The following is a 121,896-nucleotide window of genomic DNA, read 5'->3' as shown; positions in this document are numbered from 1 at the left end:
CTTACTAATCTGTGCTCAAACTGATGCTTCAAAGGAGTATGAAAACTAACACACCTCCACCTCACAAAAAGTAATTTGGCCATTGTGTACTGGGAAAACCATACCTTTCAAAATCTTCCAGTATACCTGATAGAACACTTAAGCCTGACATTAAATTATATTCATTCATTACATGCATTACAAAAATATTGAGGGCAATGGCCACTTTCTTTTATCAAACATGAAGCAAACTGCCTAAATCCTTCTTAAATATTTCCACATTAATTTTGAACAGGGTATATGAAAACTGGATACAAATATATTATTTCCAAATTCTGTTCTAATTCCATTAGATAGATGATGGAATGAAATTAGGGAAAAAAAGTTCAAAATTTGCCTGCAGTTTGACTTCTAAAATTACCAAGCCAGGCATATTGCACTGGATGTTTAGCAAACACTTGAGCAAAACTGTTGCATCTATCCAAGCTTCCAAAAGCAGCAAAAGAAGCTGGTACCTTTGTTAAGATTGGTCTTGTTTCTTTTCACCTCATTTTACAGGAGAATATATCTCCTGAGAAACTAAGCTTTAAATTTCAGTTTTCATGTTGATAATCCAGTCTGACTAGAATTTGAATTAGTTCATGAGCTCAGTGTTCTCAAGAGGAATGCTAAAGGAGACTCTTGCATGTGATTATTGGATACAGATTGTTTCACTCCAAGCTTACTTCAGTGTTCCTCTATCAACAGATATATTAACTTCCAGACTTATGTCAGTAAATGAAATATCTAGAAATGCAAAAACAATGCAGATTGTGTTCTCATGGATGTGAATATAAGTGCCACTGGTTTCAATAAAAGGTGTTCCTGCAAAATAACCGAGCATATGTGAGATTATATGGATGAATCAATAGACTCTCTTCCTTATTTGGAAGAAAACAGATTGCTTATTTGTAAATCCATTTTATTTTCTCTTACTTGGTTATTCTGCACTTCAGTAGTCTTAAAAAGTAGCAGTTAATAAGGTAGAAAAAAAAAAAGCAACCCTGGAATTCACAGAATGAGACACAACTCACTGAAATTGCCAGAATGTGTATGTTCCCATCTCGGTGGGTGCTGTGAAAAATGATAGAAAAATCCCATCACTGGTTAGAGGAACTTTTGATATGGAGTGTTGCTATGTTGCCATCTAGTGACGACATGAAGTACAAGGGATAACAGCCGAAGGCGAGCAAACCAAACCTACATTAAACAATTTGAAGTCATGCTCATTTCTAGCGGTATAATACATAGCATTAATTACATGATGAGTGTAAACTCATTAGAAAAAAATAAAAAGAAGAAGATGAAGTCTCTAAAGGGTAGTGAACTGCTTATAACTGGTATTAAGAGAGTGTGCAAAATAGGTAAGGATCAGACGGCAAATATTCAGCAGAAAATGTTTGCAGTTGAGAACCAACTATAAAATGCAAACTAGGAGTCATTATCATTATTCCATGACAAAATTCGGCTCTGATTAGCTTCACAGAAGGCCTACAGGGAGGATAAATTTTTACAAACCACAAAACCCAGGGCAAATATCTTTGCTGCGCATAACTTCTGCTACTGTCACATCAGTATTATTTACTGGTTTGTTCTGTTTTCTAATGAGCTCACAATCAAATAAAAGCTGTGATTTTTTAGCATGTTGACCTGTTGTGTTTCCATGGAACACTGCACAATATGGTGAATACTAGGTACTCTTAGAAATGAAAAGTAACTACCCTAAAATGCAGTAAACAGCGATAAAAGTAGAGTAACTGATGGTGTGAGAATCCTTATATTAGTTCTAAGATATAGTGGTCCGAAATGTTAGAAATAACAGTGCAGAAGGGTTCCATCAGGGGCTCCAGATAAAAAAAAACAACCAAACCAAACCAATAACTAGGAATTGAAGGGGCAACACTGCCTCAGGAAGCCCTTCAAATATAATGTTCATCTGGATACATGAATTGCTTTCTGTGACTGTCTAGACTTACAAAAATCTCTTTCTTTGATTATAAGAAAACTGACAATAGTTGCTTGTGAAAAGAAGACAACCAAGTGATCATTTTGAATCCTATGTTGTTCTTGAGAAAAAGGCTCCTACAAATGTCACCTGACAGTGGATGCTGTAGTTTGAGGAGGATCCAGTATCCCCTTTGCTCTTCCCTCACATTCCAACCACTCCCTTGGTGTGCAATTTCTATACAAAACATGCAAAATCCTGGCAAAAGTACGACTGTAATATAAGCAAACATTAAAGGATTGATACTTTGGGTATTATTTTACTGCTTAAGTTTAGAACCATATTACTACTGCCATTGCCTGGTTACCACTGCTCATCAAGGGTGTAGTTAACTGTTGATTCACAGAAAATGCTGAATTCTTCAGCAGCAAATGAAATGTCTGTGATGTGGTACTTTGCACAACTATCTGAACTTCGTCATTGTCAGCGATGGAGTCTGGAGTCAGTACAGACGACCAATATGATCGCGTATTGTTCCTTTATTGTTCCAGTATTGTAGGACTATAGTGCGAGCATAGTGAGTATAGGATAGCAAAGGAAAGTAAAGAAGTGCGTATTAAGGGAACTTCTACAACTTATATAAGCTCAGAGAGCATCATTGGCATAGCTTCATTGGTTCCCCACGAGTGACCACACATCGTACTGTTATAGATTACTGGTCCAACTACTAATGACACGCGAGGTTGTTGATGCAGGTGCGTGTCCTGTTATTCCAAGATAACTTTCTGTGTTTATAGCTAGCAGTGCCCTGCTTTAGTTACATGCTGCAGGCACAGCACTGTTTTGCTATACCGCTAGCCACTTCTGCATTTATGCTGAGCATGGCCTACCACCATGTCAAGCTCCAGGCCTACACTGCCAGGTTGCTCACAGTGCTCGTTGCTGGCATTGTCACACGTCATACATAATTTTCACAAAGACTAAAATTTGACTGAATCACTAAAACTTACTAATTATTTTGTCTCTGTGAAAGAAACAATAGGTTTCACCTCAGTTGTACCTTTGTTACTGCTGCAGTATTAATGAGAGAAAACCTTGCAAATTTTAATAGCATCATTAAAACTGGAAAAGACCTCTAAGATCATCAAGTGTAACCATCAACCCAACACCACCATGCCCAGTAACCCATGTCTTGAAGTGCCATGTCTACACATTTTTTGAACACCTCCAGGCATGGTCACTCTACCAGCCTGTTCCAATGCTTGACCAGCCTCTCAGTAAAGAAGTTTTTCCTAATATATCTAAACCTCCACTAGTGCAACTTGAAGCCATTTTCCTAGTACAGTAAAAGAAAATACTTACTAAAGGTGTATAGAAGTAGTATATTTCAATATACTACCCATACACATTTGACAAGACATGCATTTCAACTTTGTTTAAAGTGGCATCATTTCAACGTACTTGTGATGGAAGAGGTGCAGTGGGGTTCAGAAGCATCTGCACTTTCAGGATCACACTTTCACAAAACTAACCTTGAACAATTAAAAAGAGATACAAGTTGATAGTTGGGTGTTGTTTTTTTGTTGTTGTTTGTTTGTTTTGGTGGGGATTTTTTAACACTAAAATTCTGTCACTGTGATAGTATTTCTTCTAGTGACAACACATAAGGTAATGACTTAGGCAACACATCTGCTGCAAGCTAATCTCATACTCTTGTTTCTTCTTCATGTGAACATGAAATGACTGAGGGAAGTAGGACCTACTTTCTCAGAAATGAGGAAAGGGTAAGAATTTATGCAGAGAATTTTTTGTTCTCTGATGCCACAGTACTTCCTTTGAAAGCCCTTTTTCAGTCTCCATTCTTGTGGGCTATGCAGCTACATACAGCCCTGTTACGCTTCAGCAAAAGATGCAGGGTTACTCACTGTTGAAACAAAACAGTACGTTTCTCATGCCAAGGAAATAAAGCTGTTATTTAAACGTGCATCACGTATGCATCCATGACTAGCACATCACTGACACACTGCCCTCGTGGAAAAGAAGGCGGCAAACACCTGGTATTTCCATCTCAAGGTACATGTGAGTGGAGTAATGATTTCATGAAGCAAACTTACCACTTTTGCTGCAAAGTATAGTGCTATAAACATGTGCACAGAGGCAGTTATCACAAAACTGCTGACATGCCACAAGTTTACATCCTACAGTTCGCATCCTGCATTTTCCTATTCATCATCTCAAATCAAAATGCCATCTTGCAATTTGTCCTCAGAATAAGGCAAGCTGAGTAATCATACAGCTGCTTGCTCAGAGGTGGCTGAGTGGAACTTGCACAGGAAGAATACAAGCTTGCTTCCACAGCTGTGAAGTGTGTGTCATTTTTAGCAAGCTACTTATGAATTCAGTTTGTTAGCAAGAACATTTAATTTATTAAAGTTCTCATTTTTCCTGAAGATTGCAATCTCTCTTACAATCAAAGAGGGGATGAGGTACAAAATAATTTATGTTACCACATCTTTATATTCAATTTGGCAGATGCTACGAAATAAGGAATTTTACAAATAAGATTATATTAATTTACTGTACCAATCGAATGTTTAATCAGATTCATTGTATGCCACATACATTTTTAAAATCTCAGATAAGTACACAAATTAATAATGGGTTGTCTGCCAAAGTCTGCTATTAATCAGCCAGAATTTGTGTCAAAATTGTTTTCCATAAAAATGAGGGGTGGGGGGGGTGGAAAAAAATGGAGAAGAGCTAAATTAAGGTGTTAAGCCAAAGAACATATTCAAACTTAAATTGATCTGGCTTTCACTTATGGAGAGTGGGTCTGTTCTACAAAATCAATAAAATTTACATATTACTTTATCATTAAAAAGCTTGCTACTGAATGTACTGATTATCTTCAAATTTGCTGAAAAAAAATCTGTATCACTACAAAACTAGATTTGCAGTTTTCAAGCAAAGACACGAGTATTTCTAACTAGTGTGACTGAAGTAGAAGAAAAAAAGTCCAATCTTCGGTTCTTCTAGGCTGAGAGAGACTGCTGCTGCTAAGGCTGTCTTTGGCTTTGTTAATTGTACTTAGTGTATTCATTATAGAAAACAAACCAGCAATTAAGCACTCCTTTCTGCAGTACTATCTTGGAAATACAGGAAGACAATCTCAGGCAATATTAACCCTAATCGTAACAGAAAACATACAGGAAAGTTTACACTTGAGATGACAGGGGGAAAAAAAAAAGTGAGTAAGGGGCCTATTAGCCCACTATACAAATCAACACAGAGCAAGTTGCATAGCTTTGAGGGCAAGAACATGATGCTTTGCATTACACAGGAATTATCAGAGTAGTTCAAAAACCATGAGAAAGCAAGCTACTGCTATTTATTTCTATTATGTTTAGAGAAACAGGAGTTTGTATACATCTTTTGTAAGCAGAAGTATGCAGTTAGTAGTATCCCAGACTGATATTATAGACATTTTCCTCCCAAATAAATAAAGCAAGCCAAATACTGGTAAAGTCCGTGGATGGTATGAGCAGAATACAAGCTATTGTTGTCACCTAAAACCTACTGGTTTTATTGAGGAAATCTACTGAACTTTTTCAGTAGTCTTATGACCATCAGACTTTTTCCTTTTTCCTAGTGCTTCTGAGTATAATGTGATCATAACACTGGTAGGGCTTCCTAGACTGACAACCACCAGAATTCCTGTCTGGTCTTACTGTGTTACATGCTTCTGTGCTTCACTACTCATTTACCCTTGGCCTGTCTAGTACACTTGAAGAGCACGCTCTCTCAATCACACAGTGGTATCTTCTATCCAATTATTATTAATTCCTGTCTGTTTGCATAGATGTTTTTTTTTAGCTGCAGCTTCACTCTGACATAGCCTTCTTTAGAGATTTTAAGAGTGTGTAAGGAGACATGCTTACAACTCTAAGGTTTAAAAATCATTACCTTAGTAATCAGAATAAACACACATACACAGGCAAGAGAACAAAGCCTGTGCCTCATTTTTCTCCCTTCTCATAAGCATTCTTTGGAATCCTGAAAAAGCATCCAAGATATTTTTATTTCTACAAGTAACTCCTTTCAAGAAACACATACTTCTTTCTGGTCCCTGCAATCAAAATCTCTCTCCATTCTGCAGTGCAGAAGATTCTTCAATAACCTTCAGACTTGTTAGACGTATGTCCTCCCTAGACTGTCTCTTTCCTTTGTAATCACAGAATGCTTTGGATTGGAAGGGACCTTGAAAGGTCATCTAGTCTGACCAACCTGCAGTGAACAGAGACATCTTTAACTAGATCAGGTTGCTCAGAGTCCCATCAAGCCTGACTTTGAATGTTTCCAGGGATGAAACATCCAAAATCTCTCTGGGCAACCTATGCTAATGTTTCACCACCCTCATTGTGAAAAACCTCAACCAAGTTTCCTTTATTTCGAGTCTAAATCTACCCTCTTTTAGTTTTAAACCATCACCCCTTGTCCTGTCACAACAAGCTCTGCTAAAAAAGACTGCATCTTTCTAATAGGCCCCCTTTAAGCACTGAAAGGCCTCAATAAAGTCTCCCTGCAGCCTTCCCTTCTCCAGGCTGAACAACCTCAACTCACTCAGCCTTTCTGCAGAGGAGATGTGTTCCAGCCCTCTGATCATTTTTGTGGCCCTTCTCTGGAACCACTTCAACATGTCCATGTCTTTCTTGTGCTGAGGGCTCCAGAGCTGGACACAATCTATTGTTCATAAGCTGTCTTCTGCAATTCTCTCTTGAAACACAGATTTATCTTGGGCAATGGCTCGGTAAGTTTTGTTCACTGATAAATCTGCATCATATGTCAATATCCTTTATTTTTAAACCTGTACTAAGTAGAAAGGCTCCTCTTTTTGCTTTCTATGGATTTTAACTCAATATGCAAACGAAGGAGTTGTCAGTTTGACCCAGAGATATCTAAACACACAAAATCCAACAGTACCCAAAATTCAAATTTTTTGTAAAAAAAATTGTCCCCTAGGTCATTAAAAATATTATCCCCATTAGAAAGTGTTACTATTCAAAAATATTTACATAGAACCCCCTTGCCTGTCTGTGAATCCACCATCACATACCACATGAAACAATTAGAATGATCAGAAGCACCCAAATAGTGGTCTTTACCCTCAAGTATCTAGAAGACAGGAACATGTTTTTGTTCTTATACACTGTTCTTCCTAGTGCTATTGGTTTATATTTTACTTGTATCAGTAAATACATCTATATAATGCTTCATTACAGAAAAAGTTATGATTTGTGAATAGACCACTTGAATTCAATGAGACTATGAACACACAAGTATGCTTAAAGCCCTGGTCAATAATCATGTTTGTAGGTTAGGACTCATTACAGCACTTCCTACCTCTTGTTCAACCAGTAGTTGAAAACTACTTGAGCTATTCTGGAATGGCTCAAGAGATACTAGTAGGAAATCTAAACATTAAAGGTGACAAAAAAAGCTTGAACACATGAGTAGGATTTAGGGTTATTTACACAGAAAGGATGAGGTGAAACATGAATGGGAGAGAACTAGTATTTTGCACTGTGAAAGGATCCTGTTCAATATCTTTATTGATGATCTGGACAAAGGGATTGAGTCCATCATCAGTAAATTTGCAGATGACACCAAACTGGGGGCAGGTGTTGATCTGTTAGAGCATAGGAGAGCTCTGCAGAGGAACCTTGACAGGCTGGACAGATGGGCAGCGTCCAATGGTATGAGATTTAACACATCCAAGTGCCGGGTTCTACACACTGGCCACAACAACCCCAGGGGGACAGTGTGGCTGGAGAGCAACCAGGAAGAAAGGGACCTGGGGGAACTGATTGACAGTAGGCTGAACATGAGCCAGCAGTGTGCCCAGGTGGCCAAGAAAGCCAATGGCATCCTGGCCTGTATCAGGAATAGTGTGGCCAGCAGGAGCAGGGAAGTCATTCTGCCCCTGTACTCAGTCAGCACTGGTTAGGCCACACCTTGAGTACTGTGTCCAGTTCTGGGCCCCTCAACTCAAGATGGATATTGAGACACTTGAACAAACAGGGATCCAGCACGATACTGCAAACTTCCTTAATTCCATTAAAATATATTATAGTTCCTTCTGGTCACAACAGTGATCACAATAAAGATTCAGCATGAACTTTTTCAGATCCAAACCCAGGTACAATTCTGATACCAAAACACCAACTACATTATTTTCAAAATATTAAAAAAAAAATATATATATTTTAATGGTAAACATGGTAGAAATTTCTTGACAATATCCACGTAATTTGAGTTGTTACAGTGTAACAGGAAGGAAATACTAGAATTACAAATAATTTAAGAGTTTTGCTAAACTTTATAAGAAAATGAACAATGTCTACACAACATTTTCTTACATGTCATTTAATGTAAGATTAGACTTTGTTAACATTGTCCTGTGCTTTTTTAAAGCTTTAATCATACAATAGAAATCAATTTTTCTCACAGTTGATTTTCACAGCTTACCTCAGTCTTTACTTTTGGTTTTACTCAGTAAGTCCCAGCAAATGGACAGTTCAGTCTTTGTTTTGGTGAACTGAAACGGTTTTAAAAATAAACACCACAGTAGTTTAACACTAGTTAACATGAGATGTGTGCATTTGAATATCTGTTCAGATTAAATCTTGACTATTTAAGATTTTATGGTCCTCTTCATAAGTTCTATTGGATTCCAATTTTTTTGTGCAAGAGAAAAACTCCACATTTTTATTAAACAGAGAATACAATCTAGCAGTTCAGCACTCCAGTGACAATCTACAACTCTAAGACTGAATGATTATAGTTTGAGGGCATTATTTATAAGGCCATTGGATACAATTTAGAAAAAAAAAAAAGTGAGAGAAACTTGAGTCTAAAAGTATGTAAATTATTAATTAAGCTTTTGGCTCAAGGTTTTATTACATATATGTGAGACAACCTAGCTACTGTACAGTATCAGTGACACTTTGGAAACTACAAGACAACTGCCTTTCAACAGCTATGCCTGCAAGGCCCTTAGTGACAGACAACTGGCAGGGCACGTTTCACAGCCCCTCAGATCTCTAAGAATGTGTTATGGGTCTAAAGACTGCAAATCCTGATCACCTGCTTTTAAGGTCACTCTTCACCCCATTCACCAATTTAGTCTCATCCTATCTCATCCCAAAACACCAGACAGGATTAGTACCAAAAGAAATTAAGGATTTATCAGGACTCAGGTATTACTGGTTACAGATAAACACACAAAAATCTTTATTCTAAACTAAATTTAACAAATACAATCTTGGTTGATGCAATAGCTCTCACTCATAGCCCTTGTGGCACTTTGAAGAGTGGGTGAGCTCAGAGTGCCGTTTTCAAACAGATAAAGCTGATATAAACCAGGGGTGTTGTGCTTCCCTCCCTTAAACTGACATTTTTGCAATGACCCATGTAAGGGAAGTATTCTAAAAACACCAGATCTAGGAAAAAGGAAAAGCTTTCAGCCAATTCAAGATCTTTCTTAGCCAAAGATTGTGCCATATTTGGCATCTTGTTTTTATAAATAAAACCAAAAAAGATGATTCATACATTCTTAAGGCTGTAGGGTTTTCCCCCCTTACCTAGGGCTTCATTCTCCCTGACTCACAGAGGCTTATTCTGAGAAATGTGTAAGTCTAGAATTCCTGCAAAATATTAATCACCTAATCTCTGTCACACATGCATGCTATAAAACTTTTAATGGATGCTGTCAAAGGCTAAGAGAGACAGAACACAGTATCTCTGTACACTCTTAACATGTTGTAACACTAAGGAACATGAAACCTGTTTGTGCCTGCTTTGGAAGGTAAGCTGCTCGGATCACAAGAAGCAAGGAAATTCTCAGGGGAACAGTGTAATAAAAGCTAACTTGTATCATATATGTTCACATTTAACATTATCAGTAAATATTTAAATTGCAGTATCTTACATATGAAGAACTCCTTTTCTGCTTCGAAAGACAACTCGCTGTTCTGTAAGAGAACGGAATACACAGATATGAAGAACTCATGTAATTAAAAAAACAATGATCTTTTTCATTTAGTAGTAGTATATAAAATAGTGGTCTTTGCAAATCCTAATTTACAAATCTAATTTCCAAGCAAAGGATTTAGCTTTACAACTTTTCAATGACACTATTTTATTTTCCTGTATATCTCTGGTCCTGTCAGTTGCTACCTCATTTACACTTGCATGTAAAAAATGCACTTCTGTAGGCTGGCAATGAAATTTCAAAACTGTCCTGCATGATCTTAACTGTTCTCCCCTGAATTAAAAAATCTGGGTGTTCTGGGAATGGTTATGATTTTTCAAGTTCTTCTGTTTTATCTGCTGCAGTACATACATCAGGAAATTCCCACTCAATAAATAACGTTCCTTCATAACCAAAACACTTGCTAGTGTGTTCAAATATACCAGTTGTGATCAGATATACAAATATTACTTGATAATGTCATTAATCTCATTATTATCCTGATAAAAGATTAATGAATGTAACAAAATTAATTAAGGAAATTTTAACTGGAAGAAATAATTTTAGAACAGTAATAACAAGTAATAATAATAATATAATATCTAATAATATACTGTTAAAACAAAATTATATATGTCTTGACTGTAGAAAGATTTCTCTTCCACCTAAGCTAAACTGACAGCATTCTAGAGAATCTGAAGTGCTGCAGATGCCAACTGTGTCTGGCATGAGTCCCAAAAAAAGTCCTAAACCTTTTTCACTTTTTGGCACTATCAACACCCAATATTTTTTGTGAGCTGCTTCACATTTTAACATCAAACAGGAAAATACTCTAAAGATCCTGTAAGTAATCAGGAAGAAAAATCAACTTACCTTGTAATGAATGTTCTAAAGAGATAAACGTGACAAATGTAGAAGGTGTATTGGTTTAAGTTTATTCTCTGCAGGACACCTGTAAATTAGCTAGACATAGGTCACAGCCCACCTTTCTGCAACCACTGTTCTAGTGTAGATAAGATCTCAGTGGAAAATACCTGAGTATTACTTCATTGTTACAGGCAGAACCATTTTTTACAGGAAACTTATACCATGGGACATATGCTGTGAAACTCTCCTTGCCAAGGGCTATTTCTTTAATCTCAAAAATTGCTTCCAGTAGGAAAAACAGTATCAGAGAAGTACTAACATTGTTCACTAGTCCTTTAACACAATTAAGAAGTACTAATAAGGATAATGAAATAGCAGTCTGTGTCCCATTGACCATGCTGAGAATTAGCTAATAGTCCAGTCAATCGTCTTGCTTGTTACAGCATTTTCCCTTCATTTATCCTCACTCTTGATTTTCTGAACCACTTAAGTTCTTACCAAAAATCTCTAAACTACTTTGTAATTTTTTGGAAGATACATAATTGGAATATATGGGGTTGTTTTCAGAATGACTGAAAACACAGATGTAACAATTCCACATACCTCTTCAACACTTCTGAATAAAATGCAGATCTCAAACTGCTTCTGTTCAGTGTTTATCTGTTAAGAATTCCTGCCTGACTCTCTTTCCATTCATTGGGAGGCAGGAAAAAACAGTCATCTGAAAAGCCTGTATGTACCCAAAATAGTGCAATTTGTGATAAACATAACCACCTCAGTGCTCAGTAATATTGAGCAATTCAGAAGAAAATACAACCTAAACTTTGTCAGCATACACTTCAACCATGGGTTCAATTTTACAGTCAGTCCCATACACCAGTCTAATAATGCCAGAAAAGGCTGTCACATTCCTTCATTCCTGGAACTCTTGCCACTTTGTGCCACCAGTAAATGCCCACCTGACCTCTCAAAGAGTGGGTTCAGCATACCCAAATGTCAAAAAAGTTAATATAGTCCATACATGTTAGAGGAAACAAAACAGTACTGTGACATTGTATGCTCTTGCTGACTTTCCTGCATAGACAGAAACTGGGAGTTTCTGTACAGTTTTGTTCTAAGCTCTGACTTCTATTGCAACAAATGCCCGTTTTTGACAAGAGTACTAGACATCAGTTGTGTTTGCACTTTGGTCAAGAGTTACCATGTTTGAGAATTATCCTAGAAATACACTAGAATATACTAGAATCATGTCAACAAAGAGCATTTAATATATTTTACAGCACTGCAATGAAAGCTTACATTTAGTTTGCAAAGAAAAGGTGGTAGAAGAATGACAGACCCATAATACCATGTGTTAATTAAAAATTCTCAATCTTGCAGTACCAGTCACTGTGTGCTTGGTTGCATTAAATAACTATACAGTTTTGGTAAGTGAGGAGCTAATAGTTTTCTTCACTGGTTATATACCTACCAAGAAAACATACCAAAAAATAAATCTAAAAACTCTTTTACACCAAATAGCAGAACAATGGATTTGTGTGCCTGAGACGTCTTTGCAAAGTGGCATTATAATAATGCTACACTGCTAACGCACTGCTATGACAGCCTTGAATTTATTCTGAGATTCAAGGGAGTATTTGTGTTGGGAATGGTGAAGTGTTATTGTGATTCAGCTATACTGGAAAATCATGTCCTGAAACATTAATCTAGATCATTGTTAGGGGAGTCATGAGATGATCTATGGCCTCAGAAGTGACTGCAGTGAAACAAAGTTTGCCATTGTGTCAGCAGGACTGGAGAAACTGACTTCATCAGCTCCTTGTGGCTTTTAGTGACTTCCCACAAGCTCTGGGCAGTGATGCATAAATCATGTTTGTTGTGTTTTTAAGCACAAGCAGACAAAAATATTAGTACTATGGATTATACTGAACTGTTAAAGAACTATTTGCATATACACACACTTGTCTCCTGTCATTTGCAATTGCTCAGCATCTTTGTACTGAACTGTCACAGCATCTCTTTGTGCTGACATCCAGGATTTAGTTATTTTCAGTTGCTTTTAAAAAATAATGTTATCTATCAGCTTTGCATATAATTTCCTGTTATGTATCTTCCTAGCTTTACAAGACACAGTTGAAACTTCCCCCCAGAGGCTTTCATATATCATCAAATTCTTGGTTAGAGTAAAATTGAAGGAGCAAAGAAGGAATTAAAAATCAAACTCTATAACCTGCCAGACAGCTATAGAGTGAGATTGCTCACTGACAGGTTTGCAAAATAACCGTTTTAGGAATAATTACTTCACTGTGATTTACGTCTTTTAAATAGCTACTTAAAAAAACCCAACACAACAACAAAACCAACCAACCAAAACAACCAAAAAACAGACCTTCCCCCCAGGACTGTTGATTCTGTGGAGCAGGAAAACAGCCACCGAAACATCAGTTCCATTTCTAAACCCTCAAGAATGTACGATGAAGGCATTGCTCTGCTATGGGTTTTTTCCATTATTTCCCTCCCCCCCCCCCCCCCCCATGAATAAGCCTGGAGCCATGCTCCGGTGTCTCTGGAGAAAATGGCCTCTTACATTTAGCCCCTGGTTCTACAAACACTAATTCAGCAAAACAAACCGCATGGGCAAAGTTGCGAACACCCCTTCGCAGGTTTGACGCCCGTGCTTTGCCCACAACAGCTGCAACCTCTCAAGGCAACAGGGAGCTGCACTAGCACCGAGACCCGTGTTCTGGCAGGGATCAGAGGCGGGGACGATGCGGAGACCCCTGTAACATGCCAGCTAACGGGCTGCTGCGTCCCAGAGAGCCAGCTGTAAGGAACGGACACGGGATCTGTAGACACGGAACCCAAGACCGCAGCTTCAGCATGTCTTGAGCTGAGGCCAGAACTAACCTCCCCTCCCCCTTTCCCTGATCACCTCCAGGGGCGGCCGCCATCCCGCCGCAGCAGGGCCAGCAGCGCCCACTGGAGCCTTCCTCCTCTGATTCGCGCCGCCGTGGGGGCGCACGATCAACCGATGCGGCCCCGCCCTGCAGCAGGTGCGGCCACGGCGGACTACGCGCCCCAGTATGCACCGCACTCAGCTCCGCGCGGCGCTGGGCCGCGCAGCGCACTGGGTAATATAGTCCGCGCTGCAAGGCGCTGGGGAGTGGCGCAACGGCGAGGAAGGAAAAAAGCCGCCAAGAGAGGCTCAGGAGCTCCGGTTTTCTGCCGGGGAGTGGGGCGGGGCTCCTTCTGAGGGCAGGGGTCTGCCTGTCAGAGAGGTGTGGGGCAGGCCGTGTCGGCGCGGCCGATAGGCGGCGGCACCTGGACGTAGCAGCAGCACCACGCTGCCCGCCCGGGTGGAGGAGGCGGGGGAAGCGAATCCGCCGCGGGCTGCCGCATGTGCCTGGAGCGGAGCCGGAGCGGGCAGCGCGAGCCATGGCCGAGCATGGCGCCCCGGCGCCCGCCATCCCTAACGGCGAGTGCGCCGCCCGCCTCCCCGGCAACAAGGTGACTGTCGTGCTGGGGGCCCAGTGGGGCGACGAGGGCAAAGGCAAGGTGGTGGACCTCTTGGCGCAGGACGCCGACATCGTCTGCAGGTGCCAGGTGAGGCAGCCGGGACGCGAGGGAGGCCGCGGGTGTCACCTTGAGTCGGGCGTCCCCGCCACCGGTCCCTCTGGCCGCCCGCCTCGCTGCTTGGGTCTGCGCAGGCACTTGTTCTCGCCGCTGTTCTTCCCCGAACGCCCGTGTTTGCGCAGGGCCGGGCGGCCGTGCCCGATGAGGCGGCGGGTTTCTCGCCGCTCAGGGCGGGGTGCCGCGGCCGTGGGGCAGCGAAGTATAATGCAGTGGGGCAAGAAACCCCCGGTGATCGCCTCGCCGCTGGGCTCTGCGGCCCTCCCGCTCCTTTGTCCCCGTCCCGGCGCCGCGGGGAGGAGGACGAGGAAGGCGCCCTTCTCCCGCCGAGAACTGGCCTCCAGCAAGAGGAATGCACCCGGGGTCGCATCCCTTCCCCCCGCACCCCTAGGGCTGCCGCCACACTCTTTGTTCTGGGAGGCGCCGGGAAGGGGCCGCACTCGGCTGTCCCCGCAGCATCGCTGCTGGGATCGGGGCGAGGAGCCCTCCTTGGCGGCGGCGTGGCCTAAAACCATGCGCACCGCGTGTGAGCGTGCTCGCCGTTCCCTCTCGGAGGGGTATCGCTGGCCCCCGGCACGAAAATGCTGTTAGTTACCGGATGCACGTGAGGGTTACATGTCGTCCGCTACAACTTCGTCATCTTCAGAGAAAACTAGCATTTAACACACTCGCTTGCCCTGGCTTCAAGATCATTGTTTTGTCAATGAAATGCCCTCTTTCTCAGTAGATTTTTGGGTTTTAAATTTAAATAAGTAAGTAATACGCTTCTTCTCTATATGGAGGTCTTATTCCGGAAAAGAGAAAGGAGAAAAAAGCCCCAAGTAACCTGCAAGCAAAGAACTTTCAAATGCCTACGTTAAACCAACACGCATCTGAGATGTTTTTCTTAACACTTCTATTGTAGTGATTCTGTAGAGCACAACACAATAAAGTTATGTCCTTTTTTTTTTCTTCTTGAAGTTAAGTTACTTAAAAATGCATGCAGCATCCACAGACGTCATGTAAGCGTTGTTATCTGTATGGTAGTGGTTTTTTTTTTCAATACACAAATTAAATTTTGCTCTTGAAAGTATTTTGGAAGAGTGTACTGTTTCCCGAAGAGCTCAAATACTGAGACATTGCATTATCTATCTACAAGTACAACTAGTGTCTTTAAAAACCAAGTCACTGGCTCAGCTGACAAATCAAAAACTTGAACTTCAGAGACTTTAATTTTGGATTAAACAAATATGTTCTTAAATAGCTGTTTCTGCAAATGAATTACGTTTTTTCATATATCTTGGCCATTTATTTATTTTTCTTTTGAAACAAAACAAATCTGAGGTGGCACTGTGGCATGGTTGCCCTGCTTTATGGGTTATAGACCACAATGACTCAGTTTGTCCTTTACAACTTTGTTTTTGAAACTTGAAGGGCACCTAGGTGAGTGTGTATGTTTCATTCTAAGAAGTGGAGAGAGAGAGGGGCAGATAGAGAATTTTTGTGGGCATATCTTTTAATGTATTTGTTACTTCTTTTGAATCAGATGGGTAAAGTGTCAGGGAAAAGGAAAAAATATAACTTATCTGAAGCTTGAATTTCATGGCTGTTTCTGTCCCTTTTAACAGCTCGTTGTTCCTGATGAAGGAAGTTTTTCTTTCTTCCCTTTCCTGTTGATGTCTGTGCTGTCTGGGACTTCTCCCATGCACTGACTCTGGCAGTTGAACACTTCTGTATGTTAATTAAACTCACCAAAAGGACAGGAAACTGTTTTTCATTGGATTGACTTTCTACCCTTTTAGTACATGAAAGTGAATTTAATTGGTTTACAGGACCTTAATGAAAAGAGGAGCCCAGGTCAGGGTAAGCACAGTTTCTCAGAAAAGGGAAACTAGGAATATTCTCTTCCAGTGGTAGCATCTTGCTGTCTGTGCAGCCATGTTCTAAATGTTACCGCTGTTAATTGAAGCAGCAGTAACAGTAAAGCACTCTTGTGCTTTTCATAGTAGGACAAGTCCAGAAAGAAAAACTGTAGAATATTTAATGTGCCCCTTGTTAATATCAGCTTTCTGTAATTGGAGCTTCTGATTCTTACTTCACCGTTACGCTCTTACTCATTCTAGGATTGTCCTTTCTGTTCATTATGCCACAGAGTAATGAGAATGCCTGTGGATGAGAACAAGTATTTCTAGCATGTTCTTATGAAAAAATCATTAATACAGCTATATTCTTGGAAGACTTGGGAAGTCTTCGTAGGTCTATATGTCTTGGAAACTTGCATAATAGTTGCACAGAAACTGGGAGCAGTAGTGTGGCTTTTGTATCACTGTGCCTGATTCTGTGCAGATGCAGAGCATAATGATGGTCCTGTCCCAGAACCAAACATTGACTGTCACTTCTACTATACCTGTAAAGGCATTACAAGAAGTTGTGCTCTGAATTCTAGACAGTATGGCAGTAACTTTAGTCACTTGTTTAATTAGCTGGCTGTGACATCTGGAGTGAGGTACTTGCTTAGGTACAATCAGCCAGAATATAAGTTGTGCTATGGCTCTCATTCTGAATACTTCAAAGTCTTTAATCTTACATTTAGAGGTTGTTGAGCGGACTCTTACGAATGGTGCAAGGAACTCCTTTTCAGGAGATAGATTCATGTTTATTGAAAATAGTATTACAGTTTAAAAAACAACTATATGAGAAGACTAAACTAAAATTAAAATGCATTAACAGACTACGTGTATGTAGTTGCTAATGCAGCTGCACTGGCAGCTATGATAGTTTTATGAGGGCTCTCCTAGTACAGAGGGTTCAGGTGCAGTTAATACTAATATATCTATATGGCTGGCAAAGTATGCACTTGTCCTTCCTGAACTGCTGAGTTCAAATGGTCCTATGTTTACTTCATGGAGGTATCTGGTGAAATGATACTTCAGATAAAACCAAATACATTGGTGAGACTTTTGGACTTAAGCCTATATCCAGTCTTCACTGGCTTACAGAGCAAAGTCTGTTTATGTACTATCATATAAATCACAGTCCAGACAGTAAAATAGAGCAAGAATTGGTTTGAGATTCAAGAGCAGTTGCCAGAAAAATTGTGGGGTTTTTATTTTTTGATTGATAGTTTCCTCTTATTAAGCTGCTAGCCTTGCTGCAGTCAATCCTGGCAATTTTGAAAAGTACACACTGTATTTTTGTCAATTCCACAGGTAATGGAAAATTAAGGGAAAACATTTCTTGTTCTTGAGGCGCTTTCTACCATTGCAGAATGCAAGCAAATTAGGGAATTTAAATTGGCGGTGTCATTTGTTAGTGGATATGGGAATGGCAGTTTAATGCAAGCAAATTATTTTAGATAATCTTTTTATCAAAACAAAAACAGTACCAAAATACTCTCTATTTCTGTTATTAACACTGCCCCCTCTACTTGATTTACCAGTGTCTGCCGTGCAGCAAAAAACGTAGCATCTGCCCCCTATGATTCTGTTCTCATTTACTCAGCATGTTTGTCACTTCCTGTTCTTCCTGTTGGAGGTAGATGATTTATTCAGAGCATATAGTTTATACCAGTGAATAAGATTTGTAAGTCTTCAAATTATTTTTAAGCCATGCTCCCTGTACTAAAGAATCCTGTTTTCCTGCTTCTTCCATTCTGTTATACAACTTGTTACTACTTTACAAACAGAATTGTGGCTTCTTACCAGATCATCTCGGCTCATTTCAGCATGGTCTACCAGTGACTTAACCATTACTGCTCTACTTCCTGTGTGGTCACACGATTCCTATTCCTGAACTCCTAATGCATGGTAAATGCAGTGTGTTGATTCTCATACTCCCTTTTTCTCTTCCTCCCCACAAAAAACAGTGTATATAATGATGTGACCACGATCACTCGATATGTGGCAGTTAAAGTGCAAATATTCCATGTGCAGATTCTTGGGGTTGAGCTGTTACCATCCTTCAGCTGGTAACTGCTGGCCGAAGTCCTGAGGCCGAAGCTGCCTCCTTATACTTCTCTATATGGCCACTCTGTTTTTAAAAACTGAAATGTTGTTATGTTCTGCTTACCAAGCCCAATTAAAAAAAAAATTATTTTAAATATTCTCATTAGTAAAGGTGTTTCAGTCTAGAGCCTTTGCAGGCCACACAGAATCAGGAATATCAGAATCAGTAGTTACAGAGGTTGGTGCTTTTTTTAGTTGTGCAGGCATTCCATATGCAATGTCTAACTAGTGTGCTCATTTCTAAGAGCTGGGTGCACTTTTGGACCTTGTAGGGATTGGCAGCATGCCAGTAATGTGCTGTGGTTAGGAAAGAGGTTGATAAAATGATTTTTTTGGCCTGCCCCATCAGTGTCATGTGCTTTAAAGACTTGCTTCAGAGCATCACTGGCAGGTGATCTCTTGTCATTATAAACAATCACATGACATCTAAATTACTTAAAACAGATGCACAGCTGAAATCTGACTATTTTTTTAGTTCATAAAGTTTGTACCATTAGCAAAGGAGATCTTAATAGCATTGAAGAACACATGTACACCTTGATCTACTGTTTCTTACTGTTCTTTCAATCCTGCTGGTACTACAAAAGCTTACTACTGTGGTTGATTAAGATGCAGTACTCTGCAGCTGGCTTATTAAGATTTCAAATGTTTTGTTTCATGTTTGGAAGATGTTCTTTCTACATATTCCTAAAGTCATAGTTCTGGACCAGTCTGTGCTTTCAACATTTTTCTTCCTTATCTGCCTGCCTTACTCTGACCTCCTAGGGGTAGATTAGATTGGTCTTTATTCTGGACTAGGATAATGACTCCTGTTTCCTACCTAACATATATAGGGTTTGCAATCGGATGTTTCTTGTAATTAGTATTAGTATCCAGCTTTCTTCATGTATTTTTGACTTTTCATTTAAGAGTTAAATGAAAATGTTTATAACCATCTGATGCCAAAGCAACATCGACTTGTTTCTTGCCCAACTTGGCAGTCACTTGTATAGCTAGCTCAGAAACAACAGTGGTTGCCCTGAGCTAAAAATGAGTTCTGGGATGTGGTAGCAATAAAAGCAAACTGTAGAAGAAATTATGCACACACACATCTGATGAGGAGAGTTGAAAAGAGTGTATGGCTTAACATTGCAAGAGATAACATCTCTTTAAGCTAGACAACTAATTTCTATTCTAGAAGAGATGACTTGAAAGACTTCTTTGCTCTGCCCTGAGGCATCATGTTTTTGAGATAGCTTGGCATCATCATGTCATAAGAAAAGGCAGTGATTGTCATAGTAGTCTTTTGGGTAGATCTCTTAAATGCATACATCAGTATTTCAGAGCTGCTAAATAGATTTGTGTTTAGTATCAGTATAGGGAACCATTTACAATATACTCTTAATAGTAATTTCCATCTGCTTTTCTTCCCTGTGCACCTCCACCATTAGATAAAGTTGCAGTAATGAAGACCAGTCTTGGCAGTTAACAGGAGCACTGTGCTGTGGGTGAAGCATCAGGGTTTGAACTGCACTCATGTCTTCATGTGCTCAAAATGGATGTTACTGTTCAGATTGTTAATGTCGAGCCTCCCCTTGACTAGTGCAGATACACCCTGAAAATGAAATTCATCTTTTCAACTTACATAGATATGAAGTGGAGAAAGGTAAGCTGTTATTTCTCCATTTTAGTTTGACATGTGGTGTATTTTTCACGTTCTTACAGCAGTTGCTTACTTGCATGCTCTCCTTATACATGTGAGGCATGTGTACATACAGATGTGCCGTGATTGGCGCACGCGTGCTCTTGCTCCTTTGTGTGTTCTACACACAAATTTTTAAAAGCAGATAACGTAGTGTTTTGTGGTGGTGTGGGTTGGGTTGGTTTTGTTTGGGTGGGTTGTTTTGTGTGTGGGTGTTTGGGTTTTTTACAAGGAATACTCTTTTTTTTGCTTTGAGTTTGAGCAATCAACTTTGCTTTCCCTTTTGGTTGTACTGGTTATCCCAGCTGGTACGTTAATGTTTTCTTTTAGATGTGTGTACTTTTCATGTTTGTTTGTTTTAAAGGAAAACCCTAAAGTTGGAAGCTAGAATTAAGATTAAGAGAGTGTCTTTCAGTGAGTGATGCATTTATTACATTTGTACATTTTTCCTGGAAGAGTCCCATGTGCCAGGAAAATGGGAGAACTGCATATCCTTTGCCCTTAAAGTGGAATGGCAAGCGTGAAGTCTTTTGCATACTTTTCAGGTAAATCAGTGAAACTAGCTGCAAACCCAGGTGCAGGGAACTTTCCTAAGCAAATTCACCACAGGAAGTTCTGGTTTGGGATTTAAGTATGGCTTTGTATCATTTTCAGAGTCTTTTTGGAAAATGAGTTCCATGATCCCTCAATTGTTGGTTTCACTTAGCTTCAGATGAGCTCTTGAGTAAGTAGACATTCCTTCTAAAATCTACTGGAGCGTGTAACTCCCAGTTTGATTTTTTAAAAAAAAATGTTATGTCCTTGGTGTCATGGTAGGGCCAAACAAGCCCCAGCACAAACCCAGACAGACCCTGAGGTGTCTAGACATGGTCGCCCTCTTGCCCCTCCTTCCTGCAGAAAGTTGGGGTAACATGGGAAAAGGAACTAAGGGAACAGGACCATATGTGTCTGGTAAATAAGTTTCCTTCTGGGTAAGAGCATGTGTACTGGTCACTGCTCCTGCCTGACCGGGCCTCTGTTTCTGCCTTTTATGGCCACAGCCTTGCAGAACCCCTTCTCATTGGGTAACTATGTGCTGGCTTCAGTTGCTTTATTGGCCCAATTGAATCTTGAGTGAGATATATATACAAGCTGGTTTCTAGTCACCTTTCTTTGCTTGAATCTGCTTTGCCTTGGACCTGCCTTACTTGAAGTTGCCTCGAGTTGCCTGGTCCAGAGCCTGGGATAAAAGCCAAGAGCCTACCCACTGCAATCCAGAAAAGCCAAGCCTCTCTTCCCCTTGCAACTAGAATTTTGCCATGCCTCAGTTTACCCAGGAAAGCCAAGGGCCCTTTGCAATAGTGTCGTAAACTGCCCACTGTTTTGTTGAAGCCAGACCAGCCCTGAGACCACGTGTCATTCCTGCCAGCAACCAGCTATGCCTGGTGCGTGAGAGCGCCCCAAAAGCTTCAACAGCTAATACACAGCAGCAGCACTCCCCTCTTGGGTGGAACCAGCTGTGAGTAATTAATTCATTGCCTCTTTGGCTTAACGGTTCTGTGGTTGAGCGCCATTTCGCTCCCGGGGATTCTCTCTTTCTACTATTGCTTCCGGTTTGGTTAGAATTGCTGAAATTGTTAGTATTTGCCTAAATATTGTACATTCCCATTGTAAATATATATTCTAATCGAACATCAAACCTATTTGATAAGTTTTGGCATTTTTTTCCATATTAATAAAAAGTTACTACTATTTCTGTTAATATCCATTTGCCATATCACTTATAAATTAAACAAATGCCAGAACGCTTGGTGATAATTCATGTTTTTGAAGTCTATTTATGGAAAGCTGAATAAATGACTTAAACATTCTGGTTGTACCTTCATGTTTATCAAAACCCAGTCCAGCACCCTAGGTGGTGGATATTTTAGCCTCAAGAGTTCTGTTAGCTGAGTTTTGGTAGTGGCTGGTTAAGCATGATAAACCCTGATGCTTTACTTCATAGAGTTTCTTGCACTGTCTTAATTCAGCAAGAAAATAATCTTTTTTACTTATTTAATTTCTTCCAAAAAGAGCCTTCCTTAATCCTGACAATAAAGGTCATGATGCAAAAGGATTGCTGAAGTAGTCATGTCTTATCTTCAGAAAGTCTAATTCTTAAGTCATTACTGGTTTTTGTCAAATGAACCTCATTAAATTATCAAGACTGCCATAATGCCAAAAAAAGATTGGTTCTTTACTTATCCAGTGAGTCAGCTCAATACATGAATGTTACTTGGGGGCTTTTGACTAGTAACGGTAATGCAATTCCAGAGAAAAATTTACTATTAAATGTTATTAAGAATGCTGCTTATCTATGCTTTATACATGATTCAGAAGCTCTTCTGCATGTACAGAGTGTAACAAGATAAACAGCTTATTTGATACGGGAACATTCAAAGTGAGAGCAACACTTCCCTTGCTTCAAGGTTGTTCAAACAGGCTTTTGAGTTTACCAGTTTGGCTCCAGAATACACCTTTCTAAGAGTTATACTTCTAAAAATACTGATGTGTTTGTATTGTGTTTGTGAGTGCATTGTTTGAAGTAAGTATTGTCTTCCAGTGTTTTGATAGTGTTTTTTTGCTATCAGGAGTCACTTGCTTCATTTATTGGAATTTCAAGCTTGTTTCCAGTAAAATGACAACTAGCAGATAATGACTTTTTATCCTTACAAATGGGTATTTTCAGGCTCTCAAAACGATTGCAAAAAGAGGTGTTTCCCAAGATTGTTTATCTGTGACTCTCATATGTGCAGTACTTGCTGCTGTCTTTGCTATCTTATGCTCTCTCTGTGCAGTGTGACTGATTCTGTTCACATTTGCCAGGATAGGTGTGTTTCAGAATAGTATTTTCTTTTGTGTGTAGTACTGACCTGCCTATCTAAATTGAATATGTGGCTGCAGATTCTTAGTTATGGTGCTCACACTGAAAAGGATTTTTAGGCTACTTAATCTTCTTTGGTAGGCTGAAGAAAAAAACTTTTCCCTGTCCCCGCTTAAAGGAGTATTTCAGAAGCAGTGTTTCACGGGGAATGGGTTTTGCATTCAGGCTTCTAGAAAGAGGTAAATACACAATTTTGTTACCAGGATTGCTGTCATTCTAACAATATTTGTGTGATAACTTGTCTATTGGTACACACCTTTCTGTTAGAATTCTGTGTACTTAGCTGTTCCACATGTTGAATAGCTTAGATATTTCAAGACTATCAGCTAGCAGTTAGGGGTGATATGCTTTTTCAAGGGAGTGATTCAAGCAGTCACACCAGTAAAACTGGAGCAATGTCTTTTTAAAAAAGTTTAGGTGTTTAGTTATCTAAGTTTCGCTTAATGTATTCTAGGTCTTGTGCCTTGTCTTACTTTTCCACTTAATGACTTACGCTATTATTTTGGGGTATTTTAATTTAATAGTGTCAGGATTATGAAAGGAAAAAAGGCTACTGTGTCTTAATAGCATTCTACATTGTCCATCAGAGCATCACACTGAAAAGTCCCCAAGCTGAATCCATATACTGAAATGCTTAGGTTCACATTTGTTCTTGACTTTCAACTTCTGTCTACAAATAAATGTTTTCATTCCAATCTATCTAGCACTCTACAATAACCAAACAAACTCCCCCAAAAGCAAACCAACAACTCTTTGCTTAAAGAGTAGTAGGAAGCTTTCATGGCTGAGGTGTATGTGGGTTTTGATCTTCTTGCTTCAATGTTGTCATTAAACCAGCTATTTCTAAGATGCTAAACTTCATAATTCCATGAATTGTTTGAACTGATGTAGTTGGGGAGAAAAGTAGATGTTTGTTTCTCCCTTCTGTTTGAGCAAGATCATGTTTCCCTCTAGGCGCAAACTGTTGGCAGTTACTCCTTCAGCATTGCTGGCAGCAAGGTGGGCAGTAATTGGTAATCTGAAAACAGGAGACCAGGAAACAACCCAAAGTGTGTTGTTTGAGAGTTCTGAGCAACTGCAGTGGGTGTAGATCCTGACTGCAAGGCAAACTCAAAAGTTAAGAAAGGACAGTGTATTTGTATTACTTTGTATTACTAAGTTCACTTTCCAGGCGGTTGAAAAGTTGGAGTAATTCAGACAACCTTTTTAACATTGTGATTTGGTAAAGCTATGGGCTGCTTGAAGTGCTGATCTTTTAGTTACTAAAAAAATCCTTAGGAAGAGGAGGGAGTACTGTTCCAAATACTGTGGTGAAAGATAGGAGGAGAAAAAATAGTACAAAGAAAGGAGAAAATACAAACTGGATGCTTTTAACCTTTTTTAAAATCCATCTCAAAATACAGTGCTAAGAAGGATGACTTCAGAAAATCCACTTTTGGAAACTTCATAGTAATCTAAAACTATAATTCTCTGCCTTGATAAATGGATGAAGATGTACAAATAATGCTCCATCTAAGCAAAGTATACGAGCACTAAGTCTGTGTTAACCTCTTGGTGCTGGTATAATGTGTTGTTGCTCGTGCTTACTGCTCTTTGTTTTGGGTAGCTGCTTTATTGTTAGATGTAGAATCTGTTGTATTCTGTTCATTAGGAAGGCATGTGCCAGTTTTTCCTATGTATTCAGTTTTCTGTGGTGAAGTGAGCCCAAGTCACAGAAAACCTAAAGTGAAATGTTTTGCCTTTCTTTTAATTTTTAAAAATTTATTTAAAAACCCAGCGCTCTCTGAGTGAGCCTAATTAGAATTTAAGGGAGAAGAGAATCTGTGTTCTTGCCTAAATAGCCTAGTAATAACCTAATCTAGAGAGATTACAGTGTTAAATAAGCAAAAATTAACCATGAAGTGCTTAGTCTCTGGTGTAATAGTAAAAAGAATTTATTTTAATTTTAAAAAAATAATTTCTAAAAATATGCTTCCAGTTCACAGTATTTGAATACTATGTGATGCAGATTTTTAGGAGCAATGAGCACCTCCTTTTCTCTTGGGTGTTGCCCTACTTTGTTTTCTTGGTATGTTTCAGGGATGATGCTGTACTAAAAAGATTTTCAGGTAACTAGTGTATACCTTTTGGCATGACTTCCAGAATAAAAAGACTTCTAAAAAGTTGGGGTATTTTAGATTGTGTTTATTGAAATTATAAGCTCACAGTGTGTAAGGAAACAAAGGGACCTGGGGGTGCTGATTGACAGCCGCCTAAACACGAGCCAGCAGTGTGCCCAGGTGACCAAGAAAGCCAACGGCATCCTGGCCTGTATCAAGAATAGTGTAGCCAGCAGGAGCAGGGAAGTCATTGTGCCCCTGTATTCTGCACTGGTTAGGCCACACCTTGAGTACTGTGTCCAGTTCTGGGCCCCTCAGTTTAAGAAGGACATTGAGACACTTGAACGTGTCCAGAGAAGGGCAACAAGGCTGGTGAGAGGCCTTGAGCACAAGCCCTATGAGGAGAGGCTGAGGGAGCTGGGATTGTTTAGCCTGGAGAAGAGGAGGCTCAGGGGAGACTTTATTGCTCTCTACAACTACCTGAAGGGTGGTTGTAGCCAGGAAGGGGTTGGTCTCTTCTCTCAAGCAACCAGCACCAGAACAAGAGGACACAGTCTCAAGCTCTGGCAGGGGAGGTTTAGGCTGGAGGTGAGGAGAAAGTTCTTCACCGAGAGAGTCATTCGTCATTGGAATGTCCTGCCCAGGGAGGTGGTGGAGTTGCCGTACCTGGAGGTGTTCAAGAGGGGACTGGATGTGGCACTTGGTGCCATGGTTTAGTCATGAGGTCTGTGGTGACAGGTTGGACTTGATGATCTTTGAAGTCTCTTCCAACCTTGGTGATTCTGTGATATTTGTATCCAAACTTGAAGTATGTGTGCAAGGGTATACTTTATTGTGCAAACCCCCAATTTATCTCCTTTGTGATAGGTGTATGTTTAAAAAATATATACACACAGTTGTTTGTAGGATAAAAATAAGAATTCATTTTTAAAGATTAACATTTGGAGTATCATGACTTTTATGTCTAAAATTATGGTTTTTGTCTTAATAGCTGTTTAAACTGAGAAGTATGATATTTGGGGGGAAGAAGAAAAAGGTTTTAAATTAATGTTATGTGAGTCTTTTGTAGGTTAAAAAATGCCACTTCTGCTCTTCTAGCAGATGATTTGAGGTTTTACAATACTGTATCTGATAGTGTAACTTCCTGTGAGATACAGCAGTGGCAAAAATAATGCAGAAATATGTTTATAGGAAGCGCTGTAAGAAAGAAGTGGGGGTTTTATGTGTGTGGTTGATCTGTTTTGGTGGTTTGTTTTTTGTTGTTTGGGTTCCCCCTCCCCTTTAATAATATTTTAGGTGAGTGGGGTTAGTAAGACAATGATTACAACAGCTTAAGCTGTTACTAGGCTATCAGGGAAGTAGAGGGAGAGAATACACAACTTGTTGAAGAAGGTTCATTGGATTTGTGTTTTGCAGATACTTGGATGTTGAAAGCTCTCTAGTGTTTGTTTTGTTCTCCTGCAAGTTAAAAGGATTTTTTTTTTTCCTTCAAAGGGCTTTCTTGCTTGTGTTTACCTTAGGTATTTGTGTCTTTACTGTCTTTCACAGAATGCCTCTTTTGCATGAATTTAGAATACTGTATTGTGATACCAAGCAAATAACATCTTGAGTTTTATTAGACATTTCTGACTATGTCATGCTATTTTGTCTTACTGATTTATTTTGTTGTGGTTAAATCCTTACAAACTTCTCTTACCCTAGCAAAGCCAGCTTTGCTTTGGCTGCTTGACTTCCTCCCCAGCCCACATTGGACTGCTGGAGGTGCTCTGCTCAGAATGGGAAGAAGTCATCTAATGAAGTTCTCTGTTCAGAGTGCCGTGGGTGCCACCTTGTACCTCTCATGTATAAGAAGGCATTTTCACCTTTGTCAACCCTTTTGTGCAAGCTGTCTGTTTGTAGACAAATTGAGAGTTGCATTGCCTTAATGATTATGTTGGCTGTGTTATACATTCTGGCTCAGCTAAAGGAATCTTGCAGTTGTGCTGGCAGAAAGGGAAAAGGATCTGCTACTGCGTGCGTGTAGAGTATTTCAAACTGAACAAGAGCATCATTTGGTCTTCCTGTGCACTTGGTCACTTTGCTGGTGTTGGCGCAGGGTAAATGTTTCAGCTTTCACATGGCTGGGGGCGAACTCTTAGTTTGGGTACCCAGAAGTTTACTGAGACGTGGTAGACTCATTACTCTCTTTGGTTAACTATAGAGTATTGCCAGCCTCAAGAAATTTCATGTATATCTTAATTTACTTATGTCAAAAGCTGTATACAATGTATTGAAGATCATTTGAGCATGAAGTTTGTTTAATAGTGAGAATAAATTCCACAGTTGGTTAAGCATTATTAATGGAGAGCTGTTTGAATCAGAGGTGTGTTAGCTTGAATGACCTAACTGGTCCCATTTGGTTTAGCATGGTAACAGAGGAGTGAGAAATCCAGGTGGAAGGCACTGAAGCCAGGAGTGACTTCCTCAGCTTATACCTTGAATTATACCCAGATGCAATAGCAAAGGCGTTGGCATTATCATTAATTTCTAGAGGATTAACAAAAGCAAACAAACCAAACAAAACCCCCACCCAAACTAACCAACACCAAAAAAACCCACCCCAAACCACCCAGTAAACAAAAACTCCATCAGCACCCACCCTTCCACCCCACCAGCACTGGAACTCTTTTGAGTTCAGGTTTCTGTAATTAGAATTGTTTACAAAAGCTGTGTTGTGCAATGTCAGAGCACACGTGTGTACACTTTACTGCTAGTCCCCTGTCAGTCTACAGTGTGAGCCATTCTTTTAATATATTACAATTCCTAACTGTAACTCTACACTTGCAGGTAGGGTAGAACTCACCTGTAAATCAACAGCAGACTGAATTCATTCAAGGCTGTTGTGTTAATGCTCTCCTAAAATACGGTTTGAAATTAAAAATATTTTCCAAAGTGGCACATTGTGACAGAATGAAATAAAAGCAGGGTGGGGACAATCAATGTTTTAACAGAAGAATGTTGTTAGTAGCACTTTTGGGTTCTAATCTTTTCACGTTGTAGGCATCATAACATAAGCAACCCAACAACAGAATCACAGAATGTTAGGGCTTGGAAGAGACCATGAATGATCATCTAGTCCCACTCCCCTGCCAGAACAGGATCACCTATATCAGATCACATGGGAATGCATCCAGGTGGGTTTTGACTATCTTCAGAGCAGGCGACTCCACAACCCCCTGGGTAGCCTGTTCCAGTGTTCCATTGCCCTCACAGTGAAAAAATTACTCCTCATGTTTCCATGGAACTTGCTATGCCTCCACTTCTACCCCTTGTCCTGTCATAGGAACACCGAGCAGAGCCTGGCTCCATTCTCTTGGCATTCACCCTTTACATATTTGTAAACATGAATGAGGTCACCCCTCAGTCTCCTCCTCTCCAAGCTGAAGAGCTCCAGCTCCCTCAGTCTTTCCTCATAAGGAAGGTGTTCCACTCCCTTAATCATCCTTGTGGCTCTGTGCTGGACTCTCAAGCAGTTCCCTGGCATCCTTCCTGAACTGAGGGGCCCGAACTGGACACAATACTCCAGATGTTGCTTCACCAGGGCAGAGTAGATGGGGAGGAGAACCACTCTAGACCTACTAACTACATCTCTTCTAATACACCGCAGAATGGTATTTGCCTTCTTGGTCATGTCTTCCTCTGAGGCCTCAGGGGTCTGAGGCTCCTGAGGACAGTCTCCAGCAGTATAGATGGAGACAAAGCATTTAGTAACTCCACCTTCTATCACCAAGGCACCCACCTCATAGAGCAGTGGGCCTACATTGCCTCTAGTGCTAGATTTTCCTGCAGTGTATTTGAAGAAGACCTTTCTATTGTCCTTGACCTTCCTTGCAAGGTGGAATTGCAAGGAGGCTTTAGCTTCCCTAGATGCCTCCCTGCATCTTCTGACAGGTCTTACACTCTTCCCAAGTGGCCAAGCCCCTCCTTCCATGATCTGTAGACTCTCTACTTCTGCTTGAGTTTTCTCACCCATTTGTTTGCTACTTAACCATGTGTGTTTGGTGGCTCCCTGTCTTGAATTCTTACTTGTTGGAATGCTCTGATATTGAGCTTGGAAGAAGAGGTCCTTGAATATTAACCAACCTGCTTTATTTATGCATTCAATGTGTTTCACATGTTGTGAATTGAAAATCCAGTGTTCTCTGATGGAGTCAGCTCATTTGCAGTGAAAACCATTGGTGTCCAAAAATCTGTACAACTTCAATGTGTTGTTTACTATGTGGGAAAAACTGCATTGTATTGCTAAATCATTTAAATTTTCTTAAATTCAGATGTTTCCTTTGTTGGGTAAAGGTTTGTAAGTCTCCCCTCGGTTTCTAAGGGAGGTGGAATGGCTGTAAGTTTTCAAGTAAATAATCCTGAAAAATGTAAGGATTTTCAGTACTAACCTTACTGAGTTTAAGCTTTTACTTGTGGTATGTGTGTTTATCTGCTGTCACAAACAATTTATATCTAAGAATATTCTTTATTTGTAATTTCAGATATGTGGCTTTATGTATTGGACTCAGGTTTTGTAAATGTTGTAGAGGTGGTGAGTGGCAGTCAAGTGTGTTGCTTGGGAAAGATCTGTGATACCTTATTCTGCAACATTTCAGAATAATGGAAGTCTTGTGCTGAAAGAAGGCTTAGATTAAAAGTCTCTTTTCTTTAAGACTTTCCTTCTAGGAAGCAGTTTGTTTATTTCTGGTGCAAGGTGTCTGTAAAGGGTGTTCCTGTAGTTACAACAAACGGAATCATTTTGTATGTAACCTTGTCTTACACAAATGACTCGGTCACAAGAGAGCGTAGGCTTGTTTTCAGAAGTACAACAAACAAGAACTGGGCGTATTTGGTAATTATTTTGTAATCTTTTTAGTTTCATAAGCCTATCTTAACCCTCTTTAAGACTTGGTCACAGGCTTCTTTTTGTACGTTTGACATACTTTTCACAGTTAAGAAATCTCTGAATACTCTGTCATAATGGAAAAAAAAAAGCAAACAACAAAATGTTAAGTGTTAGATTTTATGTAAATGTTTTCTTGTAACCTATGAAACCACAATCATCCTAGTTGCCTCTAGATTCACTGCTTAACAGCATGCTTCAGAATACAAATGACTCTTACAGGATCTCAATTCTTACTACTAAGACAGATTACTACAGGTATAGGATGAACAAGTTAACTTTCCTGGTTACTGTTCATAGAAAAAAATTCAAAAGACTGAACCAAACATTCATAAAACAAGCCCATGGCATTGCCAACAGATTGACTTATCTTTTCCAGTAACTATATGCCTTTATATATTCAGTTTAACTGGTGATTATTTTTTTTTTAAACATGCTTTCCATAACTATAATAGGAAGCTAATAAAACTCCTGATGGCTTTTAGGAATGTTGGCATGGTTTAAAATATTTATGTTTCTGTCCAGTAATTTTAGAAATATTTTAATCTTATTCCAAGATTTTGTACCTTTGATAAATGAAAATACTGTCCAAAGTCCAAATGATGTCGAAATTCTCAAGTTTGACAAAACAAGGCTGGCTGATTTCCTGGGAGAAGGAGATCTCTGAAAGATCTTTTGTCAGTAACAGAAACGAAATCTGCAGAATTGGTGCTGGATCCAGTTTGTTCCATCTGTATACCGTGTGTTCATTTGCCTTTTGTATCAAGAACTATTAAGACTTCTTTTCCTTTCCCCCACCCCAGGGAGGCAATAATGCGGGTCATACAGTTGTTGTGGATTCTGTGGAGTATGACTTTCATCTTCTGCCAAGTGGGATCATCAATCCAAAAGTCACTGCATTCATTGGTAAGTGGGGCATCTGAAAAATAGATAATCCTGTAGTTACAGATCTCTGACTTAGTAAAATAACAAAATACATCTAAGGACATACAGGATCACAATTTTTCTTCCACAAATTCTCCTAAGGCCTGAAATAGTTTACTGTCTTCTTAATATTTACTGTCTGAACTCAGTTGCAAAGTTTGTATTACAGAAGTTTATTTTACTGTCTTGGAAATTTAATTCTTGTTCTGTCCTATCAACACAAATAGCTAGCTGCCTAGCATATCTTCATTCTCTTGTTTTCCTCTATCAGCTATATATCTCAGGAGAGTATATCGGAAGGTTTAGGGCAGTGACAGCACTATGTGATGTCAGGATCTATGATGTTTGCTTCCTGAAAGGGAATTTAGCTTGTTTGGTCTGTCTCTACAGGGGTACTTACCCCTCCCTCTATTGGAATCCAGTTTCCAATCCTACATGGGGTTTTTATGTTTTGTTTATTTGGCTTTTTTGTTTTTCCCCCTCTCATTTGTTTGTTGTGGTGTTGGTTGGTTGTGTTGTGTTTTGTGTTTTTTTTTCCCTCTCCCTGTTTTTTTTTTTTTCCTTCTAACCTTTAGATAGCTTGTATGACCAACCTAGTTAATGCTGTGTAGCCCTTAAAATCTCCTCACAAATCAGGTGAGTCTGGGTCACTCAAAGGCTACGACCTATCAATATTTCCATCCTGTTTTATTGATACCCAAAACTCCTGTTCCTTACACAGTGTACTTGTCCAATCATGACTGTTGTCACATCCTTCTTGTCACCACTTCATGGATATCATTGCTTTGAGCCTTTAGTCCTGTCTCTCAGCTTGGTACATGTGTCAAGAGTAAGTGGTCATTGACAGTTCACTAAAGAGCATAGCAACTGAAGAGGCTCTGTTGCTACTGGAGTCATAGAAGTACTTGCCAAATTCTTGAGTGCAGCTTGTAGTGATTGTGTACTCAACAGACAACATAAACTCTTTACTTGATGAGAATTGGTGAATTGCCTCTTTTCAGCTGTTATGTTCTGACTTGATAGTGGGATAGTTGTGGATCAACTTCCCCTGTGTAATATTCCTACAGAAACTGAGCCAATGGGCGTGGATATAGATTTCCTCTGCTGAAGGTGAGGCTGGGATATTAACTTGATTCTAGTTTTGAGGGCTATGGCAGATGATGCTACTTCTATTGTCTTTTGATATGTTACTGTATTATGTTTCTTTAAAGTATTATTGATTGGAAACAGTAAAAAGGATGCCTATTTGCCATGTTTTGTTTAATAGATTTCATATTGGGTAGGAAAGACACCATCCTTTAAAAATACAGTATGCAGGAGAGAGCTTTTTACAAATCCTCTTGTCTGTATCTGCTCTTTTTCTTGTCTGTTCTGAAGTTTACTCTTCTAACTTCTTTTATGGGTCTTCTGTTTGGAAAAAAAAAAAGCACTCTGATGTAAGATTCCATTGAAAGGGCTTACAGGTTCATAGAATGGGCCAAGGGCAAAATAATTAGAGTATTATAATAAATTACTAAGATTGATGCCATGAAGGTTATAGTGAAGAGGGTTTTAAATACTTTGTATTTTAGTGTTTAGAATGTTTTTATCTATGTGAAGTTAGGCAATAGGTAAATAGTTTCAAATGACAGATTCCTTCATTCTTTTGCTAGATGCCATCATACTGGTAGCTGTGGATCTACTGAGTTCTAAATGACCTTAAGATGATCCAATTTTATTATATGGAAATACTCTTTCTTAGGCACTCAGTGGTACTGGTTAATTGTACAACCTAGTAGTCTTTTTTCTGAGCAGTGCTGCACCTGTAGGAGAGTAAGCTTGCTTTTGATGGAGCTTTTTCCTCTGTTATTTTTGCTAGTCTGTTGACAACCTCAGCTCTATCTAGAGAATATTCTGTGTCTGTTTACAGCAGAAGAATGCCTGAGAGGATCCTAGTGTTTATAATGATAATAGAAATGTGTGAAGCTTTTAAAAAACCAGTAGGGTTATTAAACTGAAGTACAAAGAGGAATGTTAATTTCGGGTAGGAAGCAGAGGAAGTTACATTCTGGACTGTCCCACGATGCTGTTTACTATTTGTCTTGATCTAAATTGAAAATTTGTTGAGTTTATTAAAGAGATTCAAACTCATACTTTAGGTGCAAATCAGTCTCAAATTTCTAAGAATAAAAATGGCAGTGTCTTGAAAGTTTAAAAACTTAAATATTGTGCATACAAAATGTGAAGTGTTTTTAAATTACTTAGAATATTTTGCCCATGGTCAGCATAATTGTGTACATTTTGTGTCATGATTGTCTTCAGGAAACGGCGTTGTAATTCATTTGCCAGGACTCTTTGAAGAAGCTGAAAAAAACTTAAAGAAAGGAACAGGTGAGATAATTTTAAGATACTCATCTTAAAATAGTTTGTGGGGCTCTCCTCAAAAGATTTAGATAGAGAATGCCTCTGTAGAGGTTACGTACAATATGTTTTTCCAGAGCTCTCTTAGGCTGCTAGTTTCTGACAGGCCTCTCACTAGAAGTCCCAAGGCCCTCATGGGAGTACAGACAAAAGAAATCTCTATAGTTTCAGAAGAACACGTGTTCTAAATGTGAATTATCTGCAGGCATTTTTCTTTGCTTAAAGCACTCAGTTTTTGAAAATGTCTGTGCCTATGCTGGGCAGCAGTCTGTTACAAGTGAGGTAAATCAGTGGTCTAGATTATTCAAAACCAGTAAGATATTGATTGCTGAAACCGAGGAAGTAGTAGAATAGCTAGAATTAATCGGCAGACTACTCTTGACATTCTCAGCTTTATAAGATGATGCCAAGTTGCAGTGATTGAAATCTTACTGTTTTGTCCCCTGGAATGCGATTGCTTCATCTTTAAATAGATTGACTGAAGACTGGACATGAAAAATACTTATCCTTTGTACATCGGAAGACAAAAATGCTATACAAAACATGATTTGAAGTATTCCATTTTGTTTTTTAAGGTCTGGAAGGCTGGGAAAAAAGACTAATTATTTCTGACAGGGCTCATATTGGTAAGTTCCTTTTTGTGGTTTGGTGGTTTTATTTATTATTTTGTTAATCTTTGTTTTCTCTGAAGTTTCCATGGCAGTAGATGTGAGACAATTCTTAGCCATCTCTTTATATAGGTATATAATTTGTTTTTGCTTTAAGTCTCTGTATGTCACTTAAGTGGCCAATGATTTTTTTTTTTTTAAGATCCTCCCATGTTTATATTCTTGAGTCTCTTTAATCCAATTCCATAAGCATATCCTAATCAGGAAAGCAGGTTCACTTTCCAAGCCAAAGATTAGAGTTGCAAAGTAGTTCAGAAAGTAATTGGCTGGAGGATTCATTTTCCCTTTTGTTGTAAAAGCAGTGTTGCTTATAGCAACTTTTCTGCTAGGAAATCATGCAACTGGGTGTGACTTACAAGCTAATGGGCTCTCTACCAAGTAAATTGCCACGTATTTCAGAAAGCAGACTTTATGGGAGGGACTCTATAGGGATGGAGAGAATGGCTGCCTTCCTTGCAGGGAGCTCTTCAGTCAAGTGTTGACTCCAGCTTATGTGTTCCAGGCAGCTCTGCAGTTCAGAGCCTGGGCTAAGCCAGAGTCCAAACCGCCATCACAGTTTCAGAGGCTCTTTCTGTATCAGTCCTAGGACAATTTATTGCATAAATTGATCCCCCAAATTAGATCTTTAGATATTGTAACATAAAAGTTGTGTAACTGCAGGTAGTAGGAAATTGTGTTATTGCTGCTCTGATAATTGCCTTCTGAAGATGGAAACTTTTTAGTCTTTATCAGATAAAAGCTTGTAACGCTAGAAAAAGATTTTGCTTTTGGTTTTGTTTTGTCTTTTTGTTTAGTTTTGTTTGCTTTATTTGTTTCTCTTTTTAACTGATCTAGAACAGCTTAACGAGTGAACATCCTATTTCAGAACAGATGTTTTTACTTTGGGGTAACCACCCAAAGTACTGTTGAATAAATGTTCCTGAATTACTAAAATCCTTTCTGTAGGACAGAAAATCGCTGTAGGTGAATTACTTGGAAATTAATAGATTGTTAGAAAAACTGTTTAGCAATGATTAAATTGTAATTGAAGGGTTTCATAGCTAAACTGGTCCTAGGTAAAAAGAACCAGTTATTGACTGTTGTTTACTGTCATTCTACTTATTAACATAAATGAACTTTCAGAATGCTTCTCCTAGAAAAGTTTTGATGGCAATCTGGAGATCTCTTTCCATGATAAAATAGGTATCTGATCTGTGAGTGATTAGTCTGTAACAAAAGATCAACCAAAATTTGATTCAAGCTGCTGGGGATAGTACAATGCTTTAAAATCATTTGGCGTATGTGGAAATAAACACAAAGATAAACTGATAAGGCAAACAAAGTAAACCCACTCTTGAGAGACTAGAGTACTTATTAACTGAGTCTTTCTTGCAAGTTTTCAGTCTTTAGTCTTTCCTCTGTAATAATGTATATATTAGTTGTTTAACTTTTGGCAGGTACTGCCTAAGAAAAATACTCTGGCTTCTGTCAACCTGCAAAACTCTTGCACCACTGTTTGTATTTGACATGAGTCTTGTCATTTGTGAGATTATCTTTTTTTTTTTTATGGTAGACAGAGAAGTTCTACAAGGAATACTTTTGCATAATTGTCAATAATATGTAATGCTTTAAAAAATACAACCCGGGTTTCTGAGAAGGACTTCTATTTATACAACATGTTGATGGGAGATTTTGTAATTCCAAGTGGACTTAAATTGATGTTGTCATGTAAAAATAAAATGCTTTAAGAAATCTTTAGAATGAATGTGAATATTTACATAAGTTCCCACCTTAAAATTTCAGCAGTATGACATTTTTTTACTACAACCTATTTTCCAGGATTTTTTTTTTTAAACTACATGTTTTCTTTGTTGTTGATTACATTCTCTTGGGCCATTGGAAAGCTGAAATGGCTTAGTTATTCTGTAGGATATCTGTACACATTGTGCAAATATTACAGAAAAATAAACACTTAAAAAGTCTCTGAAAAACCTCAGAGCTCTTCCCTGTGAAAAATGTAACTTGTGATAGAGGAGAAAAAATTCTTACCATTTAGTTTCTTTTTTTTTTAGTGTGTGTATTTTTTTCCACACTGATAACCAGGGCTAGAAGAAATCATTACTGATAAAGTAATTTGTTTCACACAAATTTCTACTTATTTTTCTTAGTATTTGATTTCCACCAAGCTGCTGATGGCATCCAAGAACAACAGAGGCAAGAACAAGCAGGAAAGAAGTATGTAGTTTTATATGAAAGGATTGTATCTTGGTATTTTGCCTTAAGAAGTTCCTAGTCCTTAATTTGCTTTATTAAAAGGGTTCCTGCTCCCTAATGTTTTGTTTACTGGAGGTATTTGGTTCTGTAAAAATACATTCATGTTTTTGAGGACTGAAGAACCCCTTTGTCATTCCCAAATAACTGAAAGGTCTGATAGGACTAATTTGCTGTCTCATGATGCTTCATTGTCAGAAGTGAATGTCATTCATAGAATCGTACAAAGGTAGGGGTTGGAAGGACTGCTGGAGATTGAGTCTAGCCTCCCTGCCAAAGCAGGATCACCTAGGGCAGGACACAAAGGAATGTGCCCAGGTGGGTTTTGAAAGTCTCTAGAGAGGGAGGCTCCACAACCTCTCTGGGCATCCTGTTCCAGTGTTCAGTCACCCTCACAGTAAAAAAGTGTTTTCTCATCTTGATGTGGAACTTCCTGTGTTCCAGTTGGTGTCCATTGCCCCTCATCCTATCACAGGGCACTGCTGAAAAGGGACTGGCCACCTTCTTGACACCCACCCTTCTGATACTGGTAGACATTAGTAAGGTTCTCTCTCAAGTCTTCTACAGACTAAACAGCCCCAGGTCTCTCAGCCTTTCTTCTTAAGACAAATGTTCCAGTCCCTTAATCATCCTTGTAGTCTGTTGGACTTTGTCCAGTAGTTCCCTGTCTCTCTTGAACTGGAAAGTCCAGAATTGGACACAGTACTCCAGATTGGCCTCACTAGGGCAGAGGGGGAGGAAAGCCTCCCTGAATCTGCCAGCCAGACTCTTATTAGTGCACCCTAGGATGCCATTTGCCTTAGCCATGAGGGCATATTGCTGTCCCATGGATAACTTTTTGTCCACCAGGACTCTCAGGTCCTTTTCCACGGAGCTGCTTTCCAGCCGGTCAGCCCCTAATGTGTACTGGTGCATGGTGTTATTCCTCCCCCGATGCAGGGATCTGCACGTACCATTGTTGAGCTCCATTAGGTTCCTCTTTGCCCAGCTCTGATATTTTACAGAAACTGCAAAGCATCGTGATAAAGATATCCCAACGTGTACAGAGTCCCTTATGCCACATCCAAAAGTCCCAAGCTTCCCTTCTCCCCACCTGAGGGTGCACCCAAAATCCCCAGGGCTCTTTTTTCACACACATCCCCCTTACACCCCACCCCCCATCGCCCCACTAGGCTAGTCTCAGGCTGGCCAGGTCTGAGACTGCTTCCCCCTTCTTACCCTGGCATTAGGCCTAAACAGGCCTAAGAGGCCTGAGATACTCCCCCAGCGTTTACCCAACAGGAAAGCATCTCCCACAGGAGCAGAGAAGGAAGAAAGAGAATGACTTTGCAGACAGATTCATAGGGTGCAGGATTTATGGGCAGAAATATGTTATTTCCTGTGTCCACATACTGGGTGGACACTGGAGCTGTGACCAGGAGGCAGCCAGCCTAAACTGCCACAACATGGAATAGAATAAGGTTATCAGAAGTAGTCAGCATGGATTTACCAAGGGCAAATCATGCTTGACTGATCTGATAGCATTCTATGATGTTGTAACTGAATGAGTAGATGCAGGGAGACCAGTGCATGTAGTCTACCTTGACCTTAGCAAGGCTTTTGACGCTGTCTCCCATAATATCCTTGGGAGTAAGCTCAGGAAGTGTGGGATAGAAGATCAGACAGTGAGATGGATTAGGAACTGGTTACAAGATAGCATTCAAAGAGTGGTGGTCAGTGGTGGGAAGTCCAGCTGGACAGCTGTGACTAGTGGAGTCCCCAAGGGAGTTCTCCATGGATCAGCAACGTGCCCTTGCGGCCAAGAAGGCCAATGGTATCCTGGGGTGCATGAAGAGGCGTGTGTCCAGCAGATCAAGGAAGTTTGTCTTCCCCCTCTACTCTGCCCTAGTGAGACCGCATCAGGAGTATTGTGTCCAGTTCTGGGCTCCCTAGTTCGAGAGGGACAGGGATCTACTTGAGAGAGTCCAACAAAAGACTACAAGGTTGATTAAGGGACTGGAGCATGTGCCTTATGAGGAGAGGCTGAGAGACCTGGAGCTTTTTAGTCTGGAGAAGACTGAGAGGGCATCTAATAAATGTATATAAATATGTGAGGGCTGGGTGTCAGGAAGGAGGGACAGCCTCTTCTCACACCCTGTGATAGGACAAGGGGCAGTGGATGTAAACTACAGCACAAGAAGTTCCACCTCAACATGAGGAAGAACTTTACTGTAAGGGCCACAGAGCACTGGAACAGGCTTCCCAGAGAGGTTGTGGAGCCTCCTTCTCTGGAGACTGTCAAGGCCTGTCTGGATGTGTTCCTGTGTGATCTGAGCTAGATTGTATGGCCCTGCTCTGGCAGGGGGGTTGCACTTGAAGATCTCCAGAGGTCCCTTCCAACCCCTAACATCCTGTAAGGTATCATCCATGTCATTAACCTTGAAGAGAGTGTCTGATTTGGGCATATGTTGTTTCACACAGCTTGATAATGAGTGGTCCCTTGTCCATTATTCCTACAGTGGGTGACTTTCACACTTGGCTGTGCTGTACCAACTGTCTCATTACCTATTATTTTAGGAGTAAAAAACTAAACAAGAAGAACATATGTACATGCATTTTATGTATGTGTATTTATGTGCAAGACATTTTATGTATGTGTATTTATGTGGAAGAATATGCACCTATTTTGTTTGAGCCAGTGTCTGTTTATAGAGGGAAAGCTAAAATGGCCAAGTGACAATGTTTGCAATTAAAACCAGTCAGTCACTCTGCTACTTGTTGAAAGGGACCCCTTTATTAGTTAGTGTTACTGATTGAAAGGGATGAAAGAAATAGTCAATTTTCTCCAATTAATCTGTTTTAAAGCAACATAGAAAACCAAAGTTACATTCATATCTAAAAAACTCAAGTCACTCTGGAAAGCACTGTATTTCTTATTTCAGTGGAGTTCTTGAAATTCTACAACAATAAAACAGTTTTCAGGCTTGTTAAAAGTGCTAATAGATTGAAAGCACTAAGTTATCTATTTCCTCATAAACTATAAGTGGCTAGTGAAGGTGGTACTGCTACAGGTTGGCTAAGAACAGGCTCTCATAAACTGATTATCAAAAGACCATCTCATGTTTTTTGAGGCTGGGGAATTGAAATAGCCTGCTAACATGTCTAACTGTAGATTTGACTGCGCAGTGTATTTGGTACTAAAATTCTTTTGTGTATAGCACTCCAAAATTGACCATTGTAAACAGGGTTTTGTTGTGTTGTGTTGGTTTTTGTTTTTGTTTTTTTTTACTGAATGCTTTTCTCTGTTCAAATGTAGCTCAAAAAGTCTGGAGGAAGGCTCATGTAGCTTTCCTTGCAGTAAGGTTGTAGAAAAGGTAAATAATGCAGTATGTTATACTTAAACAATTACATTAACTTCTGTAGATACAGTCATCTGACATCTTAACTTGTGTATGAATCAATGAGACCTGTCTTAATGAGACAAAATCAATGGAAACCACCCTCAACTTAAAAAATTTCATTGTGAAGGGTGTGAATTGGAACGGAGGCTACAGTCAATTCTTTAAGCCACAATGTCCTGTGTAGTTAAAGAGCTGTGTGATGCAAAGTTGATTAGAATGTCTTTCTTTTTGAACTGGAGGCAGATGTGTTGTTCCCTGAGCTTACTTGTATTGAGTCTAATTGGAAGTATTTTGTTTTTATCAAGATTGTTGTTTTGAATCTATTCCAAAGTACTAATGACCAAACTAAAATTAATTATGTGCTGATTCTGAACTGTATTTCAGTTCACTCACATTTAAATTTGATACTCTTCAACATAATGACCTGTATCTTCTACTTGAAAAGGAATCCCTCTTGAACTGAGTTCTGGTATGGTACATTCAAGGTAGTCTGCATATGCAGAGTTTGTAATTGAAGACAGTAAGTCTTTGTATGTCTGCCCAGGGAAAAAAAATGAAAGTGGTGAAATTTAAACTGAAGAGCAGAGCTATGCTCAGCACTCTTTCCTGTTTTCCTGGCTCCAACTGATGCATAGAATCTTGAAATCCGTTCTGTTCATGCTGTTGCTTCATGGAGGACTTTCTTTAGGTCTTCAGGACAGTTCTTTTAGGAAGATTTTTAGGTTCAGTTCAAAGTGCTTGAGGGTGTTATCAACATTCTGTTCCCTTGGTAGAAAAGTTGGGAATGGGTACAAATAAATATGTACAAGTTCACTAAAATATGAAAAGTTACTGATTTAAACCCAGAAGTATGTGGAAGTTGAGTATGTTCATGAACAGTGACATTCTGAAACTTAAGTTGCATGCTAAAATTATCTCATGTTTTAAATGCTTAAAACAATGCTTGCAACTGTCAGCATTTCATTTTATGCTAAGGATGTATTAGCTTTAAAGAAAAATCAGCTTAGTTTTATATAAAGAATAACTATTCTTATTATCTTTTTAAAGTTTGGGAACTACAAAAAAAGGAATTGGTCCAGTATATTCTTCAAAAGCAGCTCGAAGTGGACTCAGGATGTGTGATCTTGTTTCTGATTTTGATGAATTTTCTGAGAGGTAATTTCTGTATTTTAATGCATGGCTGTAAGCATAGTCTTCAGTTTCTGGGTCGTACCCTGTGTAAGCAGTTGCACCTGGTTGATGTTACTTTTTAAAGTAAAAATGACTGTAAAATGTGAAAACAATTGTATTTATAATTATTAAATATTTCACTGTTTAAAACACCGAATAATTATGGCTATGCAACTGGTAAAATCTAAGTTTGGTGGGAGCATGAGGAGGAAAACAAACAACTTTAGTGAAGTATTTTTGCTTTTCAGGTTCAAAGTGCTAGCCAATCAGTACAAAGCGATATATCCTACCTTAGAGATAGATATTGAAGGAGAATTGCAGAAGCTTAAGGTAAGCCTGTGTCTGTTTATATGATACAATCACTGTGTGCAGTTACTGTTGTGTAAATTTCTTGGTGCCTGGCACTCATGTGAGCAGTTAAAATGTAGTATGTGGGAAGTTGCTACCTATTTATTTTAGAGTCTCCTAGTGTTCTTAAAGACACTTTTGACTCTAATTTATGCAGCATTTCAAAATTTGGCTCCAGGAGGAAGATTGTAAACTTTAAGAAAAAGACACGTATGGAAGGAATTATTTTTGACTTCCATTTGCTCAGACATGGTCAGTAGGAAATAAAAACCCACCAGGATTGTATTTGGGGAGGGTATGTTTCATTGTAAAGGAGAATATTAATTCCTTGATGTCTTTCTGACACATGAGAGCTGAAGCAAATTATTATTAAAATTATAAGCCTTAAGGCAAAAAAAAAGTGTAATAGCATGAAAAAATATTAGTTGATACCAGCAGAACTAATGAAACCTGATTGCTAGCAAAATAGCCTTGTGGTTAATTATGAATTATGATTTGATGTTTTCCACACAGTTGGGACAGTTGTGAGATTTTTCATTAGTATTAATTCCTTTAGTGCAATTTTTGCAGTATACCCGAGTTCTTATTTGAAAGAAATTTTCAGGTATTTTACCTTTACCCAGCTTTTCTGTTCATATATTTTATAGGAACTTAACTGTATGGGATTTTTTTTTTAAACCCTTAGAAAACTTCAACCAAATTTGACAAATTATTTAAAATCGTTGAGGTATGTGTGGAATAGGGGAAGATCTGCATAGCTGCATGTTTAATTCTTTCAGAAAATCAGGCCAGAGAAAATATCCTTGTATCTTTAGTTGCCACTATACTCAGTTTACTAGGTCTCAAACGGGCTATATGGACTTCTTTGCACTTCTGTTATTCTTACTTCAGGTAATACCTGTTACCCATGTTCAGTTATGGTATTTTTATTATTATGTTAACTTAAAAAACCAGTTACATTTGAGTGTTTTAAAGTGATTTCCTTTTCATTTAATATACTTTAGGATTACTCACTGAAAGAGTGGAAACATAATATATGTATTTATAGCTTGAGGAAAATTAGTTGCACTTTTTTATGCTGGCGCACTTGATTCAGTTCTGAAAGACAAAGTCTTAAATTTCACATGAAGTGGATCATTGGAATAAGAATGTCCATATATTTTCATGGGTAAAAATGCTGTGTACCAAATGCTAATCTGAACATTACTGGCACCTTACATCCAGCTAGTCAGTGGCATTCAGGCATTTGATGCTTAATTCCAGTAAATAACTTCCTACAAACATACCTGTGTGTATATCACAAATTGCTGCTGCTTTATAATTGTGTGCATTTGTTGGCTTCAGGTGGCTAGTAGTACATATGCTGGTTTGGGGGGTAAACTTTAGGTCACTTGGAAAGGAAATACTGAATATAGTCAAGTATTGTGATTATACTCAAGCTTGAATATTTCTATAATATATTTTGTTTGGGTTTCTTATCCTTTTTTACCTTCCATTTTGTTATTTCTTTCCTTTCAGGAAATGTATACATGTCTGTTGTGTGTTTTTGAATCTAATGTTCTTCCTTCCCTTGTTCACATATTAAGGCATCTTGAACATTTCTTTGTTTCATTTTCACTTTCCCTTGCAAAAGGAGTAAGGGAATTGTTAGGCAGGATCAATAGCACTTGTACAATGGCTGGCTTTATTGTAATTAAATTCCACTATACAATACTCTCTTTGTGTTATTCAGGGCTACATGGAAAAAATAAAACCAATGGTAAAAGATGGTGTTTATTTCATGTATGAGGCTTTACATGGACCACCAAAGAAGATCTTAGTAGAAGGTGCAAATGCAGCTCTTTTGGACATAGATTTTGGTAAGCATAATCTTCTTGAGACACATTGCTATATACTTAACCTTGTGAAAGAGGAACACTGACTATGAACTCTTCTGTGCTTACCTGTTCTTACGGCTGTGTTTTGTATTATGGAAGAACAGTACTCTCTGTGACAAACAAATAAGTGGGAGGGAAGCTTTAACTAAATTCTTTTCAAAAAGCTTTAGACTTTCCCAAAAGTATTTACTTGGATGACAGTGAAGATCAGGTGACTTTTCTTAAATAGTGTAGCTATTACTTCAATGTCTGTACATTTCACCACATGAAATAACTCATTTGTATGCATTTATGGAGAGCACTTGATAAGAAAAATGGAGGGCTTTGAGAGGGAAAGTATATATGCAAAATACATGTTGACTTTTCAAGAATGAGTTTACATTTTTTCAAACCTTTTACATATCACCAACTTTTCCACTGTTTCATGATGTAAAGAAAGATACTGGTAATCTGGGTGGCTAATGAGGCAAGAGTGATAAGATTAAACCAATCTGAAATTACAAATGGTGCATTTTCCTTAAAACACTCTAATTTTATTAATAAAATCACAAGCTTCTTTTTTTTTTAGATTTATTACATCTGTTGTTATATTTCAAAGATGGGTACATTAGTATACCTTTGTGTATGATTGGCTCCTGCATTTTGTCACATTTTCTTTGGTCTCACTAGCCTTGTCACAACACCATTTTTATTTGAGAAAGATGCTTAAGTTTGAAATGAAAGCCTGTAAAGCCCTCTTTTAAACTCATAGGAGTTCTGATACTGGGCAGTTCCAAACATACTGAGTTTGAAAGCCTCCTCTCTTAATGGAAGGTGTGTCTGAGAGTGTAAGTGTAAGCATGAAATTTTTCCATGAAAATCTGAATGTTCCTTTTTTAATAAGGACAAAAGGAAAATAAAAAGAAAATAATCAAATATGTATTTCATGGTGTAATGGCTAAACTCCCCCACTCCTCCTTCTGTCTCCTCTCTCCCCTCTCTCCTTACCAGGACATAAGAAAAGGAGGGCTAAAAAAAGGCAGAGGGGGAGTTTTCAGTAGATTTAAACAGAATATTTTACTCCTCTGCTACAAAGATACTTGGTTACATCAGTATATCTAGAGAGCAGACAGGAAAGGGAATGCCAGTCCAAATCCCATAACAAGCAAAAATGCAGCCACCAGCTGAAGGATTGGAAAGGTGAGAGAGCCTGAGGCTCTCCTTTCCAGGGCTGTAATGCAGTAGAACCATAGATGCCGTAATCATAAATTCATGACTCTGACAGTGGGGAATATTATGTGGTTCAAACCACTACACAAGGGGAAAGGTTTAATGCAAAACAGAGATATTTGCAGAAAACTGTATGGGAGGTTGCTTTTTGTAAGTAGGAAGGATTTTAGTTTTCATCTAAGTATGGGAAATGCAAATACTCTGAAACTCATCAGGTCTGTCTATAGAACATACAAAGCTCTTTGGGTCACTTAGATTTTTCTCCTGCCTGTGCTATGAAATCCACACATGGAGAGATTATCTGCTCTTCCATGGTAGGTACCCTCTAGATTTGACACTTGAGTTTATAACAGACAAGTTTTAGCCCAAAGATTTGGCAGTGCTGTATTTTATTACTGAGTGTGATGAATGAAGCCATTTTCTGTGCCTTGTTGTGTGGAAATCTCAGTACTGAAGTGATTCTTATGAATGTGTGTCTGTTGGCAGCAAAGATGGTAAATCTCTAGTCTTGCAGTCCGTCCCACTTTTCTGGGGCACATAAAGAAGCTCACATGTACATGTGTCTGGAGGTGGGGATGTAGATATTGGTGGGTCTGTGGTCATTTTAAATACTGAAAGAGCATAAACCAATGTCAAGAGAGTATGCTGGGAGCTGAAAATGAGTAAGGACTGTCTCATTATATTTACCTGTCAGTAAAAAAAAGCTCAATTACTGTGTCCAAAGAAAGACAAATTACTGTGTCCAAAGAAAGACAATTAATGCTGGAAAACAGCTCTTGCATATCACCTGTAAGCCTTTGCCTCTCTTGAGAGATAGGAGTTAACCAAAAGAATCTAGAGGTATCTGAAGCTAGTCTGCCAAACCTCACTGAAGAGACTGAAGGATTTTGATTTTTTTTGAAGTTGTCTGTATTGCTTTCAGTTCCTTTTGTCTTGACTGTTCTCTTACCCATCTCTGACTCTTAAATGAAAAGAAAAAAGATTTCTGAAGCATAAAGTAGAAGTTTCTTGCTTATATGCAATTACTGTGTGGCTGAAACATTTGTTCACAATTCAAATCAAGTAAGGACTGACATGCCCTGATATATCTCCCATTGCTATTAAAAAAAAAAAAAAAAAGTTAAACATCTCAAAATCCTTACATTTGCACTTTTGATTTTTTTTATCTCTGTTGTCAAGGCTGCTTTTAAAATGAGAGCTGACTATTTAAAGTTAGAAAAACTCTCACCATTAATGAGCTAGGCTGTATTCCAGAAGTAGTTTTTTTTTTTTTTTAATTGCAAAAATAATTTTTTTTCCTTTGATTATGTCAGCAAAATTTTCTTTCTAGAATTCTACATGTCTTTGCTGTTTCTCATCCTTATCACATGCTGACCAGTTTGTTGAGTGTTTCTCTCTCAAAATGTAAAATGGTGAACTTGTATTTTATGCCCTTTTAACACCAGTTTCTTAAGAGTCTCCCTGTGATTATATTTTATGTAAGACAGCAAGGCATGGCTTTGTGGTGTCTTGTTCCCATTTTTCACTTGTACAATCATTCAGAATTGTTATGGAGTGGCTGGAGAGCTGCCAAACAGAGAGGGACCTGGGGGTGCTGATTGACAGCCGCCTACACATGAGCCAGCAGTGTGCCCAGGTAGCCAAGAAGGCCAATGGCATCCTGGCCTGCATTAGGAATACTGTGGCCAGCAGGAGCAGGGAAGTCATTGTGCCCCTGTACTCTGCATTGGCTAGGCCACACCTTGAGTACTGTGTCCAGTTCTGGGCCCCTCAGTTTAAGAAGGACATCGAGACACTTGAACATGTCCAGAGAAGGGCAAAAAGGCTGGGGAGAGGCCTTGAGCACAAGCCCTATGAGGAGAGACTGAGGGAGCTGGGCTTGCTTAGCCTGGAGAAGAGGAGGCTCAGAGGAGACCTCATTGCCCTCTACAACTACCTGAAAGGTGGTTGTAGCCAGGGAGGGGTTGGTGTCTTCTCCCAGGCAACCAGCACCAGAACAAGAGGACACAGTCTCAAGCTGCGCCGGGGGAAGTTTAGGCTCGAGGTAAGGCGAAAGTTCTTCTCCGAGAGAGTCATTCGTTATTGGAATGTGCTGCCCATGGAGGTGGTGGAGTCACCATCCCTGGAGGTGTTCAAGAGGGGATTGGACTTGGCACTTGGTGCCATGGTCTAGTCATGAGGTCTGTGGTGACAGGTTGGACTCGATCTTTGAGGTCTCTTCCAACCTTGGTGATACTGTGAACTTTTGTCTCTGGTAAGATTTCTACCTTCTTCAGTAAAGAATGGTCAGACAATGTATATAGAAAGTTTAGAAGTAACTGAATATGTTCTTGACCACAAAATACATTTACTGTGTGTTTTATTTTCAGTCTTGTAAAACTAAGGTAAGTGCAATGCAAGTGCTATTCCTCACCAGGTTAGATTTATTTATTTTTAAATAGTTTAAACCCTGTGTTTTAATAAGTTTTTTTGGGGGGTGTGTGTTTTTGTTTTTATTTTAATAGGCACATATCCTTTTGTGACTTCTTCAAACTGCACAGTTGGAGGTGTGTGTACAGGACTGGGCATGCCACCGCAGAACGTTGGCGAAGTGTATGGTGTTGTGAAAGCATATACAACAAGAGTTGGAATTGGTGCCTTTCCTACAGAACAAAATAATGTGAGATGTGACCTGAAACTGGGTGAAATAACTTGGCCTGTCTGTCTTATGTAGATGATGGTGTGTTTGGATGTTTCATTCTTCTGGTTCTGGAGCAGAAGAATGCTCTTAGAGGCACTGGTTAGGACACACCTTGAGTACTGTGTCCAGTTCTGGGCCCCTCAGTTTAAGAAGGACATTGAGACACTTGAACGTGTCCAGAGAAGGGCAATGAGGCTGGTGAGAGGCCTTGAGCACAAGCCCTATGAGGAGAGGCTGAGGGAGCTGGGATTGTTTAGCCTGGAGAAGAGGAGGCTCAGAGGAGACCTTATTGCTCTCTACAACTACCTGAAAGGTGGTTGTAGCCAGGGAGGGGTTGGTCTCTTCTCTCAAGCAACCAGCACCAGAACAAGAGGACACAGTCTCAAGCTCCGCCAGGGGAAATTTAGGCTCGAGGTGAGGAGAAAGTTCTTCACTGGGAGAGTCGTTCACCATTGGAATGGGCTGCCCATGGAGGTGGTGGAGTCACCATCCCTGGAGGTGTTCAAGAGGGGACTGGACGTGGCACTTGGTGCCATGGTTTAGTCATGAGGTCTGTGGTGACAGGTTGGACTTGATCTTTGAGGTCTCTTCTAACCTTGGTGATTCTGTGACCCCCAAATCTGATTGTCAGTTTCTCAGACATTCCTATGGCTAAAGCAGGGATAAATTCTGAGAGATCCTCTCAACTAGCATTCTTTTGATTGAAATTGCATTTTGTATTTCTGTATTTGTCCCAGTGGACAGCTTTGTGAAACACTGGGGGAAGACTTTTAAGGCAATTTAAAATGTTGTAAAATGTTGCAAGTATATGCCTGCATCATGTGTTGAAGACTACAAAAAAAAAACCCCAAAAGAGGCTCATGTAATAGTTTTTCTCTTTGTTAGGAAATCGGAGAATTGCTGCAAATGCGAGGTAAAGAGTTTGGTGTTACCACTGGTAGAAAGAGAAGATGTGGCTGGTTGGACCTTGTGTTGCTTCGATATGCCTACATGATTAACGGATTTACTGCGTGAGTTTTGACAGCTTTTCTGGCAACTCGACATGAAATCATGAAATGTACAGATTACTGTAAACTACACATACACTATTTAGTAAATTCAGACTCATAGTGTTGATTTGTTGATTGATTTGCTACATTGATAAATTAACTGTCCCTCATTTTTCCTAGCATTAAATGTTTCTCTATTTGACATTTTCGTACTTGTTTTTCTCCCTTGTAGCACATTATTTCTCATTTTAAATGATCCAAGAACATTTACATATCTTGGTGCTTACTTGATTCTTCAAGTTACCTGCCTCGTTGTCCCACCAATTTAAAACCAAAAGTATTAGAAAGGCCTTAAAACCTGATACATTTTGTTTCAAAATAAGAAAGATGTAAACTCATCAGTGTCTTCAGCAATACGTGTAAATGTAGGAATGCGCTGCCCAGGGAGGTGGTGGAGTCACCGTCCCTGGAGGTGTTCAAGAGGGGATTGGACGTGGCACTGGGTGCCATGGTCTAGCCATGAGGTCTGTGGTGACAGGTTGGACCTGATGATCTGTGAGGTCTCTTCCAACCTTGGTGATACTGTGATACTTCAGGATTTTAATTAAAATGAACAATACACGCCTGGAACAAAACTGCTATAAAATATCTAGTAGATCAAACTGTGCAAATACATGCTTTACCCAATTTTCCCTGGTTTTCTGGTCCTCTGATTTTTTTAACATATAGAATAGGATGCAGGCAGGCATTTACAGAGCCAGTGTTGATTATTTTGCTGCCTTCACTATAGGGTAGGAACATTTGGCAGAGGACAGGAACAGACAACAACAGGCATCGTACTATGAAATCATCTCAAATGAATGGTTGTCAAGTATTTTGGCAGCACTCTGACCAAATTCTAACCCCTAAAGCTATGAACCAGTCACTTTAATTAGTACCTGTTTGAATGCTGCCATTTTCTTACAGTACTGGATCTGAGGATGCAACAAAAAAGGCTGTTTAAGTTGTTGGAGTTTTTTGCAGTTTGGTGGGGTTGGTTTTGGTTGTTATTGTTTGGTGTTTTGTTTTGGTCTGGGTTTGGTTGGTTTTGTGCAGCTGTTTTTTTCAAAGTGGTGCAAGATAACTGGAGTAGTGTCTTAGGAACTTTTTTCTAAGGTAGGAGAATTAACTGCAATGTGCAGGAATTCATTTTTCCTTCAGTATATTTACATTGTGATGAGAGTTGAGAGTTGTTGAACTTGTTTAACTTGAGTAATGGTTCTTTATAGATTGGCACTTACCAAATTGGATATCTTGGATGTATTTCCAGAGATCAAAGTTGGCGTTGCATACAAACTAGATGGTGAAATCATACCTCATTTTCCTGGTAAGACTACTTGTTTAACAGTTGTAGATTTTGGTGAAATGTAATTTGATACTTAAATTGATTTGACTTTTACAGTTTGTCATCAAACCATTAATGTCTTCTCAAATGGCACCAGAGACACCCTGTGCCACCCCTGTACCCACTGGTATCAAACACTGCTATTTGTCTACTAGAAAGATGCAAAATGCTATATAAACCTTCTTTAATATCAACATTGTTACTGCTTTATCACTTTCTTTTAATACAGCCTGCATTACCTTCATGCAAAATTGGAAACTCATTTCACACTCTAAACTCAGTGTCTTATTCCTACTATTGTATTCATCCCCTCTTCTGGCAGGACAGGTCTTCATTTAAATGCACTTTGCAGCACTTGAGAGAATTGATCCAGCTGAAAAGCCAGGTTTTTCTCTCCCTGTGTTGTTTTTCTATGGTTTTTACAGTGTGAACCCTTAATGGTCTACAGAGCAGCCATAAACCTGTTACATAATGGAAAAGAGGGAAAATAGATGAGGGAAGAAAGGAGTGAAAGCAAGACTACCTTCTAATGCAGGACCAACATACATCAGCTTAGTACAAAAGAAACTATACCTCCTGAGGAGGACAGTGGTCATTCTAGTGATCATTTTTACCTGAAAAATGTATCTGTGTATTCAAAAATATCACAAAACATTGCTAATGGATAATGTGTCCTTTTCAGTTTGCTATAGTAGAGATAATCCAGAAAAAAGGAAGAACATAAACCAGTACTAAAGATTGGTCTTTTTGATTTTTCTGATGTGTGCTAGCTCAGGCTCATCACAGGCTACAATTCTTCATGTGATCTCATCAGCAGAGAACTTTTTGTGGATAAGGAGATCAACTGTAGTAAATCAGCTACAACTCAAAGCAGGATTTATGTAGTATAGAGATGTAATTATGAGCACAGGAATCTCTGATTGATCTTCTGGTAGTCCTCGAAAATAGCACATATCTGTTAGGGAAATTCATAAGGAGTTAACAAAAAAACTCCTGGTTTTCCATGTGCTTGAGGGGGTTCTCTAATTGATTTGCCCTCCAGTATCTTCAAACAGAAGTGCCAGTTACATTTTTGGTTGTAAATTGAGTGACATGGCACACACTTTTTTATTCAGGAAACACAGAACTCTTGCACTAAACCAGTGAATGCTTTTCCCTTTTCAGACTCAGCTATTCTTGATCAATACCTTTATCAAAAAAATAAGGAAATTTGTGTGTGCTTTGTACACATTGGAGATTGCACATTTGAATTGAGAACTACTCAGCAAATGCTTCATCTGTAGCCATGTCACTAGCCTGGGGGCTCTTTGGACTGTCTTGCACTCAGCCAGGAGGACCTTCTCTGAAAGTCCATCATTAAAGATGACATAAGCAGGTGTCCATGTTTTCCAGTGTAAGAGACTTCAGTGATTACTTTTTGTTTTCCATTCATTGTGTCTCTTCAGGTGGGACCAGAATGTTGTAAGAACTGCTGAGGGTAGACTTTGCTCCCTGTATATGCCCAGGTAACAGGTAGCTAATCTTTGGTCATAGCAGCGCAACATGGCTCACCTGCCTAACTCTAGTTTTCTTTACTGTATGAGTCTGGTGAGGATTACAGACATGCAGGGAGGCTATGAAGGGAGAAAATTAGGAGAGCCAAAGCCCAGCTATAACTCAAAACTAGCTGCTGCTGTTAATGACAATAGAAAATGTTTCTATAAACACATTAACAACAAAAGGAGGACTAGTGAGAAACTCCATCCATTATTTGATGCAGGAGGAAACGTGAGAAAGGATGAGGAAATTCTAAGGTGTTCAATGCCTACTTTGCTTCAGTCTTCAGCAGTAGAACTAGTTATTCCCTGGACTCCCAGCCCCATGATCTGGGAGATGGGGAGGGGAAGCAGAATTAGGTCATCACAATTAAAAGAGGAGGTGGTCAGTGACCTATGCCACTTACATTCACACAAGTCTATGGGGCCAGATGGGTTACTCCCAAGAGTACTAAAAGAGTTGACATACGTGCTTACCAAGCCACTTTCCATTACTTCTACCAAAGTGGTGATCATTTGAGTTAAATCCAGCTGGTGGCAGGTCACAAGTGGTGTTCCTCAGGGCTCAATATTAGAACCACTTCTGTTTAATATCTTTATCAATGATCTTGATGAGGAGTTAGTATGCACCATTAGTAAATTTGCAGATGAGACCAAGTTAGGTGGGAGTGTTGATCTGCTTGAGGGTAGGGAGGCTCTGCAGAGAGGTTTAGACAGATTGGGTCAGTGGGCTGAGGTCAATGGTATGAGCTTCAACAAGGCCAAGTGTTGGATCCTGCCCTTGGGCCACAGCAATGCTACAGGCTTGGGGAAGTGTGACTGCAAAGTTGTCTGGCAGAAAGGGACCTGGGAGTTCTAACCAACAAGTGGCTGAACAGGAGCCAACAGCAGGTGGCAAAGAAAGCCAATGTCATTCTGGCTTGTATCAGAAATTGTGTGACCAGCAGGAGCAGGGAAGTGATTTTCACCCAGTACCCAGCATTGCTGAGGCCACACCTGGAGTACTGTGCTCTGTTTTGGGCACTTCAGTGTGAGAGAGACATTGAGGTGCTGGAGCAGATGCAAAGAAGAGCAACTAAACTGATGAAGGGCTAAGAGACTAAGTCTTCTGAAGAGCATCTAAGGGAACTAGGACTGGTTAGCTTGATGAAGAAGAGGCTGAGGGGGAGACCCTATGACCCTGTTACAACTACCTGAAGGAGAGGTAGGTGCCCATCTCTTCTCACAGGTAATTAGTGATAAAACAGGAGGGAATGGCTTCAAGCTGCACCAGGGTAGGTTTAGGCTGGACATCAGGAAATTTTTTTTTTTTTCACTGAAAGAGTAGTTAAGCATTGGAACAGGCTGCCCAGGGAGGTGGTTGAGTCACCATCCCTGGATGTGTTTATAGGTTGTTTAGATGTAGCACTTCCTGGTATGGTTTAGTGGTAAACTTGGTAGAGTAGGGTTATGGTTGGACCTGATGACCTCAAGGATCTTTTCCAACCTGAACAACTCTACGAATTAAGAATTCTGGTAGAAATTTAGTGGAAGCTGTTGTCTTAGCTATTTTCATACTTTCTTCCTTAAGTGTCAGGAAGGAGTTAGAGCTGAACTTCTGGTAAGCTGGTAGATGCTGACTGTCACAGTACCTCTGTGTTCCACACCTCTCTGCTATACTGCTCAGCGTTTGGCAGCATTTTCAGCACATATGCTGCTGGTTACTTATTACCCCTTTCCCTGCCATAAAAAACAAAAGGTATCTTTCTTCCCCCTCTGCGTTCTGGAGACCATTAAATTATTTCTGATGTCTGCATCTCTGCATGCTATGCACATACATATTTTTTTCTTTTTTTAACCTTGCCACTTCAATATTTTGAATTTAATTTAGAAGAGATCTAGTCTGGGACTCTCTCTGGAAGGGTATCACTCCTCTCCCTACCCTCCCACTCTGTTGGAGATGTTAGTGATTTACCCTTCTTGTGAAAAAACTGTCTAGTTTAGAAGCATACATAGTGCCCACCATCTCGGGAAAACATGCCATATTTCATATATTGTTCCTTCTTCCAGATGGATCAGAGAATCATACCAGTCTCACTCAGTTTTTTTTTAGCTTAGATTTCTGTGGGCATTTCCATAATCTGTGAAGAAAGAACTGAAAATTACTTCAGTTGGTATCATTGAGGCCTTTTGGTATCATTGGTCTTTTGCTATGGAGCTGGCCAGTGTATCCATTTCTGTTCAGTCGTAGGTGTTTATGAAAGAATAATAAAACTCCGGGCTGCCTCTGAGTTGGTCAGTTTGAATGGCATGTGAAAGCTGTGGTCTAGTCCTGCTAATGCCTTCTGTCAGCTGACCTCCTCACAGACAGATAATCTCTGGCTCAGCAGACTTCAAAAGCACAGATCTTAGAAAATTGGGAGATTATTTTCAGGCAGCTTTACTTTGTGCATTTTTGTGTGTATGTGTTTGTTTTGTTTTTTCTTCCTATGATTTTTACCCTGGGCATCTACTGTAGGTTAAAGATTTAGGACACTGTGCTAGATAGGCCTTTTGTCTGACCTTACAGTGGTGCCAAGATGCAAATTTCAGCTGTTCTTTTGGATTTAGATGTAACATCACATCACTCCCTCTGCAAATTCTAGTACCAGACTACCAGATATAATGATACCTGCTTTCTCTGTATTTAATTCAGCTGTCAAGAAAGAATATTCCAGAATGCCTAGAAGATAAATCCCCTAAGGGAGAGAAACCTAGATGGTGACTACATCTGTTACTACACTGAGCTCAGTTTATGAGCATATCTTTACCACACATCATCTTTTATCATACCTGCTGGAGGAAAATGAGTGAATCACTTGAAACAGCAAGAAATGGATCCCTTCTTTTTCTTTCTCTCTTTTGGGGATGTAAGGAATTTAACTAATAGAATAATGGAAGATTGGAGGCAAGAGCAAACCATTCAGTTCTGAGTGATTTGAGCTTTCTCTGAGCTAGCATTATCAGAGAGGTTTAAAATAAAAATGCCTGTGCATTTCCAAGCCTAGGTGTCAAATACTTTTCCCCCTTCAGAGAAAGGGAGGCTTACCATCTAACTCTAAACCATCTGTGCTGCCTAGAGATTAGTTTATGGCTTTGCACTTTGAATATGTGTGTTCTGTTTTCCCAGTCACCTGGACAGCAGGCCAACACATTGTTACTTCTGATGACATTAAAGAACATGTTTCTCCTTGGTCTCTGCAACCCAGCATCCTTAATGTGCCTGTCTGTCATTATTACAAGTATTGATTCAGCATCGTTTGCTTTCACCTTTGAACACCTCAGTCCATAAACTGTGCATTTCTTCACTGCTACAGGCTTTGAAATCCATAGGGTATAATACGCTCTTTCACCCCTTACTCAAAATGTCTAGTTCATAAGGGCTGTCCTTACAATGTTGGCACTGTTGAACTCTTGCCTGCACCAGAACAGATTACTTAATGTGCTGAGCCTGAGTTTGGCTATACACACACAGGAGGATATTAGCTGTGGTTTTGTATTTGCACTTCTGCTGTGCCTCTTGAACCTAACACCCATTCCCAGATTGACTAGCTGTCTTTGCAGGAGTGACTTGATTTGAGAGATGGAGCCTACATGAGTGGTTACAGTGCCTACATGACACTGGTTACAGTGCCTTTGGCAGAACACTGTCTTTTTCAGGAAGGCAAGAATGCCTCTTTTTTCTTTTTTAAAAATTGATACAATTCCACCATTTTGAGGTTTAAAGCTTTTGTTTTGCTATCCAGTGTGATTTCAGCACTAATGTTCAGATAATTACTGGTATGATTCAATTCCAGAACAATGTGCCTAGCATCTTCTTCAGTACTTGAATCATCACAGCATTCAGAGTTAATGGACAGCATTGTAGGAAGTTACTAAATGAAGGGCAAAATGGAATATATTCATTGCTTCTATTATGAGAAGTAATTGGAACAGTATTCATATACATGATGTGAGACTCCCCACTGGTAGACAGATTCATTGTAGACTTTCGGGGCAAAGGGTCTGTGGGCATCAGGAGTCTATTATGAATAATGACATCTTACAAGTATTTTTTAATTGTAATTGCCTGATACTACCAGCTCATAGCTAATTTTACTTCCACATCTCCAAATTCCCTCATAAAGGGGGAGTTGGACCTTGCTATTTGTTCAGAAAACAAAAAAGTCAACGTTTATAGGAATTACTTGTCTGGAAAAGTTGTATTCTGAACTAAAAATGTTGTGGTTCGTGCAAAATATACATGTGGGACTGTGGGTGCTAGAATTCCTAAAGTCCTGGTAGTGGATATTTACTGGATTTTATGTATTTATTTCTTTCTGCTTATATTTTCAAAACAGAAGACTGAAGTACCTTCAGTGCCAGTGTTACTCTATGAGTTACCTTACACTTCCTTCTGTAAGAAAAGAATAAAAGCCTTTACAGTTGTGTGTTTAGTGGTAGTGAATATAAAATCTTAGTTGACATATTATTTTTGCTTCTGTCTGCTTCTCAGCCAACCAGGAAGTCTTAAATAAAGTGGAGGTTCAGTATGAGACACTCCCAGGATGGGATACAGACATATCAAATGCAAGGACGTTTGACGAGCTGCCTGTAAATGCACAAAATTATGTTCGCTTTATAGAAATGGAGTTGGGTGTTCCTGGTAAGTAAACCAGATTTTATTGGTGAGTTGGTTTGTTATTTAGTTGGGATTTTTTGTTGTTTGTTTGTTTTGGTTTTCCTGCTTCATGAAACCTATTTTGTATTTTCCTTAATGAACACTGAAAATACTGAAAAGTACTTTGTTCCTGTGCTTATTCTGATGTATCTGGTGATACTTGTATCTATTGTTTTACTACTTTTAATCTCATTGCCTGGAATTGAAAATTTAATATGCATTCTTTCTTTATAACTATGCATATGCATTCTTTTTTTTTAAATAACTAACTGAAGTGTTTCTCAGATTGGCTCTAATAGTTTCGTTCTGCAAGCATTGTAAAGTCAGTATATTAATGTGATTAAATATGTGACAGTAAGACTAGACTAGACTAGTATAGAATAGAATCAACCAGGTTGGAAGAGACCTTTGAGATTGAGTCCAACCTATCATCCAACACTATCTGATGAACTAAACCATGGCACCAAGCACCCCACCCAGTCTCTTTCTAAACACCTCCAGTGATGGTGACTCAGGAGTAGTGTGGCCAGCAGGAGCAGGGAGGTCATTCTGTCCCTGTACTCAGCACTGGTTAGGCCGCACCTTGAGTCCTGTGTCCGGTTCTGGGCCCCTCAGCTTAAGGAAGATGTTGACTTGCTGGAACGTGTCCAGAGAAGGGCAACAAAGCTGGTGAGGAATTTGGAGCACAAGCCCTGTGAGGAGAGGCTGAGGGAGCTGGGGTTACTTAGTCTGGAGAAGAGGAGGCTCAGAGGAGACCTTATTGCTGTCTACAACTACCTGAAAAGGGAGGTTGTAGCCAGGAGGGGGTTGGTCTCTTCTCCCAGGCAATCTGCAGCAGAACAAGAGGACACAGTCTCAAGCTGCACTGGGGAGGTTTAGACTGGATGTTAGGAAGAAGTTCTTCACAGAAAGAGTGATTGGCCATTGGAATGGGCTGCCCAGGGAGGACAGATCCTAAATTTAAAAAATTGTCCTGTGCTTCCTTATAATGGATGATCCTGTGTTTCTGTGCAGAGCTGGGAATTAGGAGGTGATTCAAATTGTTACTTTTTTGACAGTTTCTAACTGTCTTTTTTTTCCTGTGATCTGGAAAACTGATTTATGGCAGCTTCAGAACAGTTCCTGCTTTTCTAAGCTACTGATACATTCCTTCTTTGAGAACAACAGTTTTCATTGCCTAATGCACTAATAATATAGGCTGTGTTTTTTCTTCAGAGTGTGGTACTTCAGATCTTAAGCACTTAAGAAGATAAGTCGGTATCTTAAGGTACAATCTGATCTTGCACTGTGTTACTTATACTAAAAGCTTGCTTTTCTCTCCTGCAGTTAAATGGATTGGAGTAGGGAAATCCAGGGAATCAATGATCCAGCTGTTTTAAAGATTTCAGATGCATGGAAGAAAGCACACTCCTCAAAAGACTGCTCATTCTTAAATGCATTAGTAGCCCGCAAAGCAAAGATGTTGGAGAGATTTTTGCATGGAAAGAAATGCTAGAATCAATACCCCCAAATCAACTGCTATTCCTGAAAGAAACTTCAACATGAACCTGTATCAGTCCTTGTTGAGCTGCAATTTCCAGGACACTTCTCATTGGTGTTCAAGGTGCCATCTAGATTTTCTTTTTCTTTACCTGATATTTACTTCATAAGGTAATTCCTGTTTGAAAATCTAAGGTAGCATTACTTTCATGACTGTTTGTCTTTGTTATCCTCTCTCTGCTTTTGGCGGTGTTACTTCCCTGAAATTTTAGACAGTAAAAATAATGCAGTTTTGCACAGATAGTTTTACATCCTCATTGTTTGTATTCCTAAAGCTGTTGTATTCGTAATGACTGCTCTTGTGAGAGATTAAAGAGAGGAATTCTGATTTTTATAATGCTATAAATGCTGTCTAAATTATTGTGTGATCTGTTTTTAAGAAAGGGTGTGATGCCAGGCCGTTAAGAATGTCCAGGGTTTTTTAGCTGTATAACACAGAAAACTTCCTCTTTGTAATTCACAGAGGACACTCAAGTGTTTACCAGGGAGTGTGCCCAGGAGGTTAGAAAGTTGATATTGTAAAAAGTTCTTTTGCGATTATTAAAGAACTGTTCTGATTTTGAGTTAAGTTTTATAATGTTACTCATTTCTCTTCTGGTATTTTAAAACTGCACTTCTCTATTCCAAGATGCATATCTTACACTGTTTCCCTCATTAAATGAATTATATTTAGTAAGAAGTCTTAACATTTTGATGCCATTTTAAAATTCCTTTCTGCATAGCCAGTGGAAGGTCTTTTTCTGGAGAACTGGCAAAGCAACAGACATTTTTGTAATTACAAATTGAAGATGCTTTAGAAATAACATTTAAAGCATTAAACATACTTGCTTTAAACATAGGGGAAATAACAAGTATTCACCTCAAGACGTATGACATTTTGGCTTACTAGAGTTGGGAAATGTTCTACAATTATTTTAAGTTATAACCATTGCCATATATTCCAAAGAATCTGATTTGTTTTGGCAGCAACCCAATAATTACATATTCTCCTTTCAGATTTTTTTGAGAATGACTTTGTTTTTACATGCTATACTATGATATTCATGTGCTTCCTTTTCCAAAATAAAACTTACTTTGTTTCCTAAAACCAAGTTTGTATCAGTGTGGGGCAGTAGTCTTAGATTTCAGCTATGCAGATTAAGATTTATTTTTTTTTGTTTAATGCAAAATAAAAAGATACGAGGCCTTCCAGATTGTCTTGCTGCTGTCGAGGTGTTCAGCACAATGTTGAGGTTCTCAATACACATCAAATAAAATTGCTTGTTATAAGGGGAGGGGCCAGAACGTTGAAATAGAAAACTACTGATTTTAAGGAGCATTTTCTGATGAATTACTCTCATCTGACAGCAGTTTGCAGATTGCCTATGTTACTTTTGTACTCTGTGGAAAAAGGAGATAGCATGGTGCTGAAAATTGGTAGATGGTTTGAGAGACATTTGTGTGAGTAATGCATGTAAAGATCATTCTTCTCAGCATTAAAACCCAAACAACTTCATACTCTATTTTTCTTCTTCCCTGGAGGAGATGAGGCTGTAGTTTTACTGTCAGCCTCACAGTCCAGAAGGGAACCATAGCATCCCTCCCTAGCTAAAGGACATCTTGAATTAAATTATCTTCCCAGTTCCTTGATTAAGAGAAGGAGGGATAGAACTATGTTGTGGTGGGTTGAAAAGTCCCCCCAACATTAAATTTGCCAGACCAGCCCAGTTGTAAGCAAATGAAGCTGTATTTACAAGCAAAACTACAATCTGCAACGAAGTGCAATGAATATGTACAAAATATACAATATTTACAGCTATTTACAATGGATAAACAGCACAAGAACTCCCCTAGCCCAAAACCAGGGGAGCTGCTAATGCTGCTAATATCTTCTCCCTCCCTGCCCTGCTCCTTACCCCCTTGGACACAAAGAGAGAAGAGAAAACACCAGAGATGTTAGAACGTAGCCAAAACAATGCAGCCAAGGTCAAACAGAACCCAGCAGAAGCACAAAGTTAGTATCTCCTAGAGCAAAGAAGCCAAAAGAGAGATTGTTTTCATTACTAGCTTATGTTTGTTGTCTGTCCAATAGATTGTTTAGTACTTATCATCATTTTCCTTTATACACCCAATAGTGATTTATTTAGATTTTACCACTTTCTGTTCAAGATCTGTGGAAAATGTTAAAGGTACAGCCTAAAACTACCACATATGTAAAACATAAATGCTTAGAAGGAAAATGTTCCTTTAGAAGGAAAAAAAAAAATGACGGTTTTCTAGGTGATAGAGGAAATTGACCTTACAATATGAACAATAGGTAATAGTTACTAAGCATTCTTGTCTTCCTGTAACTGTAGGAGGCACCAGAAGAATTTGGTCAGTGACACTACCAGCCACGGATTGAGGGCTTAGCTAGTTAAAGGAGTAAGTAAATAAATAAATGAGGGCATGCTTTCCTTCTGCAGTGAGTGAATCAATGAGAGCTTACTATGTAGTTGTTTCTGTTCTGCAAGCAGAGAGCTTCAAGTTCAAGGCCTGTTGAAATTCTGCTGTTGCAGCTGCAGTGTATGAACTACCTTTTTTTTTTTTTTCCAGTTGAGAAATTAATATTCTCAGATACAAATCAATACAACATACCTGCACATTTAAAGAAACAATCCAGGATTGTCTTGGATGCAAGCGTGACTTATGTTCTCTGCCTTCTTTTAAGTTCAGTTGAGCCTTTTCTGATTCTTGCACTCAAATACAGGCCTGCAAAGTTGGAAAAAACCCTCCTACCAGTACCCTCCTCCAGATAATATTGTGCTCCAGGATCTGTGTATTTTCTCTTATCATCTGGAACAAAGCATCATTCTCTTTAAATTTCAGATGGTCAAGCTGCAAAGCTTATTATTTTGTCCCTGAATGCCAGTTTTGCCTAGGCTTTCCTGCAGTGAATTCTTGGCCGGGTGCACAAACACTTTCCTGTTGTTGAAGAATGGTTATGTCCTACCAAATTCCTCCCACCCACTTCCAATGCTACTTTTTCTCTCTTTTACTTTATTCATTAACATGGGGAAATAGGCTGGGAAGTGTTATCACCAACCTGAATGTTGTGGAAACAAATATTTACAGAGATTGTTGCAAGCATTGCATGCTCTGCTCTTGAAACCATGCTGTGTTCAACTATAGAAGAAAGAAAGAAAGAGAGAGCATCAGCATATTTAGCAGGGGCAAAGTTAAATGGCTTCAAAGGCACTTGTAATTTCTTCTCTGGTTAAACTTCCCTGTTCTTCTTTGTTTCTCCCTTCATTAGTCAGGAGTCTCAAAGGCTTTTGGGTGCCTGTCGCAGGTTAGAGGTAGGCTATAATAAAGAAAAATCTTTATACTTCAGTGACAAGCATGTATTTCTCAGGCCCTTCTGTATACTCCTTCCTTCTGTTTAGTCTCTTCTGTTGCTAGCATGTAAGGGGAGAGGGTGGCAGCATAGGCTAGCAGTTGAATTGATTCTCCTTCAAAGTGTCCCCGTCCTGCTAATGGGATGTGTTCAGGAGGCATGGATACCTGTTATACCTAACAAGGCTGATGACAGACAAGATATTTTGATCTCATGCCATTCTTGCTGCCACTGAAATATTTACGAGGTTGATTTCTCCTAGGCTTGGGCTGTACTGCAGCATTTAATAGCCCTTATGTCCCTAGGGTTTAGTCAGTCTCCTTTACTAACTAACAGGAGAGAAAGTGAGGGCTGCTTAGCCTTTCCATTTGTATTCACATATAATTGGGTTTTGGCATGTAGCTAATGGACAAAACCTTCAGATAAAGTGGCAGACAGATAATGTTGATGTAATGTGTGACAGCTGCTTTTGTCTATCATCATCCTGGAAATCTTTCTAGTAGAAGAAGATCGTTTCCTTTTGCTCTCACAGCCAGCTCTCTTAATGAAACATAATCAAAGGTTTGGCTGGTTTAGAAAGATTAAAAGGCAAAATAGCTGGGAATGAAGATGTGGGGCAGCTGAGTTGTCTCCCACCCATACTGTTCTAGTATTTGAAACAGAGAAACATAATAAACCTGGTGGTATAGTAATCAAGTGTACTTACTCTGGTGCCTGACAGCTTTGCCTATTTAAGGCAGACTGCTGTGCATGCATGCAGATAATGTGTTATTTCCAAAGACTTAAAATTTGACACCATTTTTTGTTGGTCAGAGTGTTACCTACAGCTGATTGGACATGTCATCTTTAAAATACTCTGCAGTAAACGCACATTTAAGTATTTTCCAATCTACTTTAAACAGACAATGTTGATAATGTTGAGTCCTAATATTCTTTACTGCTGCTCCAGGAATATTAACTATATCAAAGCAATGTCTTTCTTACAGTATGTTACGTTTTTTTTAGTGATGAATCAATTTGTGCATGCATCCAGCTATTTACTCACTAGTTCTTTCAATACACACAACTGGCATTTTCTGCAGTGCATTTGACTAACTATTTTTTGGTAACAATCTGCCCAGGTACAAATAGTTGGCCTTGTTCTCATTCATTGGTTGCCTTCTGCGTAATACGGAGGGAACTGGGGTACCTGAGTGGTGGTGGTGGTGGAGAAGAGGCTATGACTTTTGGGGGAGAGCTGGAAAAAAAGTGAGATGACTTCACTTTTTTTCTCAGTGTAATGTAGGGATAGTTTGTTTACAGCAGAGCAAACCTGCTTAGTTCATCTCTTAGGCCACTCTTGACAGGAAAACAGCGTGGATTACTTGTGTTGAGATATGGCAAGCCAGATGCTGCATTGTATGGAGTTTGTGTGTACCAGTCTCTGGTGGTCTTTTTGATTATTTTTGGAAAATGCATGTACTTCCTGAGAGTTGAATTGTCAAAGTCAGGTTGGAATGGAGTTTCAGCTTTGTAGTTTATTGGAGCCAGTTGCAGTTTACAGAAAGATCTGGGCAAAAAGCATAAATCATTCTGTAATCTCATGCTGACATATGGTATGTAAATACCATGATCCACCCGAAGGGTAGCCAGCATTATAAATGTACTTTCTAATCTCCTGCTGAAATGAGCACTCAGTATAATACAGCTGTAATCTAATAGATATTAACAGCCTGAGAATGTACAGTAAGACCTTGATAATTCAGTATTGTTCAATTGGCTCTGTCTGACTTGTAATTAGCATGATAAGGGTTGTGCCTTTTGCAGTCAAGCAACTAACTGCATTAGTTTAATATTACTAGAATTTTTAAAGCCTTGACTTCCCAACAGAAGTAGCTTATGACATCGAAAGACACAGTTAACATTACCTATATTTTGAAGTTGATGTGCAATGCAACAGATTTTCATGGGGGGGGGGGAAATGCACAACTTTTTTTCTGTTAACAAAAAAAAATAATTCCCATTCTAGATTCTTACCCTCATAATAAACTCGGATCATGCAGCACTCTAGGTATAGCAAAAAGCTTTTGGATGTAATTGTGGTTTACTCTGCCTGGATTCTCTTCTTCTTCCTCTTTTAGGACAAAGTGGTGAAAAAAAGTGAAAATCATTGTGATGTTGCCCACGACATGTATAAAAGGGGAAGGCTTATTCCACGGGTCTTACACATTTACTTCGGCACACAAGTATGGTGTATTGGCCCTGGCTGGGGGCCAAATGCCTGCCAAAGCTGCTCTATCACTCCCCTTTTTAGATGGACAGGGGAGAGGGGAAAATATAACAAAAGCCAGTTATAAGATAGAGGCAATTTAATAATAATGATAAGCAAAAGCAATAGACCATGCAGAAGCGAAAGCAGAGAGGGAGGTTAATCTCTGCTTCCCATCAGCAGACGGTGGTCGGTCTCGGGAAGCAGGGCTCTCTGTGCTGCGTGGTTCCTCTGGAGGACAGACGGCATGGGCGAATCCCCCAACTGCCTTCTTTAACTTTGTTCTTATATCTGAACTAAAGTCGTATGGCATGGGGTACCCCTTTGGCCAGTTTGGATCAGCTGGCTCAGTTGTGTCCCTTTAGCATGCTCTTGGGGTGGGGAAATGTTGGAAAAGCACAGCCTGGGTGCTCGGCTCAGCAGTAGCCAAAACACTGGCATGTTATCAACACTCAGCTACAGCACCGCAAAGCACAGCACTAGAAGGATGCTTTGAGGAGAATTAACTCCAGCTCAGCCAAACCAAATAGAACAAGCTTGCCCTGGAGCTCCTCTAGTTGCATGTGTCTTGTGGACCTGTCCTAGTTGCCTGTGATAGACATCCTTTCCAGGACAAACAACTGAGCTGATGAAGCAAGCAAATAGAGGATAGGGAAGGTAAAAGCAGGAGACTAGTGAGCAAGAATCTCACCCAAGCTGTGCAAGAGCAATTAATTTTATGGAGAAAAAATACTTTTGTGTAGGAATGCTGTGTGGGCTTTGGTTGGTTGGTTTTGGTTGGGGTTTTTTGTTTGTTTGTTTTAATGTAAGAAAAGCTGAGCAGACCTTTTTTTCTCTTTTTTTCTCCATCTTCCTTCCCCTTCCTTCCCCTTTCCCCTTAGAACTTTTCTGAAGTGTAGCCAGGCCTATGTGCATCATGTGTGTTGTGTGGTTCAAGAAGCTTACCCTCGTGGCAACGTTGTGCAGGATTTACAGACTTTCTTAGTTTCTTGGTTGAGTGTGACATGCCAAATTCCTACAATGAAGTGAAACGTTTATTTATTTTTCCTGACAAGGAGCTGCTGCAGACCTAAAATAACCTCCTTACGTAGCTTGAATGTGTCTCCATTTTGGTAGCCAAATCTGCTCTGGAATAGCATACCTATTAGGACTCTCAGGAAAAAAAGAACCAGTATATGCATGTAAAAGTTCTGCAAAAGGTTGAATTTTGCAGAGCTCTGGGAGCCGTGCAATATTCATAGAAGGAAACAAATGCAGGAACCAGTTAGCTTATTTCAACAGTATTTTGTGATTCAGGACAACATCGTGCTGTTCTGTGACTCAGAGCAGAAGTTCTTTGCAGACTGCTTCCTTACCTCAGCATGGGTCTGATGGCCTGCTAGTTTGTAACATTTGTGGGATTTATTCTACCTTCCAAGGAAAGAAGTCTGGCTGCTGTGTACGAAACACTGACTCATGAGTATTTGGAAAACAAAGTAGATATTTTCTGTATTTTGTTGCCCATCGTGACTTATGTTTTGGCCACTCCGTGGCTCCTGTTTCACTGGAGTGTGAATTAGTATTGCAGCTCCAGGAGTTTGATGTCAAAATTGGTTCTTAACGGAGATCTTAAGACTATTGTTTTGAATAATATGACACAGTTGTGTTAGAAACTCCTCAAATACCTCCACAGCTCAGGTTTTTTTCTAGAACTAAGACCATTGGATCTTCCACTTAGTTGTAGAGCATGCTGTAAAAACTCCTTTTCTGATTCAGTCTACAAAAGAATGTATTTTCATGCTTTAGATAATTTCAGTCAATCTTGGAAAATGTAGCTATACAACATATAAAAGTGACAACTCCAACACTCACACACAATATGAGCTGTTGAGAATCACTGTTATATTTACCAACATTTCCATATCCCTGTCAGCCAGTTCTGCACAACTGTTGTCCTTATCATAGTCAGCAGCACCAACAGATTCTTCTCTTCTCCCCAACTGGGGGTGATTCTTCTTCAGTTTTACCCTCAGTGTGGCTTCAGTGGGAAGTGTTCCTCAACCCTCATCTTTGGGAAACAGGAGACATTGCATGCTTCTTCCTCCAGCAGGAATCATGTTTTCAGGTTGCCAACCCAGCTACCTGAGATAGTGCCAATAATGACTCTGTCTACCACAGAACTGACAAGCTTTATTCCAGCCTTCAGGTTGCCTGCCTCTCTTCTGGTGTACTCTTCAAAGGTCCTCATGTCAGAATTTATCCTCTATCTTGGATGGATCCAAGAATACTTTTTAAATTTGCCATTTGAAAGGAATACTTAGGTTACAGTTTTCTCTTGTAACTTTGCATATCAAACTTCATTTATAGGTCTCAGGAGCTTTTGAGACCTGATGTATAAATACCCCCTCATAATGCTGTAAATTAAAGTGGCTATGATCAGTCAAGATCAGTAGGAAGGAGAGACCCTTAAACAAGTTACAAGTTAATGCAGGGGCCCTGCAGGGAGTCTGTAATAGAGAAAGTAAAGCAACACATCCAGATGCAACAACTATACAATTAAACTTACCGGACCATCTGTAATTCACTGCTCATGCTCAATAATAATCATCAATTAGAACATACCTTAGTCTTGGCTTTGAAGCTTGCTGAGCTTAACACACTAAAAAAAAACCTGTTCTTTTTCCAGGACAAAATTCATTCTGCTTTTGAAAACCAAGGAAGCCCACACCAGTAAAGGTTATTTAAGTGGTATTACAGATTGGATGAAGACTAAAACTTCAATGTAAGCTTACCTCGCCCAGTTCACACAATGGGGTTACAGACCTGTACAAATCCTAAGACGAGGATCAGGGAAAGCAAAGCTTGCAGGCACAGTTGTGGGGGCCATCTGCCTGAGCTCCCTTTGCTTATCTGTCAGGAACAGGTCTTCCTACTTCACTAAGGTTGGCTTTTTGATGGTTCCTTCTTTCCTCAGCCTTAGGGCAAAGGTAGCAGTCCCACTGAGGTCAGCCTTGTGAGCACATTTCTGAGTGCTGTTTGAGCCCATTTACTATATACACAATGAAATGGAGTGTTGTCATACTGAAGATGGGGACCTAAGGAGGCAAGAGGGGAAAAGCTAATGCATCAGCAAATCATATGGAAACTTGTGCCCCTGCACACCCAAGCTACTATCCTGAGAGATGCTGCACTTTGATAAATTAGACTGTAGTGTCTACTAGTCCTCAGGTTGCATTCTCTTGAAGTTACTCCTAGATCTGAGTGTAGGAGCATCTCCTGGCTGAAGATCAAAGAAGAAAGTCAAAGGGTGGGAAAACAAAAAAGATTATCTGACATAGGAGGGAATCCAGAGCTGGGTCTTTAAGGGTAAACCTTTTTCTGCTGTGCTATTGGATATGCTCTCTAGTACATCTTGTTGTAGACAGAAGGTAAGGCTTTCTTTAACCTTTCCGGAATTAGAAACGCAGACGTAATTTGAGTCTGGATCTTTTTATGCACCCTTCTGTCATATGAGCTCTGACCTACATCTCAGCACTGAAATAAAGAGGCTTCAGAAAAGGTGAGGTGGGGCAGGGAGGAAGGAAGGGCTTCATTTGCTTCTGAGGCACAGACCCTGAAGCCAGGAGGGACCATGAGTGGCCTCGAGTCAGTGGCACCTGGGATGCTGCCTTCACTGATCCAGACAGATACTTGCCTAAGGTCCTTCCCTGAGACTTCACAGCCTCCCTGATGATCTGCTCTAGTGTTTCACCCTTAGAAAGTTTCTCCTATCATCCATTCAGATTCCTCCTGCTGCAATTTAAGCTTGCTTTTCAATGTTTGCTATGGACAGGAAGGTCAGATCAGTCCTTTTTTGCTCTGCAGCAGTCTTTTGGGTATTTGCTGCATCCCAGTTATTTTTTCCTCAGGCTGATCAATTCTCTGCAGCTCTGTTCTGAGGTAATTTTCAGAGATCCCCAAGGCTGTTAGGGGTTTTTTTTTCCCTCTGTCACTGGGGACTTGGAACCTGAAAAGGGTTACATTTCTTTGATGTTTGCAGAGCTGAACAGAAGGGAAGGGAATGATGACATCATGCATCAGGAAATGTAACTATGGATTCTGTATGATATTCACCATCTTTCCTATGGTGTAGCTTTGCTGATTCGTATTTCAGTCCGTTTTGCATTTGCTTTATTGATTTGTTTTGTTTACATACAGAAACTTGCTCACAGCCCTATTATGTTGGTTTTCTCAGACCATTTCTCCAATTTGTTTAAACAATTTTGAACTCTTACCCTGTTCTCTCATGTACCTCTCAGCTTTGCATCACCTGCACATTTACAAAGTGCACTCCCTATACCATTGCTCACTTCACCAATGAAAGATGGCAATTGTATGGGAGTAGGACCTGTTCACCAAATAACATTTTGATGGTGAGCCATTTTTCAGGGTGTGATTTTCCCCCCCTCCCCCTTTTCTGACCTATCCCAAAGCAGTTTTGACCACATTCCTTCCTTTGATTATGAAAACGTCCTGCAAGCCTGAGCATATCAGCATTTCAGATGTTAGCAGCAGCTCGCTAATGCTGTCAAGAAAATATCCTGGTCTTCACCTTGTGGTTTCTGAGCCTTGTGCCAAACCAGTTCACCTTGCTAATGAGGTAGGAAACAAACCAGTGAAAAATAAGCAAAGAAATGCTTACGGTTCAGCAGGTTGACTTGGCCCACTGAAGAATCAGGGAGCAGCAGAGATGCCACCAAGGATGGGTGGCACTCAACCACAATGTGTAACTACACACAGCAACAGGGCCTTGCCAAAGCCTAGAGGTGGTGGTTGCTGCTTCCCATAAGGAGAAAGCTTGTGTGTGTCTGTTGGGTAAATAATTGGGAGGCAAATGCAACCGATGGTTTCATTGTTAGTGAATTATAATTTTGTCATAACTAATGATTGTCTAAGATGATCACAGGTAATCTTCTTAGATTACTTTTTCTGCCACATTTTTTTTGTGTGAGAACACCTTGAACATACTTGGTTGGTCACCCACAATTCATTGATTAGTAGGGGTGATAACCGTGTACTGAATCACTAAAAAGCAGTTCTAGAAAGGACATATGTATCTCACATAGATTCTCTCTTGCACACTTTGGTATTAAGCTGCCTTGGTGGAAAGGGATGTGTGTTTTCTTCATGTTGACCACCCTAATCACTCCAGGCTCTGGCCATCCCCGTTGTAGCCCATGTCTGCTCTCGCCCAGAAAAAGGCAATGAGGATTCAGTCTTGGCTTTTTGCAACCCTTTTGTCTTCCTGTTTTCTCGCCTCAAACAAGATTGTGTCAACCCTTTAAATGCTGGTGCAGGTGGAAACTTGTCTCTGAAGAGCTGCTTGCAAGGGGTGGGGCCGCACAGGAGAGGAGGCCGAAAGTGACAGTAGCAGGGGGCACATGCCTGAGCTGGCCCCAGGCTTTGCTGACTTGTTGATTTAGAAGTGAAAGAGCAATTTACAAATTTGGCACAGGCAGTAAGGGAAAAAACGGGATGCAATAGATAAACCTGTAAAGTTCTTTTTATAGTCATTCTTGAGGAGAGAATTGGAATTTAAATGTCTCTTGGCTGACAGGAATGGAATAGAATAGAATGGAATAGAATAGACCAGACCAGGTTGGAAGAGACCTCTGAGATCAAGTCCAACCCATCATCCAACAGTATCAACTAAACCATGGCATCAAGCACCTGGGCTTGCTTATGTCTGTTGTCAGGTGAGTGGGATATTCCACTCTTCATGGTAAAAAAACCAAACTCATTCCTGTTGTATCTTTTTTCTTCATTAAAGAAAAGGAGCAAGAAGATTCACCTCTTTCCTGTTGACTTACAGCCCACTCCCCTCCAAGTTTCCCAGCACTGCACTTGCCTTGAAGCTTGCACTAAACATTGCTCTTCACACCCTGCCTTCTGCGAAGGCTTTTTGGAAGGCTGTGGAGAGCTGAAGCTTGCCGGCAAGCTTAACGCAAGCACCTTTGCCACCTCAGAGCCACCGTCCCCATTCCAGGTCAGGCAGCTTGCCACTCGCCAGGAGACAAAGGGAGCCATGTCTGAGCCGCACCGAGGCTGCACTTGCTGGAGGAAACCTAACAATTCTTATTTACCAAATTGACAAAATCCTATCATTGCAATTAAGGGGATATGTAATTAACTGTGTCTTAATTACAGCAGCTGCCACTTCATCTGAATGCAGCAATTTGCAGAGAAACCGGGTGAGATGCTTTAAATTCGTGTGTGTAAACAGCGTGAGCACAAACAGCATGGTGTGTGTGGCTCCTGAGGAGGCAATGATGTCCTGCCCTGGGAGACATGGGGTGAAGGTGAAGGCTCACCAGCTGCTGGCCTGCCTGGCTGGGGTGGCCTCTGGAAAGCACTTGAGAAGGCTAAGAGCTTTTGAAAACTCCACTCTGAAGCTGTTGCCTAGGGGTTTTCAAGTGCTTTGCTCCACCTTGGCTTCCTGAGCTGCAGAGCACTGCCTAACACCATGAATATCTCCTGACACAGAAATGTTTTTAAAGGGCTTCTTATTCTTGACTCCTGACTGTGAGCTGCATGTGCTGAGATGTATTGTGTGAGATTAGTTTTGCTCGGTCTCTTGATGCGCTCTTTCATAGCTTCATCACTCTTGGCTGGCAGGAGCAGACTGTGCAAAGGGGCAGTGGTAGCTTGTTTCTTTTCTTTTCCCTGAGTGGCTGTACTGCAGGGTAGTAGACTGACCCATTCTAGCTGCTGAAGGTCTGTAGGATGTTTTCAAACCTTTTGCATCCCTGGCTCATGTAAATAATTTCCCAGGAATTGTTTCCTGGGAAGGACTTCCAGGGTGGCTGAGTTTGTCTTGCTGCGGTACCCAGAAGGTGGTGGAGTTTGTGGATCCATTGGGATTTTGTTGCTTCTCTTGCCTGTCTCAGCAGTTGCCTGCTCCACTTCCTGCCTGTGTCCAGGACATGGTGACTGGCTGTGCTGGTTTAGAGGAGAGAATTGTGACAGGAAGGACGTGGTTTTCTGTTTCTGGAGAAACAGCATGAAATTCCCTGTTCTTCTAAGGCAAAAGCCATGGATTCATAGGAGGTAGGAAGTGCTGGTCCACCAAGACCTCCTTCCAGCTCTGCTCCCAAAAGTGACTCCTCCTGGAGATCATGCTGAGGAGCTATGTTATCCCTATGGATCTTTGAGGAAAAGAAAAATACAAGGAAAACTTGTTAAATCTTGTCCACATGAATCTCTTAAAGAGCACTTAGCCCTTGCAGATATACATGCTGAATGAGGCTTCAAGGAAACTTTTGAGGTATGTATCTCTTCCAGTCTTCTTTGGGATGCACTGCTACTTGCATGATGTTTTTAATGCCAGTTATATTTGCCATAGATACATAAATGGTTTTATTTCATTGACCTTTGCATTTTGCTGCCCACATTTTGAATAAATACTGGAATATTCTGACTTGGTTATTTCCACAGCATTTGTCTGTGGTGCTACTGGTTGTGATTTGGGCATGTTCTCAGCAGGAGAAATTGAATTAAAATAGGAGAAAACAAAGCAGCCTTTCAATTTGTTTAACCATAGTGGAGTGTCTAGGCAGTAGTGAGGTAATTTTAATAGCTGCTGAGCACCTCAGCTTTCACTGATGTCATTGTCAGGCTCCAGTACGGGTGCTAAGCATCTAGCTTGTGGTAACAGGATTTGGAAATGTCACCCATTGCCATCCTAATGTCCTTAGGAAGGAGGACAACAGCAATGCAGGAAATGCCAGACACAAGAAGAATGTTTAGTTTCTAAGTTCCCTGTTTGATAGGTGCAAGGTTTTGTCCTGTCCTGTGACACGACCATCTTCATAGGACATGTAAAATGCTGTCAGCACGCGTACGTGCTGAGTATGTCCCTCAACCCTGCCATAGGCTATGTGAATTACATTTGGTCTCCCACTCATAAACTTGGAGAGACAAATCTTCAGTTGGTCACACTCAGGCAGTTTATATTGAAAACATCTGCTACACAGGTTTGGGCTGGGGTTTTTGTTGGGGTTTTGTTTAGTTGTTTTTTTTGGTTTTTTTTTACTCTATGGTGTTTGAAAGCGGCAAATGTCCAACACCCAGGAGGTGTGGACATGGCAATGGTGTTGGTCTGTGAAAGCCTTCCCTGCCCTACTGCTGTTGTTTCAGCAGCTGAGATCCCTGGGTCACATAGACTTGCTGTTTTTTTCCTAACACACCTCTTCTCTGACCCACACTGTTACCCAAATGCTGGCCCCTTTCTGCAGGAGGCAGGCAGGGGCCCCCAGCTCTATCAAACTGGGCTGTGAACAAAGGACCACGAGGAGCTGGAATGAGATCACTAAATCCATTGATTTATTTGGGATTTGAGCCTAGGTCTTCTGGGTGAAAGTGAATGTGTTAACCCAGTATGGGAGTTAATTCCCTGCCTAGTCATTATTCAGGCATCATTAAAGTATGCATTGTGCTGCAGGTCAAATCAGACTACTCTAAAGAATTTGGAATGGGAAAAATGCTGAGAGTTTTTTCATCAGCCTAAGTGTTTGGTTATCTCAGTGTTTAGCTATTTATATTGTGCCTGTCATTGTGGCATGTCATTGTGTAAACAAAGGGATACTCTAAATCTCTTATTATTTTAATAGCATTAATATTCTTCAGCAGGGGAAAAAAGAAAATAATTTCCCCTGAGAGATAACAGAGTAAGTGGTTGAACGTAAACAGCAGCTCTGGGAAAACTGCTCTTACAGGCTCACCCAGGCAGAATGGTCCTGCAGCTCTGCATTGGCTGGCACCAGCAGCCACCCAGTTGCACCTGAAGATGTTGCTGCTGAGACCCTAATGCCAAGGACAAGCCTCTGCTACTGCAAGAATTAATTTAACTCTTAAAGAGAGAAAGAGGAGTAGTGCTGCATGACTCTTTAAGTTCTCATGCATAGGTGTGAGCAGAGCTCTCCTCTGCAGAGGTAGGCTGGGTGCTTGGTTCAAAGCATGTGCTCTGGCACCAGCTGAGGAGAAGCAACATGTGGGCTGGATCAAGGAATATTCATTTCTTGGCGAGTCACAGAGATACAACTAGTAATCACAGATCCAGACATATGCTGCCCATGCCACAGAAAAGAAAAATGCTGGGATAAGAGCTCCATGCTGGGGGATCAGCGAGGCAGAAGCAGGAGCAAACAAGGGTGAACGAAGTCAGCATCCAGCTCGGAGAAAGCTGTCTGGTTGTGGCAGCAAGGGGAAATGACCCAGAAACTGAAAGCAACTTGAAAAACCAGATCAAATTGGTGTGTAACTGTAAAATACGATGATAGTCTCCCTCAGTGGCACGTGGTGGCTGGGGAGGAAGTCTAAATTCTGAGACTCTTAATACTGAAGAATTTTGGTGTCTGGCACACTTGAGTAAAGAAGAGAGGGGAAGGGTGAGAGCACCATCTGGCTATATTGGGGGTGAGAGGCAAAATGACCCTCCTAAGGCTGAAAGAGGCCTTTGTGAATTTCAACCTGTGGTTTTCTGTCACTTTGTTTCATGTGGAAATACAGCCTAGATGGTTGCTCTGCTAGCTCCCTCCAGATGAATCTCGAGCTTCCTGACCAGTTTGATGAGGGTGATGTTCAGTCCATGCAGGTCAATTCCTTTGTGCCACCAAGTACCTGAGAGTAAAACACAAGTAAGAGCTCAGGTGCAGCATCAGCCAAGTGCCATGATGGAAAGGGGGGGTTAATGAGCACCACAAATGCAGATCTGTGCCCTTTGCAATGCAAAAGGCATTGTCTAATGTAGTCATATTAGACAAGGATTAATCCAGGAGCAGGAGTTGCAATTGTAGGGATGGAAGCTTTGTACATTAATCTTCCCAGCAGTACTGATTTGTTATTAATTTCAAATCATACCTGAAATTTCCAGAAGTTTCTTCATCTGTGGGCCAAAACACTTTTTGTGTAGTTTGAAATCCATAAGGGAATGTGTGTCCTGAACACATTGCTCGATGCAAGCTCCATCCTCATTTAGGATCTGATCTACAGTGCCCAGTCAGCATGAGAGAACAGGGCCAAGAGGTACCCAAACCCAAAAGCAGGAGGGGCTCTCTCCTGCCATCGTTATCAGTCTTCATGTGTGAGGTGTGCGATAGACTTCCAGCTCTGTTGACTATAAATCTGGTACAGTACTGAAATGGTATATCCAAAATGTCTGTGTTCCTGGCCAGTAATGCAGGGAGCAGAGACCACTAAACACCAGACAATGATATAAGGCACATCATTTGTCTTTCAACCCAGCATGCAGGGCACTAAGATACCAGTTGTTGCCTCTATTTATAAATGTCTTGGCTTTCTTGTCTTTGCCCTGCAGCAAGGAATCTTGGAAGCATAGCATGAGATCACCTTCCCATTATACATATAAAATGCCTATCACCATATCAATAAACATCCTTTGGAACCATTCTTGGTGCATGGAATCCCAGTGGTGAAAAACACTTTGTGCCATGTCAAGGATAGTCCCACTTGCATACACCTGGACTTCACTCAGGTTAGATCTGTGCCCTCATTAGAAACAGGAACCATCTAGCAGCTGCATGCTTCTATGAACCAGAACATGTAAAACAGAGGATAGTCATGTACTGAAGTGCCAAATGTTCAGGTACTGGAGCAGTCTGGAAAAGTGCCTTCTGTGACTGCTTTTCCCTTCTCTCCACATTCACTGGGACTGCCTCCTCGTTGCTTACCCCTTTGTTGACTTAGTGGCCTTTACCCCATTACAATACTTTTGTAGGATACTGAGAGGAGTCTCCTACTCTAGCAAATTGATGCCCATGGTATGTGATGGTATGCAGGGCTGACCTCCCACCCTGATGGGATGGAAAGCTTGTGAGCCAACACATACCTTTGGAGCAGTACCTCTAACATGCAAATACCTGCTGATCAGCATAGCTTTATTCTTCCAGTAGCATGGATTCATTCTGCAAGGCATACTAGGATGATTACACTCCTATGGTGTTGTGCCTGCCTGCTTTGCCTGCCAGCTCCAGCCTGGCAGGTTGACAGGGTCCTGAATCCCGCAATAGTCAGCCTGTAGCAACTGCAGGAGAGTGGAAATGGGAGACGCTGCCCAGTTCTTCTGTAGGAGTGAGGCTGCCTGTGAGTACCTAAATATGCTTGATGCTGGCTGGTTGTACCTGTGGTTATATGAAAGCCAGGGTCCCACTGATAGTCTGCCCTGTACAATTAGTGGGCCATTCATTTTTGTTTTCAATGTTAAAGAAATATTACAAAATAATTACACTGGGGATTGCAAATTCGGCCTTTGATGGAGCCCACTTAACACCTTGGTGGAAGACTCTGGTGCCTACCTCACCGGTAGCAATATCCAGTGATATCTTTTAAAAGACACCTGGGGCAGAAGTGATGCTTATGCTGTGAAATAGGTCAAACATGAGGTGACACTGTATCTGTTTAGCTATGAACCCCACCATTGTTACTCAGCCTTTGTACTGATTATCTGATGGTTTTAAAATGCTCCTGAATCTGTTGCTTGTCACCTTGTATAATTGTGTTAAGGACTAAGCACTGGCCCTGTGTCCTTTCGCTCGGAGGGTCAAATTATTGTTTTTCATTTCTGTAGCCCAGGAAGAGAAACAGGGCCAACTTAATGCACAGATGGCCTGTGATTTCCATCAGGAGCCATGGGGTTAGGAACCATCCCAGCAGAGAAAGCTCACCAGCCTTTCTTTTATTGAACTGTCTCAGAATTATTGTGTAGTCAAAATCTTGGCCACCTGTGGCCATTAAAGACCCAGTGGTGTTTTTTGCAGGACTGACACTCATGTCCTGAGCACATTTGCGGCAGGAGGCTGTGTGCAGATCAAAATACACTTCAGCTTCTTGAATCCTACTTCCTGACTAAATTAATAGAAAGAGGCATTATTTTCTTCCTGCACTGAAATTTTCCATAATGTTATTAAATTGTAGGCAATCAAATAATTACTGCATATTGCCCCAGAGCTGGGAGCATTTCCGCTGTGAATTCAGGAGATCCAAATGTGTTGTGTCAGTTTGTGAAATGCCTGAGAACAGCACTTACTGCCTTGAGAAGAGCTCTCAAGTCCTACAGGCATTTTTTATGAGGCTGTAAAATGTTCCTGCTAATGACTGAAATATTAGAAAAAAATACTAAAATTCAATGTCCTTTTAAAGTTCACCTTAAATACTTGATTTGTATGAAAAATTAAAACATCCACATAGGAGCTAAGCTGCTGGGGAGGAGGCTTGGGTGTGGTAACAGCAATGGTGCAGCATGCTTCGTGCTTTGTGGTGTATGGTGGGAATGTCTGGAAGAGACATCAGCCACACTTTAGGCTTGTTCTTCCCCTAATTACATGACTGTTACTGAGAAATACACAAAATGAGCACTTAAAATTAGACTCTGATTGCTCTTGCTTACAGGAAGAGACTGTCAATATTTGCAAAGTGATGCTTGGGCTCACCCAGACAGTATCGCACTTGAGTGGCTGAATACATGGAGCACTCTATTCCCTTTCTCTCCTTAATGAAAAACAGAAGGGGGAGAGCCTAATTTTGCTTTTAAAATTAATTCTGCTCATGATTTTTCCTGGTGCTCCCAAACTTGGCTTTGACTTTTCAGCAACTACTTCAAATAGCAGACTTGGCACAATGGCACATACTGGACTAAGACTATATGAAACACCAAAAAAACAGGGAAGAAAATATAGAACTTTCTTTCTTTCTTTTTTCCTTTTTCTTTTTTCCCTTCCCCAGATGTTGTAAGTTTCTGTTTCTCTAATCTCACTTTCTCTCTGGGTTGTTAGATGAAATACCCAGAGCAGACATTGACTGGTTCCAGAAGGAGAGCAGGAGTTCATTGCCTGAAGGCTGAATTGAATTGTAACATGGTGTGATCTTGCCAAGATGTCTAGGTAAAGCATCCCATACAATGCCCTCATTTCTTACACTTTTATCACTAAGAAATCATAATTTTGAAGCTGATGGGCATTACCATCCCAGGTGGCTTGCATCTTGTAATGATTTTTTTATTTTACTTTGCTGGAACAGCAGGTCACAAGAACTTGGTCTGAGGCAATTTCATGCTTCTTAAGTAGGGCCAAACTCTGTTGGATTTGTAGTGCTGCAAGCTCAAAGTATCCACAGTGAAGGCTTCTGCCCTCTAATCTTTCTGTGCTCAAAGCATTTCTTATCCGCTTTGACCTCTGAACCCCTTGGTATCTCTGGCTCTTGCAGGCAGCTAGCTGCCCTCCATTGCAAAACCTTCCTTGCCTCTCTGATGGCAGAGCGGCTCATTCCCACTGCAGGGGATATAATGTCTTGCACTCCACAGCAAGCATGGCTGCTTCCCTGCCCCATTGCATCCATCACCCTGCATGTACCTTCTTGGGTACTTTCACTGGAAACAGGAAGAGCATGGGTGCAGTTCATATTACAACACTTCCCATCACTTCCATCTGGATCCCCTTTCAATAAAAATTGTGTAACTCTCTGAGTACTTTATAAAGCAGTCTGAATATCGTTATCTTCCCCTTACAGCTGGGGAAAATACAGCTCAGATGCTTGCTAAAAGTCATAGCACATAAGGACCTTGGTGTCCATTTTCCTGAACCAATGTCCCAGCCATGAAGCATTCACCAATTCCTCTATTTCACACAGCAGGATCCCAGATGTGAGAAGATGTTCCCCATCCTGGGAGTACTTGTTGGCCCATCTACGAGGTCAGGGGATACAATTTCCAATCCTGATTTTCTGGAACAAACCAGCCATAAAAGCAGAATTATCTGACAAATTTGGTCTGGCACAGATTGTTCAGTGCAAATCTTAATGCAAATAAGAGAAATGTCAGCTCTAAAAGAAAAAGAATATTTAGGGGAAAAAAATCTTATGCTGTTTTGTGGCATTTGTGCATAAAATAATGAGACCAAATATATCACCATTGGATTTGAGCCAGGAAAGTTCAGAATGTCTAATCCAGCTGGTGGATCATGATTCCCTTCATTATTTAAAGCAGTGCTGTGGGAATAGACACATAGCAAAGCTAACAAGGTGGTGCTTGAGCTGCCATACTGCTGGCAGCTGAACATATGCAGCGTGCGTTTTCTCACACCAGCAGGGAGAGGAAAGGAAAACGTGGAGATAACAAGGAGCCCAGCATCCCCTCACGACACAGACTGAGCCTCACTTGCTGCCATCGCCCCTGCAGTCTGGCTTTGTTGAGCGCAAGTGACAGCATTTCTTTACTCCTCCTGACCACAGTCCTGGGGTTTGTAATGCCTTCCAGTGACAGATTTTCTTCTTCCAGTTCACACAGTCACCCACACAAACTTTTTGGTTCATGGCATTGGTGTGGAGATTGTGTCCCTCAGCTGTCTTCTCCTTTCCTGGTGCCTGCCTCCTTGCACCTCTGCCTCTTTGCTTGTGCTTTCTTCATGACTCAGCTGACAAGGCCTCCCAGTTTCTGACACTGTGGATTTGGGTGTGGTCTACAGGCATGTCCCTGCACACAAGATCCCTGTGGCCCTGCAGGGCCCTATTGCAGGAGCTGGTGGATTTTGTCCAGGACTGTGGGCACATCCCCATCCCCCAAAAGCCTCCAGTAGCTTTCATCTCTGGAAGGTGTCATGCTTCCTTGTGTTTAAGATGTTTTTCAGGCTGCAAGCACAGTGGGTCTAGCACAGCTGCCATGGCAGAGAGGACACGAGGGCTCCACATAGCTCAGGCTGCACATCTTGGTTCAGAAGTGGCCATATGAGTGTGTCTGCATCTTTCTGTATAATCATGGAGAGATCTATCAGGGTGGCATGCATGACTCCGCTTCTCCTCCTCTGTACTTAGGTCTTTCAGCTGTACTTCACCTGTTTGAGAAGCAGCCTTCTGAGGAAAAGATAAAAGGACACCCTTGCTTCATTGCTCGTGGTATCTAGCTACTAGAACAAAGCATTTTTGAATTTTCTAGGTAAAATAATTTAAAAAAACATATCCTGGTCATGATACTTGTTTTCCCTCTGAGGTTTGTTTTCCAGGAATGTTGATTCTTGTCTTGGAGAGTTCATTGGGCACTTCAGAAAGCTTGGCACTTGTCAGCGAGGTCCTTAATTGATGCATCAACAGGGCTGTAACATCTGTCAAGCATCTCTCAAATATATGAGACACGTGGGTGGAAAAAAAAAGTTCAAGACAGAAACAAAAGTACAAAAATGCAATTAAGTAATTTCCTTGCAAATATCCCCCCTACCCCCCCCTCCTCTGGCTCAATCTGAGAAGCTCCTTTATCATCTATCCAGGCTTCCAAGGTCAAGACAAACATTACCTTCTACTGTAGGAAAACAAATTCACCCCTTTTTTTATTACAGGTGAATTTTTCCAGTTCTCACTCACATGAAACAAAGAATACAAGATAATCCACATATTTGTGCATCAGCATCTGAGTCTTGGAGCTCAAACAAGAGGAGACAATAATCAGGAAACAGAAATAACTTTATTAAATGATTTTGGGTGGAGTGGGCAGAGGCCAGGTCTGGACTGTGGGGAGAGTGAGCACCTAGCTGGATACTGGCTTTGTGGCACTGTTGGTCCTGCAGCTCTGCTGGGTGTTTTGCAGAGGCAGTCTGGGCAGTGTGTGTGTGTATTCCAGGCTGCTGCTTTCCTCAGTCTCCCAAACCTCAAAGCATGCACACTTTGAGGTCCCCCAAGATAACCACCAAACACTCTCACTTGTTCAGGAGGGAAATACCACTCACAGACACTGCTGCTGACCTGCAAGGAAATCCACACAAAGAGCATCAGCATGTTTCCTGCCCAGTAAAAACGTCCTTTTCCAGGAAGAAGGTGAGCACAATAAATGCCTGCTTGCTGAACCAAGAAGCAGTACCTCTTCTGGTGGCACTCCCCCTTGCCTGTGCTGCTCTCTTCTGCTTCCAGACAGCATGGAATACTGCTTCTTTATTTGTTGGCTGCCATGACCTCACTCCCATCTTCCTGTTTTTAGAGTGAACAAACACAATGCCATTGACATTAAAGAAAAAATTACAACATGAGAAACTGCCTTGGGAAGGCCATGAAAGGAGAGATTAGCCCAGCCAAAGCCCTTCTACAAAAAGTGTGGAGTTTTTTGTTTGTTTGTTTTCCAGGATGAAACAATTTTTCTGGGACAGTCTCCTAAGGATAAATATGATGGGGGCAATATGGATATGGGGCTTTGTCTTGGTGCAATGTACTTAGCCTGTAGTAGGCTTTGACCTCTTAAAAAAACGGATGCTGCAGAGTTTTAAGACTCATCTTGACAGGATGCTGGACCATCTCATTTCAACTACACTATCACCTAGAAAGGTTGTACCAGATGATCCTTGGGATCCCTTCCAAATTGGCATTGTGTGATTCTGTGACCATTCCTGACAAGTCATGTTTTTGGTAAAGCTGGTGTTTCCGGTGGTTCAGCAGTGGCTGGTTTGGTGGTGGAAGCTGAGTGTGAAGCAGTATCAACAGCCCATGCCCAGGGCTGCTATGACCTAGCCTTGGGCTGAGCTTTGGTAAAAGCAACATGCTTGCTTCTGCATGGTGGGGTGAGGGAGATGCCAGAGAAAGGGAGACGCACAGTTGCCCACAGCATCACCTCTTGCAGTCCCTGTGCCATTACACAAACACAGCTTTTCTACTACTCTTTAAGGCCACTTTTGGGTTTTTCTTGAAGGAAATCACTTGACTTTTGCTCTCTTGCTGCTTTGTACACAGCCCCGTGGGCAAGGGAGGAGAATGTGGCAGGGAGCAGGGGCAGGAATGGGGATGGCAACAGGGACAGGTACAAGAATGGGGATGAGGAGGCCCATGAGCACACAAGATGCTACTGAACCACGGAGGTAAAAGCCAAGCAGCCTCCAGAGCTCCTCCCTTCAGCCACCTGGCACAAATAGTAGTATGTGTTTATATGGACATTGGCTGAGTGTTAAAAGTTGCAAAGTGATAGCAGCTGCCTGAGCACAAACTCTCTTGCCATTGCTCCGAAGAAACGCCTCGCATCCATATGCCCTCCCTACCCGAGGAAGATGTGGGCTCAGCTCCGTTGTTAGGTGGCCCAGCCTGCCAACTATCCGACCTACTGGAAATTTCCTTATGCAAGGTGGGGAGAGCCCCAGGTGTAAAGCGGTGGGGGGGCGGTGAGCCTGACTGTGCAACGCCCCTGTGGAGAGCTGGATGTTGGCGGCGGACAGTGAAGCAGAGGAGGCTCACAACCGTGCAAGAGCAAATTTGTTGTCTACTTTAATTTGCTGTTTCCTATGGAGGGCAAAGGACCCAAAGCTAAGGGTTGCTCACTTGCCGTTCCCCCTGCAGGGGGAGGTAAAGGCTTCTTCCCGTCTCCCGGGACCAGCAAACGCCCTGCGCCTCCCCGCGGTCTCCTGCAGGGGCGGCACTGACTCCCACCTCCCCCAGCGGACGCAGACCGAGCCCGCACGCCCCCTACGGCCGGGGTCCCGGAGCAACGCGGGGCGGGGCAGCAGCGCAGGCAGGATCGGGCATGTGACAGCGACGGGACTGTGGGCGGGCGGTAGGTGGAGCCCCGGCGCCGCTGCGGGGCTGCGGGCCGGGCCGGGCCGGCGGACGCTAGAGGTCTCTCGTCGCACATGGTTAGGCCGTGCCGGGCGCAGGCGTTGGGACCGCGGCGGGCGCTGGAGCGGGCGGGTGCCGAGGGCCAGCAGCTTAAGGCAGCAGCCGCCGCAGTTGCCATTGCCACCGCCTTCCCATACGCGACTGGGGCGGCAGCCCCGCTCCGCGGGCCCCAGAAGGCAGCCCGCTGGCAGCTCGCAGGTGCTGCGCGGCTGCCACCGCAGCCGGGTCAGTGGCGGCCGAGGCGAGTGCGCAGGCGGTGGACAGGGGCTTTCAAAGCCAGTTAACTCAAGGCATTAACGTGCCTTGAGTTTTGCTTTCTTTTTCAACCGGCTTCTTAGCAGCACATGCAGATGTCCTGTGCCTGACGGCATAAGGAGGAATGCTGAAACCTCGGGTCAGTGGGGAGTGATGGCACATCGCTCTGATTTCCTGGCCGTCCGCTTTGTTTCTGTGTTAGCGACCCGCCGTGCACACGCCATGCCAGCGCAGCTTACAAGGGAAAACACGAATTCAAGCAATGAACAGTTTTAAAGGGGATTGCAGTGGCTGATTTTAGGGCTGTGACGAGTCCAAACTATAAAACCTGACTGAGAACTGAACGACAATCGGGAGTGCAGGCGGTGGTTTGTTGGTTCCCCCGCCTCTCCCTTCCCCCCCCTTTTCCCTCAAAGACTCTGGGTTTTGTTTCAGAAACTTCCTAGGCGTAGGAGCTGGCTGCAAAGGTTGAACCAGATCTATTCCAAGTTTTATCTGCCTCACAAAAGTCAATTTGGCAGCCTGGGAACCGACAAGACCTGAATCCAAAACCCAGCAGAAGTTCCCTGCTAGAAACTTTAGAGCAGGAAAATGTCTAGCACTTCGAAACAATGTAGGCTTTCATGTGAAGCTCTTTGCAAACTTACATCACAGTAAAAAGTTCTTGGATTGAACCCTGTTTCTTTGCATCACACCCTGACACCAAGTCCCTGTTCCTATATCCAAGGTGCAGGGCCTGCAAGAGTGTGCAAAAATCATCTCTAAGTGCATATTTGTGTATGGCACCAACACAAAAAAGCTGTGACAAGCAACTGAATGAAGTGAATGCTTCTCCTACCAGAGTACTTCAGTGAGTGCATCTGAGGCCATTTCTCTTCTCCTTTATAGTCTGACATTTTCCTGGCCCCATATGCTAATGGAAACCATCCTAAACTAGCAGGTATCACCTGCCCCTGCAGGGAAGCAGCATCTCCCTCTCCCAGTACTTGCCACAAGTGAAAATTTCTGGAAACAAGTGAGAAAGCTGAGTTAAGAAACTTTATCTTGCACTTGTAACACCGCTGCTGAATGTGATACAGATTGGTGAGAATCTGAACCTGTTACAAAACTGCTGTTCAGTATGGAAGCGAGTTTCTCAGGCATCATGTGTTCCCACACTGCCCTTCTGAAGTCCCCAGTATGAGACTTTCCTCTTGCCACAGACCTCTCAGATAGGTCGGTGGTTTCCACAGGAGGAAATGATAGCCAAGAAAAGTGCAATTACCATAGCTCAGACAGGGCTTGTGTGTCACTAATTTCCCTTGAAAAATCTGTTCATTTTACTTGTGATTGAATTGCAGATGCAGTTTGAATTGCAGGGCCCTCTGTGTTGCACTATGTACAACTGCATAATAACAAGGTAGTGTGTTCTCCACTTGACTGTGATCTGAGTAGGGTGCTTCCTCACACACTGCCAAAATGGTCCCCAGCTAGAGCCCATCTGCCTGGTTGTGGGGCAGGGAAGCTAACTCCACTGGGAGCTGAGGGCACAATAATTTGCAGGAAAAAGAGCAGGAAGAAGTGCTCCCAGTTTGTGAAAAACTTAAAGGTGTTATAGATGGCTGCAAACCCAAAAAGGCAGTTGTGTAAAGGATAGTCCTGCAAAGAACAGAACTGGAAGATATTTGGCATATATTAGACTGCTTTCAGCCTCATGGGACTGAAGGTGCATGGTAGCTATCTGTAAGAAGTGTCTAGATGTGCGTGGACATCAGGACTTTGGGAGTCTGGAACCTATTCTCTGAGCTGCTCAAGGAAGATTGATGGTTAAAACCAACATTAGCCTTCTGCATATGTACTCCATGATTGTCTGGACATGGCAGGTCTTAGAAGGAGAGTCTTTTACTCAAGGAATCAAAATACCCTGATGCATGACCTCATGGCATGTGGGATAGCTGGGGGGGTTAAGTGCAGGCAAAGGTCCCAGCTCTGAAGCTGAGAAAGTCTCATCCCAGTGCTTTTTCTAATGGTATATTTACTTGCTTATGTGTGCCAGATAAAGAGCATTGAGACACTTTAATCAGCATTTACAGTAAATGTTTCATGTTCTGGCCTGAGAAGCCTTGTCTGCATTCTGTTTCAGCTGTCCATCTCTTACTGTCTAGTAGCTGTCATGCAACAAAATTTAGATTTGAAAGCAAGAAAACTGCATGGACAGATGATGCAGAAACTTTCTGGAAGCGTGATCAAGGCAGATACACAACTTCTTTTAGTGACTCGTTATATTTAAATGCTTTCCTTCCCTGCTTTATTTCTGAGTTCACATCAGCAGAACTTTCTTATTAACCTGCTTCCAGGCCTGCTATTTAATTATTTTCCTGTAATACACACCTGGAAGCACTGTAGTTTCTCTCCTCTGCTTTACAGTGCGTATGATTTGTTTTCTTGCTATCCAACTAGATCATACTTTTTATAGGTCACTGAAGTGAGAATCCTTTCTCCAGCTAAATGCTCTCAGTTTAAGAAATCATTCTGATTTTATGTGCAAAAGGATCTTGAAGCTTACCCAGGCAATGCAAGGTAATCAATGTTTCCTTCTTGGTGAGGTGTATTTTTTTTTTTCCAAGTTGTCTTTGTTGTGTGAGGGAGAGTACTGCTTACTCAAAAGGTTAATCATAAATAATGAGCATTGGCTGAAAGAAAAAAAACCAACCACAAACAAAACAACAAAAAAAACCCAAACAAAAAGAGAACAAGCCTGTAGCTTCTTCCAAAGCTAAGTGTCATCATCAACATCTGCCCCAAAGTGTTGGTACTCATGATGTATTTGTGCTTTCCTGAGAGGGTGCTCCCAAGCATGGGGAGTCCATACTCTGACAGAGCGATGCTCTGCCCACACTGAAAGGCAGAGTTTAAGGCAAGAAATTCCTTTAATACAGTAATCTGGGGAGATGTCACAAAGTCATGGATGCTAGAGCCACTCTATAATTAGAAACTTTCCTTGAGACCTGTACGTGGACAGCATGCACTGAAGATGAAATGTCAACTCAATCATTCTTCAGTGAGATGTTGTTGCATTTTTTCCTAAAGAAACATTTAAAGAGCAACTAATTTGCATAACTTTTTCATATCCTTGGTCTTGAAAAGGCTTAAAGAGCCAGGATTGTTATCTGAAATGTAGTATTCTTATCTTTTCTGGTGGCAGAGGAGAGGGGGAAATGTCATTAGAAGTATCTCATTCCTCTTTGTGAGAGAGTGTTCTGTAAACTGGGAAAGACAGACAAGTAAGGGTTAAAACAGTAAATAGTGTCACAGGGCTTTTTTGTGGTTTTTTATTGCCTTACCCTAGGCATTTACTGTGGGTTCTTTATGCAAAATGTGGTGGAATTATTATGAAGACATTTTGTTTAAATATTAAACATTAATGTGCTTCTTTTGATGGTGAAGCCAGTATTGAACATGTTAATTTTTCATTAAAGCACCTAAAGCCAAATTTGTTTAAATTCTCAGTTTGCTGTCATCTTCATAATAGAAAACACCAAGTAAAAGCCACACAGACCTGAGAATAAACAGGAGTGAAATGTGGGAGCCAGCTCCATGCTTCCTCACAGAGCAGAGGGAAGATGAAGGGGAAGAAAGAAGCAGCAGGAGGGGAAGGTAGAAGAAAAGCAGCTCTGGAAAGAGACATGAGGGAGAAAAAGCTGAGCATGTACAGAGCAACAGGAAGGGGTTTGTGAGTATTAAACACACCCGTATGGCAATGTTCCTGGAAACACTTCTGGCTGGGCAAAAGTCACAAGGTCATGTCGGGTTGGAGACAGGTCAGCATTGCGAGATACCGCATGCTTGTGCAGATGAGCTACTGCATGCTAAAGAGAGCCATGGGCTTTCTGAGCTAGAGCTGGTGCCCTCACAGCATTGCCAGCAGGAACTAAAGGTTGTGATACTTCATGACTGAGTTTGGCCCCAGGTGCATTATTTTATCTTAACAAGACAGCAAGATGTGTAAGTTGGCTCCTGCTCACTGTTCCTAACATTGAGGGCTGCACATGTAAACCCTCATCCAGGTGGGAGCCTGTACCTTCACCGTTTTTTTCTGATCACCAATGAGAAAAATAACTCACAGAAGGTGTTTGTGTATGATCCTTTGGAGCTGTGGTTGGCGGGTATGGGAGTGGCTGGCCAGGGAGATGGAGTAGGAAGCGCTGGATAAGGCTACGTTTGCCAGGCAAGGAGAATGATTTTACAGTAATTGAGATGTGAAATGCTGAGAGTCTTGACAAGAGTTTTAGCTGTACAGATGGGTAAGGAAGACCATATCTCAGAGATGTTATGCAAAAAGAATCTGCAAGCAGCAGAGTGAGCTTGGATGTGAGCCCAGGGGAGGCACCCATGGGAGCCGCTGCCCAGGTGACTGTAGAGCAGCAGCACAGAGCGATGGATGGAGGGATGGGTGGAGGGATGGATAGAGGGATGGATGGGTGTCTGAGTGGAGAAATGGAGTTGTGCAGAGCTATCAGAAACAGTATCTGCAAAGAAGGAGAGCCAAAAGATGGGAAGCTGTATTTTAACTTTGCTGTGTGCAAATTGATGGCTACTTGTCCACATACAGCTGAGAGACTTTGGATTTTGATAACCAGTAAAGCACCAGTTCTAGGATACAAAATAACTCTCAGGGGCTAACACAGAACTAGTACCATACCCTTCACCCAGTGAGATTCCCAGCTACACAGATGACCAAAAAGCAATTCATTACTATTTAATATAGGCTAGTTTATTATTGGAGGAAAGAGGCCCATATTTAACTTTGCTTATTGGAATCTTCTTTTTAAACACCACTTTTCCGTTGTTTTAACCAGTCTAATTAACCCTGAGGGAAAAGTCCCAGATGATTTAATAAGGGTGACATTGTCAAAGACTTCTAGAGATACTGTAGAATGACTGCTGGGAGGTTCTCATACGCTGGTAGCTCAAACTGAGCTGTTGGCACATGAGCACTGAAGTAAACAGGGCAAGCATGGATACTGCAGCAGTGGGATATGGTCCAGCCAACTAGTGGGACAGTGAGGGAGCAGCGTTAAGTTCTCTTGGATTGTACAAGGCAGCCCAAAAACCCATCTCTGCCACTGGTCATCTTTTACACTGGAATTATTTAAGCCCTTTCTTGGAAGGACCATCTTTCTGTACTATTCTCCTTTGCTATGTCCTTCTCTCCATGCCTGTTTTCTTTCCCTCTCTCCCTTACATGACCATCTTATTTGCAGCATTTCTGCTGCAATCCTGCCGAGATTAATTTTCACTTTTTTATTGAAAAATCTAAATCTTTAGAATTAAAAGTTCCCAATATTGAATTTTCAATAACAGGTGAAAATTGCACTCTGCATGATGATGAGAAGGATGTGCTGAGCTGAGAGCATGACGACATGGGAGCCAGTGGGCTCACGTTTGACCCACACGAGACAACTAGGGCAAGTATTTAAAGACAAGGAAAAAAGAAAAGGTTTTTTGGGAAGCACAGCAGAGAACGTGGGAGAAGGAAGTATTTCATTCAGAGCAGGGGTGGTAGAAGGAGGAATTTTCCTGCTGTTTGATTGCAAAGCAAAAGCATGGTGCAGAAGTTTTGGGTGATGGATATGTTTGTGGAAAAGCAGTGGGGCCTTGAGGGTTCCCTTTAGGGAAGAAACGGCTTCATAGATGCTTCTCTCTCTACTCTCAGCCATTCTTCCCTGGGATCTTGTGCAAGCAGATGTCTTGCTGTGCCCAAGTGTGTGGCAAGCAGTGGGACAGGGTGTTGTGGCAGCAATGGATGAACCCATCTGCTGTGGGAAATGCAGCGAAGCAGCCAAGGCTGTTTTCTTTGTGAAATCTTCCACCACTGAACTAATGCAGATGTAGCAGCAGCAACATCGCCAGCTTCACTGGCACCCAGCACTCCTTTAATTACCATCCAGCCTCATTCCCAGTGGGGTTAAGCAAGGCCACAGTCACACTGCCAGTACTCACTGTGACTGTTTGCCTGGGCTCCCAGCAAGGTATTTGCATCTTGCACTTTTCTGGGAGTGTCCTTCTTTCCCTGTGGGGTCCTTTGTGGCTGTCTGGCCATGTGCCCAAGTAGGAGGTGCTTGTTCAGAGAGTAGCCACCCTGGGAGGCCACGTGTGCTGGGTGGTGGGTCAGGAACCCCCGAGTGCAGGGAAGCTGGCTGCCTTCATCAGAGAGGTCAGGCCTCACTTTGGGCATGCAATGGCATACATTAACCAAGGCCAACATCTTCCCTAATGGATGTTTTTTGAGATGTATTGTTAAAAAAAATTCTTTTCAGTCAAGTCTTTCAAACTCACATTTTGGTTTTCATCTGATGAGGCAGGGCATGCAGAAGTGGGGCTTCATGGCCTAGGGTAACATGATCAGAGCTGCTGAGGAGCTGCTGGGGTGAAGTGGAGAAGAGCAGATGAGGTGGTTCCTTATGCCTTCAACCATGTCACAAAAAGTTTTTCCACCAGCTCCCCAAGAGCATAGTCCTGCTTAAATGCTGTTTCATTTCCTGCAAAGCTATTGTCATGAAGGCTTTGAAGATGAGGAAAATGATGTAGGTCTCAGTTTCCAGCTAGTGAGATACTCCAAAATTAATTCAGAAGAGCTATGGTCTGCTTCTTCCCTTGCTGTCTGCCCAGAGCCCAGCCCTGCTTCCTGCAAAGCCGGAGGGTGTTTTACTGCTAGTGTTGGCTGTCCTGGGTATAATGCAGGGTCAGGCAGAGAAGACAAAATGAACAGCAAATCTCTTGAGTGTCTGGGCTGTGCAAAGCAGCAGGTAACCGGCACCAAGGATCTTGGTCATGTTATCCATGCAGGAAGCCCTCACCAGCCTCAAAAGAGCTACTAGGCATGCCCTGGTACTGCGACACAGCTCCTGGTCCTGAAGTATCTGGGCACCCTTGGGTTACATTAGCTGTGAACCTTTCCTTTTGTGAGGAGATGACAAGAGGAAATCAATTAGGAGGCGAAACTTTGTCTGAAAATTTTGCTTTGGCTCCTTCCCTGCTGCTGGCCGCAGCTCTTTTCCCAGCCCACCCCAGGGAAAGCAACTGGCTGCAGCATGTGAGAAGCGCTGCAGATGGATGGTGTGTCGCGGGCACAGCTGGATGGATCTGGCATGCAGGTGTCAGTACAGTGCCTGCCAGCTGCCCAGCCACCCCTAGATACTTGTGGCCAAGGGATGAAAGGGGAGAGGAGTGTCCCTCCTCGCTTGCAGCGCAGAGAGACAAGCAGCTGTGCTGGGCAGAGTGGGAGGAAGGCAGCAAACCCCTCCCCCCAAAAAATATCTTTGGGAACAGAGGGCCCTGTGGCTGCTGCATTGCAAACCAGGTGACCTGCAGCAGCCCTATGGGCACTGCTGAACTCACCTGGCATGACCATGTCTGAGTGTGACCACAAACACAGGGAAAGCCTCCACAGGAAATCCACTCTGGCAGTGCCTGTGGTGGAGGCAGGTGATCTTAGCAGTAGAAAAGGCCATCTCCATTTTTTTAATTTGTTTTGTTGTTGCAAAAAGAAAAGTTGAAATCTACTACTATTTAGTGACATTTGGTTCTTAAGTTGCTAGAGATTAAGGGTTTAATAACCCTGAGAAAGAAAACAGGAGCAATCTTGTTAATGCTGAAAGATATTTTCTTAAATGCCTCAGTCCCTAAACTCAGAGGCTTGAGAGAAGGAAAAATTATTTCACTGTGAGTGTGATGGAACACTGAAACAGGCTGCCCAGGGGCGTTGTGAAGTCTCCCTCTCTGGAGATACTCAAAACCCACCTGGATGTGTTCCTGTGTGACCTGGTATCGGTGATCCTGCTCTGGCAGGGGCGTTGGACTAGGTAATCTTTTCCCTTCCAGCCCCTAGCATTCTGTGCTTCTGTGATTCTGCTATGCCCAGTCTGATCAGAAGGGAGGAAGATGATCTGAAGTTACGCATATGTGTTTCTAAGGAAATACTTGTGTGTGAAGGTTATGTGTGGAGTGTGCATATATACATATGTTTGCATACACATATAAATGGAGCTAAAAATCCACTAGTAAAGAGCAAAAGTCTTCCCTGGACATTGGATATGCATGTTGGTAGTCTTCAGGAATCATAATCAGGAAAGGTGAATTTTATGGTTTCCTTCCAAACTTTGGCACTTCCTCATTGACCATGGTATGTCCAGGAGCCTCAGTGTTTGTATTACATGGATGCAGATACACCAGTGGAAGAAGGGTGATGAGTTGCAGTGAATATTGCCTAGAAGCAAGAAACAGCATAGAATTGGTAAAATAAAAAATAATGGCTTATAACTATACAAATGTATGGTTAAAGGCAAGTAATGTTTGTTTGTTTGTTTAGTTTTTTAAGAACTTTAGTAGGACAGGAAATCTGAATAACCATGTCACTAAATGGAAACTATAAACTGTCAGTCAAAGATTATACAAAAAGGCTTTGCAATCATTAGACATTCCTCATGTGCATTTTAACTGCATCCCAAGATGACAATTATGAGGATGCCCAGCTTTCCAACCCCAGATCAGCTCTGCAGGGTTCCATAGTGGTGCAGACCCCCAGAAGGCAGTGAGAGAGCTTTGGCCAAGGACCTCCCTGGCAGCTGCTGCTGTGATTGCAAAGTGTCCATGCATATCCCCTGTGAAGGCCTACCAAAAAAAGTCAATCTCCTGCCTGGGACAAGTCCTACCTCCCGTCCCTGTCTTTGTTTTTGTCAAGCCATCCTTGAACAGACCTGCTGGAGGGGGTCTCTGGAGACAGCTGGGGTCCCTGCTTCAGAGAGCTGTCCATCCTGTTCCCCGCTGTTGTGCCTTGCCAGGGCCCACCACATTCCCTGCAATGGGAAAACTTTCTCTAGGCCAGCTGACCCCACATAAGGTGAGGCTATCCTAATCAAACCAGGGCAGCACACCACTGAAAGGTTGCCTTTGAGAGTGGTTCCTTTCTCTGTGCACACTGTTTTTACCATTAGTCATTATATTGAAGGGACTCTTAGTGCATTTTTTGTTCTGAAGTTCAGCTTGTATTATATTGTAAACGATATGACAGAGATTTCAATAGTTCCCATTACAAACTCAGCCTTCTTAAGGTGTTGTTTATTATCTGTTTTCTACACAAGAAGATGCCCAATTGCCTTCTATCAAGTCAGCAAGCAAAAGCATGTATCTCTAGGCTGGTCTCATTTGTAATTTTGTTGGTTACTCCTTCTCTTTAAAGAGTCTGTCAGAGCTTCTTGATTTTTCATAAGCTATTAATGGAAATTACAAAGAAACTAAAGACTGGTTGGTTGTCTCCTAACCGTTAGCTTGCCTTAGCCATGAACCCACTGTATCTCCTGCAGGACCATCTCACTCTGCTAACATCCCTCATGCTGCTACCTCTCATCTTGAATACACAGAAATGTTCCAGTTCTGAGCTGAGCACTTACAAATCATCTTTCCATTGCTCTGCCCAGCCTGTGATGTTTGTGTGTTATCTATTCCCATCACACCCCCCTCCCCTGCACTTCAGAAGGTTTGGAGATGCATAGTACCTGACAGCCTGCAATTAAGGGTTTAGCCATACTGTGTAGTGACAGTGCTTTGCCCTCCCTGAAGGGACCTTGAAAGATCTGCCTTCCTTCAAGAGGGCTGTTTGATACACTGGGATTAGTTTTGTTTGTTTTCCTTTGTGGAGAGGTTTTTCTATGTTGCTAAACCCGTTCTTCTGTCCTGCTGGAAGCCAGAGTAAAGTTACTGCAGAATTTAGCATATGAGGTACTGTTCCGCTTATTTTGTACATTTATTTCTGATCATCAAAGTAACATAAGACAATAAAGAATAATTTTCTTGCCTTGCCTTGCCCTGTATTATCTTGCATTGCCTTTCCCTGCCTTGCCTTGCCTTCCCAGTAAGGACAGGACAGGTGTGTGCCGTCCAGAAATACTGACTCCCACAGTAATTGCAGCCCGGGGAAATGGAGGTACACTCTTTGAAGCAACTCAGCAGAAACCTAAGGGAAGGCTTTCCAAGTGGCATGAGAAGAGCAGCAAGGCTGGAAGGGAGGCGCTGCTGTGGAGTGCTTGGCCCTTCTGTGTTTGGTGCCACATGAAGAGAAGTCACCCCTCCATAACCTGGGGACAGGGCAAAGGGCATTAGTATCATGACAGGTATCAGGACACAGTTCAGGCCTCATATGCAGGAGTAAGGAGGTGCAACACAGATTTGTCTGCAGCACAGCTGCCCACGAGTTGTCACAATACCTGCACATGCACTGACAGGCAGGCCCATGGAGCACAACTGTGGCCAATGTCACCCCTTCACACCTAGCTTGATGGGGGTGTTTGAAGAAACAAATGCTTCACTGAAGGGGGGCGGGGAGCACATTGGATGGGAAAGGCATTTTTAACCCCTGCTAGGACAGGCTGGGCAAGCTGTTTCTGCTGCTCCTCCGTGAGGGAAGCCAGCAGTGGTTTGAAGCAGCCCAGAGCCAACATCAGCCCCTGTGTTCGGACAAGCAGCAGTTTGATCTTATAATTTCCAGCATCTAAGAGTGCAGGTTGGCACAGTGTACTGTGAGATAACATTTATTTTGCAAAAGGTTTTTCTCTGAAAATTACTCAAATGAGCAGTTTTCGTCCTCCTTGAGCTCAAGGGCTTTGATGGTGCAGAGGAGCCACCTACGTGGGGACACGCTAACAGCTCCTGATGCTGCCACGGTGTAGCCAGACATGGGTTGTACCCACAACAGCGTAGCACCAAAACTGGCCCTTTGTCTTTCTGTGCTGGGGTAGCAGGGAGCCTGCACTTTCCCATGCCACAGGCAAGACCCTCTTGTGGCTTACAAAGAGGATCCAGCTCAGGGCCCCTCTCCAGGTATGAGCAGAGGGCTGAGTGGGAGGGCCAAGTGCCTTGGACCCAGTTTTGCATCTGGACAGAGTTGGGACGCAGCTAGAAAGCATCTTGGTTGTTACATTCCCTCCCCAGGGCATGGCAGCCAGGGTGCAGGGACAGTGTGCAGAGCTCAATCCTTGCTTTTGCAAAATTCTCGTTTTGCAAAATCCATTTCAGGCCCAGCACTGAAAGGGGTTAAAAAAGAAAACTGACATAACTAATTACAGCAAGAGCACAACTATGACATTGGACCCTCCCTTCCTACAAAGGGTGGGGCCCAGGGAGGGCTAACCTCAGTTGTGCACTGAAGCCTGGCAGGTGGCAGCCTGGAGGCTGTAGTCTCCCTATCTCCTGCTCTACTTGAGGGCTTTGAGGGCCCCAAGTACCCCTGACAAGGGGAAGGGGCAGCTGGTTCTTGTGCTGGCTCTGTGGGTGGGCACTGAATGGGAGTGCTGTGGGGCTGCCTGGTAGCGCAGTGCTGCTGGCCTGGTCTTGCTGGCAATGCTGGAACAAACACTGGCTGCATCCATGGTGATGCTTCAGCTTTGCCCGAGGAGTGGCTGGGCAGAGCAAGTGATCTCCGTCTCCTACAAGCTTTCACCGTGCAGGCAGGCTAAAAGGGGAGAAACTGAAAACTTTTAAAATAGGTAAGTTTGGCTTTCCTGTGCAGCCCCTTCCGTTTTCCCAGTGAGAGAGCCCGTGCTGAGCTACCTCGCTGTTGTGCAGAGGGGAAGCAGGATGTCTCTCCAGGACCTTGGTGGCCGCAGGACTACACCCAGAGCATTTAGCATCGCTGCTTACTTTGGAAAGGCCTGTTGGGTTAATCCAGGAGGGAGGTACAAAATTCCATGTTTCCTCCCACGTTGTAATATTTCTGTTGTATTGATAGTGGCAATTTGTTGCAGTGGACAAATAAGGGCTTCATGAAGTTTGTAAGGAAAAGGGTCTGTGCAGAAGATTCTTCCCTCTCCCTTGTCAGATCTGAATGGTGCCCCCGCTGGATCTGGGATAGGCAGATACTAAGGGATTAGCACACGGCACTGGAAGGGCTGCAGCCAGAGGGAGGCTTGGCACTGATGCCTGGATGAGAGCTCACAACAATGGTGAGCTGCAGCCTGCCAAATCTCAACACAGCAGGCAAGGCTAGGCTCAGCTCTAGTTAAACGGGAGCTGTGTAGGACCCTCCATTTTGGAAGAGCGCTAGCAAGGTCTGGCACTTGGAATTCTTGGCATCCACAAGTGTCTTCGCTCTTTCTTATCCCCTCCTGTTCCCAGTAGATTTTGCATCCTTTACAATGGATAAATTATACATGCAGAGTTTACTCTCCTACCCAAGCTTTGAGAATACCCCAGTGCCAGCCAAGGGAGCTGGTGCATGGGGGAATAGCCAGGAATGTTTAAAATAGTCTGGCCATGTGACTTTGGGGATAGGAAAAGAAGAAAAAAAAAATAAATCCTTTCCCCCAGCTCTTTAAATGCAAGCAGACTTTTTTTCACAGGAGAGAGTCATGAACTAGTGATCTGTGCGCCAGTCACGAGCCAGCAGATCTGGTTTCCCTCCTGGCTGCAGAAGTGGCTGTGTCTGGGCCCTGGGGCAAGGCGTGCAGAGCCAGAGCCGGCACGGAGGGTGGCTGGATCCAACCTGGGCCAAGGTGGAGACAGCCACCCTAGAGAAAGTGGGAAGGTGGCAAAGCGCTCCCATCCCTCCCTCTTTGGCTGGCGCTGAATGATTAAAACAGAGGGCGGGTGTACCTGCACTTTGTACATACAGCTTGTTGTGGGTTGGCTCTTTGTAGGGAGGAAAAACAGACATGAAAAGGGAAATGCAGGTGATACAGATCCTGGTTTGGGCAGGGGACCAGATGAGAGAAGCAGGGCACTTGCTCCCCCCCATACTCTTCCCTACCTGGCTGCTCACCTGCCCCGTTTGCCTGTTCCCACGTCCTTCTGCTCGCGGTGGTACCCGCTGGACTTATCTCAGACAGGGACAGTGCTTCCCAATTCTCTGACAGCTTCCTGCACCTGGGGATAACTCCTGCTGCCTGCCCTGCTACTGGGGGACAGAGGGACAGCATTATTAATGAAGCTTTTAATGACCACTACCAACTTGTACTACAAGCATCTGAGCCTCATTTAAATTCAGCAACTTTAAGCTCTTTTGGCAATATAAAAGGGCCTGAAAGTGGATTCCAGTCACATGTGCACTTGCTTTTAGATGCCAGCTCTGTGCCAGTGTGATGTAAAGGGGCCTCCATAAGCCGGAGAATCAGGCCCTGCATATTTTACACTCTTTTATAGCTTACTGTGACTCTGCTTATCTCTAACAGTTAAAAAACGAGTGCCAATGGTCTACACGCTGGATACGTATCATGCAAAACCAAATATAGCACGGCTCAAGAACACTCTTTGCATAATGTACATATGTATTTCATTTATTTTTGTAAAAATTCTGCTTAAACATATGGAAAGGAAGGAGTGATAACACTGCCTAGAGGCAGATATAATGTGGTCAGGCAATGTGCAAGCTTCCTCACACAGCTCGAGGAATGTGCCTGAGTTTGAAGTTGTTACATGAGTCCTGGACAATTCCTTAGTGGGGAGAAGCAAGTAGGTCATACAGATGATTTTGTGACAGAGGTCTTCCTTCACATCAGATGGCAGGAGCCTCCAAATGCATTTCACCTGGGGCTTATGTTTTCTAACCTGGAACTATGGATGTGCAAGACTCTGGCTGAAAATAACCATGTAGATCCATATTTAGGAGCCTGCATGCATGAATTTTTCTTCAAACTTTTGGCTTGCCACATTGACGCTGTCCTACCAGTAATTCTACAAACTCCCTGGCTTACATCTCATAGCACAACTACTACTGCCAATTGCAAAAGAAAAAAAAAAAAAAGAAGAAGAAAAAAAGGCAAAAAAAAGAAAAAAAGAGGCAAGCCACTAACAAAACTGTATTTTTAAAAACCAGAGTGGCAGCTGCTAGAGGTTGAGGTAAACCAAGTGTTGTCTTTGACTTGTGCATTCACTCTCTCTGCCACAGTGAGAGCCACCAGGATCTGTCTGATGTTGCATTACTCTTATCAGCTTCTGGATGCTTGGCCAAAGCCATCCCCAAGCCTCTTGGGGCCCTTGGCCATACCTTACAGCTTTGCTGTGCTGAGATCTTCCTGTCTTGCCATGGCTCCCAGCAAGCAGGAAAGCTGGGCACACTGAACTGGCCAGCCTCTCTCTTCCCCCTTACTGATCTCTGATGGATTTACCTCTGATTTTCGCAGGTGCAAATGACAAACAAAGAAAACACATTAGCAATAGCTGTTGTTTGCAGATGTAACAGCAAGTGAGGTATTTTGAAGCTGGCATGCAGAAGGCAGCTGCCTGTACCAAGGGGACACACAGTTTAAGGGCTGCTCTTCCAAGTTGGTAGCACTTTGGATGGGCAATATTCTCAGACATAATCTTGAGTTTGTGTTAATCTTGTTCAGGAAAACACTGAAGCACATATTTAGCTCTAAGTGGATAATTTAGTGTAATTCTGGATAATTTAGTGTAATTCATCTAAAAGGAGTGCTTCCCTAAACTGGTACCGTGAGAACACACCTAAGATAAACTGAAGTCAATGGGCTTTACATCTGAATAACATTAGCTAATGCTCAAAGCATCAGAATCAGGGTTTAAACAGCTTGATGGAAAAGGGAAAGATGAAGGAATAGAGATTACAGTAACAAAAACACGTGCTTACTTACGGACACAGGTGCAGGTTTAACTCATGGACTTGTGTTTTACCTATGGGTTTGCATTGATTTTAACTAATGGGCTCTATTTCAGCAATTGGGAGATTCCTGGGCATGGCATTATCTTACTGGCATGCAAATATTTTCTGCTCAGAGGTTGTGTTGAAGAAGGAATTAGAAAGACTGGTCTGAGTTAGAAGAGGCTGGCATAGGGAGATTTTAAGAGGACATAGAGCTGTTAGGGTACAAACGTAAGTAACAGAGGCAGCAGCATTCAACAAGATGTCATTATCTCCCTTTATATCCAGAGCCAAAACTTAATCTACTTTTTTTACTGGTATAAAGTGATTTGCTTAATATAGTGGTACCTAGCTGTAACTGAGAATAAAATGAGATCTCGGTGTGCTGACTGGGGCCCTGACCCAGAGGAGCAGTTAAGCTTACACTTAATGTGAAGTATGAGAGCTGCTCCACCCAAGTCAGTGAGGATATGCCTAAACTTTCAGTTAAGCATCGTTTCAGGTATTTGGAGCATGCAGTTCACAGGAGCTGGTACCTAATGTCCTCCCATTTCTGCTTAGATATCTCAAACCTCCAAACGTTTTCATGTTAAAATAGTGTTTCTCAGGGAACTATTCTCATTTTCCTGTCTTCCTCAGAGGAATAATTGCCTTCCAAATTAAGGGGTGAGATTAATTTTAGGAGAAATCCATGACTAGAGACAAAGACATCTCTCCTTTACTGGTCTTCATCTGCATAGCACTGGGCATTCTTGCAGTTGCTCATACAGTTGAGGAATTAGAAGTATTTGTAGGAAGGTCTGTGGTTCACTGCCTTGCAGATTGTAGAAGACAGGAAGACTAGATTTTAATTTAAACTATTAATTTGCAGGGAAGCAACAAACCAGAAAACCATGTAAAGATTTACTTGCTCAAAATCTTTTGAAATGTCTTCTATTTTTAGAATGCTCTGCAAATGCTTTTCATGCAAATGTACATGCACGTGTACATACGTATATGTATCTCTGTTATGTAAATCAACTCTGGTTTCTTATTCACTGTGTTAATGAGCTTTGAAAAGGCTTTGGCATATCCCTTTTCTGGGAAGGGTTTTTTGTTTTTAAAGAAATAATTAAACCTGTGTATCATAAAGGTACTTTTAAAGCAGTCAGACTCCAGTATCTGTACTCAAACTAAATAGGATCTGGTTGTGCAAACAGTCCCCTGAAGTACTTCTCTGAGTACTGACAAACTTAATTGCTCATTTAGAGCTGATGCTGAGGTACCTAGCTGAACTGAGGCCTTATGCAGTGATCTGAGGTGTTAGCACCTGGAGGGTCAAGCACTTAAGGGGGTGGGAAGTGGGAAGCTGGCTCAGTCACGCCACCCTGACAAAAAGCACAGGTCTGGCCAGTGGAGCCACAGAGCGACCTTTACCTGTGTTGCATGGTCACACTGAGTCTTGTGTCCATGGTATGCCTGGTCCTGCAGCCACATCCCCAGTGATGGCACTGGGTGCATGGGAAGTGCAATACTTTGTGGTGTGCATCCTCTGGCATAAAAATTCTGTTCTTCAGGTCTCTGTATGAGTCTCTATCTTGCTGGCAGTGAGTCAGGATATGACTACCATGAACCTCTTTGGTGCAACACCACCTCTTAAAAAGTTGTCAAAACCCAGGAGGAAGCCAAGAAATCCTGAGGCTGGGTTGCACCACAGAGTGTCCAGTAAGCAAAGATGTACATTACATGTATGCCTAAAATGGAAATGTGAGCTGGTGTTTGCTTCTACAGCTTCAAAGGCAGCCGCCAGCAAATTCTCTCTGGAGCCCAAATGTTAGTCCTAGCAGACAGCCCACCATAATGGCTAAGAACAAAGGTGAGCAGGAGGTCCCAGTCTGCAGGTGCTGGAGCATCTGCAGAGCAGCAGCCACATTGGGCTATACACAGGAGGATATCTGCAAATAAAGTGATTGGCTCTCACCACATCTGTAAGAGGACTAAACCATGCAGCAGTCAGAAAACATCTTGACAAATCAGGGTTTTTTTTGTTTGTTTGGTAGTTTTTTCCCCCTTCTTTTTCTGTAAGTAGAAAGATGTTTCTAAGTAGCAGCTTATGCTCATGTCCTTTATCAGCTGCTTTGTACGACTTTCCTTTTCACTTTAAACTGTATGGAATGCCAAGGGAAATGAAGAGGGATTATTTTACACCCAAGTTGTATATCCCGTAAGAAAGTGAGCACCCTGCTGTGGCAACTAGTGGATTTCACACAATGGCAATGCATAGAAAACAGACACTGACTTTGAAAAGTAAAACCCTCCAGGGAGTCACTGCTCTCCTTGAGTAAATACCATTTATGTGCACCAGCTCCATTTGTTCCAGGGACTTTTCTAACCTGTTGCTTAGATTTTAATGCAGTTCAAGTTGTCACATATCATCAACCTATGAGGTGCCTTTACTTTAGTGGATGAGAACAACAAGCTCAAAGAATAGAGTTTTGTGGTTATAAATATTTTTTATTCAAGAAGATTAATGAAGGAGCATCTAGTGTAGAGCAGTCAGGTAATGAAGGGAGAACTCTGATGTCTCTTCCCCACAGATTGTCTCCTGGAATACAAAGGATAGGAGGACTGACTGCCTTCTGCTCTTGGTTTCTATTTGCTCTCAGTGCTGAGTTCCAGCCAGAGAGGTGAAACCAAGAAATTTCCATGTTGCCTGCATTCCCTGAATATGCAACCCTCCTGCTCAAAAAGGAAGAGAAGAAAAAGAAAAGAAGAAGAAAGCAAGCCTTACATTTTCTGTGGCACCTCAAAGAGGGGGAAAAGGCTGGGGTAAATGGATATTTTCAAGGCCATTAGCTTGTGGAGCTCATGGATTGTATCACCCTGCCAGAGCTCAGCTTGGAGAGGTTATGAATGCTTTTCATCTAGAGCAGGGAGCTGACAGTGAAACATCCACCTTCTGCTGGAGTAAGGCCCCCCTCCTCACCTGGGAGGTCTTTTGTCTATTCATCTGTAGCAGAAAACACACAGAATTAGATGTGTGGTTGAAGACATTGTAATGCTTTGCTGCTTTGGTTGCCACCACCGCTGGGCAGCTGACCTTCCTGGCAGCCCAACAAAAGAGACACGAGGTCAAATGTTGTTTGTTTGCCAATAAAATGACCTCAAAATGAAGTCCAGTTCTCTCCATCTTCACCAGCCAACAGCCACGCAGTCTGGGAAGAAAAGACAGGGTGAGGGACACAGAAAACCCAGGGTGTGGGGCGAGGCACCATCTCTCAACCCTGACAGACTGCAGATTTTGGGGGCACCTACAACGGAGGCAATGGTGAATGTTTTGCAGCTATGACAAGCGTAGCACTGTAGCAGCTGAGCCAGCCTGCAACACAGATCTCTCCTTACTCCTGCCCCCAGGTTTGCTAAAAGTCACCTTGTTTGGCTGAGTGTTTGTATGAGTTAATAACCACTGCAGCTGGCTCTTCCATGCTGCTCCAGGCCTCTGAGTGGTTTGGAGGTGAAGGGGCGTAGCCATGGTGTTGGCAAAAGCCAGCCTCTGAAGGGGAAGCTGGTGTCATGCTGCCTGGCTGTCTGCACCTCTTCTGTGTTATCCTATTGCTTTGTCACCCAAAGGCAATGCTGGGTGCAGGGCAGACTTCCTTTAATCGAATTGCCCTCTCTTGAAGCCTCTCTCTGATGCTATATAAAACCAGAGTTCTCCCCTCAAAATCAGGTCTTTTCTGTTCACCCAGGCATGGGCTGGGTTTGCTTGGTGTATTGATGCTGCTCCTGGCATCTCAGGTCCAGTGGATTCCAGCAGATTCAAAAACGGTGCAGATAAATTGTCATTTGGGGTCAGTGCTACAGACTGAAATGGACAGAAAATTCTAGCTATTTGATGCCTAGTCAGCCCAGTTGTTTTATAGCCTCTGGTGGAATATCAGTAGATGTATTTCACAGCAGTAAAGGTCAAAGATGGACTCTAAAATAAGTGGAGCCAGCATTTTTGATGGGTCTCAGATCTAATCTGAGAATATTTACTGGCAGATAATATCTACAGAACAAAAATTTCTCACTCAGGAACTCACTCAGAAGTGTTTTGGTAGTGGCCAGGATTTCTGGGAGCCATCAGGGTTCCCAAAGCTTGGGCTAGCAAGGAGGATCAACAGGGATTTCACTGTCTTCTTCCAAAGCATGAAAGACACCCTGATAAATGAAGCCAAGCCTCTCTGTCTTTTGACTGTGAACTGATGAAGGGAGCCTTGGTAGCTAACCAAAGGAATTTCTTTTCGTCATTTCCAGATCATGATGCTAAAGCATGGGGAGCCTGGGATCTGCAACCTCTGGGATCTTCATTGCCTCTTCTTCCCTTACCCCACCAAGCCTGCAGCTATCTGCTGCTTGCACCAGCTGGGTAGCTGTGGGGAGATGTCTTTCCAAGCACTTTATCCCCACCATCTCCAGAAGCAAAGTCCTGAGAGCCTCCAAAAAACCTGCTGTTCTGTAGGGATGTCTCAGCACAGAGCAACTAACATTTACTCTCAATTATTCACAGCAGGCTCTGCAGGACTGACCTGAGATCTAATTGCCAGGTACAGGTCCGTTTTGCTGCTGAATTTATCCCCAAGATAATCTTCTCTGGAAGTTTTACTTTATATAAAAATCCATCCCCAAGCATATATAAACTAGAGGCTGTAATAATACAATTTGAAAGTGGACAGGGCATGGATTAGCAGAGCTCTTCCAGTGATATTTCTGAAATGGCACACAGAAATACTGAGAGCAGATGTTATATTGCTTTTTGAGGACAAAAATGGGTCAGATCTTATGGCAGAGTTTCTAAGCACCACATAGTCTCTGCCGTCCTATATTTCTCAGGATGAGAGTAGGGAACACTAACTCTCCTGCTCCAGGTGTCCCAAACCCCTGGAACAGTTTCTCTCCTAAAACACTACTGAGGCAGCACTAGGGTTTTTGAGGGGAAGGTCTGCCTTCCCATCTGTTATCTTCAGAAAAATAAGCTGTCTCCACATTTAAATCAGGCAAAAGTAGAACCATCAGCCCAAGTATCGCCATCCTAAGAATGAGAATACCGTGAGCAAACAGATCCCAGGAGGTGTGTGACAAAGCCTAAACGGCTGCAAGCGCACTGGGTGTGGTATTACACCATGACCAGGGGCTGGTGTAATAGGCAATGCCTGACACCAGGTGTGTAGCACAGATCTGGTGTCTGTAGCTAGAGCTGGAAACCAGGGACAGGATAGCAGATTGTGCCTGACCAAGTGTCAGGGCTGACCTTGGCTGAGGGGGAATGGATGGATAGCCACGAGGCACCAGCAGAACCTCCCCAACAGCCTGAAACGTAAGGCCTTCGGGTGGCAGCCATATCATTTGCCATTACCTTGTCAGTGTCCTGGGATGACCTGGACGGTGAACCTGGTTGGTGGACAGTTTGACTTGATGTCTGGAGAGCGTATAGCTCTCCAGACAAATAGCTCACCTTCATCTTAACCCATTTTGTTTGGCTAGCAGAAAAGTATAGTTTTGTTTTGTTTTGTTTTGTTTTTTTAAAAAAGCAGGTTTGGTAGTAATTTCATGTTATGAAGGTCTTCCTGAAGAATTGCCTTCAAGTCATCCAATGCTTGTTGGAAAGTGAGGTTTCCCTGGGTAGCTGTGGTTAAAAGATGCACTCACGTTCAATGCACATTGCTAAGGTCTGTATTGATCTGTGCTGACTGCAGGCAGTAACAAGTCAGACCCCATGGCTGTAGTAGCTGGAGAGCCATGGGAAAGGAAAAAGTATGGATGAGCAACACATATGTGATTCCTGCTAGCATGGCCCCAGGACAGCACAAAGCAGGTAGTGACACCAGCTCCACTGAAGACATCCGCAAAAGGCCCCTGCCTCCTCATGCAGTGCAGGCTTCAGCTCTAGCATCCCCGTCACAAAAGCAACTGGGACAAGAGGGCTGTGCTCCACAGGCATGGCAGAAATCCCAGACAAGGTCTAAGAGAGAGGCCACCCATCTCCCTGTGCGCCTGCAATGTGGGAACAGCCAGACCTGGTGGGGCTCCCCCCCCGAGTTCTGGGGGGGGCATAGACCGATGGCTCCTGGCTGTGTCATATGCTAAAGAGAGTGAGCCTCTGGGACAAGCATCTCCAGAGCAACGAGGGAGACAATGGTAGGAACTCACACTGGCCCCAACCAAGTGGGTCATAAGTCAAAACAGGCTATTGCACCCAAAATTATGTCAGGGAACTTGCTAGCACTAGTGGAAACTTTACTGTGTTTCATACTTTAGATTTACCTAAAATGCCCTAGCAATGTACCCAGTCAGAAAAATACCAAGAACTGGCCAAAAGCTTACCAAGGCAGTCAGCAATGCAAAATAATTCAGCCGTTCAAGACCATTCGTTTTCCACGTCAGTCTTTGATTAACAGGTGCTTAAATTGTTTGTTTGTTCTTCTGAGATTAGCTGTTTCGCTTTGAAAGAACACAAGCCCCTCAAAAGATAAATGCAGGTGACATGCAGCAAATGTCCGCCCACTCTGCCTTTTTTTGGAAGGCTTAAATGACTTCTGAATCCCCTTCTGGGTTTCTACCTGCCCAAGACATGAAGCGGGGGCTTTGTGTGTGTGTGAAGTGGTAACGGGCTCACTGTTGTGCTAGACTACGGCAGAAGCCTCAGGCTAGCTAGGCGTTGGTGACTGACAATGAAGCAAGCAGGAGGGTTTGGGTCTTCCCCTTACCATAAAACATCATCCCAGGGAGATGACCCCAGGCTCTGAGGGCTCTGGTGGAACAAAGGTTGAATGGGCTGCCCATCTCATTGAGAGGAACAGAAATTAAACTTCATGAACTTGAACAAAGGACTAATCTCTGGGAGGGGAGAGGAGAGGGAAAGAGAGAGGAACCGTAGACAATTAGTACTCTACAGGCTCTGACAGTCATTAATGAGGGATAATATCCAATTAAGGAGGAGGATGGGAAATCTGGGGAATGCCTATATATATTCCAGCAAATTGCTCGTGGTTCCTTCCTGTTCCCTACCCTAACTTTGATGATCCTCTAAACAGGGAAGAAATGTCCAAGTGAAATATAGCTGATATTTGGAGCCCACAGGTAGGTGGCTTGCTGCCCAGATGTCCTGGAAGCATGTCCCCTCTCACACGCCTCATCAGAGATGCACACATTGAAGGGTGCATGAGAGGGAGCCTAAAAGGTTCTGGCAATGATTTAACTCAATTAAAGTCTGTGGGAGGGTTTAGCTTCACATCATGAAGCAAACACAGGATGAGTAACTGATATAAAACTGAAAGGCACTGCACTTTGTGTCTTTTGTCTTTAGGATGGCAAGAGGTGGATAATATTCCTGCACTGACAGGGTAGAGCTGGAGCTGGGCAGACTCATGTAAAGCATTGTGGGTTTTTTGTTGTCAAAATGGTCATCAGCAACTTGGTAATGCAGATTTCCTTCCAGCAGGAAGTTTTTGTTTTGTTTGGGTTTTTTTGTTTGTTTGTTTGTTTTTAAATCTTTCTACTCATTTCAGCTTTTCTTTAAATGGAACTGTTAGTCCTGTTGGTGTGACCTAAGTCAGCAATGTCCTGCATAAGAAAGAGAAATAACTCACAGTCCCCAGAGAAACACTTGCCTGTATTGGCAGAGAGCGAGCCTGTTTCCAGAGTCTCCTGTAGAAATAGATGGTAACAGTTTTCAAAAGTCTGAGTTATCTGGTTTTGGGGTTCTGAGGGTTTTGGGGGCTTTGAGGAGTATGAGTTTTTTTAAAAGTATAATTTAATATTTAATCTCCTGCCCCCCAAACATTAGTTATATCAGCAGTATTATTTTTACTTTAGCATCTCCCTGAAAGTGATTCCCAACGTAATTTGGGGAGTAAAGCTCATCTTATTTAAATCTTTTCATGTGCTGTATGGGGGGAGAGCTGGAAAAATTCATAAGACTTTTCCAGGCCTTTAAAGCTTTTTTGAAAACCATTAGGTCCCTTTCCCCCTCAAGGTTTGTGACTAAATTCTCTCCTCAGCACTGCTGTGAGAAACAGAAACCTTTACATATCTGCATTTATAGATGGGCTCTAAATGGCGTAATTACCAGGTTCTCAATCCTTGGAAGAATGAGACTTCACTTGCTCCTGTGATCACTCCTTTTCTCCATAAATACACACACACACACACACACACACACACACACACACACACACACACACACACACACATATATACTTAATTTCTCTCTTCTCCAGTGTATACAACCAGTAGTTATTGCATCAGTAAACATTACAGATCCCATTTTTTTTCCTAGAGCGGGGCCCTTAGTGTGCACAAAGGCACAATGCAGGGAAGATTAATATCAGCTTCTGCTTTGCCATTCCAAGCCCCTGCTAACTGTAAATAATATTTTAGCAAAGATCCTGATGCATCGTGATCTATTGTGTTGCAGCGATGATGCTGCTTGTTATGTCTTTAGCAGTGATTTATCATCCTCTGCAATGACACAAATCACGGATGGCTCATGACACTCCAGGATGTATGATCTCTTAGTGGTGGCATTGATGAATTCCGCACTTAGATCATAACATTTTGAAACCTGGGATGTGGAGCTGATCCTTTGCTTTTTACTTCTAAAAGGTATCTAAAGCAATAAAATCCTTTTTTTGTTAACAATACGTCAAGTAGCACATCTCCCCCTTTCACGACAGCTCAATACAGTTAATTTTGGCTAAGCCTCAAAGGGTTATCAGGCAACTCCAGATTACTCATGCCTTTTGCTTTTCCCATACTACCTCCTAACCTTTAATGTCCTCCTCCTGCATTCTGGTCCCAGGGACATATTTTGAAATTCTGCTGCATGTATAATGAGTATAAAATGTTCCTCTAGGAGCTGGAGAAAGCTCAGATGTTTGGGTACAGTAGGCCCATTCCGACACAACAAGCCTACGCTCAAGCTGTGATCCCAACAGAGAAGAAAGTGTTTCAGGTCTGAGCTGCTCTCACCCAGTGAGCTACTGCCATATCAGCTCCACTCTGGGGAAGTGGAAGTACTTGCTTTTATTTATTTTTACCCTGTGGCATCAAAACACCCCAGGTAAGAGAGGACAGAATGGAGAGTGGGGTGTTGAAGGTTTTCACTCTTCACTGCTGGGTCCCTGCTGCCAAGATAACGTGCATTTCTTTTAGGCAACATGTAAGTCATTGTGAGAATTCAGGTTTTCAGGGCTTAGCATTGACAAAACAGACATGAATGTCAAAGGAAAAAAAAAAAAGAACAAGAAAAAGGTAAAAAAAAGAAAATCCCAGATAAACCAAATGCTGCCCTCGGTGATGTACATCTGAGGAGCTGCTCTGCCTTAGGCTGCCTTTGCCTTGGGTATAGATGGAAACCTGGGTCTGAGAGCTCACTCTAGCAGCTACACTCCTGGGCTCAGACTGAAGTGAAAATGCCCCTCCTGGCCTTGGCTCCCATTGCTCTGCCTCTTCCTAGGAGTGATGGATAAATCAATCACCCCTCCTTCACGACTGCCACCTTAGGGAGGACTTCTACAGGCAGTTGCCCTGTAAAGCACAGCTGGTACCAAAGGTGTGTGTCCCCTCTGCTGCTTCTTCCTTGGCAGCCAAGGCTTTATGGAGCCATAGTGTCTTGCAGATGGAGCCCTGAGCTGCTTTTGTGGGGGTGACAGCAGCACAGAGAAGCTCTGCGAACTCCCAGCATCCTGGTACCTAGGGAGAAGCTGGGGCAGGCGAGGGCATCCTCCTCAAGAGCCGCAGGAAACCCAGGCAAGACCTCTGAGGTGCCTTGTGCTCCTCTACCTCATCCTCAAAGCCTGGAGGCTCCAAGTTGGCTCATCACCACTGGATGGAGCAAAAGAGGTGGGTGAGGAGAGCAGAGGAAGCCTCCTGGGATGCTTGGCTGGCTGGCTGCCTGGCCTGGCCCCAGCCCCGGCTCGGCTTCCAGAGAAGCTGTTGATAGCCCGGCGCCTGCTTTTCCCTCTGCTAACGGGGACGGGGCCCCTCGGGGTGTCCCCCTGCCACTCGCTGGCCAGACTGCTGGCCCGCCAGCCCTTCTGTGCCACAGCTGCTGCCCCGAGGCGCCATCTCTCCAGGTGCCTCACCGACCAGAGGCACCTCGCTGGCCAAGAAGTCCTCGGCAACGGGACCCGCACCCAGCCCACGTGTTCTGGCAGAGCAGCAGACTCTGAGAGAGGGGTGGGCATTGGATTCATGATATGTGCTACCACCCTTGCTACTTCTTCCTGGCCACAGGTGATGGACGGTGTATTCGCTGCTCCACTGCTGCTGCTTGGCATGGCAGCAGGGCTCTTGCCAGGAGGCCTCTGCAATGATGGAGGCAGCTGGAGGAGCTCAGGTGATCACCTCGTGAAAGCCACTGTTGACCGTGCAGCATTTGGATGATTTCCTATTATTTGTGTGTCTCCCACCCCACAAAAAAAGGAAAGGGGGGATATTGCAGGCAGCAGCAGCACCCAGAGCAGCAAAGGTGAGGGAGTGATTACTAGACTCAAATGTCCAGATCCAGAAAGGAAAATTTCCCCTGGTAGCTTGCAGACATGCATTTGAGATGCACCTTTTCATGGTATCACATTTCTTTAGTTCCCAGCGAATCAGTGTGGTCATCACTGGAATTCTTAACAGTGGGAATTTTACACATACAATAAATTTATCACATACAGTGCTCTATAAATATAAATATGTATTTGAAACGTAGATGATCAGAAGGCTGGAGGACCTCTCCTGTGAAGACAGACTGAGAGAGTGAGGCTATTCAATCTGGAGAAGAGAAGGCTCCAAGGAGACCTCACTGTGACCTTCTAGTATCTTAAGGGGGCCTACAAGAAAGCTGGTGAGGGACTTTTTAGGGTCTCAGGTAATGATAGGACTAGGGGGAATGGAACAAAATAGAAATGGTTAGATTCAGATTGGATGTTAGGAAGAAATTCTTCACTATGAGGTTGGTGAGACACTGGGCCAAGTTGTCCAGAGAGGTGGTAGAAGCCTCATCCCTGTAGGTTTTTAAGGCCAGGCTGGATGTGGCTCTGAGCAACCTGATCTAGAGTGAGGTGTCCCTGCCCATGGCAGGGGAATTGGAACCAGATTATCCTTGAGGTCCCTTCAACTCTTAACAATTCTATGATGCTATGCACCAGGAGCAACCTTGTGTCTTTTAGCATGTAACAATTTACAATATACTTCTCACTATTTTGTATTCCTTCTTTACAATAAATGTATGTGCGGACCTTGTATTTCACCAAGTATTTTCAGCTTAATCTGTCAAAATGTTGTAAGAAGGACTGTGTATTGGAAGTATAAACAGTTTGATCTGATAAAGAATTGAAATGAGTTAGACCGACCAAAACCAGACGAGAATTAAACCCCAAAATTTTAAAGTTACGTGCTTCAGTTAAAGAAAATGAACAGAACAGAACAGAATAGAATAGAATAGAATAGAACAGAATAGAATTAACCAGATTGGAAGATATCTTTGAGATCATCGCATCCAACACTATCTAATCAACTAAACCATGGCACCAGGCACCCCTCCAAAGCTGAAACAGTGAGAACAAAAGAGTTACAATTAAAAATATTAATGAAAACCAAGGGATATAAAAGCTAGGATGACAGACTGGGAGAGAATTGCTCCTGTGGTCTGCTAATGCAGCAGCTACAGCAGTTTTGTGAACATGGAGGACTCAGGATTAATGTGAAATATTCTGCCATGCCTGGAAGAGATGTTCAGACCACACTCTAGACACAGGACTACAGGTTTAATTGAAGCTGAGTCTCCTTGTCCTCAGTGAGTGCTCTAACCAGTGTTCTACTGAATAAAAGGGAATCTCTTGTTCTTGATTTTGTAAGAAACCTGAATCTTTTGACTGTGCTAAAACAGCCATCAATGGAATTACAGGACTGGTTTGTCTACCATGTTCTGATGCATTTTTTTTCAGCTGAAAGTCTCTGGCAAAATTGACTTGAATTTCCCAATATGTTTGAGCTGCCCTGAACTATCATTTATGGAAACACCTGCTATTTTCCAGAGTCTGATATGATGGTGACAATGGTAAAAGTAATGATTACAGCTGTTGTTGTTCAGGTAGATGTAAGAGTACTTTTGTCTTTCTCCTTTTACATCCCTTCTTTGCTGCTTCATATCTCTTTATCTACCTGCAGCATATTATTGTGCATATATATTCCGTTTTATTTTTCTTCATGCTTTCCACTTCCACACATGATGGTGCCCTCATGGCCTTATATATCCTCAGGTGCACAGCCCTATGACTTCATTCTATATTGCCTGGGTCAAATCCTTCACAGTGTTACTCCAGTTTCCCCCAGGTATAGCACTAATGAAATCAAGCTACATCAACACAGAGCTGTGCAACCATGGAAAAAGCAGAGCCCTTATCTGTATAATGCCTTGATACATTTTTGTGTAATGTCTTTGTCGGCACATATCTTTATTTACACTTGCCTTTTTTATTTCTCTGCACCTCAATTTTACAAACCTGGCTTCTTTACATTCAGTTGCCATCACCATGATCTCTCTGATCTAGACAGCTGTGCCCAGACAGGGGATTTTGAAATATTACTGTAGAAAAAATGAAAGATTTTTGCCACACTTGTATTCATTTTAGTGGTTATCACTGTAACAGTTAACAAAAGACACAAAGACATCCATACCCAAAACACAGCATATGAAGATTTAATTTGATTTTTATTTTTTTTTTTTCAAATGGCACATATATTTAAATAGCTCTTACTTTTCCCATTTGGCAAGGCCATTGTTGTGGCTAATGTATGTATTTCTGAAAACAATGATACATTTCCAATAGTATCTTCCATGATTTTTTTTTCAATGAGCAATAAAGGAGGTTGAGGTGGGATGTGTTTTATCCCACCACATTATATCATTCCTCTTTTTCCTCTTTGTTGGATGGCAATCAGGAACCCTCATGCCAAGCTTGGGAAGCAACAGCATCTGGCTCCTTGGCAGATTCTGCAGGCGGTCTTGTTGCCAGCCTTTAAGCTGTGTCTGGGTCTGCTGCATGGTTTGGCTGCAGATGGGCTCTCTGGGTTGCCTTGTGCTTATGGGTGCCAGTTTTGGCTTACCTTTGATTCTGAGGACTTTACTCATTTTTATTCATTTGTGAATAAGGACCCATTCAAATGCCTCATGAAACCAGTATCAGAGTGTAACAATATTTAAAATGAAAAGGGAAGGAGGCTGTTTCCCTTCCCCCTCTCCTCCCTAGGATGAAACATTATAATGGCATCTGCAAATGGATCTGGATCTATCAGTATTTCCATTATAAATCAGAGGCTTAGAGCTTAGCCATGAATATTCCTCCCAGAGTGAAATTCAGTGCCTCTGCTGGTATCAAAATGGCACCTAAGATTTTTTCACAACACCTAAGCATTCCTGTACTCAATTTCCCTTCTTTCAACAGGGATAATTTTGAAGAAGTGACAGTCTAACATCAAACATGCATCCAAAAACATCTGCACAACAGAAAATGCTTCTTGGTGATGTTTCTGAACGCTGAGGTTCAATACAGTTTTGTAGCCACTTACAAGAACAGTTCCTAGGCTTGGAAGAAAAGCTTCAAAATCAGAGACATGGTGGACACTGGGTGAGCTGTGGCTGTGAACACAGCCTTCCTGCCTCTCTGACCTGCAGACCCTCAAAGGCTGGGTGAGTGCAGCAGGGAAGCGATGCACTGATGCATTTGTCTCCTACTTTATCACCTGCTATCAGACCCTGCTGTGCTAGAGGTGCTGCTGCTAAGCCCCTTTTTGGCTACCCTTCTGCCAAGACTTGGGCACCCAAACACCTCCCTGGCAAGAGCTGCGTCTCCTGGAGTGGACGGGGGGAGAGCAGGGTGTGGGGAAGCTGTGCTCCCTAATCGGAGGTGTCAGGCTGTTGTCAGGTGGAAGCCAAGTGCCTCTGCCCAGCCAGCAAGTGCAGATACCACTCGGCACAGATGGCTGAGGGTGCTGCCCAGTTACCAAATTAAGCCTTCAAATGCGACGTGATTCCTAGCATTTTGGAAAGAACCTGTCTGGACCCTGGACACCAGCGCCTGCATCTTCACATGCCGAGCTGGACCAGGGATGGCTGCTTTCACTTATCTTGGGACAGCTACCTTTGGGGCAACTTGATCTTTTGAGAAGCAACATTCCTGCTCAGCCAGGGAAAGTGTGAGATACTGGCACCCCAGAGAAGTGTGTGGGATTGGGCAGGAGGGAGTGAGGGAGCACGAGGAGCTAGTTGGCACCCTATCAGACTGTACATACGGTAATATAGGTGATGGTGCTTGGGGACTGGGGCACCTCCCCCGCCTGCAATTGGGTCCTCTCAGTAATGCTGGATACTGGGCAACGCTGGGTCACAGCTGTCCATGCTGATTCCCAGTGTGACCCTGTTTTCCTGATGAGTGCAGGAGCAGAACAGCCCCTGAGGAGCCAGCCAGGCACTGAGAACAATGCATGGCAAAACCTTTCCTAATTACAACAGGATCCACAGGCAGAAGTTTCAGTACCAATAATGGCAAAAGAAAAATTAAGTAAAAAGAAATCAATACTTTTAGGAATGGTTATTTCTATTTTTCTCTCTGCTATAGGCAGTGTAAAATACCACTGCAGGAAATTTTATCCCTATGTATATGCTGAAAGAGTCATGCCAGGGACATATACTGTTACATTAAATCCAACTAAACATAACACAACATTCAAAACAGCAACATTCTGGTGTCCTTTGCTTCCTTTTTAAAACCTGTATTTTCTGTGCTTAGGAAGAAGGTTTTCTTTCCTTTCCATGTTTTCTTGCCATCTATAGATGGTCACTGCACATGATTTATGACAATCTTCCTTGTGCAGTCTCTTTTAAGATTTAACTTTTCGCAATGCTTTGTAACAGTCTTTCTTACAATCTTGCATTCTCGCAGTCTTTCTTGAATGAGTCACGGCAGGATGTCAAAGACTGGTCTAACAGCCAGCACCCTTCTTCCTCTCTCCCTTTTCTTGATAGCAAAGTAGGGAAAAAAGTAGGGAAAATAAATCACAACAAAATGGTTATATTTGCAGGTTGTTTTTTAAAATTGTATTTATTTAATTTTATTTTGCTGGTGAAGGGGGAATGATTCACATTTTAAACAAGTGATGGTTCTGGTTTGGTGAAAGACTTGAGCATCTGTGCAGTTCCAAGCATGGGAGGAAGCTGCATGCAGTTGATGAAATTACTTGCCTTTTAAATTAAAGCGCTTAATAAGTTTCAAATGTCAGGTCTCATTTTTGCCTGTAGATCAGAAGCTTGTCTAAAGTTAATTTCTCTTTTATGCTGGTAAGAGCACACATTGCAGATCAAAATAATAACCAAATAATCGGTTAGTATCCTTAATGTGAATTTCTCCTGCATGAATCAGGAAATCATCAGGAAATCACACACTAGCATTAAAAATACAAACTAATACTATCTCCAAGAAAGACTCCAACATGACCAAAGTCTGAGGGCCCAAATGACAGAGTAAGTTAAGTGCTCAAAAATTGTTTAAAATCCATTTGAATTCTCATTCCATGCAATGTTTTGTGGATATAGCCTCAGGTAAGTGAGGGCTGACTATTGTTGGAGTGGTTGGTTGGTCTTTGTAATGTCCTTATTCACATAAACTCTGTGAATGTTTATGGTTTTGCAGTGGTATTTCCTTGTTTACTGTTCTCTTTGACAAGTTTCACCTACCTAAAGGGAAACAGAAGGGATACTGTGTGGTTTAGGTGATCAGCTCAATACCATGAGGGATGAATGGCAAATAGGAAGCTGTCAACTCAAACAGCTCATAAATAAGGCACAAGATGAAATCATGAGTTTAAACCATTGACAGCCAAAAGCAAAAATATACTAAAAGTTTAGTGAATATGCTCGGCGCAGTTCCAGCTGATCCATCAATCATTCACCAACAGAAGTGCTATGACCATGGCAAATAATATTTAAACAAATAGTATTACTATTGCTGTCTCTGTTGCGCATCACTTCTGTTTCACTGAGGAGGGTTAGGCAGGGGTCTGCTGCCCTAGGTCTAGAGCCTTTCAGATGATCCACAGAGATGTGTACTGGCCCACTCTGCATGTCCAGATTTCCCTCTTCCATCTCAGGTCCTTGCTATATAAAAGTACTGGATTCAGTTGTTGCTGGTGATGGTTTGCTGTGGATCTAGGCACAATAGTTGAGATAGGCATTGTTATTGCCATCCCACTGTCCAGCTTCTAGTGGGCCAAGGAGCACAGCACAAAAGCTATCATCCCGCTTGGCTGTCATTGCTCTCATTTTTGGCACCAACAGCACCAAGGACTGAATGAGCACAGGGATTGAGTCTCAGAGCTTGCAGATCAGGACTGTGGCCCGTTGGAAGTGCAACACAAGATGCCTGCACACCTCCTTCTTCCATGGTCCTGTTCTAAAGAAGGTAAAGAAGGGAATTATGATCCCATGGGGCTAAGATTTCTTCTAAAAGTTTTGGCATTCTTACTAAGTGTTTGAGAAATTGGTCATATTTGAAAGCTGTACTCCAGGAAGTGAAATTTCTGGAGCACTTTGGTCCTTGGGCTAAAAGCAGCCCCTTGACTTCTTGTGCACATGTAATTTTTAAAAGCAAAATTAGGAGAAAGCTCATGTCAGATATTTTATGAATTCTTTAGTTTGATTTGCCCTGCTGTGAACAATCATCCTTAGAGCAATTAAATAAACACCTTCTAATGTTTTCAGATGGTCCTCTTTTCATTTCCCTTCTGTGGCACTTTACCTGCAAACTTAAGTCTCTTGCCATTTGCCAAGACACATCCTCACCTCCTCACTGGGCAGCAATGCATGCACACATGAGCAGCAGCTGCTCCTTTATGTGCCTGGAACAAGCAAAACTTGGAAAGTTGTAAGAGCCATGTAGTGCAGCCCGATGTATGCAGAACCAGGGTATTTGCTGCACAGCAAGCCAGCTATGTACAGTTGGCCCAGCAAAATGGCAGAAGCCCTGTGTGCTTCTTCCTCCTGCCCATTTACTCTGCTTTCCAGCTAGGGCAAGGGAACCCAGCATGCATCAAGTTTCTGTATGGCCTGCAGCTGCCCTGCCTGTGGAAAGGAGGGGGGGATAAAATCACTACTCTGGCCCCAGTTCTTAAATCAGAGGAGGCATCAGCCAAAAGTACAAGTAGATCTTCAGGTTTCAGTAGTTTTTTTGTATTGTTGGGTTTTTTCTTCCTGTTAGTTTTTGGATTTGTTTTGTTTGCTTATGTTTTTGTTTGTTGGTTAGTTTGGGGCTTTTTGTTTGTTTTAAACTTTTCCACTGTGTAAGCTGCCTCTTCTTTTTATTCCCCACAGGTCTGGCAAATATTTTGCTTTTACAGCTAAAGCTTTGCCTAGTTATTGAGCCACATATAGGCTTTGCTTACCTTTTAACTTGCATGTTAAACAAGAATTAGGAAATGAAAGATATATTAGGGTCGAAACTTTCTAGTTTTGGAGTCAACAGGAGCTTTGCTGCCTACTCCTAGTGGAGGACAGAGAGCTGACTGCCTTCTGTTGACTTTGTAACTTGGTAAGCTTTTCTTGAACACCAAACCAGGTATGTGCTGTGCATCTGCCCTCTCCCACAGACTTACTTTCAGACCCTTGCAAGAAATAGTCTTCCCTTACATTCTGCAGCAGGATAGGGCCCAGGATGTTTAAATCCTCAATACTTTCTGTTATTTCATGACAATACCCAATTCATTGGGCCAAGATTTGAATACACATCTCCCTCGCACCATTTCACAAAGGGCTTGGATCCTAAGAATAGGAGGAACCACTGCAATACAACAAGGACATATAAATATGAATGTCAAACTGCCCCATCAATGAAATGCTTTAAAATGCAAGGAGTGCCATGGTACAGTGGGCCACAGAAACACAATGAAATGATAATGAGGACAAGCGGAGATGAAGACCACCCACTAGAAGTTTTATGACTGTGACTTGAAACGACAGTTCTCAGCGGGGCCATTGCAAGAGGATGCCATTGTCATTTTTAGCACATGCTAAAGTAGCAATTGTGCACGGACATTTCAACTGTTGCCTCTGACAAACAGCAGCCGGACTATTTATGAACAGCCCCCAACCCCATTCTTGTGCATTTGGCTGCATCTGTAGGTAGGAGTGAATGGAAGACTGTTACTTTGTTCTAACAGGTTTTCCCATAGTGACTGTCTGCTCCGCCTTGCATATGCTTAATTTTCTGAGGAAGAGAAATTATTTAGTCTGTCCCCTTTCTAGTCAGATTTCAATGTTAATCTTCTCGTACACATACCTCTGCACCACTCAAGCTGTGGTCTCCTTATGCTCCATTGAATTTACCCTCCTTCCCTAGAAAAACACATAACATTCAAAATTGCGATGCCAGAGCAAACTTTTCTAGGACTTGGTCGTGCCTTTAAGACAGAGCTTGGATTTTGGAGGAATGAAGAAGAGGAGGGAAAGATGAGGTGTAAGTACATTCTTGATGTGTTGGTTCACTCTGCTGGGTAGGTGCATGTGCTGGATAAGAGTATCTCCCAGGTGTCCTGGCTTAAGTTTCTGCCTCTGCATTCCCAAATGCTCCATTTTGTTGACAACTCTCACCACTACCTCACCTCTAGCATAGGGAGAAGGGGTGCAAACAGGGTGTAGGAGAATTTTCTCCCACCCAACTTCTACATCAGAAGCAGTTTGGCTTAAGATTTAGGTAAACAACAAATATTCAGAACACTAATCCAAATGCAGATCTTTTCTATTTTCTAACTGCTAGAAAACTACCAAGTCACATTAACAAAAAGCAGCCTTTTAGGTTTGCTCTCTCCTTCTTAAGTATCTATAGATTTCACAGTACTCTACCAGTTTGCCTTTAAGTCTTATTGTATTAATAAACTCATCTTAAATTCAGTTGTATCATTCTTCAGGTTGTAAAATGCATAGCTGAGAGAGGCTGTTCACTGTAATGTGCCACCCCATGAGGTCATCAACTCCCTAAGCCTTCATCATGGGATGTTACTCAAAGTTGCCACCTTCACAGCCAAGAAGTGCTTCATTTATCCATTAGACATTCCTTCAGTAGTCATTTAAATTGAACATGAATGATTTGTTTTTAAACTTTCTATGTTTTACCAAGAAGACAGCTATAGGATGGCTCAGAAAATCAGCATTCATGTTATTCTCAATGGCACGTGCAGGAAAATACATACGCATGATGGTAGAGGAAGCCGACTCAGAACAAGTTGTTGGTAACAAGTATGTCTGGATGATCAGATTTAAGGGACTGCAGGAGCACTGACAGATCTCCAGCATGGACCAGAGCATTTTGTCTATGGCTGTTGTTCTAGGTGTTGTATAATCCCTTTATAAAAAGGTGAGAAGTTATGCCTTCAGTCCTGAAAAAAGGCATGAAAAAAAGGAGCTAGACAGGGAGAAGGAGGAGGAGAGGGATGCACGACAAACAGAAAGGCACAGCTGCAGGCACAAGGAGATGGAAAGAGCACACCCAGCTTGTTAACCATTGCAGATGTCATTGAACATTCAGGCCTACTTTTATCTTACCAAAGCTGTGGGAGAAGACCTGAGACACCTCTCTGAGACCTAAGGATAACCTATACAGTCAATGAAGAGACAGATTGGAAAGCAGCGATTTAATAAGACAGTTCAATAAATCTCAGTGTCTTCTGGAACTGTCTCCCCCTTTCTGTCCAACCTTGAAACATAAAGTCCTATGCTGTCAGACAACATAGATATTGAGTAGGCAGCCAATTTCTCTGGCTCTGGAAGCTTCTTATCAAAATCTTCATGAAACTGACAACCACAAAATATGTAGGAGGAAGCTGACTGGAGCAGGAGCTCCTGGAGCACCTCACAGGCAGGTGGTGACCATGGCTTTGCAGGAGAGATATGCTCTGCCTTTGTGACTCCCCCACACAAACTCCAGTGCTGGGCTGACAGCTCATGACTGGCATCAGAGCTCTTGAGCCAGAGGACTGTCTGTTTAATTCAGACTTCAGCTTCTGGAGGTAAGAGCCAGAAAGGCGTACACCATGAAGTTGTGAAGACCAGCTGCATGCCCATTCCAGTTTCATCCCACTATGGAGCAGAGGGGCCCAAGGACAGCAGATGTCATCTGTCGGAACACCTCCTCTCAGCTTTCCAAGGCACATGGTAAGGAGGGGGTGTCCAGTGATTCTCTGCCATAAACAAGATTCTGATTTGTGGATTCTGGGTGGGAAACAGCCTTTCTGTTCAATGGAACTTTCCAGCTGGAAAGCCACTGGATCTACAATGGCTGTAGAAGTGATTGAGGATAGTCTGGGAAACTGGAATTTCCCTTCACTCTCAGTCCTTGAACTCACCACTCTTTGCATCATCCCATGACTTCTCTGAGACTTTAATCAATGAGTACTTTGCTTTGAGGTGGAAATATGGTGCAGGTATCTATCGGTGGTCTCCCATACCTCATAGGTTGTTTACTGTTATCTAAAACCAAGAGTCACTTCACAGAAAATTCAACAGAATACACTTGGCAATAATATTGACGTTCTCTTCCAGGTGTGAATCCTCAGACTGCTGTTTCCAGATCTCCGCTTCCTTTCCTGCCTGACTAGTTAAAAGCTCCTCTATGGTGCTAGCTTAAGCGGGATCTCAGAAACTCACAAACACACATCAAGGTGCTGGAGCCTGTCCAGAGAAGGGTAGTGAGGCTGGTGAGGGGTCTTGAACACAAGTCCTATGAGGAGCTGGGTTGTTCAGCCTGGAGAAGAGGAGGCTGAGGAGAGACCTTATTGCTCTATACAACTACCTGAAAGGAGGTTGTGGTGAGGTGGGGGCCAGCTCTTCTCCCAGAATGAGAAGAAATGACCTCAAGTTGCATCATGGGAGGTTTAGATTAGATATTAGGGAAAATTTATTCACCAAAAGGGTCACCAGGCACTGGAACAGGCTGCCCAGGGAAGTGGTAGGGTCACCATCACTGGAGGTGTTTAAAAGATGTTTGGATGAGGTTGTGATAGGTTGAAAGAGGGCTTAGTTCTCCCTCCTCCACAGAGTAAGAAACCACAACTAGCCCAGTCGAAAGAGCAAGCTATATATTTACAAGCATATATGGAAAGCAGGTTATATATGACACAATATATATAGGTATTTATAATATATACACAGAAATATACAGCAAAGAGAAATAACACAACAAAAATCCCTCCCCGAGGGAGGGATCCCCTCCTTGGAACTCCCTCTCTCCCCCCCCTACCTCCCTTTTTCCCCAAAAAGGGGTTAGAGAGAGAGAAAGGCAAGTTACTAAGGAGAAGAGTTGTTAGTAAGCTTCAAAAGCCCATGCAGGATTAGTTTGTGCTTATCTGAAGGCCAACTCCAGCAGTTCGCAGAAGAAGCAGGCAGGGAGAACAGGCTGAAACCTCCAACTCCCCCAACTCCCAAACCGAACTGAACTGAGGAAAAAAAAATTCCAACTGCTTCACAATCTAAAGCTGCATTTTTGTTTATCAACCAATGAAATTCGTTTAGAATATCAGAATGTTTTGGTTCTAGTACCGAAAACATTTAGCCAGTGTCTCAGCACTGCTTGTTCTTAAAGGCACAGTGTCAAACAGTCACAGAGGTCTAACAGTTGTGTACGGGGAGATGCTAGGTTAGGGTTGGACTAGACGATCTTAAGATCTTTTCTAACCAGGAAATTCTATGATTCTATGAGGATGCCCAGCAATGCCTCGTGATGTGGGCTGTATGGTGTCCCCAGTTTACATATTTCTTAGTGAAGGCACATGTTGGGAAAGTAGCATGTCCAATAGTGTGCAGAAAAATTTCTGGTAGAATGGAGAAAAGAAATCAGTGACTTGGAGTTGAAGTTCTCTTCTTTAACCCTCACTCCTCCTTCCTTTTACCCTTCCTTCTCCCCAAACACCCATTCCTCTTTGTACCTCACCATAGAGATTCGGTAGGCCTTATCATATGAAAAAGGACAGTTGTGGCTGCCTATTTAAATTCAACATTCGGTGAGAACAGGCAACAAGAAATGGGAGTACAGACAGTCAAGCAAGTTCACACATGTTAGTTATGTCCAAAGAGAGTTGCTCTCCTGTGTTACAGTGTGCTCCACTCATCTGTGCAGCTGTGCATCTGGCCTTTTGTTTCTCTACCTATTCTCATAGGTGACTGTTGTAATGAGGAATGACAGAGTCAAGGAGCTGAAGAGCAGAAACCTCCCGGATGGGGTGAAGAGTAGGGCTCACATGAATAAAGCACTTGAAGCAAGGGAATCTCAAAAAATATTCAAATATCTATGAATACATATTATGGGCAATGCTATCATATGTCAGCCCTGCTTTCCAGCAGGCCTCTGTACTATTCAGCCTTGCACTGGACCCTCTAGCAAATCTCTCCTATTTGTTCTCTGTGTGTCCAGATACTGTGGTAGAGACTACACAGCAGCTCCCTTTGATCATCTGATCACTACTGTATAGCTGATCCCTCCTCTAGACTTTGCTGAGCTTCTCCATGTTTGGTACAGCTTGTTCCCTGTGCCAAGAACAGACCAAACCACCTAGTGCAGTATTTTTCAGACTGCAGCTGATCTCTAAATGGTGGGTTTGATACTTTGAAGGGGGGTGGGGGGAGGGGGACTGTAGCCCGGCTGCCAAGGAATGTTTATTTTTGTATTCTTGCCTAATCATTGTCACAGATGATTCAGCAACAGAAGAACTGCCACTCTGCCTGAAAAAAAATTTGCTGGGGCTTTCTCTTGTTCATTTTGCAGTGGAAATGAACAAAAATTCATAAAAAGCTGACCTTAATACTCCCAGAGGGTAGTTTTCTGCATGTTGAGGGAGGAATATTGGGTTAAAATTGAAGACACGACACAGGTAGAAATACTGCTAACATAATTAATGGCTTATGTAAAGCAGGAATAATGTTGTCTGTGGGATGTTTTGCTGTTTGCAAAACCCCGAAGACCTAACAGGTACCTACAATTCCACATCTTCATGTCATTTAGCCAATTTTCTCTTGCCGTGAGGAGGTCAACAGTCATGTACCTTCTGTGTTGAACACTGTCAAGCCTTGTTTACTGTCATTAGAAGGTCTCGGGAGAAAGCTGGTGAGTTTTTGGCAGTTTGTGACAGAGGAGAGAGCTGCAGCTGCAGAGCAGTTGTTGTCATAACACCTATTCATCATTATCCCTCCCATCATGAATCACCTCCTGATAACCAATGCTTCTTTGTTTACATCCATCACATCTAGAAAATCCATGCTTGCTTCCAGGAATCACATCTCTACCTGGGAAAATGCTAGCTCCTTTTGTGCCAGTATTTCTTCCCTAAACCCAGAAAATTCTTGAAGTCTCCCTGCTGAGAGAACAGGGACAGCTTTTGAAATGTTTTGTTCACTTCCACTTAAAATTCAACCAGAGTATCTAAATTAGGAATGCTGCTACTTTCCATCTCAGAAAGCTGCAGTGCTCTCGTGCAAAGAAGGGCTTCATCTCCTTATCATCATCCAGAACTTTGTCTTCCTGGATTGTCTGGTCCGTTTTCCTAGGTGGAAAGCTTGATATGGGGCCCATGTTGTACCTTTCCTTCTGTGTCTGGTGTGGAGCACCATGTCAGCAATGCACTGATTCACAAGAATAATCAGCTCATCAAGTCAGCTTCATTAGTTGGAGCTTGAGAGCACAGCTCCACTGCCCAGCCCTGCAGACACACAGCCTGCCTCTCCACTCCATCTGCTGCAGACAAGCAGGAGGAGTCTGCCCATTTGGCTGTTCACGCAGAAGTGCAAAAGTCTGGGACACCAGGGGTACTTCAAGCATGTGCCATGTTCCTGCCTGACACATGTCACCAGGGAACTGCTGCTCCTCCCCTGTCTCTTGTACACAAGACCAAATCCAACTCTGGAGCACCAGTGATTAAGCTGCTAGATCAAAATTGTAGGCCACTAATGATTTCCTTGGATTTAGGGGAGATGGGAGTAGGGTCTGGTCTAAAAATTCTGCCCTGTGTCCCTATTGCAACATGAAGTCTCAGAGGCCACCCTGTCCTGTTGTTGGGTGCTCCCACAGCAGAGACCCTAACTAGGAGAGAGGAGAGGTGAGAGGGCAAAGGCTGCTGAAAGGTGGCTCATCCCCACAGCAGGCTCCGGGTTCTGCAGTCCCTGTATTTCTATAGCAGAAGAGCAGGACACCAACAGGTCACAAGTTTCACAGATTTGTTCACTGCTTGGAATTGCTGAGTGAAAGTATTTATGGATAGCTCTGGAGTTATTTTTATGGGAATGGTTCTGTAACTAAGCACTTCAGGAAAAAAAAAAAAAAAAAAGAAAAATCAGGCCACCCTATAGATGAAAAGGAAGGTGGAGAGGGCTTTGCTTGAGTGTATCCAGCTTGGAAACGGATGGGTGTAAGCACCTAGCAGACGCATGCTACGAAAATCCCTAGGGCTGGTTATCTTCACAAATGCAAACAATGATGAAAAATAGACGTATATAAATCTCTCAGCCTCTGGTAGTGCCAAGGGTCTGTGCAGAAGTATCTCTTGCTTACACTCAAGTTCTTTCTGTGTATTTTTAGCATGGATGGAGCTACAGTCTCAGAAAATGTAATGACATGTGACATGCAGGATTCATATGTATCTAGGCAGTATGGGAATGTACCATGTAGGAGGAGATTTACCATACTGCATGGCTTCTAATACCCATTACTTAAGCATAATAAGATGCCTTATGGAAGCAGATAAGGGGGCTCCCCATTGTGCCTAAGCACTAGAAGACATATGTTCATCCTGTATCTGTATTCTCCCTTTGCATTATGTCATCACAGCAGAGTTGATTCATGCAATATTGACTAATGATTGTCAAAAATACTCTAGGTGTTTGCCTTTAGAAGATTATTTGTTTTCACAAGAAAACAATAGTCAACTTGATTTTGCCCCTTCTGCACCATTAACATACCTCTGCTAAGGAGTCAGATTGGTTACCAATGCAATGCTATGCCAGGGCAAATTGTCTAACGTTCAGCAGAATTTTTCTGCTGGTTTTAAGAGAGTTAAAAGGCAACGTTCCATCCTGAAGTTACCTTTGCAGCTCTAACAAGATAAGATGAAGTTTTGCCTTGTAAGTGGTTCTAACGAAATGTTTCCCCCAAAACATTTAAGGAAGCATTTAATGTCCACAGTATCTCTGCCACTGGGAGAAAGTGTTGTAAACAGAAGGGATCATGCTCTTCCCCCCCAATGATTTCATATTGCAACCTAGTTTTAACAGGAGCTGTAGCCTGCAAACGGATATAGAAAGAGTCTGGGAAAGGATCTTGATATCATAGTTCAAGCAAAAATGCCTGTTTTCCTAACCAACACTTGAATTGCATTGTAAAGATAGACGCTGGAATGGTTGACAGCTTTAAAAAGAAAACTGTGACTGCAATCCTAGTGCAAACCATACATCTCGTGAGATCAAATGGAATGCTCTGTACAGATGCCAACAAGAGCTGAATTTTTAAAGCCTGTTGTTTTATTAGTAGTTAATGGTGTATATTTAGCGCTGCAAAGATCATCTGACAGCGTATCAGTCTTTCCAGATATATGAGTAAGAAAACCCCCAAATTCCACATTTGTGTAGGGTCCTTTTGGTCTGAACTTTTAGGAAGAACCAACCTACCGGATGCTATCTCTGCTAAACTAGATGGAAAGACTACCATTAATTTCCATGGACTTTAGAACAACCATAAGGAGAGGAAGCAAAATGCATGCTAGGATGTTTCCTTGGTTATTTGCCTGTCCTTTTAAATGCTATATGTGACATTTTAAAGTTCAGGTGTTAAAAAAGGAATGATAGCTTCATGAAGGGATTGTCAGTGAACTGCAGAGTTTAGAAGGCTGTTAAAAATATGAATATAAATGTCTCTGTGCATACACACTACAGGGACAGAATTTAATTTAGCTGGAGCTGGTGGTACCTGACACTTTCTGCTATGAGAGCCTGTTTTCAGTTTTCTATAACTTTGCCAAGTTTTAACCATTCAGTGTCTACCTCACACTGAATATTTTGCATCTCTTGATTCCATCAGCAAGGTGATGAAAAGCTACCCAGTATCGCAGAATGGAGAAGGCAGTCAGGGGATCTGGCCACACAGGAGAGGGAATAAGTGACAGCGAGAGAAGGACAAAGGAGGGGACAAAGTGAGACGGAAGGTAAATCAGATGGGGAGCAGCCAGGCATGAGAGAGAGTGATGGGGTGGGGTGAAGGGCTAGGCCAGCAGGAGAGGTAGCCTGGGAGAGAAACACAGAAAAGGGTGAGGAATAAAAGACCCCCAAAGCAATCTGAGCAGTAAATCCTTGAATCACGCATCCATCTTCTTTAGTTGCTTTTTTTTTCTTTTTTTCCCCAGGCTAAAGAAAATGATTTATGCAGCACCAAGCATAAGGGGGCCCCATTCTCCACTGGCTGGTAAGCATTGCTGTGAGGAACACAACGGCAGCAACAGCAAAGATAGGAAAAGATGTCTGTTGTCACTTCAAAAGCCCTGGGAATGGCTTATTGGTCGGACTGCTCCCAAGAAGAAGAGTTGCTTATCACATCTATTTGCTTTCTTTCTCCATAGAGACTGCAGGTTTTATATTCATTTTACAAGCTCTAGGAAGAGTC

At 42.1% G+C, this 121,896-nt stretch overlaps 1 protein-coding gene across 1 annotated transcript; it reads left to right on the top strand.

Moving 5' to 3' along the window:
* Positions 1–14,099: 14,099 nt before the first annotated feature.
* ADSS2 (adenylosuccinate synthase 2) lies at positions 14,100–58,236 on the top strand. Its single transcript, XM_054162325.1, has 13 exons — positions 14,100–14,462; positions 30,879–30,981; positions 33,301–33,369; positions 33,975–34,025; positions 36,215–36,281; positions 40,745–40,852; positions 41,116–41,197; positions 42,948–43,074; positions 46,806–46,960; positions 47,867–47,991; positions 49,239–49,336; positions 55,403–55,552; positions 56,894–58,236. Exons 1-13 carry the CDS (start codon positions 14,295–14,297, stop codon positions 56,944–56,946), a joined length of 1,356 nt encoding a protein of 451 aa, XP_054018300.1. The 5' UTR covers positions 14,100–14,294; the 3' UTR covers positions 56,947–58,236.
* Positions 58,237–121,896: the final 63,660 nt, after the last annotated feature.

The sequence above is a fragment of the Dryobates pubescens genome, chromosome 6, assembly GCF_014839835.1.
Source record: "Dryobates pubescens isolate bDryPub1 chromosome 6, bDryPub1.pri, whole genome shotgun sequence".
NCBI lineage: Eukaryota > Metazoa > Chordata > Aves > Piciformes > Picidae > Dryobates > Dryobates pubescens.
Note: the sequence above shows the minus strand (reverse complement) of the source record. Positions and strands in the feature narration are given on the sequence as shown.

Excerpts from the sequence above, each read along its gene's own strand:
- ADSS2 (XM_054162325.1), top strand. The coding sequence starts at position 14,295 with ATGGCCGAGCATGGCGCCCCGGCGCCCGCCATCCCTAACGGCGAGTGC. Across the intron at positions 41,198-42,947 it reads GAGAATTGCAGAAGCTTAAG|GGCTACATGGAAAAAATAAA; the intron begins GTAAGCCTGTGT and ends TGTGTTATTCAG. Across the intron at positions 47,992-49,238 it reads ATGATTAACGGATTTACTGC|ATTGGCACTTACCAAATTGG; the intron begins GTGAGTTTTGAC and ends GGTTCTTTATAG.